Source organism: Narcine bancroftii, unplaced genomic scaffold (assembly GCF_036971445.1).
Source record: "Narcine bancroftii isolate sNarBan1 unplaced genomic scaffold, sNarBan1.hap1 Scaffold_232, whole genome shotgun sequence".
In the NCBI taxonomy this organism is placed as follows: Eukaryota; Metazoa; Chordata; class Chondrichthyes; order Torpediniformes; family Narcinidae; genus Narcine; species Narcine bancroftii.
Window position 1 is genome coordinate 1 of NW_027211967.1, and position 144,179 is coordinate 144,179.

The 144,179-nt window shown below is 47.4% G+C and overlaps 4 protein-coding genes across 6 annotated transcripts; 1 reads left to right on the top strand and 3 right to left on the bottom strand.

Annotated features, from left to right (window-relative positions):
* Positions 1-9,474: 9,474 nt before the first annotated feature.
* On the bottom strand, positions 9,475-44,407 carry LOC138750699 (uncharacterized). The gene is made up of 7 exons (XM_069912762.1): positions 44,284-44,407; positions 26,892-26,999; positions 21,714-22,059; positions 11,847-11,957; positions 11,313-11,366; positions 10,678-10,758; positions 9,475-10,160 (listed from the first exon to the last, which is right to left on the bottom strand). The coding sequence occupies exons 3-7, from the start codon at positions 22,039-22,041 to the stop codon at positions 9,592-9,594; spliced, it is 1,143 nt and encodes a 380-aa protein (XP_069768863.1). The 5' UTR covers positions 22,042-22,059; positions 26,892-26,999; positions 44,284-44,407; the 3' UTR covers positions 9,475-9,591.
* A 1,510-nt stretch (positions 44,408-45,917) lies between these two features.
* On the top strand, positions 45,918-49,078 carry LOC138750702 (zinc finger protein 79-like). 3 transcript variants are annotated; one of them, XM_069912769.1, is made up of 2 exons: positions 45,918-46,241; positions 47,380-49,078. In XM_069912769.1, the coding sequence occupies exon 2, from the start codon at positions 47,383-47,385 to the stop codon at positions 48,280-48,282; it is 900 nt and encodes a 299-aa protein (XP_069768870.1). In that variant the 5' UTR covers positions 45,918-46,241; positions 47,380-47,382; the 3' UTR covers positions 48,283-49,078. The 3 variants fall into 3 exon arrangements, with proteins under 3 accessions (XP_069768870.1, XP_069768869.1, XP_069768871.1); XM_069912768.1 differs by having other exon boundaries at positions 45,918-46,107; XM_069912770.1 differs by lacking the exon at positions 45,918-46,241 and adding an exon at positions 46,252-46,353.
* Positions 49,079-124,813: 75,735 nt separating this feature from the next.
* On the bottom strand, positions 124,814-128,251 carry LOC138750700 (zinc finger protein 729-like). The gene has a single exon (XM_069912763.1). The coding sequence runs from the start codon at positions 128,184-128,186 to the stop codon at positions 124,908-124,910; it is 3,279 nt and encodes a 1,092-aa protein (XP_069768864.1). The 5' UTR covers positions 128,187-128,251; the 3' UTR covers positions 124,814-124,907.
* On the bottom strand, positions 128,244-138,178 carry LOC138750703 (zinc finger protein 436-like; the record flags this gene model as incomplete). The annotated part of the gene is made up of 3 exons (XM_069912771.1): positions 137,844-138,178; positions 129,575-130,039; positions 128,244-128,985 (listed from the first exon to the last, which is right to left on the bottom strand). Coding segments are annotated over exons 1-3 (1,542 nt in total), but the record flags the coding sequence as incomplete, so codon positions are not given.
* Positions 138,179-144,179: the final 6,001 nt, after the last annotated feature.

A 144,179-nucleotide genomic window follows, 5' to 3' on the forward strand; every position in this document is an offset into this window, starting at 1 on the left:
TGTAGAGGGGCGAGGGACAGGGGTTGTAGAGGGGCGAGGGTTAGGGCTTGTAGAGGGGCGAGGGACAGGAGTTGTAGAGGGGCGAGGGACAGGAGTTGTAGAGGGGCGAGGGACAGGAGTTGTAGAGGGGCGAGGGACAGGAGTTGTAGAGGGGCGAGGGACAGGAGTTGTAGAGGGGCGAGGGATAGGAGTTGTAGAGGGGCGAGGGACAGGAGTTGTAGAGGGGCGAGGGACAGGAGCTGTAGAGGGGCGAGGGACAGGGGTTGTAGAGGGGCGAGGGACAGGGGTTGTAGAGGGGCGAGGGACAGGGGTTGTAGAGGGGCGAGGGACAGGGGTTGTAGAGGGGCGAGGGACAGGGGTTGTAGAGGGGCGAGGGACAGGGGTTGTAGAGGGGCGAGGGACAGGGGTTGTAGAGGGGCGAGGGTTAGGGCTTGTAGAGGGGCGAGGGACAGGAGTTGTAGAGGGGCGAGGGACAGGAGTTGTAGAGGGGCGAGGGACAGGAGTTGTAGAGGGGCGAGGGACAGGAGTTGTAGAGGGGCGAGGGACAGGAGTTGTAGAGGGGCGAGGGACAGGAGCTGTAGAGGGGCGAGGGACAGGAGCTGTAGAGGGGCGAGGGACAGGAGCTGTAGAGGGGCGAGGGACAGGGGTTGTAGAGGGGCGAGGGACAGGGGTTGTAGAAGGGCGAGGGACAGGGGTTGTAGAGGGGCGAGGGACAGGGGTTGTAGAGGGGCGAGGGACAGGAGTTGTAGAGGGGCGAGGGTCTGTATGAGTAGAGGAGCCGAGTCGAGAGATGTAGAGGAGCGGGGGATGGGAGGTGCGGTGGACGGGAGGAGTCGGGACGGGAAGAGCGCGAAAAGAGAGGAGCGTGAGAAGAGGAGCGCATGTCGGGAGGAGTGCGGGATGGGAGATGCGTGGGGACTGGAGGAGCATGGTAGCACAGGACAGGAGTTGAGTGGTACGGGAGGGTGGGGGGTCGGGAGGGTGGGGGGTCGGGAGGGTGGGGGGTCGGGAGAGTGGGGGGTCGGGAGGATCGGGGGTCGGGAGGATCGGGGGTCGGGAGGATCGGGGTCGGGAGGATCGGGGGTCGGGAGGATCGGGGGTCGGGAGGATCGGGGGTCGGGAGGATCGGGGTCGGGAGGATCGGGGGTCGGGAGGATCGGGGGTCGGGGCTGGCGGAGCTGTGGGGGGAGGAGGGTTGGGGTCGGAAGGTGGGAGGAGCAGGGGTGGGAAGTGGGCGGGTCCTCATGCTGACCTTCAGCTCCTTGTACAGCGCTAGCGTGGATGCCAGCTCGTGCTGCAACACTGACAGTCGCCAGCTCTGCGCGTGCACCGTTTCCTGCATCTCCTTCACCATCTTTGTCAGGATGGCCGGGTCGTCAGGCAGCACGTAGGCCCCGTGGTCGTGCCCAAACGCCTCCTCGAAGTGCGCCTCCTTCTGCACGTGCTGCACTGTCTCATTCACCATCTCCATCAGCTCAGCCGCCAGGACGAGATCCCCGATCCGACCCCGTGCCCCCTCCCCTTCGGCCCCTCCGGGCTCTGACCCTGACGCCGTTGGCTCCTCCACCATCTCCTCGGGCGGCTCCAAGGGGGTCTCGGCAAAAATGGACGGCAGCGTCTGCGCCGTGACTGGCTCCCCCGGCCGAAAGTGTGCTGAGCAGATCAGTGGGTGCCGGAGTCTCTGTGGGAGAGAGGGGGGAAGGGAGAGAAGTGGGGAGAAGGAGGGGATGGAAAAAGAGGGGGAATGAGAGAGAGCAGGGGGGAAGGAGAGCGGGGGGGGAGGAGAGCGGGGGGAGAGGAGAGCGGGGGGAGAGGAGAGCGGGGGGAGAGGAGAGCGGGGGGAGAGGAGAGCGGGGGGAGAGGAGAGCGGGGGGAGAGGAGAGCGGGGGAGAGGAGAGCGGGGGGAGAGGAGAGCGGGGGGAGAGGAGAGCGGGGGAGAGGAGAGCGGGGGGAGAGGAGAGCGGGGGAGAGGAGAGCGGGGGGAGAGGAGAGCGGGGGGAGAGGAGAGCGGGGGGAGAGGAGAGCGGGGGGAGAGGAGAGCGGGGGGAGAGGAGAGCGGGGGAGAGGAGAGCGGGGGGAGAGGAGAGCGGGGGGAGAGGAGAGCGGGGGGAGAGGAGAGCGGGGGAGAGGAGAGCGGGGGGAGAGGAGAGCGGGGGGAGAGGAGAGCGGGGGGAGAGGAGAGCGGGGGGAGAGGAGAGCGGGGGAGAGGAGAGCGGGGGGAGAGGAGAGCGGGGGGAGAGGAGAGCGGGGGGAGAGGAGAGCGGGGGGAGAGGAGAGCGGGGGAGAGGAGAGCGGGGGAGAGGAGAGCGGGGGGAGAGGAGAGCGGGGGAGAGGAGAGCGGGGGGAGAGGAGAGCGGGGGGAGAGGAGAGCGGGGGGAGAGGAGAGCGGGGGGAGAGGAGAGCGGGGGGAGAGGAGAGCGGGGGGAGAGGAGAGCGGGGGGAGAGGAGAGCGGGGGGAGAGGAGAGCGGGGGGAGAGGAGAGCGGGGGAGAGGAGAGCGGGGGAGGAGAGCGGGGGGAGGAGAGCGGGGGGAGGAGAGCGGGGGGAGGAGAGCGGGGGGAGGAGAGCGGGGGGAGGAGAGCGGGGGGAGGAGAGCGGGGGGAGGAGAGCGGGGGGGAGGAGAGCGGGGGGGAGGAGAGCGGGGGGGAGGAGAGCGGGGGGGAGGAGAGCGGGGGGGAGGAGAGCGGGGGGGAGGAGAGCGGGGGGGAGGAGAGCGGGGGGAGGAGAGCGGGGGGAGGAGAGCGGGGGGGAGGAGAGCGGGGGGAAGGAGAGCAGGCGGAAGGAGAGCGGGGGGAAAGGAGAGCGGGGGGGAAGGAGAGCGGGGGGGGAGGAGAGCGGGGGGGGAGGAGAGAGGGGGAGGGGGAGGAGGAGAGAGAGAGAGAGAGTGGGGAAGGAGCGAGGCAATAATTCCATATTCACCAAAACAATTCAGCTCCCCTATCATCTCTCCCATTTCCCATCTTCTGCTACCCCGACCATGTTCCCCTTTATCCAATCACCCTTTTATGCCTCTCCTACTCCTGTTCCCCTGAACCCCAATCCTCGGTCCATTGGCCCATGTTCTTCCCAATTCTGCCTCTTGACCTCATTCTCTGAAACCTCACCCCCTGCCCTTTGACTGTTCACCCATCCCTTAACCTTCGCCTCCAACCACTTTGACCCTCTCCCTAATGAACACTCCCCCCTTGACCCTCTTTTGTGGTCTGCCCTTTGTCCCCTCCCCTTTCACACTGTCGCCCTTCGACTCTCAAGCTTTGTGAGCCATCCACCCTCTTTAACCCCGTGTCTCCATGGACTGTGTCTCAATAATCTCTCACCTTTGACCTTCCACTGTCCCCTGACCATGTATTCCTACCATCCCATCCCCTTTGACCTGCTACCCCAATGCCTTTTCCTCTATGACCCTGACCTCCCATGACCCTCCCCTTTGACCCTGCTCTCAGGCCCCTTGACCCCACTCGTTCCTCTTTGACCCTGCCACCCCTGCCCTTTGACCCTGGCTGACCTGCAGCTGGAGGCTGCACTTCCTGCGCTCGGGCTCGGGCCGGCGGCCGACGATGGCCTGGAGCCAGCGCTGGCGGAGGCCAAGGCTGTGGGGCAACGGGTGGAGGCGGCGGCCAGGTACGGCTGGGCAGCCGGGGACGCAGCAGCTAGGTGGCGACAAGGGGGCCCGGGCCCGGGAGCGGACGCGGGGTCGAAGCCGCGCTCTCCTCGGCATGGCGGCCGTGGGCACCTTCTATCTCGGCGGCGCCCGCCAGAAGTTCCGCCTCTTCCGCTGCCCAATGGCCCGCCGGTCGTGCCTGGCTCAAACATGACGGAGCCCTCCCTGCTTCATTCGGTCAACAAGGGAAAGGGGATCCTGCATGAAAGATGGCTGCATCCCACAGTGGCCACCTTTCCCCGAATAGGCTTGCATTAAAGATGGCGACACCCTTGTCTTCACAATTTCGTCTCACAAATGGCGATTTAGACGCCATGACGTCAGCCAAAACACCGGCCCGTTCAAGGCGTTGCCATAGTGTTCCTGCAGACGTCGATATTGTTTGGCGTCTCGTTCAAAGATGTTCAAAACAGCTTCCGGTTGCTTCAAAGATGGCGACGCAAAGGCGGATCCCCGAAGTGAAGCCCGTCTCCTGCCAGTATAAAACATGGCGTCGCTGCTCTACTGGCAGCTACGGTATCAGATGTGTTGGTGGCCAGGTCACGCGTCTCAAATGTTTCCCGCCCAAAAGCCGAGGCCAATAATTCCTTCTTGTCTATTTCTCTTCCCTTAGGCGCTCTCACGTCCTACATTAAATGTAGAAAATCCTCCGAAAGGCGCCGGTGGAACATTTTAATTTATTTGTTGACGTGGCTTCCATGCTCCGGACAAAGATGGTGACTGCGTGTTTGTCCCGCACACCGAAGATGTCCGACCCGCCCACCGCTGCTCCGCAGATGCAGTGCGGAATTGCCCCTCAGACCAAGATGGCCGAATCATGGACGCAGTCCGGAATTGTCCCTCAGCCGAAGGTGGCTGCTGTGTGAATGCAGTGCAGAGATGCCCCTCAGACCAAGATGGCCAACGCCGAGACAGAGTCTGGAATTGCCCTTCAGTCTAAGATGGCTGCCGCCCAAACGAAATACGGAATTGCCCCTCAGACCAAGATGGCCACCATGCAGTCACAGTGCGGAGTTGCCCCTCAAAACAAGATGGCTGACGCATGGATGTATTCTGGAATTGCCCCTCAGCTGAAGATGGATGATACTGTGTGGAGATGCCTCTCAGACCAAGGTGGCCGAAGCATGGACGCAGTCTGGAATTTCCCATCAGCCAAAGCTGGTCACTGCGCTGATACAGGGTGGAGTTGCCCCTTAGACCGAAATGGGCGACGCATAGATACAGTCCGGAATTGCCCCTCAGCCTAAGACGGCCACCACTGAAGTTTAACCCCCATTTAACATGGCTACCCAGGCCACTTTAGGGGGAACTGATTAGTTGCCTCATTCTTCCCACCACATTTGGAGCAACTTTCACCACCCCACCCACCCCCCCCCCGCTCCTCCCCGACCCGTGGTTGTCAGCCCAGTCTGGATGGTGCAGGGCGAGCTGCATAAAGGTCGGACCACACCATGTCTGTGATGGGAGGATGGGAATGGGTTGAGGCTTCCAAGAGACAATAAGTTCTTGTGAGTCACTATCTCGCAGGATCTTTCCTGCACCCAACATCAGCGCCTCAACTTCCCCAGAAGTTTGCGGAGGTTTGGTTCGACACCAGAACCCCAGGTAAATTTTCACAATGTGAGGTGGAAAGTGCGTTGACTGGCTGCATCACTGTCTGTTGTGGGCCATCAACTCACCCTGAGAGTAAAACCCTACCAAAGGTAGTGGACGCAGCCCAGGACTTCACAGGCAAAACCCTCCTCACCAGCGAGAACATCTACGGGGAACGCTGCCGTCGGAGAGCAGCAGTGACTATCAAGGACCCCCATCACCCAGGACATGCTCTGTTCTCGCTGCTGCCATCAGGGAAGAGGTCAAGGGGCCACAAGACTCGCACCAGCAGGTTCAGGAATAGGGGCCACTCCTCCACCATCAGACTCCTCAACTCAATCAGGGGCTCAGTTAAGGACTCTTACTCATGCACTTTATTAATTCCCTCCATATTGCAGTCAGTTTGTTTTCATTTCTTTCTTTGTTTACATGTCTTTTTTTTTGCGCGACCATTTAGTGGTAATTCTGTTGCGCCAGCAGGAAAAAGGGGTCTCGGGTTGTGATGTCCTGTATGTTCTCTGACAAGATAAGTGCAAAAGTGCTGGGTGGTTTGGACCTTTAATGATTGAACAATAGAATGTGACAGCACAGAGAACAAGCCATTTGGCTCCTCTCGTCTGTGCTGAAATATCATTCCACTAGTCACGCTGATCTGCATCCATTCCATAACCCTCCAGGCCTCTCCCTTCCATGTATCTATCCAGTTTATTCTTAAAACTTAAGAGTGATCCAACATTTACCATGTCAGATGGCAGCTCGTTCCACACTCCCACCGCTCTCTGAGGGAAGAAGTTCCCCCTAAACCTTTCACCCAAAAACTGTGACCTCTCATATTGATCTCCCCCAGTCTAAATGGAAACATCCTACTCACATCCACTCTGTCTGTACCCCACCCCCCCATAATCTTATCAACCTCTATCAAATCTCCCCTCATTCTTCTTCGCTCCAAGGAATAAAGTCCCACCCTGTTTAATCTTCCCCTTAACTCAACTCCTGAAGACCCAGCAATATCCTAGTAAATCTCTGCACTCTTTTCAATCTTACTGATATCCTTCCTGTAGTTCGGTGACCAGAACTGCGCACACTTCTCCAAATTTGGCCTCACCAATTTCTTAAACAACCTCCAGATATCATCCCAACTCCTGTACCCAATACTTAGATTTATAAAGGCTAAGATCCCAAGAGCTCTCTTCACAACCCTGTCCACCTGCGACACCACTTTCAGGGAACAATGTCTCTGTATTCCCAGATCCCTCTGCCCCTCCGCACTCCTCAGTGCCCAACCATTCACCGTGTATGTTCTACCTTGGTTTGTCCTTCCAAAATGCAGCACCTCACACTTGTCTGCATTAAACTCCATCGGCCATTTTCCAGCTGGTCCAGATCCCTCTGCAAGTTTTGAAAACCTTCCTTGGCGACAACAACGCATCCAATCTTAGTGTCATCTGCAAACTTGCTGATCCAATTTACCACCTTATCATCCAGATCATTGATACAGACGACAAACAACAATGTTCCCAGCACCGATCTCTGAGACACCCCACTGGTCACAGGCCTCCAGTCTGAGAAGGAACCGTCCACTACTGCTCTCCGTCTTCTCCCACACAGCCAATTTCAAATCCAGTTTACAACCTCTCCGTGGATACCCAGTACCTGAACCTTCTGAACTAACCTCCCATGCGAGACCTTGTCAAAGACCTTACTAAAATTCATGTAGTCAGTCCTTGGCTGTCCAAATACTTGTATATCCTGTCTCTCAGAACACCCTCCAGTAGTTTACCCACTACCGGTGTCGGGCTTACCAGCCTGTCATTTCCTGGTTTATTTTTGGAGCCTTTTTTAAACAAAGAGACAACATGGGCCACTCTCCAATCTTCCAGCACCTCCCCCGTAGCCAAAGACATTTTCAATGTATCTGCGGCAGCCCCTGCAATTTCCACACCAGGCTCCATGAAGGTCCGAGGTAATCTCATGTCCGGCCCAGGGGATTTTATTCACTGTAAGGCAGCAAAACCTCCTCCTCCTCCTTAATCTCCATCTGTTCCATGAACCTCCTGCTTGTTTCCCTTCCTTCCTTAAACACGATGCCAGTTCCTGAGTAAATACTGATGGAAAAAACTGTTTACGATCTCCCCCCCCCCCCCCCCCCCCCACCCATGAGGCTGCGCACAGAGATGACCACACTGATTCTCCAGGGTCCAATGTTGTCCCTGAATGTTTTTATAAAACTCCTTTGGAATTACCTTCATATTACCTGCCAGAGTAGCCTTGTGGCTTCCTTTCCCTTCTCATTTCCTCCTTGAGTATTTTCTTGCTTTTTCTGTTCTCTTCAAGTACTTCGTCAGCTCCTTGTTGCCGATGCCTGCTCTACACCTCCCTCTTCCTCTTTAACTAGATCACCAACGTCCTTTGAAAACCGTTCCTGGTAACTCAGCCTTTAATCCTGACAGGAACATGCAAACTCAGCACCCTCAAGATTTCGCCCTTTGAAGGCCTTCCACTTGCCGACCACATCCTTCCCAGGAAACAACTCATCCCAATCCATTTCTCCTGGATCCTTCCTCATTTCCACAACATTGGCCTTTCTCCAATTTAGAACCTCAACTCAAACGACCAATTAACTTGAAATTGAAGACATTATGGTCAGTGTTCACCAACACTTACTTCTGTTAGCTGGCCTGTCTGGTTCCATAATAGGAAATCATGTATTGCATCCTCTCTCATTGGTAGTACATATTGATGGGGACTGACACGGTAAACATTGGGGAGTGTTGTAGAACAGAGAGATCTCAGGGTACAGGGACCGACATAGTGAATTGAGGGGTGTGTTGTAGAACAGAGACCTCGGGGTACATGGACTGACACGGTGAATGGTGGGGAATGTTGTAGAACAGAGAGACCTCGGGGTACAGGGACTGACATGGTGAACAGTGGGGAGTGTTGCAGAACAGAGAGACTTTGAGTTACGGGGACCAACACGGAGAACAGTGGGGAATGTGTTAGAACAGAGAGACGTCGGGGTACGGGACCGATACGGTGAACGGTGGGGAGTGTTGTAGAACAGAGAGACCTTGGGGTACAGGGACCGAGTCAGTAAATGGTGGGGAGTGTTGTAGAACAAAGACCTCGGGGTTCTGGGACCGACATGGTCGGAAGAGAGGGGGAAGGAGAGGGTAGGGGAGAGGTGGGAGAGAGAGAGTAGGGAGGATGGGGATGGAAGGAGAGGGTAGGGGAGGGGGAGGGAATGAGTAGTGAGGATGGGGATGAGAGGAGAGGGAGGGAGGAGGGGGAAGGGAGAGAGTAGGGAGGTTGGGGATGGAAGGAGAGGGTAGGGGAGAGGGAGGATGGGGATGGGAGGGGGGATGGGAGGGGGGATGGGGGAGGCTAGGGAGGATGGGGATGGAAAGAGAGGGTGGGAGGGAGAGTCGGGAGGATGGGGATGGAAGTAGAGGGTGGGGAGGGAGAGAATCGGGAGGATGGGGATGGAAGGAGAGGGTGGGGAGGGAGAGAGTAGGGAGGATGGGGATGGAAGGAGAGGGGAGGAGGGAGGGAGAGAGTAGGGACACAGAGTGAAGCCCCCTCTCCCCATCCCGTCACACTGGGACACAGAGCCAAACTTCCTCACAAACAGGGTCAGTTTTTGCTGAGAATTTATTTTGTATTGTCCCACCGATGTTCAGCTACATTCGACAGTTGTCCTTGGAGCAGAGATAGGCTGCGTGTAAACCACTCTCCCTGGCTGATTCCCCCCCCTAACCCCGGGGTCACTGGGTAGTGACGGGGAGCAGGGACTCTGGCTGATTCCCTCCCCCCCCCCCTAAACCCAGGGTCACTGGGCAGTGTCCCTGGTTGTGGGGCTGGAGAAGGGTTGGGGGGGAGCGGGAGAGGGGGGTCAGTTCCTCACCAGGAAGACGGCGTTCATGCAGATGATCGCCAGGATTGCCAGGCCAAAGGAAATGAGCAAGAGCTGTCCAAGTTACTCGCAGCATTCCCCTCCTGAGGCCTTAGAGCAGGGGTGGCCTGGGTCCACCATACCCAGGCCCCTCCAGGGAAGGAAATTAGCCATGGGGGCAGACCCGACCTGGGAAGGAGGTTCCTTCTCTTCTCCCTCTCCCTCCCTCCTCCTCTCTCTCTGTTTTTCTCCCCTTTCCTTCCCTCCTCTTTCTGACCCCTTCCTTCTCCCTCTCCTCCATTCTCTCCCTCTCTCCCCCTCCTTCCCTCCCTTCTCTCCTTCTCCCTCTCCTTCCCTTCCTCTCTCTCTCCATCCTCTTCCTGTCTCTTTTGCTCCTCTCCCTCTTTCATCTCTTTCTTTCCCTCTCTCTCTCTCTAACCCAGGGATCACATTGAGCTGCGTGAGACCCCTCTGCGACTGGGTGAGACACCCGAATTGGGCAAGACCCCCAGACTGAGCAAGGACTTTGAACTGGGAAAGACCCCTCCAGGACTGAGGGGGACCCCTGAACTGGGCAAGACCTCTCTAGAAGTGGGTGAGATCCCTGGACCAGGTGAGACCCCTAGACCGGATGAGATCCCTGGACCAGTTGAGACACCCAAATCGAGTGAGACAGCTCCAGGACTGGGCACCCACTCTCTGCACCTCCCCTCCTTCTGCGCCCCTTGCAGCTTCCTCAGCCGGGACCCCCAGGCACCCCTCCAGAGCAGGCTGTCCCCCGTCCGGTCGACCACCAGAGGGGGTCCCAGCCGCGTCCCTGGACCTCCCAGCACCAGATAGGTGCGGCTTGGCCCCAGCCCCAAGCAGCCACAAGACAAGTCCCGGGATGGCACCCAGAGGTGGCGAACCCCGGGGACCAGGGGCCAGGACGGTGGCCGGTAGATGGAGGAGATGGAGACTCGGAATCTCCGCCAGTCACCCAGCTGCCGGGACCCAAAAACCCGGACCCGGATCACTGAGGGGATGGGGGAGGGAGGTAGTTGTGGGAGGAGGGAGGTAGAGGGGAAGGGAGGGATGAGAGGGAGAAAGGAAGGAGAAGGGAGAGGGGGCAAAGGGAAAAGAGGGAAGGGGATGAGGTTGGAGAGACGGGGAGAGGAGGTGGGAGAAGGCAGAGAAAGGTGAAAGGTCAGATTGTAAGGGTCAATTCACTCCTCTTCCTTTTCAACTCTCAATCTCTTTCTTCCCTCCCTCTCCCCTCATCCCCCTCCTTCAAACCCCACTCCCGCTCACTCTGCGCCTCCTCTCCCAAACCCACCTCTCCCCTCCAACACTCTTCTTAACCCCTCCCCTCTCTTCCCACATTAACTCCACCCCCTTTCTCCCTCCTCTCTCTCCCACCCTCTCACCTCCCTCTCTCCTGCTCTCTTCCATCTCTTTTCCCCAACTCTCTTCCCCCAAGTCTCATCTCCCCTCCCTCTTCCCCCCTCTGCCCCTCTCACCCTCTCCTCTCATTCCCACAAACAGGAACTCACCGTATCCCTTGCTGCAAAATTCCTTCAGGTCCATTTTAATTTTCCCAGTGGAGGGTTCACAGTGTAACGAGCAGTTGGTTTCTGCAGGAATCACAGGTTCTTAGTAACGGTCCCGTCACACTCTCAGGGTGGGACACAGAGTGAAGCTCCCTCTCCCCCCGTCCCATCACACACTCCCGGGGTGGAACACAGTGTGAAGCTCCCTCTCCCCCGTCCCGTTACACATTCCGTGGTGGGACACAGAGTGAAGCTCCCTCTCCCGTCCCGTCACACACTCCCGGGGTGGAACACAGTGTGAAGCTCCCGCTCCCCCGTCCCGTCACACATTCCGGGGTGGGACACAGTGTGAAGCTCCCTCTCCCCCATCCTGTCACACACTCCCGGGGTGGGACACATAGTGAAGCTCCCTCTCCCCCCGTACCGTCACACACTCCCGGGGTGGAACACAGTGTGAAGCTCCCTTTCCCCCCGTCCCGTCACACATTCTGTGGTGGGACACAGAATGAAGCTCCCTCTCTCCCGTCCCGTCACACACTCCCAGGGTGGAACACAGTGTGAAGCACCCTCTTCCCCCGTCCCATCACTCACTCACAGGGTGGGACACAGAGTGAAGCCCCTTCTCAAATGTCTCTTACGTTTCATGGGAGAAAGGTTTGTCAGTGGCGAGTTTGTCAGACCCTCTGGTAAACCTACGAGACAGCCAAAGGAAATATAAATACACGTGTAAACCCCACCACTCCTGGTCCCCCTGTTCAACACCCCACTCCCTGACTCTGTAACCCCCTCCACTCCCCGTGTCCCTGCTCAAACACCCTCCCTGTCTCTGTAATCCTCTCCACTCTCAGTGCCCCTGTTCAAACCCACTACCTGTCTCTAACCCCTCCACTCCCCGTCCCCCATTTTAAACCCCCTCCCTGTGACCCCCTCCACTCCCCGTCCCTTGTTCAAACCCCCCTCCCTGTCTCTGTAAACCCCTCCACTCCTCATCCCCCTCCCTGTCTCTGTAAACCCCTCCACTCCCCATCCCCCTCCCTGTCTCTGTAAACCCCTCCACTCCCCGTCCCCTTGATCAAACCCCCTCCCTGTCTCTGTAACCCCCTCCACTCCCCATCCCCCTGTACAAACCCCACTCTAACTGTAACACCGTCTGCTCCCCAACCTTCACCGACCTCCGGGGACCTTTCTGGGCCGATGATTCCAGCGCTGGGCCCTCTGGCCTCGAGCACTACGCCGGTGATCCTGGAAATTGGGCTGCGATTCCCCGCCAATGTGGTGCAGTGCTAAGAAATGGAGAAGCCATCCATGATCGAAAATGCATCACCCGTCCCCTCCCCTACACCTCCAATCAATCGACCAAAGAAAGTAGCATGAGGCTGTGGTCTCAGCATTAGGGGGATGGTTTCAGGGTTAGGGGGTGGTATCAGGGTTGGGGGTGTGGTATCAGGGTTAGGGGGAAGGTATCAGGGTTAGGGAGGTGGTATCAGGGTTTGGGGATGGTATCAGCATTAGGGGGTGGTATCAGGGTTAGGGGGTGTTATCAGGGCTGGGTGGTGGTGTCAGGGTTAGGCATGATATCAGGTTGTGGGGATGGTATCAGGTTTAGGGGATGGTATCGAGGTTGGGGATATCAGGGTTAGGGAGTATCAGTGTTGGGTGGTCATATCAGGGTTAGGGAATGGTATCAGGGTTAGGGGGTGGTGCCAGGGTTAAGGGGATGGTATTAGGGTTGGGGGGTGGTATCGATGTTTGGGGTATGGTTTTGGGGTTAGGGGATGTTATTAGGGTTAGTGGGGTGATATCAGGGTTAGGGGCATGGTATCAGGGTTAGGGGGTGGTATCGGGGTTAGGGGGATGATATCAGGGTTGGGGGAGGTATCAGGGTTGGGGGTGTGGTATCGATTTTCGGGGGAAGGTATCAAGGTTAGGGAGGTGGTATAGTATTTGGGGATGGTATCAGCGTTAGGCGGATGGTATTATGGTTTTTGGGTGTATTGGGGTTAGGAGGATGGTATCGGGATTAGGGGGTGGTATCATGGTGTGGAGGATGGAATCAGGTTAAGGGGGTGGTATCAGGGTTCGAGCATGTCATTAGTTCCAGTGGCAGGAATAGACCATTCAGCCCATCAAGTCTACCCCACCATGTAATCATGAGCTGATCCATTTTCCCTTTCGCATTCCTCACCTGCCTTCTCCTAATAACCTTTGATCCTCTGGCTACTCCTGAAACCATCAACCTCTGCCTTAATCCTACCCAGTAACCTGGCCTTCACAACCGCCAGTGGCACCAGATTCCCCGCCCTCCGGTTGAAGAATTCCTTCCGTGTAACGTTTCTCAGTGGGCGCCCTTCAACACTCACCGTACTCTCTCTGACTTCTGCATTTGATTTGCCACTTTCCTGTGCATTCTCTGAATCTGTCCGTGTCCTTTCTGCATCCACACTGCAGAGACACAGAGGGATTTCTTCAGCCTGCTGGTGGGGAATCTGTGGAATTTGTTCCCACAGGCGGTTGTGGAGGCCAGGTCCTTGGGTGTGTTTGAGGCAGAGATTGGTCAATTCTTAATTAGTCGGGGAGAAGGCCAGGATGGTGGGGCCGAGTGGGAAAATGGATCAGGGATCAAGGGGTTGAATGGCCTATTTCTGATGCAATGTCTTCTAGTCTAATCAGCATTGGTGGGGTGTGGGGGGAGGTGGTGTTACACAGATTAATATGGATTGTATTTTCCTGCAGTCCCTGGAATGCAGGAGGTTTTTTTAAAGAGTGGGTGCAGCATCACCTTTGGGTGCACAGTCCCCTCCATGTGCTTGATTCAAGTTATTGTATTACGTGAAACTGCCTTTACCTGCTGTCAGGCAGACAGTTTCACCATCGGTAGGAATTGCCTGGAGTGCCTCTTGCAGTCAGAGAGAGAGAAGCAAAAGAGAATTCTCCCCCCTCCCCAGAGTCACCAAGTGTCCGTGGATTCACCTCCAGCTCCCACAGGCCCACAGAGTCCAGTCCGAACCATCGGTGACCCGAGGTCCAGATCCAAACCTCCGACCTGGTCAGGACCCCTTTGGCACCCCCTCGCATCCCGGTTCCGATGCCCGGTAACTCCTTCAGCCAGTTTCGAGCCAGACTCCAGGAGTCCGCAGCCCAGCACGAGTCTCCAGACAGTGCTCTCCAGCAGATTCCTCGCCTTGAATTGCCAGCAGCCTGCCGCAAGCGTGGGTCTTCCAGCTGCCGAGCCCCTCACTGGTCACCATTCCATGCTTCATCTCCTCTGCTTCGCCTTCTCAGACAGAGGTGTGGGGGGGGTTCTCCCCTTTTTCTGGTGCCCTGCGCTAGTCCTTTGTTCCCCTCGTGGCTGCTGCCGATCACTGGCGCCGCCATCTTGGGAGCAGACTCCGTGTTTGCGGGATTTTAAATAAACTTCTGTTGGCTCCTTTAATGGGCCATTAAAAGCTTTTGCAGAGCTGATGTCAGTCGACTGGGCAGTTGGACCCCCACAGGAGCGCTGTATTTCCACTCCTCACAGGTCCGCACCAGCAGAAATGCTGTTGTTCCAGCTGGTTCCAGCAGCACTGCCATGTTCACAACTCCTTCCCATTGTGAGAGATAATAGATTATAGGAAGTAAAGTTAGTATGAATGAAATAAAGAATAATAGACTAGACTAGAGGAAGTTAAGTAAGTGCTGAATAGGGATGAATTCCGATAAGAGTGTGAGGAAGGGTTACGCAAATATAATAGAAGAAAGGTCTTATAGTGATAGAAAGAATTAGCAAATTCTGCATATAGAATTAGTAACTCCTGGGGGTTGAGATGTTTGAATAAGAACAAAGGTAGATTCATGAATAAGGACAATGACATGATGGGACCCAGACAGGATACCCCATGGTCTTTCAAGTTTACACGTAGGCAGACAGAATTACCAAATGCCAAACCAATCCAGGAGGCAGAATGTTAAAGGTGGGGGGGGGGGAGGGGTTATCTCTACACTGAAATGAACTGTATAAAAGTTAGATGAGCCCCAGTATGTGTGTGTATTCCCATGGTAAGGGGAAGCACCCAACTTTGCACTGTTGTACAATAAATGTTCTTTGTTCTCAATTTTTGTCTCGAGCAATTTCTGTGAAGGTACATCTGTTTCTCACAAATGGGGGCTCGTCCGGGATCCCACTCCCTCCACTGACAGAGTGCCCGACGACGTGGGTAGGTGCACCCCGGCTGATTCAGCTGGACTCACAGACTACGGGTGACTGGTCAGTGGATGAAGCGAGTGATATCCGAGAAGAGGCATTGAAAACAAAAGACAGGAGGACATTAAGGAAGCACGCTAGGAATAGCTACTGGATCCCGGTAAGAGGAATTTATTTACCTGCTAGTATGGGAGGAGTAAGTAGCAAGGGAAACAGTCCTGGAGAAGGATGGGAAGATCAGATACCTAAACATAGTCCTTTAGGATTAATGTTATCTGATTGGGGTATGGGGAAAACCCGTGGGAAAGATAAACAGACCATGGTCAGGTATTGCTATCAGGAATGGGTTAAGAATCCGATAAAAGGGAGTTCGGTATATTGGCCAAAGTTCGGATCCGACAAGGACTGGATGTGTCAGGCATTAAACGTCTGGCTCTACTAAAATCAAGGAGGTAATACCGAGAGCAGAGAATATGCAGCCTGTTGGCTCAGTGGATCGTTTGATCAAATGATTTTGAGCGAAAAGGGATGTAAGAACAAGAAGGATGAGGAACCTTTTGTCCCTGAAACACAAGGATGGGATGTGTTACATTCCCTTCCTCCACCTTATGTTCCACCTGTGCCAGCTCCTATCTTCCCCCTCTCACCTACACTTTACCCTTTTTCACCTTCCCCTCTTCCTCCACAGTTAGAGAAAGAAAAAGAAAGTAGGGGTGGAATGATGACCCGCTCACAGAGTACAAGATTACCGCCTCAATTGACACGAGAGGGAGGAGACTTTGGTTATGAGGGTCATTCAGAACATCATAGAGGAGGGGATAAGCCAGAAATTAACTGGATGAGACCGTTACGAGAGGTTCCCTTGGGAGGGAATATGGGGGGTATCGGGTTCGTAAATGTGCCTCTGACCAGTACGGAGGTGCGCAATTTTAAGAAGGAAATGACCTCTCTGATAGAAGACCCTCAGGGATGTGCAGAACAATTAGATCAATTTTTGGGACCTAATATATATACCTGGGATGAATTCATGTCTATCTTTAAGACTCTGTTTACTTTGGATGAGCGTGGAATGATTCGCCAGGCAGGGATTAGAGTCTTGGATAGGGAACACCAAGGGGGACCAGAGGCGATACCTGGAGAAGCTAAATTTCCCCTGGCGAACCCAAATTGGGATAAGACTACTAATGAAGGCCGCATGCAAATGGATGAGTACAGGGTTAATCTAATCAAAGGAATGAAGGAGTCTGTTCAAAAGGACAGAACTTTAAGAAGGCATTTGAGGTTCCCCAAGGTCCCAAGGAGACCCCCCTCTGCATTTCTGAATAGATTGCGTGCGGCCATACAGCAATATGGGGGGTTGGATATAGGATCCCCAGCAGGTGAACAGTTGGTATTGATGGGCTTTGTTACTAATTCAGCCCCAGATATCAGGAAGAAATTACAAAAGACAGAGAATTGGCATGAACAGGGAATAACACAGCTTTTACAGATCGCACAAAGGGCATACGTCCAGAGGTCTGAAGATCAACAGAAAGGAAAGGCTAAGATGTGGATGCAGGCAGTCAAGGAGGTTGTGGAGGGACAGCAGGGAAATGTTAGGAGCTGTGTGCCAGCTCCTGGACGTTGGGAGGAGCGCCAGGGGTGGGGAAGTAGAGACCAGAGCAGAGGCAGGGGTAGAGGAGAATTCCGGGGACGACGACCATCCCTGGGACCCCGTGGAGACCCTGGTAGAAATTGGGAAACAGGAGCATTAGTTTGCTATTATTGCAAAAAGGAGGGACACTTTAAGAGGGAATGCCCAATGCAAGCCAGGGAGACGTGATCTTATGCATTGATGGAGGCAGATTATGAATGGGGGGGTCACGGTTCTCAGTCAATACACACCGTGGGGCTGCACGGAGAACCATTGGTAAATTTAAGCATAGGACCCCACGGTGACGAGATGACTTTTTTAGTAGATTCTGGGGCAGCCCGGTCTAGTATTTTACAACGGCCCGAGGGTGTTAAAACAGAAGGGACAGTGATAATTTTGGGAGTGGGAGGAAGAGATTTTATGGTCCCTATACTAAAGAATGGGAGAAATGGGAGAAAAGATAATAACAGAGGATATTTTACTAGTTCCCCAAGCTGGAGTTTGCCTGCTGGGATGACATTTTCAAGACCAATTGGCTATCGGTACCAGACCACAGGGATCAGGTATCGGGGTTCAATTTTATGTACTAACAGAGGAGGATCGGGAACTAATAAATCCTGGAGTATGGGCAAAAAGAGGCAATAGAGGAGGGTTAGATGTTCCTCCCCTGCAAGTTACTTTAAAAACCCTGACCAAGTAATTAGACGAAAACAGTATCCAATTCCTATGGCTGGCCGAAAGGGGCTGCAACCAGTAATTGACCAATTGGTGAAAGATGGTATACTCGACCCTTGTATGTCACCTTTTAATACCCTAATTTTACCTGTCCAAAAACCAGATGGTACCTATCGATTAGTGCAGGATTTGAGGGAGTTAAACAAAATCATTCTCACCCGTTATCCGGTCGTACCTAACCCTTATACGATAATGGGTAAAATTGATCCCCATAGTAAGTGGTTTAGTGTAATTGACCTGAAAGATGCCTTCTGGACCTGTCCATTGGCAATAGACAATAGGGACATGTTTGCATTTGAATGGGAGAATCCTTTTACAGGACGGAAAAATCAATACCGGTGGACAGTCCTTCCCCAGGGTTTTACAGAATCCCCAAATTTGTTTGGCCAAGTTTTAGAACAGGTACTAGATGAGGCCCCTCGGAGAGAGAATTGTCAATTAATACAATATGTTGATGATTTATTAATCACGGGAAAAACGTATGATGTGGTTAAACAATACACTGTTAAATTTCTGAATTTTCTAGGGAATAAGGGTCTTAGAGTGAGCGAATCAAAGTTACAATTTGTTCAATCTGAAGTTAAATACTTAGGTCATCTGGTTAGTCAAGGAATTAGGAAGATAAGTCCAGAGAGAACACACGGTATTCTGCAGATCCCGCCTCCAAAGAGTGCTCGAGAACTTAGAAAATTCCTTGGTTTAGTGGGATACTGTAGAATTTGGATTGAGAATTATTCTAGCCTGGTCAAATTTCTTTATGATAAACTTGCGACTCTAGGGGGTGAAACTGTTGTCTGGACGGAGGAGGAGATTAAAGATTTTACCTTGGTGAAACAGCGTTTTATTAGTGCCCCAGTTTTGGCTTTACCCAACCTAAATAAGCCATTTGACCTATATACCAATGCGAAAGATGGTGTGGCCAAAGGAGTATTAACGCAAGAGAGGGCAGGCTTTAGACAACCAGTTGCCTTTCTGTCAAAAATTTTAGATCCCGTTTGTCGTGGTTGGCCAGAATGTGTGCAAGCAATTGCAGCCACTGCTATTTTAGTCAAAGAAGGATGAAAGATTATGTTTGGTGCCCCGACGTTAGTTCATACCCCTCACACAGTCCGCAGCATTCTCTTACAACGTGCCGGAAGGTGGCTTACTGATTCTAGAATGTTAAAGTGTGAAGCGATTCTCATGGATAGGGCTGATTTGACACTGATTATGAACAAAGAACAGAATTCAGCCGCCTTCTTGGTTTCTCCAGATTCTGATACTGTCCCCAATGATTTAGAGCATGTATGTTTAGAAGTGATCGATTTACAGACAAAAATTAGAGATGATTTAAGTGATGAACCTTTACGGGAGGGTGAAAGATGGTTTATTGATGGATCTTCCCGCTGCATTGACGGCATTCATTATAGCAGGTATAGTATAGTGGATGGGAATGAAGGAGTTGTGATTGAAGCCGGTCTTCTTCCCGGTCATTGGTCGGCACAATCCTGCGAATTTTATGCCCTCTGTAGAGCTCTCCAGGGTTTAGAGGGAAAGGTGGGCACAATCTATACCGACTCAAAGTATGCTTTTGGTGTAGTGCATACCTTTGGAAAGATTTGGAAAGAGCGGGGAATGATAACTGGGAAAGGACAAAAGTTGATCCATGAAAACTTAATTGTTCAATCCTTAGATGCTCTTATGTTACCTGAGGAGATAGCTGTAGTTCATGTACGGGGCCATCAAATTATTGACAGTCCTGAAGCACAGGCGAACAGACGGGCAGATGAAGCTGCCAAACAGGCTGCACTCACAGAAAAAATAGACATGCAGCTGTTACTCCCCACCCCACATGAGGTTAAAAAGACTCCCATCTTCACGGGAGGAGGAGGTTTATATGAAAGACCAGGGAATGCGTCAAACTGCCGATGGGTTGTGGTGGACGGCAGAGGGACGCCAAGTACTGAACAAAGCCTTGGCTCGTTAGATTATTGATCAGCTCCACCAGCAGACACATTGGGGAACACAGGCTACTGATTGACTTCACGGAATTACCTAAGATGGGGGTTTATAAATACCTCCTGGTGATGGTGGATCATTTTACTCGATGGGTTGAGGCTTTCCTGACCCCTAATGATCGTGCTAGCACCGTTATCCGGATATTACTAGCGTCTGTTATTCCACGCTATGGCATTATTCAAACCATGACTCAGATCGAGGTACACATTTTACCTCTCAGGTACTCCAGGGTGTGTGTAAAATTCTGGGAATAGATTGGCAGTTACATACCCCATGGCTCCCCCAGAGTTCAGGCCGTGTTGAACGGATGAATTAGACCCTGAAAAATCAACTCACTCAACTTCATGAGGAAACTGGCCTCTCCTGGATTAAATGCTTACCCTTAGCTTTAATTAGGACTCGCACAGCTCCTCGTAAAGACCTTGCTGTCTCACCATATGAAATGATGTTTGGTCTTCCTTACATGGGATTCCACACTGATACCCCTATCCCTGAGGCTAATGACCAGTACATATCTAAATATTTGCAGGGACATTCTACTTCTCTGTATGATTTACGACAGAAGGGTTTATTAGCTCAAAACCCACCCCTGGACTATCCTATTCATTCTGTTAAACCTGGTGATTGGGTATATGTAAAAGCGTGGCAAGACCATAAACTAAAACCGATATGGGACGGCCCTTATTGTGTACTTCTGATTACAGACACTGCAGTGCGAACAAAAGAAAAGGGGTGGACTCACATACAACGCATTAAACAAGCTAACCCACGAACTAAAGACGTTGATAATACATCCTCCACTTGGCGTGCAGTCTCGCATCCTTCTGGTCTGAAAGTTACTCTTCGCTGGGAAAAAGTGCTGTAATGTTATTTTTATTATTTGCTGTATTGTTTTCCTGCTGGTTCCCAATTTTTGGGAAACCACCCAATCGTACACAATATATTAAGTCCTCCTGGAATAGGGGCAGCAGAGGTGATAATTACTTTGAGGAATGGACAAGTTTACCTTTAGAATGCATACAGGGCACAGGTATAGAGTGTATTCATAGTGGGGTACCTTATTTAGTATGGTTTAATTTAGGATCCCAACATGGACCAGGGAAACAGACCTGCCCTAGGGGAGTGGATTGGGTTGGCGTCCTGGCCTCTACAGATATTAAAGAGATGAGTGCTAAAAATATGGTACAAAGAAGATGGTGGGAAAATGATAGGCAGAACATTAGTCAGGGCTCTACCTGGAGTAGGGATAAAGGGGGTATATATGCTAATGCTCGCAGACAAGCTGCTACTCACAGGTTAGGTAACAATAAACGCTCCCCCCCAACTTGGCATCTTGTAAATCATCTTTGGGTCACGAATAAATTTGGAAGGCTAAAGGCAATCACTATAAGGGGGATTTGAGTTGTAAACGGCTCAAGCTGCTCCAGAATACCACAGCTGTTTGGCATTTAAACTGTTTAACCAGACTCCAGGCAGTTTTGAAGATTATCACCAAACAGACAGCGATGGCCTTGGATTTATTGGCTGAAGAACAACGACAGCTTATCAAAACTGCCTGGCTCTCGATTACTTGTTAGCTGCTGAGGGCGGCGTTTGTGGAAGATCGATAGATGACAATGGTCACAATGGTCAGGTGGTTGAACTTTTTACTGGTGACTGGAGGTGGATACACACAGCCCTTATAGCAGTTGGACTCATTACTTTAGCCATCATGAAACTTCCCTGCCTAATGACTTGTGTGCAGTGTTTAATTCAACGGACCCTTTGTCAGATCACTACAACCCAAAGGATGTATGTTTCCCAAACTCCGTCTGATGATGCTGAGATTGCAGTTCGTTTACTGATTCGCTGGGAAAAACAAGTTTCCAGTTGAGAATTTACTAAGCGTAGCTAAAGAAAAAGTGGGGATTGTGAGAGATAATAGATTATAGGAAGTAAAGTTAGTATGAATGAAATAAAGAATAATAGACTAGACTAGAGGAAGTTAAGTAAGTGCTGAGTAGGGATAAATTCCGATAAGAGTGTGAGGAAGGGTTACACAAGTATAATAGAATAAGGGTCTTATAGTGATAGAAAGAATTAGCAAATTCTGCATATAGAATTAGTAACTCCTGGGGGTTGAGATGTTTGAATAAGAACAAAGGCAGATTCATGAATAAGGACAATGACATGATGGGACCCAGACAGGATACCCCCATGGTCTTTCAAGTTTACACGTAGGCAGACAGAATTACCAAATGCCAAACCAATCCAGGAGGCAGAATGTTAAAGGTGGGGGGGGGGGGGGGTATCTCTACACTGAAATGAACTGTATTAAAGTTAGATGAGCCCCAGTATGTGTGTGTATTCCCATGGTAAGGGGAAGCACCCAATTTTGCACTGTTGTACAATAAATGTTCTTTGTTCTCAATTTTTGTCTCGAGCGAAATCTGTGAAGGTACTTCTGTTTCTCACACCTCCAACCACCCACTTGCCTGTCCACCCACTCACCATTGCACCCTGGCTCTCCCAATCTCCGTCTGGCACTCCGGGGTCTCGCTGGCGCTCCTCCTCGCTGTTGCCTGGATCCGCGGCGGTCCTTCTGGAGAGGCCCTGGTCCCAAACAGCTGCACCCATGGTGGTGGCTCCGGACCTCGGACAGGAGCTGCATCAGCAGGTGTGTTAGATCGCCAGTCCCTGAGCCGGTGGGGGGAAGGGCAGCCAGCTCGCGCCCTGGGGTCTTCCCCCTTTCATCCCTGCTGCCCAGACCCTGAGCTGTCCCCAGGAAGCCCACAAGCAGGAGTGGGCAGAGGAGTGACAGGACCTGATGGTAGTCCATCCAAGGCCTGTTGGCAACCTGTGGGGAGAGGAGGCTGTTAGTGCGTCCATGATCCTCTGTACTGCTTCACTCCCACCTATCTCCTGATATAGGGTATCAACGGGGGTCCCCAAACTCTCCTCCTCCCAATTTGTATTCCCTTCACCCCAACAACATCCCGGTCAGTATAGGATATCAATGGGGGTCCCCAAACTTTCCTCCTCACAATCTGTATTCACTTCACCCTGACAACATCCTAATATAGGATATCAATGGGAGTTCCCAAACTCTCCTACTCACAATCTGTATTCCCTTCACCCCGACAACATCCTGATATAGGGTATCAATGGGGGTCCCAAACTCTTCTCCTCACAATCTGTATTCCCTTCACCCCGACAACCTCCCGATATAGGGTATCAACAGGGGGTCCCCAAACACTCCTCCTCACAATCTGTATTCCCTTCACCACAACCACTTCCAACAAGTTGGATTGGCAGTAAAGAAAGGGAATGCTATGTTGGCGTTAATTTCAAAAGGAAAAGTGTATAAGAGTAAAGAGGTGATGATGAGGCTCTGTGGGCACTGCTAAACTTGCCTCCTAAGACATATTTTCCAATCCAGGCAACGTCCTGGTAAATCTCTGCACCCTCTCCATCATGTCCACATCCTTCCTGTAATGAGGTGACCGGAACTGAATGCAATATTTCAATTCTGGATTCACCAGAGGTTTTGTAGAGCTGTAATATGATGTTTGAACTCAGTCCTCTGACTCATGAAGCCCAGCATCCCATCAGCCTGTGCGGCAAACTTGAGAGATGAGTGGATTTGGACCCCATGTTCCCTTTGCTCTTCCACACTGCTAGGAATCCTGCCACTAACCACGGACTCTGCCTTCACATTCGACGATCCAAAGTGCATCACTTCACACTTACCTGGATTGAATACCATCTGCCACTTCTCCACCCTATCCATATCCTGTTGTAACTTACGACAATCTCCAGCCTATCCACAGCACCTCTGACCTTCTTGTCAATCCTGAACTCACTGACCCTATCCCCCCCCCTCAACCCTCTTCTGCTCAACTCTCCAGAATTGGAAATACAAAAAGCTGGATTTCAGCAGACCCTGTATGTAAAGATACAAAACCAACATTTCACAGCTTTGGAAGGGGATGGAAAATCTGCGCCAACCAACTGGCCGGAGTGTTCACGGACATTTTCAACCTCTCACTGCTGCAGTCAGAGGTTCCCACCTGCTTCAAAAGGGCATCAGTCATCCCGGTGCCCGAGAAGAGCAGCGTGAGCTGCCTCAACATCAACCACCCAGCAGCACTAACTTCTACCTTGATTAAATGCTTCGAGAGGCTGGTCGAGGCCAGAATGAACACGTTCCTGAGCCAAGGTCTGGACCTGCTGCAATTCGCCTATCGATACAATCGCTCCACGACAGACGTAGTATCGCTGGCTCTCCACTCAGCACTGGATCACCTCGAAAACAGCAACTCATACACACAGCTGCTCTTCATCGACTACAGCTCGGCCTTCAACACCATTATTCCCTCAGTGCTGGTCAACAAGCTCCAAACTCTGGGCCTCTGTACCCACCTCTGCAACTGAATCCTTGACTTCCTCATCAGAGACCACAGTCAGTATGAATTGGAAACAACGTCTCCTCCTTACTGACAACCAACACAAATGCCCCCAAGGCTCTGTGCTTATCCCACTGCTCTACTCGTTAAACACCCAAGACTGTGTGGCTGGGCACAATTCCAATGCTGTGTACAAGTTTGCCGATGACACCCAGGTCGTCGGCAGAATCACAGACGGTGATGAGGATGGGTACAGGAGGGAGGCGGATCAGCTTGTTGAATGGGGTCACAACAGCAACCTTCCTCAATATCAGCAAAACCAAAGAAATGGTTGTGGACGTCAGGAAGGAGTCGGGGAACACGACTCAGTCCTCATTGAGAGCTCAGTAGTGGAGAGGGTCAAGAACATCAAATTTCTGGAGGTTACCATCTCCGAGGATCTGTCCTGGAGCCTCCATGTTGATATAATCACAAGGAAGGCTCGTCAGTGGCGAGACTTTGTGAATGGGTCTGAGGAGATTTGGTTGGTCACCAAAGTCTCTCATAAACCTCTATAGGTGGACCGCGGAGAACATTCTGGCTGTTTCTGTCACTGCCTGGTATGGAGACGCCAACTCTCAGGACAAGAATAAACTCCAGAGGGTTGTTCACTTGGCCTGCGACATCACGTGCACCAGACTTCACTCTATCGAGGACATCGACGTGAGGCGGGGTCTTCAAAAAGCGGCCTCTATCCTCACGGACCCCCCACCACTCCCCAGGCCAGGCTCTCTTCACTCTGCTACCATCGGGAAAAAGGGTCCAGGAGACTGAAAACGAGCATCAGTGGCACAAGGGCAGCCTCTTCCCTGCTGCCAGATCCCTGAATGATCCATGAACCACAGACACGGCCTGACTTTTCATGCATTGTTATTGTTTTATGTAGTAACGTTGTAAGATGGTTATAATATGTATGTTTGCTGTATGATACTGCTGCAGAACACCGAATTTCAGAACTTGGTTCATGACATAGATTCTGGTTCTGATTATCCTGTCCCAGTTGGAGCATATTAGGTGGCCGTGGGAAATGACGATACCTCTGTACATTGTACCTCTGCGAATGACAATAACCTCCCTTTATTTATTACATGAGGCCTCACAGTTAAGGGGAGTAGGGGAAGTTTAAAGTCATGTTGTGGACAGGGTAGAAGGTTGTTGCAGGTTACAGCAGGTTATAGAACATAAAGACCACAACACATCGGAGCAGAATTAAGCCATTCAGCCCATTGGGTCTGCCCCGCCATTCAATCATGAGCTGATCCATTTCCCCACTCAGCCCCACTGCCCAACCTTCTCCCCATAATCAATGATCCCCTAGCTAATCAAGGACCTATCAATCTCTGGTCTAAACACATCCAATGATCCAAATTTGAAGTGGTTAGTGTTGGAAAGCTCAAAAGAGAGAAATCTATAGCCCAGTACAGGACTTTTGGCCCACAATACTGTGATGACCAAATAACCCAGAAGGGAGGTTGTCAGAGGTTACAACAGGATACAGACAGGAGGGAAATAATGGGTTGGGTCAATGAGGAGATGGGTCGTTCAGAGGTGTATTTGACAGGGTAAGAGATTGTAGGAGGATGGAGAGGTCGGGATGAAGTGGAGGTCTTACTTTGCTTCAGTATTCACTAGAGAAAAGGACCTTGATCAGGGTGAGGTCAGAATAGAATAAGCTTGATTTCTGGACATGGTTGAGATTAGGAAAGAGGAACTGTTGGACTAGTGGAGGTCTGTAGGGATCCGTTCTGGGACCCGTTCTTAATGATTTTTAGCTCGTTCGTGGATTTATCAATTTAAAAACATTACAGGAAGGATGGGGAAGCTCTGGAGAGGGGGCAGAGGAGATTGCCTGGATTGGGAAATGTAATGAGGTAAGGTTAGCAGAGCTGGGGGATTTTCTCTTTGGAGTGAAGGATGAGACGTTATTTAACAGAGGTCTACAAGAGGCATAGACAGGGTGAACAGCCAGTGCCTGTTTCCCAGGGCAGGAATAGCAAATGCCAGGGAAGATCTAAACAAAGTGAAGGGAGGGAAGTTTAGGGGAGGTGTCAGGGATAAGTATATTTAACAGAGAGAGTAGAGGGTTCCTGGAATGCATTGCCAGGCATGATGATGAAGGCTGGTAATCTTCACCAGTCCCCTGAATGTGCAGGGAGTGGGTTGGCCAGGCATCAGGTTCAGGCATCAGGGATGGGTGTATAGATAAAGTAAATGTAGGTTGGCTTTTCCCATTGAGGGTCGATGAGATACAAACTAGAGGACATGGGGTAAGGGTGAAAGGGGAACATTAGGAGGAACTTTTTCTCACAGAGACTTGTGGGAGTGTGGAACAAGCTGCCAGCTGAGGTGGTGAATGAGGACTCAATTTTAAAATTTAAGAAAAAATTGGACAGGTACATGAATAGGTGGGGGATGGAGGGTAATGGACTGGGTGAAGGTCAGTGGCACAAGTCAGAATAATAGTTCAGCACAGACCAGAAAAGACCTGTTTTATGGGTCTAATTAAGAGATCTTGGGGTATGGGGACTGACATGGTGAATGGTGGGGAGTGTTGCAGAACAGAGAGATCTCGAGGTACAGGGACCGACACAGTGAATGATTGGGAGTGTTGCAGAACAGAGAGACCTCAGGGTATGCGGACCAACATGGTGAACAGTGGGGAGTGTTGTAGAACAGAGAGACCTCGGGGTATAGGACTGACATGGTGAACGGTGGGGAGTGTTGCAGAACAGAGAGACTTTGAGTTACAGGGACCAACACGGTGAACAGTGGGGAATGTGTTAGAACAGAGAGACGTCAGGGTATGGGACCGACATGGTGAACGGTGGAGAGTGTTGCAGAACAGAGAGACGTCGGGGTACGGGGACCGACACGGTAAACGGTGGGGAGTATTATAGAACAGAGAGACCTCAGGGTACAATGACTGACTCGAAGAGAAGGTGTATGAATGGATATGGACTGGGTTGGTTTTTGCCGTGCCACCATCACGTCAACCTCCTGCAGGAGCTCTTTCGTGAGCGACAAGGCTGGATGCATCGCAGAGCAGGCTGGTTGCTGCAGAGAAACGGATGAGAAGTCAATCCACAGGGCCATAAGGGTGGCAGAGAGGATCACTGGAGTCCCCCACACCCCCATCGACGTGATTACCAGGATCGTTGTCTGGAGGGGGGGGGGGGCAAGGTGGAATAATACATCGGCACAGACTAGAAGGGCTGAAGGGCCTGTTTCTATTCTATGGATTTACCTGTTGTTTGATTCGGACCTATGTTCAACAGAGATGTATGGGTTGAAGGGCCTTTACTTGTTGTGTGTTCGGAGAAGTTTCAGTCTTCAGTCTTCAGTTCAGTCTGAACTGAAATGCAATTTGCAATTTAAGTCGGTGAGATTTTGAACTTCATTTAATTATGGTAAAAAACAAGGGAGAAAGAAATCTTAAAACCAGCATTAAAGGCTTGTTACATGATCGTCTGTGATTGTACTGACCTTTGAAAATTACAGATTATTTTACGAGCCAATGTGTTAGATGTTGAGCACCGGGTTAAATTTCTGCTTTCACAGTCTGAGGCTTTTAAACCCAGGGTTAAACTAGAGTGGGGGAAGGTTAATCTTCGTTTAAATCAAAGGTTGAGGTCGATCTGTTTGATGGTCACTGCCGCTGTTACCACACATCACAAGCCATCTCAAGTCAGGTCAAGTTTATTGTCACCTGATTGCACAAGTACAACCCGAGCGTCCTTGGTATAGAACACTCAGACACACAAACCAGACCTAACACACACACAGACAAACAGTACACATGCAGGACAAATACTGAAATATACGCATAAATAAATAGATATTGTTTTTGTACCTACGGATGGTTAGTGCGAGCAGTTCCTTTGGTTGCTCAGCATCATTTTCACTGGCGGTGGGAATAAGCCGTTGATGAGAGTAGGACAGTTAATGTGGTCTATATAGATTTTAGCAAGGCATTTGACAAAGGTCCTCCACGAGAGATTCATCTAGAAAGTCATGAGTCACGGGTTTAGTGGAAAACTGGCTGCGTGGATAAAATATTGGCTGGCAGGTAGAAAGCAGAGAGTTGTCGTGGACGGAACATTTTCTGCCTGGAGGTGGATGACTAATGGAGGGGCCACAGGGATCTGTTCTGGGACCCTGGCTCTTTGGGATTTTTATAAAGGACCTGGATGAAGAGGCGGAAGGTTGGGTCAATAAGTTTCTGGATGATATGAAGGTTGGAGGAGGTGTGGATGGAGCTGAAGGTTGGAGGAGGTGTGAATGGAGCTGAAGGTTGGAGGAGGTGTGAATGGAGCTGAAGGTTGGAGGAGGTGGTGGATGGAGCTGAAGGTTGGAGGAAGTGTGGATGGAGCTGAAGGTTGTCAAAGGTGACGAAGATATCGACAGAATGCAGAGTTGGGCAGAGAAGTGCAGATGGCATTCAGTCCAGGTAAGTGTGAGGTGATGTATTTTGGAAGGACAAACCAGGAGGCTGAGTCCAGGGTTAAGAGTGTGGATGAACAGAGGGACCTTGGGGTCCAAATCCATACATCCCCAAAGGTTACCGCATGGATTGATAGGAGAGTTAAGAAGGCCTATGGGATGCTGGGCTTCATTAATGGGGGGGGGGGGATTTAAGTTCGGGAGTAGAGAGGTCATGTTGCAACTCTACCAATCTCTGGTGAGACCACACTTAGAGTATTGTGTTCAGTTCTGGTCACCTCATTACAGGAAGGATGGGGAAGCTATGGAGAGGGTGCAGAGGAGATTCACCAGGACAGTGTCTGGATTGGGAAACGTCTAATGAGGCAAAGTTAGCAGAGCTTGGACTTTTCTCTTTGGAGCGAAGAAGGATGAGAGGAGACTTGAAGAGGTCTGAGAGGTAGAGATAAGGTAGATCTTATCTGTACCTGTTACCCAGGGCGGGATCAGCAAACACCAGAGGACATCTGTACAAAGTGAAGGGAGGGGAGTTTAGGGGAGACACCAGGGTAGGTTTTTTTACACAGAGATTGGAGGGGGACCTGGAATGTCTGGCCAGGGGTGGTGGTGGAGGCTGGAACATTGGGACCATTTCAGAGACTGTTAGACAGACACATGGATGGAGGAATAGGAGAGAGAGTCCCTTCGAGGATTCACCTCCAGCCTCACAGACCCCTGTTCGATCCCTCAGCCACCCAAGCTCTAGATCCAAACCTCCGACATGATCAGGAAGCCTTCAGTGCCCGAGGCCCTTTCACCGACCGCGTCGGCCACAGCCTGTGTAGATCCTTCAGCTGTTGAGCCCTTTGCTGGTCCACCGCCGTGGTCATCCCCCCGTGCGATTTCCATCTTGGTTTTTGCCGTGCCACCATCACGTCAACCTCCTGCAGGAGCTCTTTCGTGAGCGACAAGGCTGGATGCATCGCAGAGCAGGCTGGTTGCTGCTGAGAAACAGATGAGAGGTCAATCCACAGGGCCATAAGGGTGGCAGAGAGGATCATTGGAGTCGCGACGTGATTACCAGGATCGTTGTCTGGAGAGGGGGTGTAAAATCATTGAGGACCCCTTCCACATAGCAACTTTCAGCTGCCCCCATCAGGGAAAGAGATACAGAGGTGTCAGAACCAGCACCACCAGGTGGTAGGGAGAAGTTAGTATTTTTAGTAAGTAATATATGGTTCGGCACAATATTGAGGGCCAAAGGGCCTGTACTATGCTGTAGTGTTTTATGTTCTATGTTCAGCCTGGTGGTGCTGGTTCTGACACTTCTATCTCTTTCCCTGATGGGGGCAGCTGAAAGTTACTGTGTGGAAGGGGTCCTCAATGATTTTGCCCCCCCTCTCCAGACAACGATCCTGGTAATCACGTCGATGGGGGTGTGGGAGACTCCAATGATCCTCTCTGCCACCCTTATGGCCCTATGGATTGACCTCTCATCCGTTTCTCTGCAGCAACCAGCCTGCTCTGCGATGCATCCAGCCTCGTCGCTAACGAAAGAGCTCCTGCAGGAGGTTGACATAATTATGGCATGGCGTAAACCAAGATGGAAATCGCACGAGGGGGATGACCACGGCGGTGGACCAGCAAAGGGCTACACAGGTTGCGGCCGACTTGCGGTCAGTGAAAGGGCCTCGGGTGCTGAAGGCTTCCTGATCGTGTTGGAGGTTCGGACCTGGAGCTCGAGTGGCTGAGGGATCGAACAGGGGTCTGTGAGGCTGGAGGTGAATCCTCGAAGGGACTCTCTTTCTTCTATTATTAGGGGCACTGCTTATATTGTCTCATTTGCCTTAAGGCAGGCAGATATTAAAGTAAAACACCTGGTCTGTGGAATTCAAGCTGATGGCAGCCTCAAGCATCCGGCAAAAAAAAAACTCGAGGAAAATAAACTTTTAAAAATGGAAATCAAAATAAGAACAAAATAATAGGTTTAAAAAAACACATGTTTAAAACTTCAAAAGTAAATGTTCCCTGGCACAAACCAACCAGCCGGAGTGTTCACGGACATTTTCAATCTCTCCCTGCTTCAGTCAGAGGTTCCCACCTGCTTCAAAAGGGCATTAGTCATCCCGGTGCCCGAGAAGAGCAGCGTGAGCTGCCTCAACATCAACCACCCAGCAGCACTAACTTTTACCGTGATTAAATGCTTCGAGAGGCTGGTCGAGGCCAGAATGAACACGTTCCTGAGCCAAGGTCTGGATCTGCTGCAATTCGCCTATCAACACAATCGCTCCACAGCAGACGCAGTATCGCTGGCTCTCCACTCAGCTCTGGATCACCTCGAAAACAGCAACTCATACACACAGCTGCTCTTCATTGACTACAGCTCGGCCTTCAACACCATTATTCCCTCAGTGCTGGTCAACAAGCTCCAAACTCTGGGCCTCTGTACCCACCTCTGCAACTGAATTCTTGACTTCCTCATCAGAGACCACAGTCAGTATGAATTGGAAACAACGTCTCCTCCTTACTGACGACCAACACAAATGCCCCCAAAGGCTCTGTGCTTACCCCACTGCTCTACTCGTTAAACACCCACGACTGTGTGGCCGGGCACAATTCCAGTGCTGCCTACAAGTTTGCCGATGACACCCAGGTCGTTGGCAGAATCACAGATGGCAACGAGGAAGGGAACAGGAGGGAGGTGCATCAGCTCGTTGAATGGGGTCACAACAACAACCTTACTCAATATCAGCAAAACCAAGGAGATGATTGTGGGCATCAGGAAGGAGTTGGGGAACACGATCCAGTCCTCATTGAGGGTCAGGAATGTCAAATTCCTGGGGGTCAACATCTCTGGGGATCTGTCCTGGAGCCTCCACGTTGAGGCAATCACAAAGGTGGCTAATCAGCAGTGAGACTTTGTGAAGGGTTCTTTTTTTTTTATTTTTATTTTTCACACTATAAACCACATTGATCAAGATACATACATTTTCCTTTTCAAATATATACAGTGTCGTTTTCACCCCCCCCCCCCTTCCGATCCCACCCTCCCTACCGCCCCTCTCATTCATTTAAAGTTCAGAATCTAAGATACATTAAACCCGTCAAACAATGTTGTCACTCAATAAAAATAAACAAGAAATTCCACTGAGTCAATTCTTTTCATTCCCTTCTCCTTCTGTCATTTTAGGTGGTAGATGTCCCCGGTAGGTTTCTTCTATTGTGTTTCATGTATGGCTCCCATATTTGTTCAAATATTGTAATATTATTTCTTAAATTATATGTCATTTTTTCTAATGGAATACATTTATTCATTTCTATATACCATTGTTGTATTCTCAAGTTATCTTCTAATTTCCAGGCTGACATAATACATTTTTTTGCTACAGCTAGAGCTATATTAACAAATCTTTTTTTGTGCACCATCCAAATCAAGTCCAAATTCTTTGTTTTTTATGTTACTTAGGAGGAAGATCTCTGGGTTTTTTGGTATATTGCTTTTTGTGATTTTATTTAATATCTGGTTTAGATCTTCCCAAAATTTTTTCACTTGTCCAGATTGCATGAATTGTTGTTCCCATTTCCTTTTTACAGCGAAAACATCTGTCAGATACTGTTGGGTCCCATTTATTTAACTTTTGAGGTGTAATATATAGCCTGTGTATCCAGTTATGTTGTATCATACGTAACCTCGTATTTATTGTATTTCTCATAGTTCCTGAGCATAACTTTTCCCATCTTTCCTTCTTTATCTTTATGTTTAGATCTTGTTCCCATTTTTGTTTAGTTTTACCATTCGTTTCCTCATTCTCCTTTTCTTGTAGTTTAATATACATATTTGTGATAAATTTTTTGATTATCATTGTGTCTGTAATCACATATTCAAAATTTCTTCCCTCTAGTAACCTCAGACTGCTTCCCAATTTGTCATTCAAGTAGGATTTCAGTTGGTAGTATGCCAACACTGTATCGTGAGTTATATTGTATTTATCCTTCATTTGTTCAAAGGATAATAATTTTATTCCTGAAAAGCAATTTTCTATTCTTTTGATCCCTTTTTTCTCCCATTCTCAAAAGGAAAGGTTATCTATTGTAAAAGGGATTAGCTGATTTTGCGTCATTATTAGTTTTGATAGTTGGTAATTTGTTTTATTCCTTTCTACATAAATCTTCTTCCAAATATTGAGCAGATGATCTAATACTGGAGAATTCCTACGTTGTACCAATTTTTCATCCCATTTATATAATATATGTTTGGGTATCTTCTCCCCTATTTTATCTAGTTCTAATCTAGTCCAATCTGGCTTTTTCCCTTGTTTGATAAAAATCTGATAGGTATCTTAATTGTGCGGCTCTATAATAAATTTAAAGTTTGGCAGTTGTAAGCCTCCTTGTTTATACCATTCTGTTAATTTATCTAGTGCTATCCTCGGTTTCCCCCCTTTCCATAAAAATTTCCTTATTATTTTCTTTAACTCCTTGAAGAATTTCTCCGTCAAGTGTATTGGCAATGCCTGAAATAGGTATTGTATCCTTGGGAAAATGTTCATTTTAATACAATTTATCCTTCCTATTAGTGTTAGTGGAAAGTCTTTCCAATGCTCTAAGTCGTCTTGTAATTTTTTAATTAGTGGATAATAATTGAGTTTATATAGATGTCCGAGGTTTTTATTTATTTGTATACCTAGGTATCGTATTGCTTGCATTTGCCATCTGAATGGTGATTCTTTCGTAAATTTTGAGAAATCCGCATTATTCATTGGCATTGCTTCACTTTTATTTGCGTTAATCTTGTATCCTGAAACTTCTCCATATTCCTTCAATTTCTTATGTAATTCTTTTATTGATATTTCTGGTTCTGTTAAGTATACTATAACGTCATCTGCAAATAAACTGATTTTATATTCCTTGTCTTTTATTTTTATCCCTTTTATTTTATTTTCTGTTCTTATCAGTTCTGCTAGTGGTTCTATGGCTAACGCGAACAATAAGGGTGATAGTGGGCATCCCTGCCTTGTTGATCTGCTTAATTTAAATTGTTTTAATATATATATCCATTTACTGTCACTTTCGCCAATGGCCCCTTATATAATGCTTTAATCCAATTAATATATTTCTCTGGTAAACTGAATTTTTGTAGTACTTTGAATAAATAATTCCATTCTACTCTGTCAAAGGCCTTCTCTGCGTCTAAAGCAACCGCTACTGTTGGAGCTTTATTTCCTTCTACTGCATGAATTAAGTTAATAAATTTACAAATATTGTCTGTTGTTCGTCTTTTTTTAATAAATCCAGTTTGGTCTAGATTTACTATTTTTGGTACATAGTCAGCTAATCTGTTTGCTAATAGTTTAGCTATTATTTTATAATCTGTGTTATGTAAAGATATTGGTCTATATGACGCTGGTGCGAGTGGATCTTTCCCTGTCTTTGGTATTACTGTAATTATTGCTGTTTTGCATGAATCTGGTAAGCTTTGTGTTTTATCAATCTGGTTGATTACTTCCAGGAGGGGAGGAATTAATAAATCTCTAAATGTTTTATAGAATTCTATTGGGAATCCATCCTCTCCTGGTGTTTTATTATTCGGTAGTTTTGTTTATTATCTCTTGTATTTCTACTATTTCAAATGGTTCTGTTAATTTATTTTGTTCCTCTATTTGTAATTTTGGTAGTTCAATTTTAGTTAAAAATTCATCTATTTTGTCTTCTTTCCCTTCGTTTTCAGTTTGGTATAATTGTTCGTAGAATTTTCTGAAGTTTTCATTAATCTCCGTTGGATTATATGTGATTTGTTTGTCTTTTTTCCTTGATGCCAATACCATTCTTTTAGTTTGTTCTGTCTTAAGCTGCCATGCTAGAATTTTGTGCATTTTTTCTCCTAGTTCATATTTCTGTTTTGTCTTCATTATTTTCTTCTCCACCTTATATGTTTGTAATGTTTCATATTTTATTTTTTTATCTGCCAATTCTCTTCTTTTAGTTGTGTCTTCCTTCATTGCTAATTCTTTTTCTATATTTGCTATTTCCCTTTCCAACTACTCTGTTTCCTGATTGTAGTCCTTCTTCATCTTGGTTACATAACTTATTATTTGCCCTCTGATGAACGCTTTCATTGCGTCCCATAGTATAAACTTATCTTTCACTGATTCCGTATTTATTTCAAAGTACATTTTAATTTGTCATTCAATGAATTCTCTAAAATCCTGCCTTTTAAGTAGCATGAAGTTTAATCTCCATCTATACATTCTTGGATGGATGTCCTCTAACTCTATTGTCAATATCAGGGGTGAGTGGTCCGATAATATTCTAGCTTTATATTCTGTTTTTCTAACTCTGTCTTGCATGTGAGATGATAACAGGAATAGGTCTATTCTTGAGTATGTTTTATGTCTACCCGAATAATATGAATATTCCTTTTCCTTTGGGTGTTGTTTCCTCCATATATCCAAAAGTTGCATTTCTTGCGTCGATTTAATTATAAATTTGGTTACTTTGTTCTTTCTGTTAATTTTTTTCCCAGTTTTATCCATGTTTGAATCCAAATTAAGGTTGAAATCCCCTCCTATTAGTATGTTCCCTTGCGTGTCTGCTATCTTCAAAAAAATATCTTGCATACATTTTTGATCTTCTTCGTTAGGTGAATATACATTGAGTAAATTCCAAAACTCTGAATTTATCTGACATTTTATCATTACATATCTCCCTGCTGGATCGATTATTTCCTCTTCTATTTTAATTGGTACATTTTTACTGATTAATATAGCTACTCCTCTAGCTTTTGAATTATATGACGCTGCTGTTACATGTCCTATCCAATCTCTCTTTAATTTCTTCTGCTCCATTTCAGTTCAATGTGTTTCTTGCAGTTTCTTCCTTTTGATTTGGTTATGTATTCCGTTAATATTTAAAGTCATATAGTTCAACGTAGCCATTTCATACTTTGTTTATCTTCCCTTTCCGTTTCGTCATCATCACCTTTCCTTCTTATCCATTTCTGCTTTCTTGTTTTGAACACTTTATAAGACAACATTTCTAAAACATCAAACATTTCCCTTATTCTCCTATCTAAAATTTCTTTAACCCCACTATCCCCTCCCCTTCCTGAGTTGCTCTTTATCCCTTGTCGGGCAACCACATCTAACTTCTCCATTTGGATTTGCGAATTCACTCGCAAGTGTCAACTGATTTCGCAGTGACCGTAACTCCTCCCCACCCAGCCCCCAGAGAAAAGATTTTAATTTTCATATACAACAAAGGTCACTCTCTTAATTCCCTCCTTACTTCCTCTCTTCCCTTTCTTTCCCTTATTCATTCTTATCTATACTCTATATATTTTCTTTTAAATACGGATACACTCATGTACACACAAATATACATACACACACACACACACATATATATATATCTTTGGCTTGGCTTCGCGGACGAAGATTTATGGAGGGGGTAAAAGTCCACGCCAGCTGCAGGCTCGTTTGTGGCTGACAAGTCCGATGCGGGACAGGCAGACACGGTTGCAGCGGCTGCAGGGGAAAATTGGTTGGTTGGGGTTGGGTGTTGGGTTTTTCCTCCTTTGCCTTTTGTCAGTGAGGTGGGCTCTGCGGTCTTCTTCAAAGGAGGTTGCTGCCCGCCAAACTGTGAGGCGCCAAGATGCACGGTTTGAGGCGATATCAGCCCACTGGCAGTGGTCAATGTGGCAGGCACCAAGAGATTTCTTTAGGCAGTCCTTGTACCTTTTCTTTGGTGCACCTCTGTCACGGTGGCCAGTGGAGAGCTCGCCATATAACACGTTCTTGGGAAGGCGATGGTCCTCCATTCTGGAGACGTGACCCATCCAGCGCAGCTGGATCTTCAGCAGCGTGGACTCGATGCTGTCGACCTCTGCCATCTCGAGTACTTCGATGTTAGGGATGAAAGCGCTCCAATGGATGTTGAGGATGGAGCGGAGACAACGCTGGTGGAAGCGTTCTAGGAGCCGTAGGTGATGCCGGTAGAGGACCCATGATTCGGAGCCGAACAGGAGTGTGGGTATGACAACGGCTCTGTATATGCTTATCTTTGTGAGGTTTTTCAGTTGGTTGTTTTTCCAGACTCTTTTGTGTAGTCTTCCAAAGGCGCTATTTGCCTTGGCGAGTCTGTTGTCTATCTCATTGTCGATCCTTGCATCTGATGAAATGGTGCAGCCGAGATAGGTAAACTGGTTGACCGTTTTGAGTTTTGTGTGCCCGATGGAGATGTGGGGGTGCTGGTAGTCATGGTGGGGAGCTGGCTGATGGAGGACCTCAGTTTTCTTCAGGCTGACTTTCAGGCCAAACATTTTGGCAGTTTCCGCAAAGCAGGACGTCAAGCGCTGAAGAGCTGGCTCTGAATGGGCAACTAAAGCGGCATCATCTGCAAAGAGTAGTTCACGGACAAGTTTCTCTTGTGTCTTGGTGTGAGCTTGCAGGCGCCTCAGATTGAAGAGACTGCCATCCGTGTGGTACCGGATGTAAACAGCGTCTTCATTGTTGGGGTCTTTCATGGCTTGGTTCAGCATCATGCTGAAGAAGATTGAAAAGAGGGTTGGTGCGAGAACACAGCCTTGCTTCACGCCATTGTTAATGGAGAAGGGTTCAGAGAGCTCATTGCTGTATCTGACCCGACCTTGTTGGTTTTCGTGCAGTTGGATAATCATGTTGAGGAACTTTGGGGGACATCCGATGCACTCTAGTATTTGCCAAAGCCCTTTCCTGCTCACGGTGTCGAAGGCTTTGGTGAGGTCAACAAAGGTGATGTAGAGTCCTTTGTTTTGTTCTCTGCACTTTTCTTGGAGCTGTCTGAGGGCAAAGACCATGTCAGTGGTTCCTCTGTTTGCGCGAAAGCCGCACTGTGATTCTGGGAGAATATTCTCGGCGACACTAGGTATTATTCTATTTAGTAGAATCCTAGCGAAGATTTTGCCTGCAATGGAGAGCAACGTGATTCCCCTGTAGTTTGAGCAGTCTGATTTCTCGCCTTTGTTTTTGTACAGGGTGATGATGGTGGCATCACGAAGATCCTGAGGCAGTTTTCCTTGGTCCCAACAAAGCTTGAAAAACTCATGCAGTTTGGCATGCAGAGTTTATATATATACACATACATATAGTTCGTGGTCATTTTTCCTCTCGTTACATGTCTTCATCTCTCTGTCCATTTTGTAGTTGTTCTGCAAATTTTCGTGCTTCCTCCGGATCCGAGAATAGCCTGTTTTGCTGCCCTGGAATAACTATTTTAAGTACCGCTGGGTACTTTAGCATAAATTTATATCCTTTTTTCCATAGGATCGTTTTTGCTGTATTAAACTCCTTTCTCTTCTTCAGGAGTTCAAAACTTATGTCTGGATAGAAAAAAATTTTTTGACCTTTGTATTCCAGTGGCTTTTTGTCTTCTCTTATTTTCTTCATTGCTTTCTCCAATATATTTTCTCTTGTTATATATCTTAGGAATTTTACTAAAATGGATCTTGGTTTTTGTTGTGGCTGTGGTTTAGGTGCTAATGTTCTGTGTGCCCTTTCTATTTCCATTTCTTCCTGTAATTCTGGTCTTCCTAGGACCCTGGGTATCCAATCTTTTATAAATTCTCTCATATTCTTGCCTTCTTCATCTTCCTTAAGGCCCACTATCTTTATATTATTTCTTCTATTATAATTTTCCATTATATCTATCTTCTGAGCTAACAGCTCTTGTGTCTCTTTAACTTTTTTATTAGATTCTTCTAATTTCTCTTTTATGTCCTCTACTTCCATTTCTACAGCTGTTTCTCGTTCTTCCACCTTGTCCACTCTTTTTCCTATATCTGACATGACCATCTCTAATCTATTCATTTTTTCTTCTGTACTTTTAATTCTTCTTTTTATTTCACTAAATTCTTGTGATTGCCATTCTTTTACTGATTCCATATATTTAAAAAAAATATATATATCCATTGTCTTGCCATTCCCTTCTTCTTCCATTTCTCTATGTTCTTCCTCTTCTTCTTCCTCTGGGTTGGTCATCTGTTGTTTCCTTGATTTCTTTTTACTCTCTTCTTTCTTGTTCTCGTTGTTTTCTATGTTCTCATCTTGTTGTTGTGCTGTGGCTGTCATTCTCGCTGTGGAGATTGACTCCTCAGCTGGTCCCCCCTCCCGTCAGTGTTTTTTTTTCGTGCATGCACGGTTGCGCACTTTTGCTTGGCTCTGTGAGCCATTTTTGTAGTCCTGAGCTCGGGACTTCGACTGACCTGAGGGAGCGGGCTTCTCTCTCCGCGGCGTGCCTCCTCGAACAGGTAAGGCCTTCACCTTCTTCTTCCAATGTCTTTTCTTCTTCTCTTCTTCCCGTTGCTTTCGACTTTTCTTTCTTCGCTGCCATTTTCTTCCCACCTTTACTTTCACTTTATTTTAATTTTTGTGTTTGTGCCTTTGTGTTTTCTGTGTTTCTTTTAAACTTTTCCGGAGAGGGCTGGAGATCCCCGACCGGCCACTACTCCATCACGTGACTCCTTTCTTTACTTTGTGAAGGGTTCTGAGGAGGTTTAGTCTGTCACCGAAGTCTCTCGTAAACCTCTACAGGTGGACTGTGGAGAACATTCTGGCTGGTTCCATCACTGCCTGGTATGGAGACGCCAACTCTCAGGACAAGAATAAACTCCAGAGGGTTGTTCACTTGGCCTGTGACATCACGGGCACCAGACTTCACTCCATCGAGGACATCGACATGAGGTGGGGTCTTCAAAAAGCGGCCTCTATCCTCACAGACCCCCCACCACTCCCCAGGCCAGGCCCACTTCACTCTGCTACCATCGGGGAAAAGGTCCAGGAGCCTGAAGACGAGCATCAGCGGCACAAGGACGGTTTCTTCCCCACTGCCACCAGATTCCAAAATGATCAATGAACCAAAGGCACTGCCTGGCTTTTTATGCACTGTTATTTTTGCTTTTTTGATGATAAAGTCGTAATAAGAATATTTGCACTATGATCCAAAAAACTGAATTTTGTTACTTCTTCATGATAATAAATCCTGATTCTGAAACAATTGACATAATGGCCCCAAAATGTTCCCCTACACATACTTCTGTCATCTGTCCTGTCTTGTTAAAACCTCTATATATTGATTTAGAAAACTTTCCTGAACACATCCAGCCCTCTTACAGTATGGCAGTCCCAGTTAATATGTGGAAAGTTAAAATCTGCTTCTTACATCGGTCTGTTATCTCCCTACAGATTTGCCCCTCCAATTCTCTCTGACTATTAGACGGTGTGATAGTACAGATTCTATCACCAATGTGTATATATACAGATGGTAGTGTAGGCTGTGATTGGCTGAGAGTGTAGCCACACCTACTGGCAGGTCTTAAAGGATTGCTCCTAGCCAGACCAAGTCATTCTGGACTGGTCGACCTACTTGTGATATGCTCCAGTCTTTTAGTTAATAAAAGCCTTGGTTTGGATCAACAAGTCTTTGGTTCTTTTGACACGCATTACAACCCCATGAGTGTGATCACACCTCAGTAGATGAGCCCTCTGGGCTGCCCTGCCTGAGCACAGCTGTGATATTTTCCCTAACGAGCAATGCCACTCCTCTCCCTTCCTTCCTCATGTCAAAACAACAGAACCCCGGAACATTGAGCATTGAACATTGAGTCCTGCCCCTCCTGCAACCAAGTCTCACTAATAGCAATAAAGTTGGAATCCCACGTGTCCAAATAATTACTTTGAACTTAGTGGGTTTAATATTAACACAAAATAATTATCGTTAACATTGTGAGGATTTTTAATTTAATATTAACAAAGTGAGGATTTCAAAAGTTAACATGAAAACTCAAAATGATTACTTTTAAATTAGTGAGGATTTTAAAATTTAACATTAACACAATATAATCTGTGTTAACTTTGAGGGGATTGTTAAATTTAACATGAACACAGAATAATTACTAACTTATGGGGGATTTTTACGTAATATTGACAAGATAATTACAGTTAACAGTGGGATTTTAAAATTAAAATTTAGAACTCAAATTAATTACTTCTGACAGTATTTGTATTTTAACTTAACACAAAATAATTACTTTTAAGTTAATGAGGACTTTAAAATGTAACATTAAAACAAAATAATTAGTTACATGGTCCCCACACCAATCAAAATGTCCCACCCACCTGCCCCTATCCCTCTAAACCCATCCTATCCATGGACCCATTCCACCCACACTGGTCCCACCTTCCCCTATCCCTCTAAACCCGTCCTATCCATGGGGCCATTCCACCCAGACTAGTTCCACCTACCCCTATTCCTCTAAATGCACCCTATCCATGGATCTGTCCCAACCACACTGTCCCACCTGCCCCTATTCCTCTAAACCCATTCTATCCTTGGATCCATTCCACCCATACTGGTCCCACCTGCCTCTATCCCTCTAAACCCATCCTATCCATGGATCCGTCCCACCCACACTGGTCCCACCTGCCTCTATCCCTCTAAACCCATCCAATTCATGGATCTGTCCAACCCAGACTGGTCCCACCTGCCCCTATCCCTCTAAACCCATCCTATCTATGGATCCGTTCAAACCTTGCAATAGTCCCTGCCCCAACCCTCCCCTCCGACAGCCAGTTGCACACACCCACCCCAACCCTCCCCTCCGACAGCCAGTTGCATACACCCACCATTCTCTGTATAAAACTGTTACCCCTCAGGTTCTTGTTAAATCTCTCACCCCCTCCCCCCCCACTGCACCCACTCCATCCCCCAACTTTAAAGCTGTGTCTTCTGGTTACTGATATCCCAATTCTGATCAAGACTCTGCATCTCCTGATCTGTCCCTCCCTGGTTTTGTTCACCTCTGTTAGATCGCGCCTCGCTCTCCTGCACTCCAAAATTTACTTCTCGGCATCAGATTTTAAGAACCTTTGCATCTCAGAATTATTTTTCTAAATAATTTTTTACCTCTCAGAATTATTTTTATATCATATTTTTGTTTCTCGGGTTATATTTTAATAACATTTTGCACCTCAAAATTATTTTTTAACAATTTGTTTGCTTCTCAGAATTATTTTTAAATAACTTTTGCTTCTCATAATAGTTATTTGTTTCTTAGAGTTAATTTTCAGAAATAGTTTTGCCTCTCGTGAGCACTCTCTCAGCAGACATTAATCGCAACACTGATCAATACATCCACTCATTAATAAAATGCACCATGCAAGTAATGTATTTTCAAATGGTCGGCAACTTGACACTGACCTCTGCTCGATAACACCCCAGTTCAAATCGTAGGGGAAATAAAACGTTAATATTCCAAGCCGTGAAGTTGAACTCTCTGACACAGCACTGAAGGACGACCCATTTCACGGACAGTGAGAGAATTAGCTTTGTGGTGTCTACAAATTGTTTCAAGAACCGTCCAGCAGATCAAATCCGATGGCAGGATTATTGCACGGAATATTGTCGGATTTTGATGCTTTTTGGGGAATATTTACACTGCCTTTTCCAGATACCAACCAAGTCATAAATAGCTGCTGTCTTTCTGCTTCTCGGATTTTTTTTTGCTGCTCAGAATTGGTGTTTAAATAATGTTTTGCATATCAGAATTATTTTAATAATTGTTTGCTTCACAGAATAATGTTGTAAATAATTTTCTTGTTATCAGAATTATATTTTAATACATTGTTTTACTTCTCAAAATTACTTTTTAAAGTCTTATGCTTCACAGAACTATTTCTTTACATAATTATTTTTTAAACAATTGTTTCCTTCTCAGAAGTATTTTAAAAATAATTTTGCTTTTCAGAATATCTGTTTAAATAATTTGTTGCTTCTCGGGATTACTTTTTAATAATTTTTGCACCTCAGAATTATATTGTAGATTTTTTTTTGCTTCTAAGAATGATTTTGTAAAACTTTTGCTTCTCAGGATTATTTTTAAAATCTTATTTGCTTCTCAGGATTATTGCTTAAATCATTGTTCAGAATTATTTTTAATAACCTTTACTTCTCCAAATTACTTTTTGATAATTATTCTTTTTACGATTTCTTTTGCTTCAGAATTATTTGAATAATGTTTTTACTTCTCAGAACTATTTTTAATTGTTTTTTTTGCTTCTCTGAATTATATTTTAGCATTTTTTTTATTTATTTGAATTATTTGTAAGAACTTTTATATAATTCTTTTGTTTCTGAGAATGATTTCTTTAAATAACATTGGCTTCTCAGAATTATTTTTAAATATATTTTTTGCTTTTCAGAAATATTTTCAATCACCTTTACTTTTGAGGATTATTTTTTAATAATTTTTGGATCTCAGAATTAATTTTTAATAATTTTGCTTCTCATGATAATTGTTTGCTTCTTAGAGTTAATTTTCAGAAATAGTTTTGCCTCTCATGAGCAGGTTCCAAAGAGGATTGTTGCACTCTCTCGGCAGACATTAATCACAATGCTGATCAATACATCCACTCATTAATAAAATGCACCGTGCAAGTAAGTGTATTTTCAAATGGTCGTCAACTCGACACCAACCTCTGCTCAATTACACCCCAGTTCAAACTGTAGGGGAATAAAACGTTAATATTCCAAGCCCTGAAGTTGAACTCTCCGACGCACTGCTAAAGGACGATCCATTTCACGGACGGTGAGAGAATCAGCCTTGTGGTGTCAACAAATTATTTCAAGAACCGTCCAGCAGATCAAATCTGATGGCAGGATTATTGCACGGAATATTGTCGGATTTTGATGCTTTTTGGGGAATATTTAAACTGCCTTTTCCAGACACCGAATCACGGCTGTTTATGTTAGTGTTAATTGAATTTGTTTTAATATTTCCTGATTCTCAGAATTATGTTTTAAATAATTTTTTTAATTTCAGATTAATATTTTAATAACTTTTGCATCTCACAATTATATTTTAAATAAACGTTGGCTTCTCAGAATGACTGTTTAAATAATTTTTTTGCATCTTAGAATTATTTTTAAATTTCTTTTCCTTCTCTGAATTATATTTTAGTAATTTTTTTTACTTCTTGGAATTATTTGTAAATAACTTTTGCATCTCAGAGTTCATTTTCAGAAATAGTTTTGCCTCTCGTGAGCAGGTTCCAAAGAGGATTGTTGCACTCTCTCGGCAGACATTAATTGCAACGCTGATCAATACATCCACTCATTAATAAAATGCACCGTGCAAGTCAGTTCAAACAGTCAGGAATTCATTTCACGCTGTTTTGGGTGTACCTTTCGAAACGCGAAACCGCTTTTGAAAAGCTTCAGACGTTGCAGAGATATGAAAATTGAGTTTAAGTTTTGAAAGAGCAATATCGGATGTTGGAGCTCACGCAGAGAGGAGAAGCGGGACAGAGCTGAATTCTTCCTCACTTTTCGCCCGCAGCCGGGAGAGGGTCAGGGGCTGAGAGGGAGGTTGGGGTGGGGGTAGAGAGGGAAAGGAACAAAAGAGGACTCGTGATTTGTTTGGGGTCTGGTGGAAGCTTCTCCGCGCTTACCCAGATGGGGTCTCCAGCGGATAAAGGCGCATTTGAAGGTGCCGACTTACGGGATATGGTGAGTCCAGCGAGACTGGGGCTCCGTGGCCCACGGGAGGGAGGTCAGCAGCACTTGCAGCGAGGAGCGGAATGGATTCAGGTGCAGACCCTTCCTCCTCCTCCTTCTCTCCATGTGGGGGAAGGCAGGATTAGGTCAGGTGGAACAGCAGCCAAGAGGGAGGGGTGTGTGGAGGGGGAGGGCACATTCCAACCTCACCACCGCCCCTCCCTCAAAGACTGGTGGAGAGGAGCTCCGAAAGGGAGGGGGAAGGGAAAGAGGAAAGTGGAGGGGGGTGTGGGGGGGGGGGGGGAGGGGGAAGGAGGGAGGGAAAAAAGGGAGGGAGGAAGAGGAAGGAAGGAATGAATGGAGGAGGAGAGGGAAGGGGAGGGGACAAAATGAGGGAGGGGAGGAGGAAGGAGAAAGGGGAGGGGCAGGAGTATGTGGAGCGTGAAGGGAAGGGGAGGAGAGGAAGGGGAGGGGAAGAGGGTGGGGAATAGGAAGGAGGATTGAGGAGGATGGAAGAGAGGGGGAAGGGGAGGGTAGAAGAGAGACTGGAGAGGGGAGGAAGCTTCTCTCAATCCCAACCGCAGAGAGAGGAGGAACTTGGGGAGTGTTGTGGAGCAGAAGGATTGGGGGTGGGAGTGGGGTAGTGTTGTAGAGCCGAGTGTTGAGGGATAAGGAGTAGAGGGATATAGTACCTTGAAAATAGCATCTCTGAGAGACATGGTTGCTGATATACAGAGGCACTGGAGAAACTCAGCAGGTCATGCAGCATCCATAGGAAGTATAATCCATCAATGTTTCAGACCTGAGCCCATCATTGGGAATCTATAAAAATAGGTAAAAGCCTGATTAAAAAAGTGGGAGAAGGAGGAAAATTTGCCAATGACACCACAGTTGTCAACGGAATCACCGAGGGCAATGAGGAAGCGTACAGGAGGGGGTGTAGTGTAGATACTTGACTGGACAGAGAAGTAATACTTTTTTTAGCTTAGAACACAGATAGGGATCATGAACAGGCTTCAGAGGGGTTCAGGGTTTAGGCAGGAAACCAGGGTTATATGCGGGCTCTCGGAGAAGGAGTCGGGTGGTGGGACCAGTCGTCAGTACAGGACATTTCTTGTGAATCCAATTCACTACCAATTCATTGAATGCTGCAATGCCAGCAATCTTGTGCTCAGTGTCAGCAAAACCAAGGTGCTGATTGTGGACTTCAGGAGGAAACCAGGACTAAACAAGCCAGTCTTCATCGAGGGCTCACCAGTGGAAAGGATGAAGAACTTCAAATTCCTGGGAGTCAACATCTCTGAAGGTCTGTCCATGTCGATACAATCATGAAGAAGGCTTGCCAGTGGCTATACTTCGTGTGGTGTTTGTGGAGATTTAGTATGTCACTAAAGACTCTCGAAAATTTCTACAGGTGGACTGTGGAGAGTATTCTTGTTGGATTCATCACTGTCTAGTACAGAGGGGCCAATGCTCAGGACAAGAAAAAAACTGAGGCCTACAGTAGAACAGAGGAATCTGAAATAAGGGGAGATTTGATTGAAGTATTTAAAATTATGAGGGGGCTAAACAGAGTAAATGTAGGTCAGCTTCTTCCACTGAGGGTAGGTGAGATAGAAGCCAGAGGATATGGGTTAAGAATGAAAGGGGAAAAGTTTAGGGGGAACAGAAGGGGAACTTCTTCATACAGAGAGTGTTGAGAGTGTGGAATTTGGACAGGGTATATGATGAGAGAGGTATGGAGGGTTATGGACTGGGTGCAGGTGGAGTGGCCATTTCCAAAAAGGACATGCATTTCAAAAAAAATATTTTAAAATTTAAACCGTATTGCACAAACCACAAATTCAAACACATCATATGTATATGGTATCCTATAACCATGTCCTCCTTTTGGAATGGCATCCCAACTGGGACTAGGCAAAAAAATGGTTCGGCACAGACTAGAAGGGCCTTTCCACAAATATTTATTTGCTTTTAAAGGTTATAGTCTGCATGTAACAAATTTAATGTATTTTTACATTACAATTAGGGATTGTTTGTGCAGGTTGGTATGAAGGGCCTGTTTGCACGCTGGTGAATAGGACCTTGTGCAGGGAACATTTCCTAAAATAAAGCTCCATTTGGGAGGGGAGGAAGTCGCTTTTTCTCTGACATTGCCAAGGTTGGAGCCACTCCCGCGCAGCGGAGCCTGCTGATTGACAGACGGTCCCGGGGACTGGAAGCAACGATTGACAGCAGGCGGTTGCCACGGCGACGCAGAACAAAGGCGAGGGAGAAAAAGAAAGGGAAGCGAGCTGGCGCATGCGTGCTACGCTGCCAGAGGGACGTGAGTTCTGGCAGCCAGCCGAGCCCGGCAAGCCAGCCGGCGGGTCTCCGCGCATGCGTCCTGCTGTGGGGGTTGTCAATGAGCGACGCAGTCGCAGAGCTTGCGCCAGCTTCGACCATTTTCGGTTGCCACAGGGTGTGGAAAGGTGGAGGAGAGAAGGCGAAGCGGCCGGCCGGCACCGGAGTGCGCGGTAAGCGGTGCTCGAGTAGCAAGGAGTGCTCCTTCTTGCCTTGCTTCCCTCCCTCTACCCCCGCCCCCGGGGCTGCCGGAGGTCGTCTCCTATGATTCGAGCATTGGGCAGTTTCTGGTGCGCGAGGGATTGTGGTACGTACCACCGCCATTTCCCCTTCCGGTCCCTCCGCTGATAGCCGTCGGTCCGTCTGATCTCTGACCTGGTGAATGTTCGGACACTGTGGCAGACGTCGAGCCTCGCAAGGTAAAGCCAGGAAACTCTGGCGTAAGGAGAAAGAAACAGGGGGTGTGGGTAGAAATGGGGGAACTAGGGAAAGCGAGAGAGAGGACTGATGAGGAAGAGGGAACCATCTCCCCACCTCTGCATCCCAGACTCCTCAGCAGTGGGGAAGCAGTATGACTATAAGACATAGTCAGCCCATTGAGTCTGCCCCACCATTCAATCATGAGCTGATCCACTGCCCTGCCTTCTCCCCACAACCCTGGCAAATCAAAAACCTATCAATCACTGCCTTAAGTACATGCAAAGACCCGGCCTCCACAACCGCCTGTGGCAACAAATTCCACAGATACACCGTCCTCTGGCTGAAGAAATTTCTTCAGGTAGAACAGAGATGCACTTCAATCCTGGTTTTGTCCTTTAGTCCCAGACTCTCCCACCATGGAAAACAAATCAATTCTGTCCATGCCTTTCAACATTTGAAATGTTTCAGTGAGATCCACCTCATTCTAAATTCTAGAGCTGTCAAACATTCCTCATATTCCTCATAACCCTTTCATTCTCAGAATCTGCCTGGCGAATCTCCTCTGATCCCTTTCCAATATTAGCATATCCTTTCGGAAATGAGGAGCTCAAAACTGCTCCCAACACTCCATGTGAGGGCTTAGCAAGGCCTTATAAAGTCCCCACATCACATCCCTGCCCTTGTAATCTATTCCTCCTGAAACGAATGCAAGCATCACATTGTTAGAGGTCTTCTGAAAATCCAGATTCGTAACTTTCATGGCCTCTCCTTTATCCAGCCTGCTTGTCACTTCTTCAAAAAATTCCATGAAGTTTCTCAGGCAGGATTTTCCCTTAAGATAAGCTTTGCCACATCTTGTCATGACCCTAACTGCATCCTTAGGAAATCCTTCCTCCGGCTTCTAACCTGACCTCCGGCGTTCCTACCAAAGACTTGAATGCCATCCAGGTTCACTCTTGCTCCTGTTAGTCCTTAGTACACTGTTTACGTTGCACTACCCCAGCTTTGCTCTTGCGCTTTTCCAGGCGATGGAGACCCGGCAGACAGAGGCAGTGGGACCTGCTGGTATGGAGCAGAGCGCCAACTACCAGTGCTCCCTGTGTGGCAAGCTCTTCAGGTGGGCCTGCGTCCTGGAGTCTCACCAGCGCTACCACCGGGGCGAACGACCCTTTGAGTGCGGCATCTGTGGCAAGGCCTTTGTTACCTCCAGCAACCTGACGGACCACCGGAGGGTGCATAGTGGGACCAAGCCCTACGGCTGCCGGATGTGTGGCAAGAGCTTCGTCTCCTCCAGCAACCTAGTGGCCCACCGCCGCACCCACACAGGCGAGCGGCCCTACAAGTGCACCGTGTGTGGCAAGGGCTTTGCTGCCTCACCCAACTTGGCTGTGCATCAGCGCACTCACACGGGCGAGCGGCCCTTCCGCTGCCGGCTGTGCGGCCGGGGCTTTGCTGAGGCCAGCAAGCTCGCTCGGCACCAGCTGACCCACACCGGCGAGAGGCCGCACCATTGCCCTGAGTGTGGCAGGGGCTTCCTGGAGCTGGGAAAGCTGGCCGAGCACCGGCGGCTGCACACTGGCGAGCGACCCTACCGCTGTGGCGCCTGTGGCAAGGGTTTCATCACCTCGGGCAACCTGGCAGCCCACCAGCGCACCCACACTGGCGAGCGGCCGTACCGGTGTGGTGCCTGTGGCAAGGGCTTTGTCACCTCTAGCAACTTGGCAGCCCACCAGCGCACCCACACCGGTGAGCGGCCCTACCGCTGTGGTGCATGCGGCAGGGCCTTCATGGAATCGGGCAAGCTGTCCCGGCACCAGCGGGTTCACACGGGTGAGAAGCCCTTCCAGTGCGGGCAGTGTGGCAAGTGCTTCACCCGTGCCCTGTCACTACGCGCCCATCAACGGTTGCACGGGACGGCTGCTCCCTGAGCAGGCATGTTGGACAGGCGTAGGAGTGGGTACCTGGCCCTCGATCAGGTCTGGGGCATGATGTATGTGGACAAACGCTCTGCTGTGAGCAGGGGGTACCAAGGCTCTCGATCTGCTCTGGGGTTGGGGGGTACCAGGGCTCTCACTGCACTCTGGGGCAGGGGGTACCAGGGTCTTGATCCGCTCTGGAGCAGGGGAACTGGGGTTCTCGATCCGCTTTGGGGTAGGGGGTACAGGGACACGAACTGCTCTTGGGCAGGGGGTACCAGGACCCTTGATCTGCTCTGGGGCAGGGTGCAGCTGAGACACTGACCCAGCCATCACCATTTCACTTCCAGAGAGCAGACGGAACTGGGAAAAAGGAATGCCACACAATGTCTGGAATAACGGAGAGTATGGAAAAGTGTGTTAATATTTGCAGCGAGACAGCAGGAGTGGGGTGGAATATTCAGAGCGAGACCCCAGATGAGATGGGGGAGTATTCATAGCAAGACCCCGGAAGTGGGGGGAAATATTCACGGGGAGATGCTGGAAATTATGGGAATATTCATGGGGAGAGCAGGGGAGTGGCACAATATTCACAGGGAGTTCCCGCCAGTGGTTATTTACAGGGAATCTCTCTCAGGGAAGTCTCTTGAAACATTTCTTCTTCCTGACATAGATTAGACCTCCCTTTCCACTCCCTTCTCTAACAGAATGCTGAGGTCTCATTACAGAAATTGCACCCACATTTGCCACTATATATTGTCAAACTGATCCATTTATAAACTGTGCGCTGCTCTGTTGGGCATCTAAATCTGTCCCGATTTGAACATTATTTCTTTGCTGTGTCTTTTCATGCTGTTATTTGCTATATCTGTGTACAACACTGGGGTTCAGTCCTGGTGGGGACAGGTCTATCACTGAACAACACTGGGGTACGGACCTGGTGGAGACAGGTTTGTCACTGAACAACACTGGGGTTAATTCCTGGTGGGAACGGTTCTGACACTGAACAACTCTGGGGTTCAGTCCTATTAGGGACGAGTCTGTCACTGAACAACACTGGGGTTCAGTCCTGGTGGAGTCAGGTCTTTTACTGAACAACACTGGGGATCAGTTCTGGTGGGGACAGGTCTGTCACTGAACAACACTGGGGATCAGTCCTGGTGGGGACAGGTCTGTCACTGAACAAAACTGGGGTACAGACCTGGTGGGGATAGGTCTGTCACTGTACAACACTGCGGTTCAGTCCTTGTGGGGACGGGTCTGTCAATGAACAACACTGGGGTACAGTCCTGGTGGAGATGGGTCTGTCACAGTACAGCACTGGGGTTCAGACCTGGTGGTGACAGGTCTATCACTAAACAACATTGGGGTTCAGTCCTGGTGGGGACAGGTCTGTCACTGTACAACACTGGGGTTCAGTCCTTGTGGAGTCAGGTCTTTTACTGAACAACACTGGGGATCAGTTCTGGTGGGGACAGGTCTGTTCACTGAACAACACTGGGGAACAGACCTGGTGGGGATAGGTCTGTCACTGTACAACACTGCGGTTCAGTCCTTGTGGGGACGGGTCTGTCAATGAACAACACTGGGGTACAGTCCTGGTGGAGATGGGTCTGTCACAGTACAGCACTGGGGTTCAGACCTGGTGGTGACAGGTCTGTCACTAAACAACACTGGGGTTCAGTCCTGGTGGGGACAGGTCTGTCACTGTACAACACTGGGGTTCCGTCCTGGTGAGGATGAGTCTGTCATTGTACAACACAGGGGTTCAGTCCTGGTGGAGACCGGTCTGTCACTAAACAACACGGGTTCAGTCCTGGTGGGGACAGGTCTGTCACTGTACAACACAGGGGTTCAGTCCTGGTGGAGACTGGTCTGTCACTGAACAACACTGGGGTACAGTCCTGATGGGGACGGGTCTGTTAACGTACAACACTGGGGTTGAGTCCTGGTGGGGACGTGTCTCTCACTGAACAACACTGGGGTACAGTCCTGATGGGGACGGGTCTGTTAACGTACAACACTGGGGTTCAGTCCTGGTGGAGACTGGTCTGTCACTGAACAACACTGGGGTACAGTCCGGGTTACGATGGGTCTGTCACTGTACAACACTGGGGTTGAGTCCTGGTGGGGATGGGTCTGTCACTGAACAATACTCCGGTTCATTCCTGGTAGGGACAGGTCAGTCACTGAACAACGCTGGAGATCCGTCCTAGTGGGGTCTGATCAGTCACTGTACAACGCTGGGGTTCAGTCCTGGTGGGGACAGGTCTGTCACTGAACAGCACTGGGGTACTGTCCGGGTGACGATGGGTCTGTCACTGTACAACACTGGGGTTCAGTCTGCTGGGGACAGGTCTGACACTGAACAACACTGGGATTCAGTCCTGGTATAGACGTGTCTGTCACTGAACAATACTGTGGTTCAGTTCTGGTGGGGACGTGTCTTACTGAACATCACTGGAGTTCTGTCTTGGTGCCGAGAGGTCTATGACTGTACGATACTGGTGTTCAGTCCTCATGGGGACGGATCTGTCACTGAACAACATTGGGGTTCAGTCCTTTTGGGGACGTGTCTGTCACTGAACAACACCTGGTGGGGAAGGATCTGTCACTGTATAACACTGGGGTTCAGTCCTGGTGGGGACAGGTTTGTGACTGAACAACACTGGGATACAGACCTAATGGGAACAGTCCTGTCACTGTACAACACTGGGGTTCAGTCCTGGTGGGTATGGGTCTGTCACTGTACAACACTGGGGTTCAGTCCTGTTGGGGACATGTCTGTCACTGAACAACACTGGGGTATTGTCCTTTTGGGGGAAGGTCTTTCACTGTACTACACTGGGTTTCAGAATTGGTGGGGACATATCTGTCACTGAACAACATTGTGGTACAGTCCTGGTGGAGATGGGACTGACACTGTACAACACTGGGGTTCAGGCCTGGTGGTGACAGGTCTGTCACTGAACAACACTGGGGTTCAGTCCTGGTGGGGATGGGTCTGCCATTGAACAACACTTGGGTATTGTCCTTGTGGGACGGGTATGTCATCGTACAACACTGGGGTTCAGTCCTGGTGGGTCATCTGTTACTGAACACTGGGGAACAGTCCTGTTGGGGTCAGGTCTTTCACTGTACTACACTGGGTTTCAGACCTGGTGGGGACAAGGCTGTCATTGAACAACACTGTGGTACAGACCTGGTGGGGAAGGATCTGTCACTGTATAACACGGGTTCAGCCCTGGAGGGGACAGGTCTGTGACTGAACAACACTGGGGTACAGACCTAGTGGGAACAATCCTGTCACGTACAACACTGGTGGGGATGGGTCTGACACTATAACACTGGGGTTTAGTCCTGGTGGGAACAGGTCTGTCACTGAACACTACTGGGGTACAGACCTTATGGGGACTGGTCTGTCACTGTATAACACTCTGGTACAGCCCTGGTGAGGATGGTGTGTCATAATAAAGAACAGGAGTACAGTCTTGCTGGGGTTGGATTTGCCAATGTATAATACTTGTGTACAGTCCTAGTGGAGATGGGTCTGACACTACAATACTGGTTGGGACGGTCTGACACTGAATAACACTGGGGTACAGTATTGGTGGGGCCGGGTCTATATCTGTATAACACTGGGGTTCATTCCTGTTGGGGACGGGTCAGTCTCTGTATAACACTGGGGTTCAGACCTAGTGGGAATTGTTCAGTCAATGTACAGCACTGTGGTTCAGTCCTTGTGGGGATGGGTTTGTCACTGTATAACACTCGGGTTCAGACCTGGTGGGGATGAGTCGGTCACTGTACAAAACTGAGTTATAGTCCTGGTGGGGACAGTTCTGTCACTGAATAACACTGTGGTTCAGTCCTGGTGGGGCCTTGTTTGTCACTGTTCAAAACTGGGGTTCAGTCCTGGTGGGGACAGGTTTGTCACTACAACATGGTGTTTCAGTCCTCGTTGGTTAATGTCTGTCTCTGAACAACACTAGTGTTCAGTTCTGGTGTGGATGTGTCTGTCACTGAACATCACTGGGAATGTGTCCTAGTGGCGACGAGTCTGTCACTGTAGAATACTGGGGTTCGGTCCTTGTGGCGACAGGTCTGTCACTGAACAACACTGGGGTTCAGTCCTGTTGGGGACATGTCTGTCACTGAACAACACTAGGGTATTGTCCTTGTGGGGACAGGTATGTCACTGTACAACATTAGGGTTCAGTCCTAGTGGATCATCTGTTACTGGAACAACACTGGGGTACAGTCCTGTTGGGGGCAGGTCTTTCACTGTACTACACTGGGTTTCAGACCTGATGGGGACAAGTCTGTCACTGAACAACACTGTGGTACAGACCTGGTGGAGAAGGATCTGTCACTGTATAACACTGGAGATCAGTCCTGGTGGGGACAGATTTGTAATTGAATAACACTGGGGTACAGACCTAGTGGGAACAGTCCTGTTACTGTACAACACTGGGGTTTAGTCCCGATGGGTATGGGTCTGTCACTGTACAATACTGGTGCAGACCTGGTGGGGATGGGTCTGACACTATATAACACTGGGGTTTAGTCCTGGTGGGGACAGGTCTGTCATTGAACACTACTGGGGAACAGACCTTGTGGGGACTGGTCTGTAACTGGATATCACTGGGGTACTATCCTGGTGAGGATGGTGTGTCATTATAAAGCACAGGAGTACAGTCTTGCTGGGGATGGATTTGCCAATGTATAATACTGGAGTACAGTCCTTGTGGGGCCTCGTTTGTCACTGTTCAAAACTGGGGTTTAGTCCTGGTGGGGACAGGTCTATCACTGAAAAATGCTGGGGTACAGTTCTGGTGAGGATGGGTCTGACAATACAGCACTGGTTGGGAAGGTCTGACACTGAATAACACTGGGGTACAGTATTGGTGGGACTGGGTCTATTGCTGTATGACACTAGGGTTCAATCCTGATGGGGACAGGTCTGTCACTGAACAACACTGGGGTACAGACCTGGTGGGGATGGGTCTGTCATTGTCTAATACTGTGTTTCAGTCCTGGTGGGGACGAGTCAGTCACTGAACAACACTCTGGGGTACAGACCTGCTCGGGATGGGAGTGTCACTGAACAACACTCCAGTTCATTCCTGGTGGGGACAGGTCAGTCACTGAACAACACTGTCATTCAGTCCTGTAGGGGACTCGTCTGTCACTGTTCAAAACTGGGGTGCAGTCCTGATGAGGACATGTCTGTCACTGAACAACACTGGGGTATAGTCCTGGTGGGGATGGGTCAGTCACTGAACAACACTGGGGTTCAGACCTAGTGGGAATGGTTAAGTCAATGTACAGCACTGGGGTTCAGTCCTTGTGGGGATGGGTTTGTCACTGTATATCACTCGGGTTCAGACCTGGTGGGGACAAGTCACTCACTGAACAAAATGGATTCAGACCTGGTGAGGATGGGTCTGTCACTGTCCAACACTGGGTTACAGTCCTGGTGTGCATGGTCTGTCACTATTCAGCACTGGAGTACAGTCCTGATGGTGACGGATTTGTCACTGTTTAATACTGGGGTACAGTTCTGATAGGGATAGTTCTGTCACTGTATAACACTGGGGTTCGGTCCTGGTGGGGACACGTCTGTCTCTGTACAACACTGGGGATCAGTCCTGGTAGGGACGGGTCTGTCACTGAACAACACTGGGGTACAGTCCTGGTGAGAACAGGTCTGTCACTCAAAAACACGGGTTCTGTCCTAGTGTGGACGTGTCTGTCACTGAATAACACTGGGGTTCAGTCCTGGTGGGGCCTTGTTTGTCACTGTTCAAAACTGGGGTTCAGTCCCGGTGGGGCCAGGTCTGTCACTGAAAAACACTGGGGTACTGTCCTGGTGGGGATGGTTCTGTCACTGAACAACACTGGGGTTCATTCCTGGTGGGGACAGGTCTGTCACTGTACAACACGGGGTTTCATTACTGGTGTGGACGTGTCTGTCATTGTTCAAAACTGGGGTTCAGTCCTGGTGGGGACAGATCTGTGACTGAACAACACTGGGGTACAGACATGGTGGGGAAGGATCTGTCACTGTATAACACTGGGGTTTAGTCCTGGTGGGTATGGGTCTGTCACTGTACAATACTGGTGCAGACCTGGTGGGGATGGGTCTGACACTGTATAACACTGGGGTTTAGTCCTGGTAGGGACAGGTCTGTCACTGAACACTACTGGGGAACAGACCTTGTGGGGACTGGTCTGTTACTGGATATCACTGGGTTACTGTCCTGGTGAGGATGGTGTGTCATTATAAAGCACTGGAGTACAGTCCTGATGGCGACGGATTTGTCACTGTTTAATACTGGGGTACAGTTCTGATAGGGATGGTTCTGTCACTGTATAACACTGGGGTTCAGTCCTGGTGGGGACACGTCTGTCTCTGTACAACACTGGGGATCAGTCCTGGTGGGGACTGGTCTGTCACTGAACAACACTGGGGTTCAGTCCTGGTGGGGACGGGTCTGTCACTGAACAACACTGGGGTTCATCCTGGTGAGTACGGGTCTTTCAGTGTACAACTCTTGGGTACAATCCTGGTGTGGATGGTCTGTCACTATTCAGCACGAGCTCAGTCCTGGTCGGGTCGGATTTGCTACTGTGTAACACTGGGGTACAGTTCTGGTAGGGACGGTTCTGTATAATACCAGGGTCCAGTACTGCTGGGGACATGTCTGTTGCTGTATAAAACTGGGGTATAGTTCTGGTGGGAACACATCTGTCACTGTATTATACCGGGGTATAGTATAGGTGAGGACACGTCTGTCACTAAATAATACTGGGGTACAGTACTGGTGGGGATGGTTCTATCACTGTATAATACCAGAGTCCAGTGCTGCTGGGGACATGTCTGTCGCTGTATAAAACTGGGGTATAGTTCTGGTGGGAACACGTCTGTCACTGTATTATACCAGGGTATAGTATAGGTGAGGACACGTCTGTCACTAAATAATACTGGGGTACAGTACTGGTGGGGACGGGTCTGTCTCTGTGTAACACTGTGGTACAGAAATGGTGGGGGATCTGTAACCGTATAACACTACAGTACTGGTGAGGACGAGTCTGTCTCTGTAACACTGTGGTACAGAAATGGTGGGGGCGGATCTGTAACCGTATAACACTGTGGTACAATACTGGTGAGGACGAGTCTGTCTCTGTGTAACACTGTGGTACAGAAATGGTGGGGGCGGATCTGTAACCGTATAACACTGAGGTACTGTACTTATATGTTTCTAGAAACATAGAAACATAGAAGATAGGAGCAGGAGTAGGTTATTCGACTCTTCGAGCCTGCTCCGCCATTCAACAAGATCATGGCTGATCTTAAAGTTCAGTTCCCCATCCCCGCCTTCTCTCTGTAACCTTTAATACCCTTATACTGAAGAAATAGATCTAATTCCCTCTTAAATATATTGAATGAACCTGCCTTTACTGCCCTCTGTGGCAATGAATTCCACAGATTCACCACCCTCTGGGTATAGAAATTCCTCCTCATCTTGGTCCTAAATGGTTTGCCTATTATCCTCAAACCATGGCCCCAGGTTCTGGATTTTCCCATCATTGGAAACATCCCATCTGCATCCATTCTGTCCAGTCCTGCCAGAATTTTATGTCTCTATGAGATCCCCTCTCAATCTTCTAAACTCCAGCGAGTACAATCCCAATTTGCGCAATCTTTCCTCATAAGTCATTCCTGCCATTCCAGGTATCAGCCTGGTGAATCGCCTCTGCACTCCCTCCATTGCAAGAACATCCTTCCTTAGATAAGGTGACCAAAACTGCACACAATACTCCAGGTGGGGTCTCACCAAGGCCCTGTACTGCTGCAGTAAGGTATCCTTGTTCCTATACTCAAACCCTCTTGATATGAAGGCCAACATACCATTTGCCTTTTTAACCGCCTGCTGTACCTGAATGCTCGCCTTCAAAGACTGGTGTATAAATACCCCTAGGTCTCTCTGCACTTCCCCATCTCTTAATCTATTGCCATTCAAATAGTAATCTGCCCTCCGGTTTGTATTACCAAAGTGGATAACCTCACATTTATCCACATTGTAGTGCATTTGCCATGTATCTGCCCAGTCCCTCAATTTATCCAAATCACACTGGAGCTTCCTGACCCCCTCTTCCGTGCACACAACCCCTCCTAGCTTAGTGTCATCTGCAAATTTGGAGATATTACATTCAATCCCCTCATCCAGATCATTAATGTAAATTGTGAACAGCTGGGATCCCAGTACAGATCCCTGTGGAACCCCACTGGTCACCGCCTGCCACTCAGAAAATGAGCCGTTAATCCCAACTCTCTGTCTTCTATCTGCCAGCCAGTTCTCAATCCACATCAATATCTTGCCCCCAATCCCATGAGCCTTGATTTTGCATGCCAGTCGTTTATGTGGGACCTTATCGAAGGCCTTTGGAAATCCAGGTACACCACATCCACTGGCTCTCCCCCATCTATTTTACCTGTCACCATCTCAAAGAATTCCAATAGATTTGTCAAGCACGATTTACCTTTTGTAAATCCATGTTGACTCTGTCCAATCCCTTCTCTGCTAGTCATATGCTCTGCTATTACATCCTTAATAATGGATTCCATCATTTTGCCCACTACTGATGTAAGGCTCACCGGCCTATAATTCCCTGCTTTTTTTCTACCCCCCTTTTTAAATAGTGGGGTAACATTAGCTACCCTCCAATCCATGGGTACTGATCCTGAGTATATCAAGTTCTGGAAAATAATTCTTAAAGCATCTGCTATCTGAATGGCCACTTCCTTAAGTACCCTAGGATGTAGATTATCAGGCCCTTGGGATTTATCGGCCTTCAATCCCATCAATTTCCCCAAGACCATGTCCTTAGAGATACTGGTTTCTTTCACTTCCTCCCTTGCATTAGTCTCTATGTTTCCCAACATCCTTGGGAGGTTATTTGTATCCTCTCTTGTGAAAACAGAACTAAAGTAAGAATTTAATTGGTCTGCCATTTCCTTATTCCCCATTGTATATTCCCCTGATTCCGACTGCAAAGGACCTACTCTGGATTTCACCAATCTTTTCCTCTTGACATACTTATAAAAGCTTTTGCAGTCGGTTTTTATATTTGCCGCAAGCTTACTTTCGTAATTTATTTTTGCTCTCTTGATTAATCCCTTTGTTCTCCTTTGGTCCATCTTGAACTGCTCCCAGTCTTCGGTTGTGGTACTTTTTTTGGCCAATTGATATGCTCTCTCTTTGGACCTAATGCTGTCTCTAATTTCCCTTGTTATCCACGGTTGAGTCACCTTTTTTGTTTTTTTTTATGGCAAACGATTTTTGCAATTTCTCCATTAGATCTGTGAATGCTTTCCATTGTCTATCCACAGTCAACTCCCCCATAAACACCACCCAATCAATCTTGCTCAACTCCCGTCTCATACCATCATAATTCCCTTTATTTAAATTCAGGACCTTAGTCTCGGTTTTAATTTCATCACTCTCCATGTCGAGTGAGAATTCGATCATATTGTGATCGCTCCTACCCAAAGGGCCTCGTACAACAAGATTGTTGATTAGCCCCTTATCATTGCATAATACCCAATCTAAAATGGCCTGTTCCCGAGTTGGTTCCTCGACATATTGGTCTAGATAACAGTCCTGTTAGCATTCAAGGAATTTCTCCTCCTCAGTATTTTTACTAATTTGGCTAGTCCAATCTATATGCAAATTAAAGTCTCCCATGGTGACAGCTGTTCCCTTATTGCACGCTTTTCTAATTTCTCTTTTAATGCTTTCCCTCATCTCTACACTACTATTTGGAGGCCTATATACCACCCCCACTAACGTTTTCCGCCCCTTGCTATTCCTCAGTTCTACCCATATAGATTCCGCATCTTCCGAGTTGATATCCTTTCTGTCAATCATGTCGGTCCCTTCTCTCACCATCAATATTACCCCACCCCCTTTTCTTTCTTGCCGATCCCTCCTAAATATCGTATACCCCAGGATGTTAAGTTCCCAGGCTTGCCCACCCTGCAGCCATGTTTCTGTAATCCCAATCAAATCATATTTGTTTATCTCAATTTCCACAGCTAATTCATCTACCTTGTTCCGAATGCTTCTTGCATTGAGATATAAAGCCTTCAGATTTGCTTTTTTCACCCTCCTTGCTCTTTCTGATTTTTTACTTTCGCTGTCTAACCTAACTTTTCCTGTTTTATCTTTTCTGTCCTTTGCCCTATCATTCAGGTTCCCACCCCCCTGCCAAATTAGTTTAAACCGCACCCGACGGCTGTACCAAACCTAGCTGCCAATATATTGACCCCTTTTGGGTTTAGGTGTAATCCATCCTTCTTGTAGAGGTCATGCCTTCCCCAAAAGAGATCCCAATGATCCAAGAAGCCAAAACCCTGTCCTTTACACCAGCCCCTCAGCCACACATTCATTTTTCTTAACCTTCCATTTTTGTCCTCAGTTGCACTGGTGAGGACGAGTCTGTCTCTGTGTAACACTGTGGTACAGAAATGGTGGGGGCGGATCTGTAACCGTATAACACTGTGGTATAGTACTGGTGAGGACGAGTCTGTCACTCTTTTTCACCAGCGTACAGTACTCATTGAACACATATGTCACTGAATAATACTGGGGTACAATACTGGTGGGGACAGGTCTGTCATTGAAAAATACCAGGGTACAGTACTGATGGGGATGAGTCACTCTATTACACTGGGGTACAGTACTGTTGGGACAAATCTGTCACTTTATAATATTGGGTTATAGTACTGGTAGGGACACATTTGTCACTGAATAACACTGTGGTACAGTGCTGGTGAGGACAGATCTGTTACCGTTTAACACTGCGGTTCAGTACCGGGGGAATGGTTCTGTCACTACAATACCGGGCTACAGTACTGGTGGGGACGGACCTGTCACTCTATTTCACCAGCATACAGTACTCATTGAACATGTATGTCACTGAATAAAACTGGGGTACAATACTGGTGAGGACGGGTCTGTCACTGAATAATAGCAGGGTACAGTACTGGTGGGGACAGGCCTGTCACTCTATTACACCGGTGTATGCATCAAGGACAGAATTCCTCTTTACCTACTTACTACCCCACCTGTCTACACATCCAACATAGCCTCCTCCTCCACCATTTCCACACTACTGCTTGAACCCACCCACAGACACATATTGCCCTCTCTTTCCGTCACAGTTTTCTGGAGGGCCTGCTCCTCCATATCTCCCTTGTCCACTCCTCCTTCCTCTCTAATTGCCCCCTTAGCACCTAAGCCTGTGACCACAGGATATGCTCCACTCACTCCCTCACCACCATTTGGGACCCCATAGTCCTTCCACATGAAGCAACACTTCACTGGTGAATCTGTGAGGGTCATCTACTGCACCTTCCTACTACAGTCTCCTCTACATTGGAGAAACTCGATGCAGAATGGGATAAATTTTGTTGAGCACCTTGGATCTGTCCGGTTCAATAGCAGGGATCTCCCAGTGGCCACCCATTTCAATTTGCTGCCTCTGATCCCTTGATGACGTCAAGATGCCATGGTCTCAGGCGCTGCCAGGCTGGGACATCACCTTCTGTCTGGGCACCCTCCAGCCAGATGGCAGTAAATTCGACCTCTCCGGTTTCATTTACAACCTACATATCCCTTCCGCTCTGTGTCCATTCATGGAGACAAAATCAATTCCCACCTTCCCTCTGATCATTTGTCTGTTGTTGAGTTGACCTTCCCCCCTTTCTTTCACCACCCTTTCATTCTTTCTTTTAAAATGTTTTTATTAATTTTAATATAGAATATATACAGATAATATAATTCAATGAAATAATATGGGTAATTATATGGAGGTACAAGAACATTCAATGTTACAAAAACATACATAAGTTGTAAATCATATCCATATTTCGTATTCCAAGTACAATATATATTAAAAAAATAGTAACAAGGACGGGAAGAGAACTGGAACCCCTGCTGAACACCGTGGTCAGGTGCTCTTATGTGATTAATATTTAAATAAAAACTTGGAACAATAAGAATCAATTTAATTATGTTAAGGTGGAATTATAAATAAGAAAGCCTTCAATCCACCCTTTTATTCTCTCATACCTCTCCTCCTCCCTTTCCCCTTCCTCCCTCCTCTCTTTCCCCTTCCTCCCTCCTCCCCTTCCTCTCTCCTCCTCCTCCCCTTTCACTTCCTCCCTCCTCTCCTCTTCTCCTCCCCTGCCCCTTCCTCCCTCCTCTCCTCCACCTGCCCCTTCGTCCCTCCTCTTCCTCCCCTGCCCCTTCCTCCCTCCTACACCTGCCCCTTCCTCCCTCCTGCCCTCTTCCTCCTTTTTTCCCATCCAACCCCGCCTTTCTTCCTTCTCCCCCACCCCCCCCCCCCACCATTTAATTCCTGCCTGCATTTTACTCACACATCAAGGAAGGGCTCAGGCCCTGAACATCGGTATGGACACTGTGTTACATGGGTCAGCACAGCATCGTGGGCTGCTGGACCTGTATTCAACTGGAATGTTTTGTTTTCCATTGCAGTTTTTCTCAGGATGTTGTTTCTTGTTTCAGAATTTGAATAAGGGGATAAAATACACTTTAAAAATAAAGCAAACTGTGCTCTGTTATCCGTTTTCATTGATTATATGCCATCCAAATCATGCAATGCATGCATTGACTTAAAGTACTTTTTGGACATTTAAATATTTTAAAATTCATGTGACCATTTCTTCTGTATTCTTTTATACTTGTGTTCAACCAAATCTTCTTTGCATTATTTTAATTTGATCTTTTGAAATAAAAATAAAAATTATTTTTAAAAAAGTGGTGCAATCTGAAGCTTTTGCGCTATCCTGGTGCAGCAGAGCATGGGGCTTTCTGGATTGCAAAGATCCCTACATGGGTTTGCAGATGGATCATGGTGACAGTCATGGTGACACAAGGGGAGAACCATCCAAGGAGTCCTGCTCTGCTCTGGACCAGTGGGTGCAGGAAGTTGGCAATGTTGCAGGCAGGGATGAAGGCAGACTGCAACTGCACACAATCCTCACCAACATTGTTTACAACTGGCAACTGGACTTGATAATCCAAATGGAGGCCAATGTGCTAGAAGCCTTTTTGACCACCCTGTCAACCTGTGGCCCGACTCCAAGTAATATGTAGGGGTGTTCCTGGATTTCTCTGCTCGACATCACTCCCCCAGATCCCTCTGATCCACCACACTTCCCCAGATCCCTCTACTCCACTGCATTCCCCCAGATCCATCACACTCCCCCCATATCCCTTTGCTCTACAACACTCCCCCAGATCTCTCTGCTCCACCACACTCCCCCAGATCCCTCTGCTCTACCACACTCCCCCAGATCTCTCTGCTCCAACACACTCCCACAGATCCCTCTGCTCCATCACAATCTCCCAGATCTCTCTGCTTCACCACACTCCCCCAGATCCCTCTGCTCCACCGCACTCCCTCAGATCCCTCTGCTCCACTGCATTCCCCCAGATCCCTCTGCTCTAAAACACTCTCCAGATTGCTCTGATCTACAACACTCCTCAGATCTGTCTGCTCCACAACATTTTAGACCTCCAAAAATGCACCACCTGTCATTCCTCTGTGTTGAATTATGCCAAACATTCTTCTGACATTGCCAGGGAAGTTGCAAAGGGATCTGGGGCAATAGGATCCGTGTAGGGATTGATACAGGGTTGCATGGAGAGAGCAGTGCAGTGGGATCAGTGTGTGGACAGATATGTGGCTGTGAGGAGAGAACAAGGCAGTGGGATCAATGTGGGGACTGAAACAGGGCTGTGGGGAGAGATGTGGGCATGGTATCAGTATGGGAACAATACAATGCTGTGGGGAGAGAGTAGGGCAGTGACATTATTTTCAGGACAGATACAGGGCTATGGGGAGAATGTGGGGCAATGGAATCAGTGTTGGAACAGATAAGACTGTGGGGAGAGAATGGGGCACTTGGATCAGTGTGTACAGGGCTGTGAGGAGAGTGCGGTAGAAAGATCAATGTGTGGACTGACAGATCTGGGGGAGAGAGTGGGGCAGTGGGATCAGTGTGGGGATTGATATAGGGCTGTGGGGTGAGAGCAGGGCAATGGGATCAGTGTGGAAATCAATACAATGCTGTAGGGAGAGAGTATAGCAGTGGGATCAGTGTGGGGACTGACAGATCTGTGAGGAGAGAGCAGGACAGTGTGATTAGTGAGGGGATTGATACAGTGCTGTGGGAAGAGCAGGGCAGTGGGATCAGTGTGGGGACTGTTACAGGGCTGTGGGGAGAGAGTATAACAGTGGGATCAGTAAGGGAACTGACAGGTCTGTGGGGAGAGAGCGGGGCAGTGGGATCAGTTTGGGGACTGATATAGGACTGTGGGGTGAGAGTGGAGCAGTGGGATCAGTAAGGGAACTGACACAGGTCTGTAGGGAGAGAGCAGGGCAGCGGGATCATTGAGGGGACTGAAACAGTGCTGTGGGAAGAGAGTAGGGCAGTGGGATCAGTGTGGGGACTGATACAGGACTGTGGGGTGAGAGTGGAGCAGTGGGATCAGTAAGGGAACTGACACAGGTCTGTAGGGAGAGAGCAGGGCAGCGGGATCAGTGAGGGGACTGAAACAGTGCTGTGGGAAGAGAGTAGGGCAGTGGGATCAGTGTGGGGACTGATACAGGACTGTGGGGTGAGAGTGGAGCAGTGGGATCAGTAAGGGAACTGACACAGGTCTGTAGGGAGAGAGCAGGGCAGCGGGATCAGTGAGGGGACTGAAACAGTGCTGTGGGAAGAGAGTAGGGCAGTGGGATCAGTGTGGGGACTGATACAGGACTGTGGGGTGAGAGTGGAGCAGTGGGATCAGTATGGAGAACGAAAGTGGGGTGAGAGTGGAGCAGTGGGATCAATGTGGGGACTGATACAGGGCTGTGGGGAGAGATGTGGGCATGGGATCAGTGTGGGGACCAATATAATGATGTGGGGGGGGGGGGGGGAGAGCAGGGCAGTGACATTAGTTTGGGGACAGTTACAGGTTGTCAGTGGAACGGTCTGACTGAGAGACTGGCATGGAGGGGAGCTGGAGTCGAGGACCTGTCTAGTTCACTAGCATGGAGGCAAGTGAGGGCTGGTACACTGCCGTAGTGAGTCAGGTTGCACAAGGGTGTGACCCGGACACCAGGATGAAGAACAGGGGCAACTCTTCCAAATGTCTTTTTATTAGGTACATCTCTATCTATAAACTTGTGGGGTGGGGGAGGGGCATTAATTACAATAACAGCATGCTTAGCCTAGAGGCTCATGCATCGCTGTTGCAGCGCCAGCGACCAGGGTTCAAATTTAAATTTTGTAAGTTACAGGAATTACTTGATTAAAGTGAACTTCACATAATTAAAGCCAATACTAATTTTTTTTTTCAATTACAACACAGAAACAGGCCAATTCGCCCCTTTTAGTCCATGCCGAACAACTTCTCCCACCTGCTGCATTAGAAGAGTGAGTTTTAGTCAACCGGAAAATTCATATTTCTGGCATTAGCCATCCCTTTGGTGCCAGATGCTGGGAATTTTAATTGCATTTAAGGTGAGGGGGAGGAAGTTTAGGGAGATGTGCATTGCGACTGTTTTTTTTGTATACACAGAGAGGGGTGGGTGCCCAGAGCTGCCAGGGACAGTGGGGGATGCAGATGGACTGGAATTGGTTTGGGGTTGGCATAATTGGCATAGCGGTTAGCGCAACGCTGTTACTGCACGAGCGACCCAAGGACAAATCCAGCGCTGTCTATAAGCGCTGTACGTTTTTCCCGTGTCTGCGAGGTGCTCTAGTTTCCTCCCACCCTTCAAATGTGCATGGGCCGTGCTGTATGTCTAAATTTAAAAAAAAGATGGGTTTGCCCTGTTCAAGATAGAGCCGTGAATCTGGAAAGAGGAGATGAATGTACTCAGATACGTGAATAACCGGATGTCCCACCCATGTACGTCATCATGATTAGCATGACGCCAGTCTGCGCGCCGCTGCCAGGATTAAAGATGGCGTCGGCCGCCCTGGTAAAGCCGGTATTCTTCGGCTCTTCGTTTCGTCGCCGAGTCTTCAGGAGTGGCGGAGGCGCGTTCTCTGCCCGCCGTCGTGTTTGAGGCAGCTTCCCCAATGATCCTGCCATCTTTCTCCGTCAACTGGCCAACGGGCGCCACTCTTCAGTGGCGATGCCTCATACTGGACCCCGCTCTCTTTGGAGACGGTGCCCCAACACTGGTGCATGCCCACGACACAATCCTTTGGTTCATGTGGCGGCCGGCTGCGCGCGGAGGGCATCGCGATTGGTCGGTGTTGACAGACGAATGGCTCGTCGCTCTGCCCCCAACTACCCGCCTCTTCTCAAGGAAGACCACCCTTATTGGTCAGTTCGCCCGCGCTTGTGAAGGGGGGGCGCAAGTGTCTGGCCGCCATGTTTGTGAGGGTCAGCTTGTCCTCAGCGCGCACGCGCGCGGCTCCTCCTCGGCGCCAGCGTTATGAGGGCGCCCTCCTCCTCCGGTCCTCCCAGAAGCCCATCTGACCACCTCCTCCATGTTGTTTGGTGGTCGCTGCCATTTTGTCGCTTCCCGCCCGAAAGCCGCCATTTTGGTAAAGGAGTCCACATATCCACCTGGGTGGGGTGATGAGGGCGGGGTACCATTCTTGGTGAAGGAACTGCCCCGCACAAGGTAAACTAGTAACTCTCTGGGGTTGCCATTGTTGGTGGAGGATCCTTCTCCTCATCCAGGGTGGGAGGATGAAGGGTTGGGGCACCATGTGCCGGCGGGAGGTGGAGTGGGTTGGTGGTGAGACGGCCCCACCACCTTCCCCGGGTCGGTGGTGAGATGGGCCCGCCGCCTTCCCTGGGTTGGTGGTGTGACGGCCCCGTGGCCTTCGATGGGGCAGCGGTGGAATGGGTCAGTGGCGAAACTGCCCCTTGGCCTTAGATGGGACGGCGGTGGAGTGGGTCAGTGGCGAAACTGCCCCATGGCCTTTGATGGGACGGTGATGGAGTGGGTCAGTGGCGAAACTGCCTCTTGGCCTTCGATGGTCGGCGGTGGAGTGGGTCAGTGGTGAAACTGCCTCTTGGCCTTCGATGGTCGGCGGTGGAGTGGGTCAGTGGTGAAACTGCCCCGTGGCCTTCGATGGGGCAGCGGTGGAATGGGTCAGTGGCGAAACTGCCCCTTGGCCTTAGATGGGACGGCGGTGGAGTGGGTCAGTGGCGAAACTGCCCCATGGCCTTTGATGGGACGGTGATGGAGTGGGTCAGTGGCGAAACTGCCTCTTGGCCTTCGATGGTCGGCGGTGGAGTGGGTCAGTGGTGAAACTGCCTCTTGGCCTTCGATGGTCGGCGGTGGAGTGGGTCAGTGGTGAAACTGCCCCTTGGCCTTAGATGGGACGGCGGTGGAGTGGGTCATTGGCGAAACTGCCTCTTGGCCTTCGATGGTCGGCGGTGGAGTGGGTCAGTGGTGAAACTGCCTCTTGGCCTTCGATGGTCGGCGGTGGAGTGGGTCAGTGGTGAAACTGCCCCTTGGCCTTCGATGGGACGGCGGTGTAGTGGGTCAGTGGTGAAACTGCCCCTTGGCCTTCGATGGGACGGCGGTGTAGTGGGTCAGTGGTGAAACTGCCCCTTGGCCTTCAATGGGATGGTGGTGGAATGGGTCAGTGGCGAAACTGCTCCTTGGCCTTAGATGGGACGGCGGTGGAGTAGGTCAGTGGCGAAACTGCCCCTTGGCCTTCGATGGTCGGCAGTGGAGTGGGTCAGTGGCGAAACTGCCCCTTGGCCTTTGATGGGACGGCGGTGGAGTGGGTCAGTGGCGAAACTGCCCCTTGGCCTTCAATGGGATGGTGGTGGAATGGGTCAGTGGCGAAACTGCTCCTTGGCCTTAGATGGGACGGCGGTGGAGTGGGTCAGTGGCGAAACTGCCCCTTGGCCTTTGATGGTCGGCGGTGGAGTGGGTCAGTGGCGAAACTGCCTCTTGGCCTTCGATGGTCGGCGGTGGAGTGGATCAGTGGTGAAACTGCCTCTTGGCCTTCGATGGTCGGCGGTGGAGTGGGTCAGTGGTGAAACTGCCCCTTGGCCTTCGATGGGATGGCGGTGGAGTGGGTCAGTGGTGAAACTGCCCCTTGGCCTTCAATGGGATGGTGGTGGAGTGGGTCAGTGGCAAAACTGCCCCTTGGCCTTTGATGGGATGGTGGTGGAGTGGGTCAGTGGCAAAACTGCCCCTTGGCCTTTGATGGGACGGCAGTGGAGTGGGTCAGTGGCGAAACTGCCCCTTGGTATTCAATGGGACGGCAGTGGAGTAGGTCAGTGGCGAAACTGCCCCTTGGCCTTCGATGGGATGGCAGTGGAGTGGGTCAATGGCCTTTGACAGGTTGGCGGGTACAATGTACATACTTTACATTGTTGGCGAGAAGAGACATCGTATTCAAATGGAAAGACTCTCGGCCTCCAACATGATTCACTGGTTTTCTCCATGTTCTGTTTCAGTTCAGAAAAAATGAGATATGTATTTGATTCATCGGTGAAACTTGAAGATCCACGGCAACCTTTGCCATCTGTTTTTCATGTAAATGTTTTTAATGTGATTAGATGTCCTCACTCTTCCAGATGAGATCTAGTCTGACCTTGGTTTTTTTGATTCACGATAGGAACCAAAAGCTACAAAATAGACGTCACCCTCAGGGTCAGCTGCTCAGAGGTTTTATGTGAGTGATTTTTAAAATATTTTTAGAATAGGTTAGGTGGGGGTTTTTTTAATACAATACTTTTGATTTTTTTTTTCATTTTCACCCATTGCAGTGGAGGGGGTCCAAGTTTGAAATTTTATATTAATATATGTGATAATGAATTTTCAGTTTTGTTCCATTTTCTTCATCATGATGAACCCCGTTATAACACGATGGTTTGGGCCCAAATTGCATTGTAAAAAGCTGGGTTGCACTAATTTGGGGTTTCAATAAATTGTTGTAGTTACAGTTGAAATTAAAACAAATTAATTTTTAGTAAACTGACTGTCCCCGCTGCTCGCGGCAGCCCAGGTCGCCGCTCTGCTCGCGGCAGCCCAGGTCGCCGCTCTGCTCGCGGCAGCCCAGGTCGCCGCTCTGCTCGCGGCAGCCCAGGTCGCCGCTCTGCTCGCGGCAGCCCAGGTCGCCGCTCTGCTCGCGGCAGCCCAGGTCGCCGCTCTGCTCGCGGCAGCCCAGGTCGCCGCTCTGCTCGCGGCAGCCCAGGTCGCCGCTCTGCTCGCGGCAGCCCAGGTCGCCGCTCTGCTCGCGGCAGCCCAGGTCGCCGCTCTGCTCGCGGCAGCCCAGGTCGCCGCTCTGCTCGCGGCAGCCCAGGTCGCCGCTCTGCTCGCGGCAGCCCAGGTCGCCGCTCTGCTCGCGGCAGCCCAGGTCGCCGCTCTGCTCGCGGCAGCCCAGGTCGCCGCTCTGCTCGCGGCAGCCCAGGTCGCCGCTCTGCTCGCGGCAGCCCAGGTCGCCGCTCTGCTCGCGGCAGCCCAGGTCGCCGCTCTGCTCGCGGCAGCCCAGGTCGCCGCTCTGCTCGCGGCAGCCCAGGTCGCCGCTCTGCTCGCGGCAGCCCAGGTCGCCGCTCTGCTCGCGGCAGCCCAGGTCGCCGCTCTGCTCGCGGCAGCCCAGGTCGCCGCTCTGCTCGCGGCAGCCCAGGTCGCCGCTCTGCTCGCGGCAGCCCAGGTCGCCGCTCTGCTCGCGGCAGCCCAGGTCGCCGCTCTGCTCGCGGCAGCCCAGGTCGCCGCTCTGCTCGCGGCAGCCCAGGTCGCCGCTCTGCTCGCGGCAGCCCAGGTCGCCGCTCTGCTCGCGGCAGCCCAGGTCGCCGCTCTGCTCGCGGCAGCCCAGGTCGCCGCTCTGCTCGCGGCAGCCCAGGTCGCCGCTCTGCTCGCGGCAGCCCAGGTCGCCGCTCTGCTCGCGGCAGCCCAGGTCGCCGCTCTGCTCGCGGCAGCCCAGGTCGCCGCTCTGCTCGCGGCAGCCCAGGTCGCCGCTCTGCTCGCGGCAGCCCAGGTCGCCGCTCTGCTCGCGGCAGCCTCAGGCCCCTGTGAGCCCCAAGCACCTGTACTCACTCCTGGCAGCAGCCTGAAGCCCGAGTCCAATGACTCATCGCGTTAAATTGGGGCTCCACTGTATTGTATTTTCTATTAAAAACCAATAAAAAATGAAAGAGATGGAGATGGTCACTCCTCGGCAACCAGAAGTTGGGTGACAGAAAGGGAAGCGGAGGTAAGCAGGCCACCAGGGCCATTCCACAGTATTCCCTGACTTATGACTGTAATTGGGACTGAAGGATCGGTCGTATCTCAAAATGGACACGTGGAGTACCAGTCGGTCTTTATCGATCTTTTTATTGGTTTTAATATATGCAAAATCTATAGGTACATATAGTAATAAAGTAAGTTAATATCAAGCTACAAGTATCAAATAACAACAAATAAGGCACAGAGGAACCCTGTTGATAGTTTGGGTCTAATAAAAATCGCATCGCGATAAAAGCAGGGTTGCACTAAATCAAGGTTCATGAAAAACAACGTTTTCAAAAAAAAATCAGAATACATGTACAATACCTGTATTTGCAATCATTTTATTTCTTGAATGCAGCATGTCGCTGGCTGCGAGCGTCTTCTCTGCCAGACAGCGTGTGGTCTGGGGTCATCTTGTAGCGGTGGCCTGTTTCGTCACCGTTGTACACGTGTTCTTCTAAGAGTTTTTAGTTTTGCCAGTTTTATGGAATATTTGGGAATGTTTTTGGGAGATAAATTGGTAAAATTAGAGAAGGTTACATACATATGCACACTTTAAAACCGATCTTATTTGAAATATTGGAGAATTCATATTCAATGACTTTACAGAAACTGGAGAATGCTATGCACATTTCACAAGTAGGTGAATGTCATGAATGAATGTAATGCTGCCTTTGAAGCAACATGCAGGTGACACACTTTCTATGATAACTCTTTGCAAGGATTTTGACAGAGTGCTCAGAAAGATAATTGAGAGATTCTTGTTTACCTAAAACAACAGATGGGAGGAGAAGACTATTGTTTGCTGTAGGAGGGGGTTTTGTAAATGAGAGAGGGAGACTGCTGATAGTTTTGAATCTAAGAGAAGAGAGAGAGTGACAGATGAAAGTCTTTGACTGTGTGACAAAGAAAGTTGTAACAAGCCAGGAGAAGCTGGTTGAAACTGAACAGAAAGCTCCAGAGTGGCGGATGGCTGGAAGTGCTATCTGTTTGATGTTTCTCTTGGAATAAGTGGAACAGAAAGGAACTCTGTGATAATCTGAAAGAAAAAGGTTATTATCTGATGGGGCAAGTTTCATCAGCAAGACATTGAGGTGACTAATGGTGGTACCTCATTTGTGGAAATCCTGGAACAACACATCTCTCTCTGCAAATCCTACAAGAACCTTTCTGAGCAGTAAACATTTATACATGTTAAATTCTATGCACGGTATAAGAATTGCCTGTAACCAGAGAACTTGGAAGAATAAGAAGTGAGATTGAGCTGTGAACCAATGAACTTTTCTTACATTTACACACACATTACATACACATGTGCTTGGAATTGGAAGGGGGTTAAGTTGGGTTAGTTAAATTAACAGAGATAAGTTAAAGTTTGATTCTGTTTTCATGTTTAAAGATAATTAAAAACAACTTTTGTTTAAGTAACCATTTGTCGTGGTGAATATCTATTGGTGCTGGGTTTTGGGGTCTTCTGGGCTCGTAACACCGGGCATTCACTGGTGGTGACACTATTGGCTGAGTGAATTTCTCCAAACACCAACACTTGAGAAATCCCGAGACAGCATTTAAACCGATCGAACCATCCATTGTTAGCTTTGAACTGTGAGGTTTCTCTTTTGAGCAGCTGGTCAAACTTCTTGGCTTGAGCTTTGAGAATAGGCCTGGAAATTGGAAGATTTTCTGAGTGCGCTTGGATGAACCACTTGCACAGGGAGTCATCAATGCTGATATCTTAGGCTGCCTTCATGTGTTTGGCCTTTAGTCCCGCCTCTTCCTCGACTTTACTAAGCAACGCATGTAACTTATCTTCTTGAGATTTCCAGCCATGAAGTATTGATTCAGGTACGCTGAGGTCTTGTACAACTTGGGTTTGACTTTTATTCTTGATTGCGTCAAGTATGTGCGGCTTATCTTTCACTGAAAAAGATTTTTCTTTTCTAACAGTGCAATCCATTTTGGAAAAAAAATTCAGTTCAGGAAAGAGGAAAAAAAAGGGTCCAATGGCTCATCGCGTTATATCTAGATTTGCATTAGAACCATAGAACAGGAAGTAGACGCTCCTATTTGAGGTTAGGAGGGGGCCCTTGAAATTGACACTGAGTCGTTCAAAGGAGCGTGTGGCCTTAATGAGGTGTGCTTTTTATGCCTCGATGTGGCATCGTCTGGTTGTAGACCGGAGTACAGGAGGTTCCGAGTCTTAACGAAGTGGTACAGCCTCATGACTCTGAGATGGCACAGATTATCGTGCAAGGTCTGGAGACGGTCGAGATGCACACTGGGCATGTCCCTCAGGATAGGGCATCCAGGGGGTCATTGAGTTTACCCGGCCGATACAAAATGTCACAACTCAATCCTGCACACCAGAATCTTGTCGTTTTTGATCTTACCCCACTGCCCTCTGGTCAGTGAGCAGGGTAAACCTCTTACCGGCCAGGTAATGCCAGTGGAGCACCACCTCAACAATTGCTTGTGCCTCCTTGACGGAGGAGTGCCGAAGTTCGGGACCATGCAGGGTACGTGAAAAAAATGCTACCGGCCTGCCTGCCTGGTTTAATGTGGCAGCCAGTCCGGTCGAAGGCATCGCTCTCCACCTGGAAGGGGATGGATTCATCCACAGCATGCATCGTGGTCTTAGCGATGTCTCCTTGGATCAGATGAAAAGCAGCCTGGGCTTCCGCCGATAATGGGGAAAATAGTGGATTTAATCAGGGGGTGGGCCTTATCGGCATAGTTGGGCACCCATTGTGCGTAATAAGAAAACAGCCCCAGACACCTCTTTAATGCCTTCAGGGTGTTTGGGACCGGGAGCTCCATGAATGGTTGCATGCAGTCGGGGTCCGGGGCAATGACACCATGCGCCACGACGCATCCTAGAAGGGCCATGCGATCTGTATTGAACATGCACTTGTCCTTATTGTACATCGAGTTGAGGGACTTGGCCAAAGGCAAGAACTTGTCGAGATTAGTGCCGTGGTCCTGCTGGTCGTAGCCGCAGATGGTGACATTGTCAAGATATGGTAACATTTCTGTAAGCTTGTGCTCCTCCACCATCCGGTCCATTATACTCTGAAAAGCAGAGACACCGTTAGTAATACCAAAAGGTACCTGCAGGAAGTGAAATAGTTTTCCGTTGGCCTCGAACCCTGTGTAGATTCGATCGCTTGGATGGAGGGGAAGTTGATGGTAAGCCGACTTGAGGTCAATGGTTGAAAAATGGTATTGCGCAACCTTATTGACCAAGTTGGCTACCCGGGGTAGTGGGTACGCGTCCAACTGGGTGAAGCGGTTGATGATTTGACTGTAATCGATTACCATCCAGGGCTTGCCTGCCCCTCTGACCACGAGGACCTGCGCCCTCCAGGGACTGGTGCTAGGGGCTATGATCCCCTCAGCCTGGATGAACTGCATATCCTTTGTGCTATACTCTTGGTGGCGATCGGTTTGCAGTCCAGCGTGAGGTTCGCAAATAGTGACGGAGGGGCCACCTGTAAGGTAGTGAGACCACAGGATGATGCCGGAGACTGGGTGCTTGGTTGGGGGTGGGAGTTCTAGAGCTGGGTGTTATGGACGGTCAGTGGTGGTTGGGGGCCTCCGAACGCCATCGTCACACTCCTGAACTGACTCTGAAAGTCGAGGCCCAGGAGGATCGGCGTGCAGAACTGGGTCATAATCAACAGTATAAAGTCATTGTAACATTTCCCACCCCCTCCCCGACCATCAGAGACGCTAAACAATACCCCCGGATACAAGTCTGTTGGTCCTTCGCTGCCATCGATACCGACCCGGCCATTGGCCTGACAGGAAGGGAGAGTCTGGGGACCACATTGGGGTGGACAAAACTTTCTGTACTGCTGCTATCAAAAAGGCAGTTCATCTTATGACCATTCACCTCGATCTGCATCATCGAGTTCGAGATCGGGTGAGAGCTAGCTTGGTTCAGTGTTACCGATGCCAGGACAGGCATCTCTTCATTGTCGGTGGGGAGGCCCACCCAAGATGGTGACCTCCATGTTGACCACACAGCACTTGTTGGAGAAGGAGGATGAAGTGGAGTTGTGGCAGGCGGAAGTGACGTCATCAGTGCTGTAGGCCATGGTGTAGAAGTTGGGAGCGGTAGCTGATAAGATGGCACCTTCTCACTCTGCACACGGTCAACACTGGAAGCTCCTCTGGCACACACTGCGCTGCTCCTGGACAGGGGTCTGGACCTGCAGACTTTCTGGTAATGGCCCTTCTTCCCGCAGCCCGAGCATGTGGCTCCTCTCACAGGGCAGAGGCATCTCATGTGCCAGGCCTGCCCGCAGAATCTGGACTATGCAGACGGCATTATTGTAGCTGTAGTTGGGTTGGCAACCCCCGATGCCGAGTCCCAGGATGACGGCCCTCATGGCGGAACGTACATGGGAGGCCCGTTTCTGCCTGCAATCAACACCACGTGGCATTGGGCAGAATCCAAAGTCCTGATCAGATTGATCACCTTTTTAAGCAGGAGTTGGTCCTCAAGGAACCGTTGCCGGATATAATCTGACCTCAATCCCGACACGCAGGCATCTCAGATCAAACCTTTCATGCACTGGGTCAACGATAGCATGGCCATGGAGTTCCCCAGACAGTCTTTTCCCAGTGTGACCAAGGATTGGACAAACTCTTCAGCGGACTCACCAGGCTGTTGCTTTCAGGACGCCAGCAGGTAATGGGAGTAGACCTCGTTCACTTTCGGCTTGTACAGTGCTTGCAGCTCAGCCATCGCCTCATCGTACGTCGCGCTGCTTTTGATGGCCAGGAAGGCCCTCTGGCCGACTCGTGCCTGTAGGATCTTCAACTTTTCGTCAGAGTCGACCACCTCACCAGCGGAGTTGAGGAAGTTATTAAAACAGTTCACCCACTGTTCGAAGAGTACCAATGCACTCGGGACTTGGGGGTCTACCTCTAGCCTTTCGGGGCACAGCAACTTCTCCATTACCAGAGACCTTCAAATTCTTGTATGATAAATTGTTGGGTGCTACCAGTTGCCCCAATAATTACAGAGACAAAGACTGAGGGGAACGATAGGCTTTATTATGCAAGAGACTGATGGTCTGGGTCCAGGCTAGGGAAAATGAGGAGAGGGAGAGGGGACTCAACTTTTATGGCCTGGGTCACATGGGGAGACCAGGGAGGAGTCAAAGACAGGAAGTCACCAGGAGGGCAGGCCAGCCAGTGCATACAACCATATTACCACAGGGACCAGAACTGCATACAATATTCCAAACTTGGCCTCACCAATGCCTTGAACAGTCTCACCTCCCAGTTCCTATATTCTATGCTTTGATTTATAAAGGCCAGCATACCAAAAGCCTTCTTCACCACCCGATCCACTTGAGAATCCACTTTCAAAGAATGCTGAACTGTTATTCCAAGATCTCTCTGTTCCTCTGCATTCCTCAATGCCCTCTTCTTCACTGCATATGTCCTATTTTGATTATTCTTCCCAAAATGAAGCACCTCACACTTATCTACATTAAACTCCATCTGCCATCTTTCAGCCCACTCTTCTTAGCCGTCCAAATCCTTCTGCAGTCTCTGAAAACCATCTTCATTATCCACAACACCCCCTATTTTTGTATCGTCCGCATATTTACTTACTCAATTTACCACTCCATCGTCCAAATCATTAATGTAAATGACGAACAAGAAGGGACCCAACACCAATCCCTGAGGCACACCTCTTTCCTAATCCCTATGTTTTCCATAATTACCCCTTTTTGCCTCACATCTTACACAATTCCATATCCTTCTGAGTGAACTCATTCAATATCTCCCCCCATCTCATTTGGTTCCTCACAAATTTGTTCACTCTGATTCTCTAGTGGACCAATTCTATCCTTCACTTTCCTTTTGCTATTCACATATTTGTAAAAACCTTTTGGATTTACTTTCACTCTGTTCGCTTCAGCCACCTCGTACCTCCTTTTTGCTATCCTAATTTCCTTATTAAGCTTCTTTCTACAGTCCATGTATTTTCCAAGCATCTTACCCATACCTTGCTTCCTGTATTTAATGTAGGCCTCCCTCTTATCGTGAACCAACTTCCTAATCTCTCTTGAAAACCACGGCTCTGGAACTTTTGGCCCTGCCTTTTATCCTAACAGGAACATAAAGATTCTGCACCCTCAAAAATCTAACCTTTAAATGACCTCCAATTCTCCTCTATCTCCTTCCCAAAGTACAAATCTGCCAAATCACTCCCTGCAAATCCCTTCCCATTTCTTCAAATCTGGCTTTCCCCCACTCAAAAACCTTCATCGTTGGCCCAGCCCTATCCCTTTCCATAATTATGGTGAAACTAATGGTACCATGATCACTAAATCTGAAGTGCTCCCCAACACGCACCTCTGTCACTTGCCTTATCTCATTCCCCAACAGTAGATCCAACACTACCCCCTCTCTAGTGGGTACCTCAACATATTGCTGCAAAAAACTATCCTGCACACGTTTTACAAATTCTAAACCATCCAGCCCCTTCACTGACTGCGTCTCCCAATCTATATTAGGAAAATTAAAATCCCCAACTAACACAACCTTGTGCTTATTGCAAATCTCAGCTATTTCCTGACACATTTGCTCCTCTATTTCTTGCTCCCCACAAGGTGGTCTATAATACAGCCCTATAATTGTAACCTCACCTTTTTTATTTTTTAATTCCACCCATACCGCCTCCCTTGATGAGCCCTCCAATCTATCACGCATCAGTAATGCTGTAGTATTTTCCCTCACAAGTAATGCCACCCCCCCTTACCCCTCCAATTCTATCACACCTGAAGCAGCGAAATCCAGGAATATTTAACTGCCAATCACATCCCTGCTGCAACCACCTCACTAATCGCCACCACGTCATACTGCCAAGTGTCTATCCACACCTTCAGCTCGTCCACCTTCCTTACAATACTCCTAGCATTAAAGTGAATGCATTTCAGAGATTTCCCACATCTTACCTTTTGCTTATCCCCCTCTTTACGGACAACTATTATTTATTACCATCATGGCACTGATTCCTGTCCTCCTTGACCATCTGCCCTTCCACTCTCAAATTTTGTCTGCAAGCCCTCTTTCTTTGCCAACAAACCTTCTCTCTGCTGTCCTCCCTTATATGGACCCCCCCCCAACCATACTAGTTTAAAGCCCCTGGTCCCTCTGGGATTTAGATGCAATCTGTCTGTTTGGAAGGTCCCGCCTCCCTCAGAATACGTCCCAGTAATCCAAGAACTCAAATCCCTGCCCCTTACTCCACCCCTTTAGCCACGCGTTTATCCTCCACCTGATTCTATTCTATTCTTGCCCTCACTACTTTGTGGCACAGGAAGTAATCCAGAGATGACTCCCTTTGTGGTCCTTTTTAGTTCATTACCGAACTCTTTATATTCATTTTTCAGGACCACTTCCTCCTTCCTCCCTATATCGTTAGTACCAACATGTACCTCTGGTTCATCATCCTCTCCCTGATTCATCACCCTCCCCCTTTAGGACGTCATGGACATGAAAAGTTACATCCTGAACCCTGGGATACTGGCAGGATCCATATGGATGTGGTCGAACCTTTGTTCTGGGGGCTAGAAGTGCTGAGGTAGGGTCTTGATGTGCTGCTGTACCTTGGTTATTTGGCTCTGCGTGGATGCCTTCACTCACCCACTGACCTGTTCCTACATTCCATGCCACATGTATTTGCTGGCCACCAGCCGAACTGTGGACTTGATGGGCGGGTGAGCCAGATTGTGGATGGAGTTGAAAACCTGTCGTCTCCAAGCCGCTGGGACAATGGGTCTAACCTGACTGGTGGACATGTCGCACAGGAGGGTGGTGTTACCTATGCCGACTTGGATATCCTGGAGCTGCAGTCCCGATATGGGAGACCTTTATTGAGGCATCTCCTCGTTGCTCTGCTGCACTTCCGCCAGTGCCATGAAGTCCACTCCCCTTGAATGCACGTGGATACTTCGCCTGGATAGTGTGTTGGCCACCACGTTGTCCGTGCCAGAGACGTGCCTTACAACTGTGGTGCACTCCGAGATGTAAGACAGGTGTTATTGCTGGTGGGCTGACCAAGGGTCCGAGATTTCAGCCAAGGCAAAAATCAAGGGCTTGTGATCTGTGAAGACTGTGAAAGACCTGCCCTCTAGGAAGTACCTGAAGTGGTGGACGGCTCAGTACAGCGCCAGCAGCTCTCTGGAAAGTGCTGCACTTCAGTTCCGGAGGCCACAGAAGTTTGCTGAAGAAAGCCAGTGGCTGCCAACTTCCTTCAATCTGCTGCTCCAGAAAACCACCGATCACCGTGCCTGGGGCATCTACCGTCAGAACTGTTGGAGCGTCTGACCTGGGATGGGCCAGCAGAGCAGTGTCTGCCAGGGCTTCCTTGGCCTTCACGAAGGCTTCTGCTGACTTCTTGTCATAGGTGATGTCCTTCACCTTCCCTATCATCCAGGCGAACAAGGGGCCGCATGATCCGGGCAGCTGAGTGGATGAACCTGTGATAGCAATTAATCATCCCCATGAACTCCTGTAGTCTCTTGGCGTGTTGGGTCTGCGGAACTTCCAGATGACCTCCACTTTACTGGGTAGTGGTGTGGCTCCTTTCCTGGTTATCCTATGGCCCAGGAAGTTGAGGGCCTCCAACCTGAACTGGCATTTGGCTGGGTTGATCGTCAGGCCAAATTCGCTCATTTGGGTGTAGAGGTTGCAGAGGTGTGCCATATGCTCCTGTTGTTTCCTGCTCTCCACCAGGATGTTGTCCAGGTACACGAAGGTGCTTCCAGGTCTCGGCCCACTACGTGGTCTGTGAGGCATTCTTTAGCCCAAACAGCATTCGGAGGAAGAGGCTGAATAGGGTGATGATGGCGGTCTTGGGGATATCATTGGGGTGTACCAGGATCTGATAATATCCCACACAAAGATCACCTTGGAGAAGATTCTTTCCCCATGCAAGTTAGCTGTGAAGTCCTAGATGTGTTGCAAGGGATAGCGATCCGGTGTGGCCTCATTGAGCCAGCGGTAGTCACTGCATGGTCTTCATCCCCCAGTTGCTTTGAGTACCATATGCAGGGGAGAAGTCCATGGGCTGTCTGACCGCCGTACGATGCTGAGTTCCTCCAGCTTCCTGAGTTTCTCCACCAGCTGGAGCTTCTCCGGAGGAAGGCGTCTTGCCCTTGCATGGAGTGGTGGGCCCTGGGTCAGGATGTGGTGCTGTTCTCCATATTGGGTCATCACTGTGGTGAACTGGGGGATGAGCACTGCAGGGAACTCAGCCAGGACCCTGGTGTACTCATTGTCCGATTTCTGTATGGAGTCCAGATGGAATGCTGGGAGCCTGGTACCTTTGAAGGGGAAGATTTGAAAACTCTTGGTGTGATCTCCTTCCCTCGAGATCCACTAGCAGGAAGTCTGCCCTGAGGAGCGGCTGTTCCACTGCGGTTAGTGTGAACACCCACAAGAAGAGGCTGCCTCCTAACAGCAACTGGGCCCTTCTGGGTACCGTAGGTCCGAATCGTGCTGTCTTTGGCAGCCCTCAGCATGGAGCCTGACTACCTGTTCCTGGTGTCCTGTCCTGACCAGGCCAGGATACTGCTGTTCCTGTGTCCATGAGGATGCATCATCCAGACTGGATGTACAGGAGGTTGTCTTTGTGGCCAGCCGTCATTTCCCTGAAACATACATGGCGGCCTGCATTGGTGGGCTCTGGTGGTAGACACACCACTGGTCATATGGATCAGCTTCTCTGGGGCAGCTCTGCACAGGCCTGGCTGCGGGATTTAGTGACGAACCCCATAGACGCCAACCACTCTCTCTTTTGTTTCCACAGAACGTCCGTTCATGCTGTGACTTTCTAGAGGCCGTTGAAATCTGTGCCAGCCAGGAGCAGTTGGATGTCCTTGGGCAGGTGTGCCAAGAATGCCTGGTCAAACCTAATGCAGGGCTTGTATTTGCCCATGAGGGCCAGCATCTCGTTCATTAGGGCTGACAGGGGCCTGTCCCCTAGCCCATCCAGGTAGAACATATGTGCCCCTCTCTCATGCCGTGAGAGACCGAAGGTCTTGATCAGCCAGCTGAAGGCAGTGTATGCACCTTCCGGTGGGGGCTCCTGGATGAAGTTGGCCATCCGCTTGCCGTGTCCTGGTCCAGGGCGCTCACCCCGTGGTAGTAACAGGTGGACTCTGTTGTGATCTGCTGGATCTGGAACTGTGCCTCATCCTGGTCAAACCACATGCGTGGTTGATTCGTCCAGAAGATCGGCAGCTGGAGAGTGACTGCTGTCTATTCGCTCTTCGCTGGGTTTAGATGCAGTCTAAACCGTCGGGGTCACTAATTGCAGCCGCGCACTACTTAAAAGAAGACACACATGTAGTGGAGTCAGGTTAAGCTCTGAGTTTTATTAGGGCTCAGGCCCGACTTTTATACGCCCTGTTCCTGCCATGGCCCCACCTTTGGCTGACGTCACCACATGCATAACAAAAGCAGGTTTCCTGTGCGTGGGTCCTTTCCTGCATAACTATGCCCTTCTTCCCCGTGCTCCATCCCTGTCTGTTGGCTGTACAGCAAGGCCAGCACCATTTTGGGGTTGCTGGCCTTTAAGCTGCCCTTGCCGTTCACCCGCCAGTTTGCTTGTTGGAGTCAATGCTGCTGCGTGGGCTGCTGGCCTTTGGTTGCACTTGCCACCCAGAGTGCCGGCTCAATCGCCACGGCGGCGGGCTGCCACACAAAGATGAATAATCCACAAATTTCAATAGTAATTGAGAAAAGGACCCCAAAAAGAAAGAAAGTTATGATCCTTTGCAGTAGTAGAGCACCTCATATTTTTCTTGAAGCAGGCATGCCATCACATCCGACAATCATTGAGTAGGATGGGGAGGGACAGCTTCTTTCCATTTTGGCAAAATGGCCCTTCTTGCCATGAGGGAAGCTATTTCCATGAAACTGTAGAAAAAATCAGTGTTAAATCCATTGGCCCTTCTCACTCCAAAAATAGCAATGAAAGGGTGAGCATGCATTGCCACGTACAGCTTTGGAGGCCTGATTATTGGAGGAGTTTAAGGGGGAGATTGATAGGTATCTAATTAGTCAGGGTATCAAGGGATATGGGGAAAAAGGCTGGAAATTGGAACTGGATGTGAGAACGGTTTAGCTCAGGGTGGAGTTGTGTTGCAATTCTATTCCTTGATCTTGAGTCAAATTAATGTTAGGAACTAACAATAAAGTGCTAAATACCTCTCGAGAAAAATTAAAGCGAGAAAGACATAACCTAAACATATGATACAATGTGCATATGGGGAGCATTGAAGTCTTAAAGCAAACTTTTTAATCAAATTTTTTTTAAAATCGTAGATTTGACAATAACAACTTGGAGTTTGGCAAATGTGCAAGACTTTAACGCCTTGACAATATTGAATTTGTGTCCTTAACTCTCGCTCATGTGCCTACCGAAGACACACATGTGCACAGGACTCAAGATGGCGACGCACAGCCTAAGGACCCTGGGATGCCAACTAAAAAGTAAGTACGCACATTTTGGCTCTTATATGCCCTGTATCCCTGTTGTAGTTTGTTAAATGCAACATAAACCATGTAAATTATATATTTTCTATATTTAAAAAAAATTGGTTTTCTGTGCGGATGGATGCAAGTTGGTGAGTTCCTGTACCATCCTGATTACTGTTGGGGTGGGGGGGAAAGGAATTACTTGTTAGGAGGGAGCAATAGTGGCAGGGCCTCCAGCACAGAGCCTAGCCCAGTGGTGCAGAAGGGTGGGATGGAGGAGAGCTATAGTCATAGGGACTTGATAGTTAGGGGGGCAGACAGGAGATTCTGTGGACATGAGAAAGACACGTACATGGTATGTTGCCTCCTGGTGCCAGGATCCGGGATGTCTGTAATCAGGCCCAAGGCATTCTGGTGTGAGCGGGAAAGCAGCCAGACATCGAGGTACATGTTGGTAGGAAGATGGACGAGATCCTGAAGATGAGTTGAAGGAGCTCAGCAGAAGGGTGAAGAAAAAGACCTTGAGGGTAGCATTCTCAGGATCGCTGCCAGTGCTGCTTGATAGTGATGGTAAAAATTGGAAGAGATGGCAGATGAAAGCGTGGCTGAGGAGATGGTGCAGGAGTCAGGGTTTTGGATTTTTGGATTATTGGGCTCTCTTCTGGGAAAGTTGGGACCTGTACAGATTGGATGGCTTACACCTGAACTCAAGAGGGAGCAATATCCTTGTGGGCAGATTTGCTAGTGTGGTCCAGGAGAGTTTAAACTAGTGTTAGGTCAGTGGAAAAAGTGCATGGAGTAAAGCCAGGTCTATAATTTAGAGAGGCCTGAGGAAGGAGAAGCAGAATATAGGGCAGTGGTTCTCATCCTTTTTTGCCCTAGGCCCCACTTTAATTTTTCAAAAAATGTACGCCCCACCATTAGTGGAAAAAAGTTATTTATTCAAAAGAAGTTTTAATTAAATCATTTACTGCAAGTGTATTTCAATGCAATTAAGGTCAGGAATACACTGGAACACATGTTTCTATTCAACTACTTCAATTGATGTCAACCATCTCAAGCACACAATTATTGTCACTTCAGTGGGATCCTTGCCCCTGACGCACCTCAGTTGTCTCAGTGTTTCATCTTTGTTTGTCTCTGACTTTATGAGCTCCATGGGCAGAACATGTCCACAAAGGAGTTCATGTCTTCATCTATTTTGCTCTCTTGTGTCAACAGCTCCAGACAACTTGTCTGCTGTGTACATTAGCTGTCCCAGAGTGTACACTACATTTAGCGTATAGTATTGCAGCCTAATTATCATTCTTTGTATTATGTGGACATTCATTTAAAGGCTTTTGGAACAATGCAATCAATGGCTTATGGTCAGTCTCTACACTGATTGCTTGTCCTGACACAAATTGATGAAATTCCATTCAGAGCCAGCTCTTCAGCGCTTGACGTCCTGCTTTGCGGAAACTGCCAAAATGTTTGGCCTGGAAGTCAGCCTGAAGAAAACTGAGGTCCTCCATCAGCCAGCTCCCCACCATGACTACCAGCCCCCCCACATCTCCATCGGGCACACAAAACTCAAAACGGTCAACCAGTTTACCTATCTCGGCTGCACCATTTCATCAGATGCAAGGATCGACAATGAGATAGACAACAGACTCGCCAAGGCAAATAGCGCCTTTGGAAGACTACACAAAAGAGTCTGGAAAAACAACCAACTGAAAAACCTCACAAAGATAAGCGTATACAGAGCCGTTGTCATACCCACACTCCTGTTCGGCTCCAAATCATGGGTCCTCTACCGGCACCACCTACGGCTCCTAGAACGCTTCCACCAGCGTTGTCTCCACTCCATCCTCAACATCCATTGGAGCGCTTACACCCCTAACGTCGAAGTACTCGAGATGGCAGAGGTCGACAGCATCGAGTCCACGCTGCTGAAGATCCAGCTGCGCTGGATGGGTCACGTCTCCAGAATGGAGGACCATCGCCTTCCCAAGATCGTATTATATGGCGAGCTCTCCACTGGCCACCGTGACAGAGGTGCACCAAAGAAAAGGTACAAGGACTGCCTAAAGAAATCTCTTGGTGCCTGCCACATTGACCACCGCCAGTGGGCTGATAACGCCTCAAACCGTGCATCTTGGTGCCTCACAGTTTGGCGGGCAGCAACCTCCTTTGAAGAAGACCGCAGAGCCCACCTCACTGACAAAAGGCAAAGGAGGAAAAACCCAACACCCAACCCCAACCAACCAATTTTCCCTTGCAACCGCTGCAATCGTGTCTGCCTGTCCCGCATCGGACTTGTCAGCCACAAACGAGCCTGCAGCTGACGTGGACTTTTTACCCCCTCCATAAATCTTCGTCCGCGAAGCCAAGCCAAAGAAGAAGAAAAAAAGAGTGATGCTGAGCAGCTCCTTTTCAATGTGAGCGTTTTGTGTCTCCGTGTCTGTTATTGAGCGTGATGCATACGCAATGGGTTGGCAGTCATCATGTTTTTGCAGAAGAACTGCTCCAAGCCCACTATGTGATGTGTCTGATGATATCTTGATGGGTCTCGCTGGGTCATAAAATGTCAGAACTGGTTCCTCTGAGCAGTTTCTTTAGTTCGCTCAATGATTTTTCATGCTCATGTTTCCACTCCCATTCAGTGTTCTTTTCTGTTAGTGTTCTCAATGGAGCCATCTTTTCTGAGAGGTTGGATATGGATTTACCCATATAGTTGACCATTCCATTAAACCTTTGTAAGCCTTTTTTGCATTGTGGCCTTGGCATATTCCCAATGGTGGAGACCTTTCTGGGATCTGGTCTGATGCCCTCTCTGCCAATAATATCTCCTACAAATGTTAGTTCTGTCACCTCGAGTTGGCATTTCTCTCTATTCAATGTGACAGATTATAAATATGTTTTTGGGAGATAAATTGGGGCAGGTATTTTAGTGTAGATCACATACAAGCACTTTAAAACAGATCTTATTTAAAATACTAGAGCTCTGCACATGCTTGACAGCCTGGCACGAAGAGCTTTTGCAAAAGCTTTGGAGAGGGTCCAAGAGACTTCACTAATGGATTGTTGTTTACAAAAAGGCAACAGATGAAAGAACTCATCAGAGCCGCAGGTTGTCTGGAGTGGAACTTGCTGTTCTAACAGGGTCATGTAGTTTTGCAAGCAGAGAGAGTCAAACAGGCTTTTCTCTGAGAGAGAGAGAGGATTCAGTTCTGCAGTTTTACAGTTGAGCAGCAGCTGACAATAACAAACTGGCAAGTTTGTGGAAAAACCCCATTTGGAAGATGGGTTGTGAGTGCTTAGTTCAGCCTAGACAAAGCCCTTGTGGTCCATACAAGAAGAGAGGACTGGCTGCCTAATGTTTTACTTGAAATAAGGGAAACAAAAAGGAACTCTGTGGTGACCTGAAAGAAAGAGGTTATCATCGGGAAAATTCTGATGGGGCAAGTTTCTTCAGTAAGCTGATTAAAGGGGAAAAGTTTGTGTCCAGGAACAACAAATCTCTCTCTGAAAACTGACAAGAACCTTCCTGAGCGGTAACCATTTACCTTTCAAGCACCAAAGCCTGGTGAACTTCATAAATGTTAAATTCTGTGCACAGTATAAGAATTGCCTGCAACCAGTAAACTTGAAGGAATGAGAAGTGAGATTTGACTGTGAATCAAAGAACTTTTCTGAACTTACATACACATTATATAAATGTGCGTTTAGAATTAGAAGGGGTTAAATTAGTTTAGTTAAGTCAATAGTGATAAGTTAAAGTTTGATCCTGTTTGCATGGTTAAAGATAATTAAAAGTAACTTTTGTTTAAGTAACCATTTGTCTTGGTGAATATTTATTGCTGCTGAGTTTTGGGGTCCTCTGGGTTTGTAACATCAGCTTCAGGTTTGTTTTCCTTGTTGCTTCCAGCACTTTCCTTAGTCTCTCATCATGCTCCATTCTTGTGGTTCCCCAGACTATGATGTCATCCATTGAGGTATCAACACCATGCAGGTGCTCATAGACCATATGGATAGTTTTGTGATACATTTCAGGAGCTGATGCAATTCCAAATGGTCACCTTAGGAATCTGTATCTGCCATATGGACTATTGAATGTGCACAGTCTTGAACTTGCTTCACCCAATTTGAACGGCCAAAATCCTGATGATACATCTAACTTGCATTTGCAAACTGTGATATGATCTCTTCATGCGTTGGAAGCTTAAAGTGTTCTCTTTTTATTGCTGTGTTGAGATCTCCTGGATCCAGGCAAATTCTAAGCTTTCCGTTCTTTTTGTCCACAATGACGAGTGAACTCACCCACTCCATTGGCTCATCTATCTTCTGGATCACGTTCAGGCTTTCCATCCTGTCCAACTCTGCCTTTAGTTGCCTTTGAAGCACAAATGGAACTTTTCTACAAGGATGTTATTATTGGTGGCACATGTTTATCGACTCTGATCACGTGTTCGCCTCCACCCTGAAATAGGTAATTGTACTCTTTCATGAATTCATCATAGACTATCTCCCCTTTGCTTTCCACAGTGAGCACTCTTTTTACCAGGTTCATTTTCTCACAGGCTGTTAAATCTAGTATGGCCTGTACATCCTTTGGTACCTTGAGGAACGCTAGAATATGCTCTCTGTCCTTGACCATCCATTCTCCTTCCACTGGTATATCAGTACCTGAATATCCTGTCACCTTCACTTTTGTTCCATACATCTTTGGTCTGGGGTTAATCTTAAAATCAGTCTCTGATATTACATGAATTTGTGGTTCAGTATCCAATTTAACTGAAATGTATATGTCATTTACTTTTAATGTCAACATCCAGTCTCTTTTTTTTTGTTTTCAGTCACAATATCTACATAGAATTCCTCTATCTCCCTTTCACCTACTGCATGAACCTTGCTTTGTTGCACTTAGTTCCTATAGCAATGGGCATAATAGTTGCTTTTGTTGAATATATAGCATGTTTTACTATATGCTGGACACTTTTTTGGTAGGTGTTGTGTATCACATTGATGATTGTCTCTTTCATTTTTGTTTGCTGACCACGCCTTTCTTTCCACTTTGGTGATTTTTTCGTTAAACTGTTTATGTCCGTTCTTGTGCACTGCATCCATGTTGCAGCTAGCTTCACTGAGTAGCTCTTTTGCCTGTGCTTTTACAGTTTCTGTAGCCCTACAGAGTGTGATGGCTTTTTCCAGGTGTAGATTTTGCTCTCTTAGCAGTCTTTCCCTTAAACTATTATCTGGAATACCACACACGCCTGTCTTTTATCAGCGAGTTGGTCAGCCCACCAAATTCACACATTTTGCTTCTGCTTCTCAATTCAGTCACATACTGATCAATACTTTCTTCTGTTTTCTGTACACATGAAAAATCTGTGCCTCTCAAGCATCACGTTATGTTTAGGTATGCAGTATGCTTCAAACTGTTCCATTATTTTTTTCAAATTTCTCCTTCAGCAGCAAATGTGAAGTTATTATACACCTCCAGGGCTGCATCACCCATGCCATGTAAGAAAACTGACGCTCTCACTTTATCATTTTTCTCGTCAGCTCCAACTGCCACTAAATGCAATCCAAAATGCTGTTTACATCTGTTCCAATTTTCAGCCACTTTACCTGTCATCTGAAGTTTCACTGGTGGATGTAATCCTTTCATTTTTCACTGTGTTAGCTTCTCTTCACTCATCAGTTGCTAGCTTTAGATTTTTCCTTTTAAAGTATTTCCTTTTAATTTCCTTCATTCCACTTCTGACACCATGTTTCATCCTGTATTCGTATATGTGAGTTCTTAGGCAACACATGGATGAAGGAAAAGATTCTTTATATTAAAGTTGGAAGCAGCCCATGATGCTTGCCATGAGGTTTTCAAGCCTCCATTACAAATCTCTCATGCATCTTTGTTTTTGCATAAAAATTGCGCTAGCCTCATGCTTTACTTTCTGGGGTCCCTATTTTTTTCCAATTTTGGTGTCCCCCTCAGGCTGGCACCCTCCCTGCCCCCCCCCCCATCAATACACTAGTTCACAAAGATACATACAGATATAGGTCTCACTCACTACTGAACTGAAAAAATAAAGGGGTGTGGATGGAGACATGATTGTTGAGATAATTTGGAATCCTTGACGCCAATGAGATAATTTGGAATGGATGATGATAAGACCGGTCAGAAAAAATATAATTCTAATGTTAACCAAGGATAACAACAGTTAAAATAAGAGAAACAATGGAGAAACATTGGAAGAGCAAAAGCACATTTTGAAAATAAAAAGAACTAAGTGATTTTACTTGGAAGTGACCACAATTGTGTTGAACTGACAGTGTTGCCAAATCACATCTTCCATATCAACATAACGAGTTTACTTTTTCAAACCAACTTTTGAATTATTTCCTAAAATATTCCTAAACCTCACTAAAATATTCTTAATCCCCATGCCCCACCTTGAGAATCTATGATATAGGGTATAAAATAGTATAGTAGAAGGGCTAAAGTGTATGTACCTGAATGCAAGAAGCATCAGGGCTGATGAACTGAGAGCTGGGATGCAGACATGAAACTATGATGTAGTGGCCATGATAGAGACTTGGCTGGCACCAAGTTGGGAATGGATACTGAATATTCATAGATTTCAGAGTTTTAAAAGAGACAGAGAAGGGGGGTGGGGATAGAGGGGCGGCATTACTGGTCAGGGACACTATTACAGCTGCAGAAAGGGTGGGTAATGTAGCAGGATCCTCTTTTGAGTCAGTACGGGTGGACGTTAGGAACAGGAAGGGAGCAATTACTCAATTGGGAGTATTCTATAGGCCCCCTGGTAGCATCAAGGTTACCGAGGAGCAGATTGGGAGGCAGATTTTGGGAAGGTGCAAAAATAATAGGGTTGTTATTTGACTTCCCTATTATAAGTTGACTTCCAACTTCCCAAATATTGACTGGCACCAAAGGTTTAGATGGGGCAGAGTTTGTTAAGTGTGTCAAGGACGGATTCCTGTCACAGTATGTTGACGGGCCGACTCGGGGAAATGCCATATTATAAATGGTATTAGGTAATGAACCAGGTCAGGTCAAAGATCTGTCAGTGGGTGAACGTTTGGGGGACAGTGACCACCACTCCATGGCCTTTAGCATTGTCATGGACAAAGATAGAGTCAGAGAGGACAGAAAAATATTTAATTGGGGAAGGGCAAACTATGAGGCTATAAGACGTGAACTTGTGAGTATAAATTGGGAAATGCAGGGAAATGTACTCTGGAGATGTGGTTGATATTTTGGGATCTCTTGCAGGTTGTTAGGGTTAAATTTGTTCCGGTGAGGCAGAGAAGAAATGGTAGGGTGGAAAATCTAGTCAGGTGGAAGAAGGCTGCATATATGAGGTTTAGACAGCAAGGATCAGATAGGTCTCTTGAATATCGGGAAGCAAGAAAGGAGCTTAAGAGGGGGTTGAGAAGAGCAAGAAGGGGACATGAGAAGTCCTTGATGAGTAGGGCTCAGGAAAACCCCGAGGGATTCTTCACTTATGTGAAGAATAGAAGGATGACAGGAGTGAAGGAAGGACCAATTAGAGATAAAGGTGGGAAGATGTGCCTGGATGCTGTGGAAGTGGAGAGGGACCTTGATGACGGTGAGGTCAATATGGATGGGGTAAACGTTCTAGAGCACGTTGAGAGAGAATGTGTTGGAACAGTCAAATGGATTAGGACAGATAAGTCTCCGGGGCCTGACAGAATATTCCCCAGGTTGCTCCACGAGGTGAAGGAGGAGATTGCTAAACCTCTGTTTCTTGTTATCCACCAGAGGATTGGAGGTTGGCAAATGTCCCCTTGTTCAAAAAAGGGAGTAGGGAAAGTTCAGGTAATTATAGTCCAGTGAGCCTTCTATCTATGGTGGGCAAGCTTTTGGAGAGGATTCTTAGAGGTAGGATCTATGGGCATTTTGAGAATCCTGGTCTGATCAGGAACAGTCAGCATGGCTTTATAAAGGACAGATCATTTCTCACAAGTCTGACAGAGTTCTTTGAGGAGGAGACTTGACAAGGTTCCACATGGTAGGCTTATTCAGGCCATGTGGATTCAGAATTGATTTGTCTGTAGAAAGCAGAGGGTTGTGGTGGAGGGAGTACATTCAGATTGGAGGATTGTGTTTAGTGGAGTTCCTCAAGGATGGTTCTGGGACCTCTGCTTTTCATGATTTTTATTAACAACTTGGATGAGGGGGTAGAAGGGTGGTTGGCAAGTTTGCAGACGACGTCAAGGTTGGTGGTGGTGTGGATAGTGTAGAGAATTGTAAAAAATTTCAGAGGGGCACTGATAGGATGCAGAGCTGGGCAGAGAAGTGACAGATGGAGTTCAATCCAGAAAAGTGTGAGGTGGTACACTTTGGAAGGACAAGCTCCAAGGCAGAGTACAAAACTAATGGCACTAATGATAGTGTGGAAGAGCAGAGGGACCTGGGGACCTGGAGGCCTGGGGGGTCAATGTCCACAGATCCCTGAAAGTTGCCTCTCAGTTAGACAGATAGTTAAGAAAGCTTATGGAATGTTCACTTTTATATATCAAGGGATTGAGATGAAGAGCTGCGAGGTGCAGAGATGTAGCTCTACAAAACTCTGGTCAGATCAGACTTGTAGTACAGGTACTCCCTGACTTGCAACCAATGTGACTTGCATCTATCCACATGTACAATCAATTTGTGCAGTTTATGTTGTATTTAACAAACTATAACAGGGGTAAAGGGCACGAAAGAGCCAAAATGTGCGAACTTACCTTGTTAGTTGGTGCCCCAGGGTCCATTGGTTGGGCGAGGCCATCTTGATTCCTGTGTGAATGTGCCAGTCTTCCCTTGGTGCATGCGCATTGGGTTTATGAATTGGAGTTTGGTTGGACCATGCACGAGAGTTAAGGGCGCAAATTCAATATTGTCAGGGCACTTAACTCTCGCGCACGCACCGACCGAACTCCAATACGCAAACCTACCATCCTGCACCCAGCCTATGGACCCTGAGTCACTGACTAATAGGTAAGCATGGACCAGAATGTGAAAAGATTCACCAAGGTTGATCGACAAATTCAGGAAGCTTTAAGTTGTTATCGACAAATCAAGATGAAAAAATATTTGATTAATAAGCTTGCTTTAAGACTTCGGTACTCCATGCTTGTGGGCAAAATTCTGACTTGCGTCCATTTCAAGAAACAACCGATCCTTCTGTCCCAATTACATTTGTAAGTCAGGGAGTACCTGTACTGTGTTCAGTTCCAGTTGCCTCCTTATTGGAAAGTCATGGACACATTGGAAAGGGTGCAGAGGAGATTTACCAGGGTGATACCTGGTTTAGAGAGTATGCCTTATGAGCAGAGATTAAGGGAGCTGGGGCTTTACTCTGTGGAAAGAAGAAGGATGAGAGGATGATAGAGGTACAAAAGATATTAAGAGGAATAGATAAAGTAGACGACCAGTGCCTCCTTCCCAGGGCACCACTACTCAATACAAGGGAGAATAGTTTTAAGGTAATGGGTGGGAGGTTCAAGGGAGATATTAGAAGAAGGTTTTTTTACCCAGAGAGTGGTTGGTGAGTGGAATACAGTGCCTGGGTCACTGGTGGTGCGAAAGTCAGCCCGCGCTGTAATAAGACAGAGTAGAACTAATTAAGCATACAACAGTTTCTTTAGTCAGCCTTGATAATGCTAGTGGGAATGAGGGGTACAAAGAATGAGTAGACAGTGTCAATCGTTCCCTGTACTGAGCCTCACTCAATTCATACAGCATTTAGGGACATCTTGAATAGTCGTGTAGTTCACAAGTTATTTGTACAGGTTTCTTGCAGCTGATTGTTCCTGCTTTTCATTAACATCTTTCCTTGTGATTTCTCTAGACATGCAACTCTAACAACTTTAGAAAGGTTAATCTTGCTCAGCTTTCACCATTCTATATTTGTCTAGTTGACCCATTTCTTGTTTTGGTTTTCAGACCTTGTACTTATGAAACTTTTCTCGTCTATTGTGAATCTTTATCTGCAAGGCTAGCAAATCTTTATAAGTCTACAAATAGAGCAGAGCCCCCTTCCTTTAATGTTGGACCTTCTTGTTTGGCATTCTTTTACATTCCCACCTTTTATCATTTCATGATAACTACCTCTCTGACAGTACAGGCAGTCCCAGGGTTAAAAATGAATTCATTACTGAGGTCTGTCTGTCCCTCAAATTTGTTTTTAAATCAGAACCAGAACATAGGGTCAGTTAGTCAAATGTTTATCTTAGTATATAGCATATATATATATATATATATATATCTTGCCATTCTCCGCATGTAAAACACTTCAAAATACACGACAACATCTTAAACAAGTCGGACTCCCATCATAAGTGGGGACATCGGGCTCTCCGCAGGAGCAGGGACCTTGGGCACCCGGCAGAAGAGGGGACTCAGGCTCCCGGGCTCCCGGCAGGAGCGGGGACCTCGGGCTCTTGACAGGTGATGCTGACTCAACCATACTCAAACTTGAAGCTGATAGGATTCTATTTCAGTTTTTAAGTGCAAGTTGTTCGTAAATCGGATATTTTTTCAACCCGTTTTTCGTCCCAAGGCATGAGTGGATCATGCAGAAGAATGTCAAGAGTAGCGCTACTAGTAGGATAATAGCTAGGGGACACAGTCCTTGTCCACCAGCCCTTAAAGGGCCACCCAGATGATCCTGGTGGATGATAATTATGGAATTGTCTCCCTACCATTTGTATTCCATGTATCTGTTTTTTAATATGGGCCACTAAGTGAGCGATATTTCCTGAAGCTTCAAGATTCAATTTATTGTCATAGTGATAAACCAGTGTCATATTACATGAAATTTCTTTATGCCTGCTGCAAGGCAAACAGATTAATCACCAGCAGGAATTGCCGAAGCGACTCTTAGAGTCTGACTTACAGTAAGACACAGTCAGAGAGAGAGAAGCAAAAGAGAGCCCCCCTGCCCCCCACCCAGAGCCACCGAATGTCGGTAGATTCGCCTCCAGCGCTTCTGCAGTCCCACAGAGTCCAGGCCAAACCACTGGCAACCTGAGCTCCGGATCCGAACGTCTGACATGGTCAGGAACCCTTCAGCAACCCTGGCACCTCTTTGCATCCTGGTACCCTTCCAGCCAGTTCGAGCCAGTCTCCAGCACTCCGCAGTCCGGCGCAAGTCTCCCACCTGCTGTCTCCAGCAGCCTGCAGCTTCCGCGAGTTCCTTGCTTCGAGTCGGCAGCAGTCCACCACGCACAGCTGCAGCCTCCTCACTGGTCTGCATCGGGGATGTATATGCAACATTCTTGCCCCATTAGTGCACAGGTCCTTCCTTTTTCTGGTAAAAGTCAGTCTAAAGCCAAATTAATCTGTAAGGCAATTGTTCATATGGCCACTACCTCACCTGTAAGTTGACGAATCTGGGTCTGTGTGTTTTTCTTGATCATGGCTGCTTCATTGGCAAGCTTTTCTAGGCGGCTGGCCCAGGCTGTCTTGGCCACACCATAGTTGGGAAAGAGAATCATAACCTCTCAGTCTCAGAAATGGTTCTCTTTACCCTCTCCTGTACCAAGCAATGATCAGCGATATTCTCAAAATGCTGTATGGCTGGTGCGAGATAGATAATAACAGTATGGTAGCCATGGATATGCTTTTTGCCCATGACACCAGAAAGTACGACGCAGGTATTCAGGGTGGCATTAGAGAGAAATCAAAACTGACCTTTAGTGCTGGTCCAATGATTCACACCTGTCACATCTTGATCTCCTCTATATAAACAGTTGGCCCCCCCCCCCCCCACCCTGTGATAAAAGGGAGCTACAAGGACAGGTTATGCTGTGATTTGTACCAACCCTAGAACAGATTTCCCGTGATCTTACAATCTGTGACGTACCCTGTGACCTTTCAAATATCCTTCATTTCTTTTTTTTTTACTTATTAAATTTTTTATTTTTCACACCATAAACCACATTGACCATGATACATACATTTTCCTTTTTCAGATATATACAGTGTCATTTTCTCCCCCACCCCCCTCCTCCCATCCCACCCTCCCTATCTCCCCCCATCCATTTAAAGTACAAAATCTAAGATACATTAAACCAGTCAAACAATGTTGTCATTCAATAAAAATAAACAAGAAATTCCACTGAATCAATTCTTTTCATTTCCTTCTCCTTTCGTTAATTTAGGTGGTAAATGTCCCCGGTAGGTTTTCTCTATTGTGTTTCATGTATGGCTCCCATATTTGCTCAAATATTTCAATATTATTTCTTAAACTATATGTTATTTTTTCTAATGGAATACATTTATTCATTTCTATATACCACTGTTGTATTCTCAAATTATCTTCCAATTTCCAGGTTGACATAATACATTTTTTTGCTACGGCTAGTGCTATCTTAACAAATCTTTTTTGTGCAAATCAAAGACTTGATTTGATCCAAATCAAGTCCAAATTCTTTGTTTTTTATGTTACTTAGGAGGAAGATCTCTGGGTTTTTTGGTATATTGTTTTCTGTAATTTTATTTAATATCTGGTTTAGATCTTCCCAAAAATTTTCTACTTTCTCACATGTCCAGATTGCATGAATTGTTGTTCCCATTTCTTTTTTACAACGAAAACATCTGTCAGATACTGTTGGGTCCCATTTATTTAACTTTTGAGGTGTAATGTAGAGCCTGTGTATCCAGTTATATTGAATCATACGTAACCTCGTATTTATTGTATTTCTCATAGTTCCTGAGCATAACTTCTCCCATGTTTCCTTTTTTATCTTTATATTTAAATCTTGTTCCCATTTTTGTTTAGTTTTACCATTTGTTTCCTCATTCTCCTTTTCTTGCAGTTTAATATACATATTTGTTATAAATCTTTTGATTATCACTGTATCTGTAATCACATATTCAAAGATACTTCCCTCTGGTAACCTCAGACTGCTTCCTAATTTGTCCTTCAAGTAGGATCTCAATTGGTAATATGCCAGCACTGTATCTTGAGTTTTTCAAGGTTTGTTGGGACCAAGGTAAACTGCCTCAGGATCTTCGTGATGCCACCATCATCACCCTGTACAAAAACAAAGGCGAGAAATCAGACTGCTCAAACTACAGGGGAATCACGTTGCTCTCCATTGCAGGCAAAATCTTCGCTAGGATTCTACTAAATAGAATAATACCTAGTGTCGCCGAGAATATTCTCCCAGAATCACAGTGCGGCTTTCGCGCAAACAGAGGAACCACTGACATGGTCTTTGCCCTCAGACAGCTCCAAGAAAAGTGCAGAGAACAAAACAAAGGACTCTACATCACCTTTGTTGACCTCACCAAAGCCTTCGACACCGTGAGCAGGAAAGGGCTTTGGCAAATACTAGAGCGCATCGGATGTCCCCCAAAGTTCCTCAACATGATTATCCAACTGCACGAAAACCAACAAGGTCGGGTCAGACACAGCAATGAGCTCTCTGAACCCTTCTCCATTAACAATGGCGTGAAGCAAGGCTGTGTTCTCGCACCAACCCTCTTTTCAATCTTCTTCAGCATGATGCTGAACCAAGCCATGAAAGACCCCAACAATGAAGACGCTGTTTACATCCGGTACCGCACGGATGGCAGTCTCTTCAATCTGAGGCGCCTGCAAACTCACACCAAGACACAAGAGAAACTTGTCCGTGAACTACTCTTTGCAGATGATGCCGCTTTAGTTGCCCATTCAGAGCCAGCTCTTCAGCGCTTGACGTCCTGCTTTGCGGAAACTGCCAAAATGTTTGGCCTGGAAGTCAGCCTGAAGAAAACTGAGGTCCTCCATCAGCCAGCTCCCCACCATGACTACCAGCCCCCCCACATCTCCATCGGGCACACAAAACTCAAAACAGTCAACCAGTTTACCTATCTCGGCTGCACCATTTCATCAGATGCAAAGATCGACAATGAGATAGACAACAGACTCGCCAAGGCAAATAGCGCCTTTGGAAGACTACACAAAAGAGTCTGGAAAAACAACCAACTGAAAAACCTCACAAAGATAAGCGTATACAGAGCCGTTGTCATACCCACACTCCTGTTCGGCTCCGAATCATGGGTCCTCTACCGGCACCACCTACGGCTCCTAGAACGCTTCCACCAGCGTTGTCTCCGCTCCATCCTCAACATCCATTGGAGCGCTTACACCCCTAATGTCGAAGTACTCGAGATGGCAGAGGTCGACAGCATCGAGTCCACGCTGCTGAAGATCCAGCTGCGCTGGATGGGTCACGTCTCCAGAATGGAGGACCATCGCCTTCCCAAGATCGTGTTATATGGCGAGCTCTCCACTGGCCACCGTGACAGAGGTGCACCAAAGAAAAGGTACAAGGACTGCCTAAAGAAATCTCTTGGTGCCTGCCACATTGACCACCGCCAGTGGGCTGATAACGCCTCAAACCGTGAATCTTGGCGCCTCACAGTTTGGCGGGCAGCAACCTCCTTTGAAGAAGACCGCAGAGCCCACCTCACTGACAAAAGGCAAAGGAGGAAAAACCCAACACCCAACCCCAACCAACCAATTTTCCCTTGCAACCGCTGCAATCGTGTCTGCCTGTCCCGCATCGGACTTGTCAGCCACAAACGAGCCTGCAGCTGACGTGGACTTTTTACCCCCTCCATAAATCTTCGTCCGCGAAGCCAAGCCAAAGAAGATCTTGAGTTATATTGTATTTATCTTTCATTTGTTCAAAGGATAAGAATCTATTTCCTGAAAAACAATTTTCTATTCTTTTGATCCCTTTTTTCTCCCATTCTCTAAAGGAAAGGTTATCTATTGTAAAAGGGAGTAATTGATTTTGCGTCATTATTAGTTTCGGTAATTGGTAATTTGTTTTATTCCTTTCTACATGAATCTTCTTCCAAATATTGAGCAGATGATGTAATACTGGGGAACTCCTACGTTGTACCAATTTTTCATCCCATTTATATAATATGTGTTCAGGTATCTTTTCCCCTATTTTATCTAGTTCTAATCTAGTCCAATCTGGCCTTTTCCTTGTTTGGTAAAAATCTGATAGGTATCTTAATTGTGCAGCTCTATAATAATTTTTGAAGTTTGGCAGTTGTAAGCCTCCTTGTTTATACCATTCTGTTAATTTATCTAGTGCTATCCTCGGTTTCCCCCCTTCCCATAAAAATTTCCTTATTATTTTCTTTAACTCCTTGAAGAATTTCTCTGTGAAGTGTATTGGCAATGCCTGAAATAGGTATAATATCCTTGGGAAAATGTTCATTTCAATACAGTTTATCCTTCCTATTAGTGTTAATGGTAAATCTTTCCAATGCTCTAAATTGCCCTGTAATTTTTTCATTAGTGGATAATAATTGAGTTTATATAGATGGCCGAGATTTTTATTTATTTGGATAACTAGGTATCTTATTGCTTGCATTTGCCATCTGAATGGTGATTCCCTCTTAAATTTTGAGAAATCCACATTATTCATTGGCATTGCTTCACTTTTATTTACGTTAATCTTGTAACCCGACACTTCTCCATATTCCTTCAATTTCTTATGTAATTCTTTTATTGATAGTTCTGGTTCTGTTAAGTATACTATAACATCATCCGCAAATAAACTGATTTTATATTCCTTGTCTTTTATTTTTATCCCTTTTATATTATTTTCTGTTCTTATCAATTCTGCTAGTGGTTCTATAGCTAACGCGAACAATAAGGGTGATAGTGGGCATCCCTGCCGTGTTGACCTGCTTAAGTTAAATTGCTTTGATATATATCCATTTACTGTCACTTTTGCCAATGGCCCCTTATATAATGCTTTAATCCAATTAATATACTTCTCTGGTAAACTGAATTTTTGCAATACTTTGAATAAATAATTCCATTCTACTCTGACAAAGGCCTTCTCTGCGTCTAAAGCAACTGCTACTGTTGGCGCTTTACTCCCTTCTACTGCATGAATTAAGTTGATAAATTTACAAATATTGTCTGTTGTGTGTTTTTTTTTTAATAAATCCAGTTTGGTCTAGATTTACCATTTTAGGTACATAATCTGCTAATCTGTTTGCTAATAGTTTAGCTATTATCTTATAATCTGTGTTAAGTAATGATTTTGGTCTATTTGACGCTGGTGCGAGTGGATCTTTCCCTTGCTTTGGTATTACTGTAATTATTGCTGTTTTACATGAATCTGGTAAGCTTTGTGTTTTGTCATTCTGGTTGATTACTTCCAGGAGGGGAGGAATTAATAAATCTTTAAATGTTTTATTGAATTCTATTGGGAATCCATCCTCTCTTGGTGTTTTATTATTTTGTAGTTTTTTTTATCATCTCTTGTATTTCTACTATTTCAAATGGTTCTGTTAATTTATTTTGTTCCTCTATTTGTAATTTTGGTAGTTCAATTTTAGTTAAAAATTCATCTATTTTCCCTTCTTTCCCTTCGTTTTCAGTTGGTATAATTGTTCATAGAATTCTCTAAAGTTTTCATTGATCTCCGTTGAATTATATGTGATTTGTTTGTCTTTTTTCCTTGATGCCAATACCATTTTCTTAGCTTGTTCTGTCTTAAGCTGCCATGCTAGAATTTTGTGCGTTTTTTCCCCTAGTTCATAATATTTCTGTTTTGTCTTCATTATGTTCTTCTCCACCTTATATGTTTGTAGTGTTTCATATTTTATTTTTTTATCCGCCAATTCTCTTCTTTTAGTTGTATCTTCCTTCATTGCTAATTCTTTTTCTATATTTACTATTTCCCTTTCCAACTGCTCTGTTTCCTGATTATAGTCCTTCTTCATCTTGGTTACAAAACTTATTATTTGCCCTCTAATGAACGCTTTCATTGCATCCCATAGTATAAACTTATCTTTCACTGATTACGTATTTATTTCAAAGTACATTTTAATTTGTCTTTCAATGAATTCTCTAAAATCCTGCCTTTTAAGTAGCATGGAGTTTAATCTCCATCTATACATTCTTGGAGAGATGTCCTCTAACTCTATTGTCAATATCAAGGGTGAATGGTCCGATAATATTCTAGCTTTATATTCTGTTTTTCTTACTCTATCTTGCATACGAGCTGATAACAGAATTAGGTCTATTCTTGAGTATGTTTTATGTCTACCCGAATAATATGAATATTCCTTTTCCTTTGGGTGTTGTTTCCTCCATATATCCAAAAGTTGCATTTCTTGCATTGATTTAATTATAAATTTGGTTACTTTGTTCTTTCTGTTAATTTTTTTCCCAGTTTTATCCATATTTGAATCCAAATTAAGGTTGAAATCCCCTCCTATTAATATGTTCCCTTGCTTATCTGCTATCTTCAAAAAAATATCTTGCATAAACTTTTGATCTTCTTTGTTAGGTGAATATACATTGAGTAGATTCCAAAACTCCGAATATATCTGACATTTTATCATTACATATCTCCCTGCTGGATCTATTATTTCCTCTTCTATTTTAATTGGTACATTTTTACTGATTAATATAGCTACTCCTCTTGCTTTTGAGTTATACGATGCTGCTGTTACATGTCCTACCCAATCTCTCTTTAATTTCTTGTGCTCCAATTCAGTTAAATGTGTTTCTTGCACAAATGCTATATCAATTTTTTCTTTTTTCAGTAAATTTATCAGTTTCTTCCTTTTGATTTGGTTATGTATTCCGTTAATATTTAAAGTCATATAGTTCAACATAGCCATTTCATATTTTGTTTATCTTCCCTTTCCGTTTCTCCATCATCACCTTTCCTTCTTATCCATTTCTGCTTTCTTGTTTTGAACACTTTATAAGACAACTTTTGTAAAACATCAAACATTTTCCTTATTCTCCTATTTAAAACTTCTTTAACCCCATTCTCCCCTCCCCCTCCTGAGTTGCCCTTTATCCCTTGTCGGGCAACCACATCTCCCCTCTCCATTTGGATTTGCGAATTCACTCGCAAACGTCAACTGATATTGCAGTGATCGTAACTCCTCCCCACCCAGCCCCCCCCCCGGGAAAAGATTTCAATTTTCATATGTAACAAAGGTCACTCTTTTAATTCCCTCCTTATTCCCTCTATTCCCTTTCATTCCCTTATTAATTCTTATCTATACTCTATATATTTTCTCTAAATACGGATACATTCATGTATACACACATATACATACACATCTACATACATATATACCCATATACACACATACACATAGTTCGTGGTCATTTTTACTCTCATTACATGTCTTCATCTCTCTGCTTGTTTTGTAGTTGTTCTGCAAATTTTCGTGCTTCCTCTGGATCTGAGAATAGTCTTTGTTGCCCTGGAATAACTATTTTAAGTACCGCTGGGTACTTTAACATAAATTTATATCCTTTTTTCCATAAGATCGTTTTTGCTGTATTGAACTCCTTCCTCTTCTTCAGGAGTTCAAAACTTATGTCTGGATAGAAAAAAAATTTTTGACCTTTGTATTCCAGTGGCTTTTTGTCTTCTCTTATTTTCTTCATTGCTTTCTCCAATATATTTTCTCTTGTTGTATATCTTAGGAATTTTACTAAAATGAATCTTGGTTTTTGTTGTGGTTGTGGTTTAGGGGCTAATGTTCTGTGTGCCCTTTCTATTTCCATTTCTTCCTGTAATTCTGGTCTTCCTAGGACCCTGGGATCCAATCTTTTATAAATTCTCTCATATTCTTGCCTTCTTCATCTTCCTTAAGGCCCACTATCTTTATATTATTTCTTCTATTATAGTTTTCCATTATATCTATCTTCTGAGCTAACAGCTCATGTGCCTCTTTAACTTTTTTATTAGATTCTTCTAATTTCTCTTTTAAGTCCTCTACTTCCATTTCTACGATTATTTCTCGTTCTTCCACATTTTCCACTCTTTTTCCTATCTCTGATGACCATTTCTATTTTATTCATTTTTTCTTCTGCATTTTTAATTCTTCTTTTTATCTCATTAAATTCTTGTAATTGCCATTCTTTCACTGATTCCATATATTCTTTAAAAAATGATATATCCATTGTCTTGCCTTTCTCTTCTTCTTCCATTTCTTTCTGTTCTTCTTCTTCTTCTTCCTCTGGGTTGACCATCTGTTGTTTCCTTGTTTTCTTTTTACCCTCTTCTTTCTTGTTGTCATTATTTTCTATGTTCTGCACCTGCGGCTGTGTTGCAGGTGTCTCTCTCAGCTGTGGAGATCGACTCCGCAGCTGGTCCCCCCTCCCGTCAGTGTGGTTTTTTTTCATGCGACTCCTTGCGCATGCGCAGTTGCGCACTTTTACTCGGCTCTACGAGCCATTTTTGTAGTCCCGAACCCGGCACTTCCACTGATCTGAGGGAGCGGGCTTCTCTCTCCGCGGCGGGCCTCCTTGGACAGGTAAGGCCTTCACCTTCTTCTTCCGACGTTCTTTCTTCTTCCCGTTGTTTTCGACTTTTCTCTCTTTGCTGCCATTTTCTTCTCACCTTTATTTTTACTTTGCTTTAAATTTTAATCTTGTACCTTTGTGTTTTGTGCGTTGTTTTTTTTTTAAACTTTTCCAGAGAGGGCTGGAATCCCCTGACCGGCCACTACTCCATCACGTGACTCCTCCTCATATCCTTCATTTCTGATGTCGAATTAAAGTGATGTTCTGTATCATTTAAGGACATTGCCACCATGGGAACCCCCTGACTACTGTGGGTTGGTGTATGTATACAAATCCAACAGCGGGACACATTCATGTGTAAATAGGTATTAAAATGCCATTCACATTTAGGCATTTAGGCATAACCTGACACTTCTCTTGTTAATTCTCTCATTATCAGGAGACCCAAAATAGATCCTAAGATTCTCAAAAACATAACTGTCCATTTTAACGACTCGGGAGAATCCTTGTTCTTTTTCTGTTGTGCCACATGCTCCTCTGAGACTGATCCTTTTGTAATCTGTCACTGCTGTGGTAAGCAAAACTTGGACCTGTCCTTTACATCTTGGACCTAGTTTTTTACATTCTCAATTCCATATCAACACGTACTCTCCTGGCAGAGTTTTCACCCTGGACTTCAGGGGCCACTTTCTGCATCTCCACGACCTGCAAATGTCAGGCTGACAAGATCTCAGTCAGTTTCTATACATACTCATTCCTACTCAGGGCATGTAAATCAAAACCAACCTTTTCCTCTGCCCTCCCCATGGGGTACACAAGGGACGGCCATATATTACTGCTGCTGATGTTAGTCTTGTAGCTGAGAGTGCCAACAACAAGATTTTTACTATTTCATCCTGTTTCCTCAGTCAATTTAGCAAGCTTTGTCTTCAAAGTTCCGTTGGCTGATGTATATTAAACTACAAGAAAAGGAGAATGAGGAAAAAAATGGTAAAACTAAACAAAAATGGGAACAAGATCTAAACATAAAGATAAAGAAGGAAACATGGGAGAAGTTATGCTCAGGAACTATGAGAAATACAATAAATACGAGGTTACGTATGATACAATATAACTGGATACACAGGCTATATATTACACCTCAAAAGTTAAATAAATGGGACCCAACAGTATCTGACAGATGTTTTCACTGTAAAAAGGAAATGGGAACAACAATTCATGCAATCTGGACATGTGAGAAAGTGAAAAAATTTTGGGAAGATCTAAACCAGATATTAAATAAAATCACAAAAAGCAATATACCAAAAAACCCAGAGATCTTCCTCCTAAGTAACATAAAAAAACAAAGAATTTGGACTTGATTTGGATGGTACACAAAAAAGATTTGTTAGGATAGCCCTAGCTGTAGCAAAAAAATGTATTATGTCAGCCTGGAAATTAGAAGATAACTTGAGAATACAACAATGGTATATAGAAATGAATAAATGTATTCTATTAGAAAAAATAACATATAATTTAAGAAATAATATTACAATATTTGAACAAATATGGGAGCCATACATGAAACACAATAGAGAAAACCTACCGGGGACATCTACCACCTAAAATGACAGAAGGAGAAAGGAATGAAAAGAATTGACTCAGTGGAATTTCTTGTTTATTTTTATTGAGTGACAACATTGTTTGACGGGTTTAATGTATCTTAGATTCCGAACTTTAAATGAATGGGAGGGGAGGTCGGGAGGGTGGGATGGGAAGAGGGAGGGGGGGGAAGAAAACGACACTGTATATATTTGAAAAGGAAAATGTATGTATCTTGATCAATGTGGTTTATAATGTGAAAAATAAAAAAATTAAAAAAAAGTTCCGTTGGCTCGTTCCACTGCCCCTGCTGTCTATGGGTGATAGACACAGTGGAATTGCTGCCTTATTCCAAAATGTTGGCATATTTCCTCATTTATCTTAGTTATAAAACACGGTCCATTATCAGAATTTATGGTAACTGGTAATCCAAATCTAGGGATTAATTCTTGCAGAATTAGCCCCACTGTTGTATATCGATGATTTAGATTATGGAGTGAATGGTTTTGTGGCCAAGTTTCCAGATGACACCAAGCCAGGTGTTGGAGTAGGAAGTACTGAAGAAACCAAAAGGTTGCAGTGAGACTCAGACAGCTTAAGAAATGGCAGATGAGATACAATGAGAAATCTACGGGTGGACATTTTGGAAGAGGACATAAACAGATTATTATTTGGAGGGGGATAAAATTCAAAATTCAGGTCTTATCCTTGTGCAGGATAACCTAAAGGACAATCACCAAGTTGGATTGGCAGTAAAGAAAGTGAATGCTCTGTTGGCATTCATTTCAAAAAGAGTCGTGTATAAGAGTAAAGAGGTGTTGATGAGTCTGTATGGGGCACTGGGGAGACCTCATTTGGAGAATTATGTGCAATTTTGGGCCCCTTATCTTAGAAGGGATGTAATAATGTTAGAGAGAGTTCAGAGAAGATTCACCGGGATGATTCCTGGAATGCAGAGGCTAACATATGAGGAATGTTTAGTGGCTTGTGGACTGGATTCATTGGAGTATCGAAGAATGAGAGAGGATCTCCAAAACATTTTGAATGTTGAAAGGATTGGACAGAGTCGATGTGAATAAGATGTTTCCCTTGGTGGGTGAATCCAGGACATGAGGGCACAGTCTTAGAATGAGAAGGGACCTATTTAAAACAGAGATGAAGAGAAATTTCTTTAGCCAGAGGGTTGTGGATTTGTGGAATTCATTGGTACGTCCAGCTGTGGAGGCTCGATCAATGGGGGAGTTTAAGGGGGAGATTGATAGGTATCTAATGAGTCAGGGTATCAAGGGATATGGGGAAAATGCCAGAATGTGGAACTAGATGCGAGAATGGTTTAGCTGAGCAAAGGCCCAGTTCCAGATCATACAGACGACCTCCGATTTGACAAGATATTTCTACGTCGTCAGCTCACTTGACCAGGAAGCCGCCTCACGAGTCGATGACCTCATTCAGGCGCCGCCAAAGGAAGGTAAATACATGGCTCTGAAAAACCTCATCAGCATGTCCTCTCACTGCGCGAGTGAGCAGCCAGGCTCCTGCACTTGGATGGCCTAGGCGATAGAACCCCCTCTGTCCTCATGGACGAGATTCTCACAGTGGCAGAAGGGCACAAGCCCTGCCTCATGTTCGAGCAAGTGTTCCTTGATCAGATGCCCGAGGACATCAGGCTCTTCTTGGCTGATGCCATTTTCTGTGACCCCCAGCAAGTTTGAAATGTGAAGCCATAGATTCTGTCAAAAGTATTACGCAGCCACCACCCAGGACAACACCCAAGTCTAGTCCACCACGTAAGCATGCCCCACCCCATCAGAGGATGGAGAGGCCCGATCCCAAATGGTGTTTCTATCATCAACGTTGCGTGGGGGGGGGAGAGGGGTGTCTACCCGCAGATGCTGTCAGCCATGTTCGTTCCCAAGAAACGAAGAGGCCAGCCACCATTAGTGGATGCAGCGGCTGGCCGACCAAATATCTTTCTCCACATCTGGGACAGCATCTCAGGCTGCAAGTCCCTGGTGAATACAGGGGCAGAGATTAGCATCGTGCCCCCTATGGTGCCCAAGGCACGCATGTGACCACACAATCCTTCTCTTCAGACTGCTAATAACATCACCATCTGAACCTTCGGAAAAAGACTGATTCCTGTACGTTTCAGCAATAGCGCAGTCCTGTGGTCTTTCATCCTCGCTTTGGTCAATCAGCCCCTGCTCGGCACAGATTTTATCCAGGCCCACTCCCTACTCATTGAACTCCAGGGCAATCTGCCCCTCGGCAGATCAAGCCAACCATCCTCCCAGCTTGTTTCAGTGGAGACCAAACAGCCAGAATGACCAACTCCTCGCAGATTTTCCCTCCATTCGGCACCCACAGTTCAAGGCAGCCATACCCAAACATGGCATCCAACACCATATTGCTACCACTGGTCCACTGCCTGGCCCCAGACAAACTCAACCTCGCCAAGGAAGAGTATAGGTGCATGGAGGAGTTGGGCATTGTCCATCTTTCTGATAGTCCATGGGCCTCACCCCTCTATTTGGTGCCTAAGTCCAATGGTAGCTGGAGGCCCTGCAGCGATTACAGAGGTCTAAATTATGCAACAACACTGGACCGCTACCCAATTCCCCATATCCAGAATTTCACAGCGAATCTTCATGGTGCAAAGCTTTTCTCTAAAGTTGACTAAATCCGGAGATACCATCAGATCCCTGTACACCTGGATGATGTCCAAAAGACCGCGATCATCACCTTGTTTGGCCTCTTTGAGTTCCTATGCATGCCATTTGGTTTGAAAAATGTGGCATAGACTTTTCAGCGCCTCATGGATGCGGTTGGGAGAGACATTCCTTTTCATCTACCTCGACGACATCCTGATAGCCAGCAGTTCACCTGCAGAACATATGACGCACCTCTGTCAGCTGTTCACTCGCCTTGCACAGTTCAGCCTCACCGTTAATGCAGAGAAGTGCCAGTTTGGCCTCATGGAAATAAATTTTCTTGGCCACAAGATCACCCCAGCTAGCGCCACCCTTTTATCAGACAAAGTCAATGCTATCCGGCAGTTTACCAGACCAACAACACTGAAGGTTCTTCAAGAATTTGTGGGCATGGTGAATTTCTACAACATGTCTATCCCTGCAGCAGCCAAGATTATGTGCCCTCTTTTCATTTAATGTTGGGCTCATCGAAGGAGGTTTACTGGATGGAGGAGGCACCCAGTGCTTTCGAACAGACTAAAGAAGCTCTGGCCCACACTACGATGCTGGTAAACCCACGGATGGAGGTACTGACAGCCCTCACCATTGATGCGTCCCACATAGCTGTGAGCGCTGTCCTGCAAAAGTTCGTTGATGACTCATGTCAACCCCTTGCATTCTTCAGTCAACACTTCTGACCACCTGAATTGAAGTACAGCACATTTGACAGAGAACTGCTCGCCCCTTACCTGGCTGTCTACTATTTCTGTTATTTTCTGGAAGGGCACCCGTTCGCCATCTACACTGACTACAAGCCACTTACTTTCACCTTCACAAAGTCTTCCGACCCGTGGTCTGCCCCACAGCAGAGATGCTTGTCCTACATCTCTGAATTCACCACTGCTATCTGCCACCTCTATGGAAAGCACAACGTTGTTGCCGATGCACTTTCCAGGCCCACAGTCCATGCCCTGTCACAGGGGGCATCGACTCCCACGATCAGGCTCCGGCCCAGCAGAATGACCCGAGACACTGGGCTCCAGAACAGCAACCACAGGGCTGCAGCTCCAAGGCCTCCCGCTGGATGCCGACGGCACCAGGCTCCTCTACGACGTTTCCACTGGCCAACCCCGCCCTCTTATCCCCGCACAGTGGAGGGAGAACAATATTCCACAATCCACGGCTTATCACACCCTGTCCATCCACAGGGTGGCTAGTATCCGCAAAATACATTTGGCATGCCCGGCGCAAACAGGTCACTGAGTGGGCAAAGAACTGCACAGACTGCCAGACCTCCAAGGGCCAGTGACACTTCAAGCACCAACTCCAACACTTTGATGGCCCAAGGCGAAGGTTCCAACACATCCAACTCGACCTAATCCGAAACCTCTCCCCCCCAACTGTTTCTTGGGGATCCCGCTACCTACTCACAGTGATGGACAGATTTACTCACTGGCCAGGGGCCATACTATCCCGGACACCTCCACAGAAACATGCTCCAGGGCTTTCCTCTCCACCTGGTCCTCCCATTTCAGTGTCCCAGCAGAGGTTATGACCGACGGGGGAGCACAATTGACCTCTGCCCTGTGGACAAACTCTCCAGAATCCTGGGCACCCAGCTGCACCGTACAGCTTACCACTCACAGCTTACCACTCTTAAACCAATGGACTAGTCGAGGGTTTCCACCATCACCTCAAATTGGTGCAGATGGCATGCCTCGATAAGCCCAATTGGGTGGACGAGCTGCCCTGGGTTCCCTTAGGCATTCACACAGTGCCCAAGGATGACCACGAGACATCCTCGGCCAAACTAGTCTATGGAGAGATAATTTCAGTGCGGGACAGTTCCTTCCCCTGGCCAAGCACAACACCAACACCACCATCATCCTTGAGCAGCTGCGTGACAAACTGGGCTCCATCGCACCTCCCCAACATCACGACACGGACAACCGTCTTGCAACTACCCCTGAACTTGTCTTCCTGTGAATAAATGTTCGTGCGCAGGGGCGCACATTGAGCTCCCCTTCAACGAACATATGAGGGCCCATATAGGGTGCCACACTGCAATGCTTCAGCGTTCTCCCTTGACATTGGGGGCAGAGAGAAAGTAATCATGCTGGACCATTTAAAACCAGCGCATGTGGACGTCCCAGCCACTACAGTCTCCACCATTACCACAGAGGTTGGCCACCAAAATAGCACGCCTCTCCCGATTTGTCACCCACAGTTGGTGTGACAACCCCGGCAAAGATGACATCGTGGGACCATCTCTTCCGGAAGGTCGTTTATGCACTTGTGTCATCGGGACGCAAGCTTCAGGATGTTGGGGACAGAACAGAATAAGGCTTAAAGGCTGCAGCGCGAGATTCAAATAAAAGCAGTTGTGATACCAGAGCTCACAGCCTGTTATCTCAGTCTCTTTGCTGGGCTCGCTCACAACACCCTACAGTATAAATAATTGAACAATACAATTAAAAACATGCAATATAATTAAAAGGAAAAGAAAACTGTTTATTTTTTTAAGTATGAACACAATTTAAAAATCCAGAGCATCTTGGTAATAAAAAAAACAGAGGAGAGAAAAAAAAACAAAGGAGAGAAAAAAAGGTGAATTTTTTTGAAACCCATTTATATATAAATTGATGTATTTTATTTTCAAAAATTATAAATTCTTTTAAAGAAAGTTATAAAATTTCTTTTATTAAAAAAAGGTTTACAATTCTCTTTCCTTCTCCTATAAATGTTATGAATGTTTAGATTATTCACAGTTGAACAAAACAGTTGTCTATTATCAAAATCAAAAGAAAGAAAAAAAGAAAACGATAGAGAAAAAAAACCCTTATACCATATATTTCAGCATATTTCAGTTGTGAAACCCTAAAAAAATTCTCAAAGTGGGGAGGGGTCGTCTCCACTGGTTATACTTTTGAGACCTTAAATTCAACAAAAAAAAGGATTGACGTTGATTTGGTGTATAAATCGATGCTGGAAACACCGCCGGCGTCACCGCTCCCCGACACCTCCCCACTGCTGGGCGTTGGCATAATCGCTCCTACCTGGGACCCGAGGTTGCCATCAAGTCTTCAGTCCAGAAGGTCGATGCTCCTGGTCCTGCCGGGAGCACAATGTCGCTGCTCCAGCTCTGTGGGTCACCGCTCCTGCCTGGTAGGCCGAAGTTCCTGCTCCTACCAGGAGCACAATGTCGCCACTCCAGCTCTGTGGGATATCGCTCCTGCCGAGGTTTCCACTATCACTGGGAGCTCCATCTCCATGGGCCATCGCTGCTAATGCCGGTTGGTCATGGTTTTTAAAAAAAATTTACTTAATTTACAGCTTTGTTACTTGCAATTGGGGTGTTTTAAAATTTTTTGGGTTGTTCCTGAGAGCCCCGAACAGCCTGAAAAATGGGGCTCGACTTGTACGCTGGATATAGAAACATAGAAAATAGGAGCAGGAGTAGGTAATTCGGCCCTTCGAGCCGCCTCCGCCATTCAATGAGATCATGGCTGATCTTAAAGTTCCATACCCCGTCCCCACCTTCTCTTCGTAACTCCTAATTCCCTTATACTGAAAAAATATATCTAATTCCCTCTTAAATATATTCAATGAACCTGCCTCTACTGCTCTCTGTGGAAATAAATTCCACAGATTCACCACCCTCTGGGTAAAGAAATTCCTCCTTATCTCGGTTCTAAATGGTTTGCCTATTATCCTCGAACCATGGCACCGGGTTCTGGACTCCCCATTTCCGCATCCATTCTGTCCAGTCCTGCCAGAATTTTATATGTCTCTATGAGATCCCCTCTCAATCTTCTAAACTCCGGCGAGTACAATCCCAAATTGTGCAATCTTTCCTCATAAGTTATTCCTGCCATTCCAGGTATCAGCCTGGTGAATCGCCTCTGCACTCCCTCCATTGCAAGAACATCCTTCCTTAGATAAAGTGGCCAAAACTGCACACAATACTCCAGGTGGGGTCTCACCAAGGCCCTGTACAGCTGCAGTAAGGTATCCTTATTCCTATACTCAAACCCTCTTGATATGAAGGCCAACATACCATTTGACTTTTTAACCGCCTGCTGTACCTGCATGCTCGCCTTCAGTGACTGGTGCACAAGAACCCCTAGGTCTCTCTGCACTTCCCCATCTCCCAATCTATTGCCATTCAAATAGTAATCTCCCCTCCGGTTTGTATTACCAAAGTGGATAACCTCACATTTATCCACATTGTAGTGCATTTGCCATGTATGTGCCCAGTCCCCCAATTTATCCAAATCACACTGGACCCCCTCTTCAGTGCACACAACCCCTCCTAGCTTAGTGTCGTCTGCAAATTTGGAGATAGTACATCCAATCCCCTCATCTAGATCATTAATGTAAATTGTGAACAGCTGGGGTCCCAGTACAGATCCCTGTGGCACCCCACTGGTCACCGCCTGCCACTCAGAAAATGAGCCGTTTATCCCAACTCTCTGTCTTCTATCTGCCAGCCAGTTCTCAATCCACATCAATACCTTGCCCCCAATCCCATGAGCCTTGATTTTGCATGCCAGTCGTTTATGTGGGACCTTATCGAAGGCCTTTGGAAATCCAGGTACACCACATTCATTGGCTCTCCCCCATCTATTTTACCTGTCACCATCTCAAAGAATTCCAATAAATTTGTCAAGCACGATTTACCTTTTATAAATCCATGTTGACTCTGTCCAATCCCTTCTCTGCTAGTCATATGCTCCGCTATTACATCCTTAATAATGGATTCCATCATTTTGCCCACTACTGATGTAAGGCTCATCGGCCTATAATTCCCCGCTTTTTCTCTACCCCCCTTTTTAAATAGTGGGGTAACATTAGCTACCCTCCAATCCATGGGTACTGATCCTGAGTCTATCAAGTTCTGGAAAATAATTCTTAAAGCATCTGCTATCTGAATGTCCACTTCTTTAAGTACCCTAGGATGTAGATCATCAGGCCCTTGGGATTTATCGGCCTTCAATCCCTTCAATTTCCCCAAGACCATGTCCTTAGAGATACTGATTTCTTTCAGCTCCTCCCTTGTATTAGTCTCTATGTTTCCCAACATCCTTGGGAGGTTACTTGTATCCTCTCTTGTGAAAACAGAACTAAAGTAAGAATTTAATTGGTCTGCCATTTCCTTATTCCCCATTATATACTCCACTGATTCTGACTTCAAGGGACCTACTCTGGATTTCACCAATCCTTTGCTCTTGACATATCTATAAAAGCTTTTGCAGATGGTTTTTATGTTTGCCGCAAGCTTACTTTCGTAATTTATTTTTGCTCTCTTGATTAATCCCTTTGTCCTCCTTTGGTGCATCTTGAACTGCTCCCAGTCTTCGGTTGTGGTACTTTTTTTGGCCAATTGGTATGCTCTCTCTTTGGACCTAATGCTGTCTCTAATTTCCCTTGTTATTCACAGTTGAGTGACCTTTTTTGGTTTATTTTTATGTCAAACCGGTATATAACAAAAAACCATTAAAATGAGGCTAAAATAAGGGGGTCGACCTATCTGCGGGTCGACTTATACACCAAAATATACGGTAAATCAAAACCCCGACCACTAAGCAAGGTTTAAAAGAAAGAAATATTGGAAACAGGTGACACCAACCGGGAACTGGCCAGCACAGCACCAGAGCATCGAAACACCCCAATTCTTTAGGCTATGATAATTGTCTATAAATGGGCCCTATGTCTTTTGAAAGTTAAGCTTTGACTCACTAATAGCATATCTAATGTTTTATAGTCTTAGGTAAGACATTGTGTGTACGTAGGTGGAATACTGTCTTTCCATTTCATCAAAATTGCATGTCTGGCCATCAATGAAGTCAAAGATAAAATTTTGTCTTGGGTTGGAGTCAGTAAAACATCATCATCTTGAAATGATCTGAATAGAGCAATTAAAGGGCAAGGTAAATCCATACGCTGACGAATGACCTTAGTGGCATGCGCATTCCTCCCTTCGGGCATTGCAGTGCCTTTCCTGGATTGTTTTTTCTGCAGATATTACATTCTGATACCTATTTTGGGGCTTCCTGACAAAACCTTTGGTGCCAACATGTTTGTTTGGCCATTTTTACCATTCCCTCTTTGCCAGCATCTGTCATTGAGTGTATATAGGTGCAGAGTAGTGGCAGGAAGATATCAGGTACACAAACTTGTCTGAGAGGGGTGAGCCAAAGACCCATGACACATCCCTGTTGTTTCCATTCAGAAAGTCATACAGCAAAGGCATCTGTTTTACTTCCCGCATGTTGGGCAAAGCCAGTCTATTTACCATCTGATGGACTTCCCCCGGGAAAACGAGGTGCTGCCTTCTAGCTGCATCCTTTGCTACCTCATGCGCTAAGGCATGCCCAAGGGATTGGTGCCGTTAGTGTGGGCATCACACTTAATGACAGCAAAGGACATGGGAAGGGAAATGGCCTGCAGAGGGTTCGGTACAAAAACGGAATTTCTTTTAATCAGGGTCGCTGAGGATGTCAGACACCCACTGTGATGCCCTAAAATTGTCCACCACCCCAAAGGCGTACCGGGTATCAGTGTAAATGTTCAGAGACTAATCTTGCCTGAGAATCCAAGCAAGTCATAATGCAAATATCTCTGCTTGTTGGGCAATGGACACAACATTAATCTGAGAGCCACTTTTAGTTTTGGCATACCCCAATCTCTTCTGTCCAAACTCATCCACACAGGTGGATCCATCTACAGAACAAGTTTTGGCTCCCAGCAGAGGGGTGCCCTGTAAATCTGACCTTGCTTCTGGAAGCAGTCTGTTTCTCTGGAGATCATCATGTTTGGTGCCGACTTGTTCGGTCAGAGGATGAGTTGGGAAAGCCCCGAGTCACCTTGTGTTGAGGGATCACGTACCCCCAATTGTGGAGTGGATTGAATACAGTGACCGTGTCTTCTTGATTTCATCTCTGGGGATAGCCACCAGCAGGTTTTCAATGTATTGGATTACAGTGGTTCCCCTGGGGAAAGTCAATTCCCCCAGCTGTTGCTGCAAGATTTGGGAAAATAAGGAGGCGAATGCACAAAACCCTGCGGCAACTTGGTCCATGTACACTGCTGTTTCTCGTAAGTAAATATGAAAAGATATTGACTGTTTGGGTGCAGTGGGACCATGAAGAAGGCATGTTGCAAATCTACCACTAAAGACAATGGCATTTGCCGGTATCAGACTTAATAAGCAGAAATATTTAACATATTTTGGAAGGAAAACCAAGGTAGGACATACTCAGTAAATGGTGGGGCACTGAAGAGTGTGGAGGGCCCCAAAACCCAGCAGCAATAGATATTCACCAAGACAAATGGTTACTTAAACAAAAGTTGCTTTTAATTATCTTTATGAAAACAGAATCATACTTTAACTTATCACTATTGACTTAACTAACCTAACTAATTCTAATTCTAAGCGCACGTGTATGTAATGTGTGTGTAAGTTCAGAAAAGTTCTTTGATTCACAGTCCAATCTCACTTCTCATTCCTCCAATATCACTGGTTGCAGGCAATTCTTATACTGTGCACAGAATTTAACATTTATAAAGTTCACAAGGCTTTGGTGCTTGAAAGGTAAATGGTTACTGCTCAGGAAGGTTCTTGTCAATTTTCAGAGAGAGATTTGTTGTATGCTGGACTCCCACAACTGATTCCTTTTTAATCAGTCTCTTCAGTGTCTTGCCGAAGAAACTTGCCCCCTCAGGGATCTCCAGATGATAACCTCTTTTTTTCAGGTCACCATAGAGTTCTTTTTTGTTTCTCTTATTTCAAGTGAAACATTAGACAGCCAATCCTCTCCTCTTGCATGAACCACAAGGGCTTTGACCAGGCTGAACTAAGAGCTCACTACCCGTCTTCCAAATGGGGTTTTCCACAAGCTTGCCAACTTGTCCTATTCTAGTCCCAGCTGCTTCTGCTAACTGTAATACTGCAGAACTGATCTCTGTGTGTATCTCTCTCTTTCAGAGAGAAAGCCTGTTTTATTCTCTCTGTTTCCAAAACCATATGACCCTCTTAGAACAGCAAGTTCCACTGCAGACAGTCTGCACCTCCAACAAGTTCATTCATCTGTTGACTTTTTGTAAACAACAATCTATTCGTGAAGTCTCTTGGGCTCTCTCCAAAGCTTTTGCAAGATTCTGGGGCTGACATGTCTAGCATGAGCAGAGCTCCAGTATTTTAAATAAGATCTGTTTTAGTGTTTGTATGTGACCAACATTACAAAACTTGCCCCAATTTATCTCCCAAAAACATATCTATAATCTGTCACAGGAGGAGCAGAGAGATCTGGGAATACACATACATAATTCTCTGAAAGTGGCGTCACAGATAGACAGGATTGTTAAAGAAAGCTTTTGGTATCTTGGCCTTCATAAATCAAAGAATTGACTGCAGGAGTTGGGATGTTATATTGAGGTTGTATAAGACATTGGTGAGGCCAAATTTGGAATATTGTTTGCAGTTCTGGTCACCAAACTACAGGAAGGATATCAGTAAGATTGAAAGAGTGCAGAGAAGATTTACTAGGATGTTGCTGGGACTTCAGGAGTTGAGTTACAGGGAAAGATTAAACAGGTTAGGACATTATTCCTTGGAGCGAAGCAGAATGAGGGGAGATTTGACAGAGGCTTACAAAATTATGAGGGGTGTAGACAGAGTAAATGTGAGTAGGCTCCTTCCACATATTAGGACATAGCTTTTGGGTGAAAGGTTTAGGGGGAACATTAGAGAGAAGTTCTTCTCTCAGAGTGTGGAACGAGCAACCATCTGAAGTGGTAAATGCGAGCTCACTCTCAGGTTTTAAGAATAAATTGGGTGGACACATGGATGGAGAGATCTGGAGGGTTATGGAATGGGTGCAGGTCAGTGGCACTAGCGGAATGATGTTTTGGCACAAACTAGAAGGGTTGAATGGTCTGTTTTCTGTGCTGTATTGTTCAATGGTTCTCATATTTTGGCAGGGTTCAGGAAAATTGGGTGCATTGGTGTCACCACATCATTTATGGCATGCAAGTCTTGTACTAAATGCCAGTCACTCCTTCTAGGCTTGGGGCGGGGAATGTAGGCATGTTTTAAGGTGATTAGCAAGGAATGAAAATCCCCTCGGCCAACAGGGACTGAACCAGTGGCCAAATTCCTTCCTTTGCTTCTGGCTTCAGTGGATATTGGGGTATAGATGGTAACTGTACTGAAGGCTTTAAATCCACCTCAACCGGAGTGCAATTTGTCTTTTCTTCATGATGAGGTGGACCATAGTTGTTCCATAATTTCACCAGTCGAGCGTACTCCATGACGGGTAATGGTTCCTCAAACTATCACCACCTGGGGCCACAACTCAGCAGTCCCTTGTGGAAAAGTCTGGGGGAGGAGTGGGTTCCAGAAAGTTAAATCAGCTTGTGTCATTAGGGTCTATGTGAGGAACCCAAGCTCCTTAGCCTTATGGGTCTCATTTACTTTGAAATACACATGGGGGTGGACTAAACCAAATTGCCACCATAGATCTTCTGGAACTTCTGGTGCCATTGGCGTTCCAGGGGGTCCTTTAACCATTCCATGGAACTGGACTTCAACCTGGCACCCCTCAAAGTCCACAAAATGACTCTCTTCTATCTGCTGCCTGCGGATTGTAGCAGAGCGTAACATGGATGTTTGGGGTGTTGAGAAAAGTGGATGACAGCGGGAAGTCAATGGACCTCTGCTGAGGAGCCATTAACCACAGGGCCATCATTCTGACCATAACATCTTAATTCTGTAGACCCCTTTGTCAATGCAGACTATTTCCAGTCCTAGTCCCATTTGTAAGTCTTGACCAGCCAGGTTACATCCCAGATTATGGGTGATAGAGAAGGGTAAACAGTGTATCATTCTTCTGTATTCTATATTCAAGGGGTGTGTAGAGGGGTATTGTTGGGTGCATGTTACGTACTAGACCAACAGCAATGGAAATCCGCCAAGACAATGGTATTTTCGAAAACAATAATTTTTATAATTAATTATTAATAACATACTACTTCTTACTTAACCCCACTAGGACAAAATGTGTGTATGGCAAAACCCAAACTATTACAGTTTAAGCTTAATTCTGAAGAGATGATTTTAAAGTTCAGACTCAAAAAACTTTTGTGTTGAAACTCATCATCTTTACTGCTGTTCAAAAGCAATTATGGAGAAAGAGTGAGGCATCAGACTTCTCAAAACTCACGAATTTCTTGTAGCATTGTTTTCAGAGAAATGTTTCTTCATATGAATGATTTTTCACAAATCCCCCTCTTTGCATGGAGATTTTGGAATCTGTATTTCACACAATGATTTCACAAACACAGGCAAGGGTTACACGAAGTGCCCAGGTAGAAATAGACACAGAACTGCCCTCTTTTGGCAAAGAGACAGCAAAGTAGCTCTTCTTTATTGCCACTGATTTTGTTGATTTCCCTGGATAAGGAGAGCACTACAACAGGACCTTCTCTTGAGAAGGTCTCTGTAATTCTGATCTCATATGTTCCTTGATGCAATATATTAAAATGCAACCTCCTGAAGTGTTCTTAATCATGTGACATGACCTCACCACTGATTTTGTTTCATTTCCCCAAAACCACGAATTATGGCAGATGGCCACTTGCCTGTTTATACAAATTATGAAACAAAGACCTGCTCGTTTGACTCAAATGATTTCCTAAGTATTTGAAGTTTATCTCTTCCAAAAGTTTACAAACTAATGTGGTTCCAAGTTGTCTGCACAGTTAAACCAGCACAATGACAATGACTGTGTATATACGTGCTCCTCCTTAGCAAACCCCTGTCCACTTGCATTCCACCAAATCAGCTGTTCAGGGTCCTGGGATAGGAATGGCATTTTTGCTGTTCACTCTTGACCACTCCTAACTGCACATGTTTATACTTACAAGGAGACATCCCCAGGGTTAGGACTGTTCTACCTTCTACCAGTGATGTCATGATGGATTGAGCAATGGTGGATCTGCCCTAAAACCTGATATTATAATTGAACAACATTAATCACCCCTTATTATAACATAATTAAGCTTTATGTACAACACAGTATGAGCCCTTCAGCCCCTGTTCTTGTTGTGCCGACCTATATAAACCTTTATAAGGGACCGTGGGAAAGTGCTAGCAATAATTAGCAATTGCAGACAATTTTTAAACAGCATGGGAAAGTTGGTAGCGCTATAGTGCTCAATTTATAAACTGTGGGAAAATTGGTAGCGTTATCATGTACAATTTATAAAGACCCTGGGAAAGTTGGCAGCACTATCACGCACAATTTAAACAGCATCAGAAAGTTGGTAGCGCTATCGCGCACAATGTAGAAATACCATGGGGAGGAAAGTGATGATGGACCTGCCCTCCCAGAATGCTGTGCAGTAGAGAAAGAGCTGTATATACAGCTGCATACACAGAGCACTCATGAGGGGTTTCTCTGCCACACGGCATTCTGGGAAGTCAGTTCCACCATTGCTTTTTTCCCATGGCCTTTATAAATGGTGCACTATAGTACTACCAACTTCCCCATGCTGTTTAAAAATTGTCCACTATTGCTATTTATTGCCTCTCTCTCTCTCTCTCTCCCCCTCCCACTGTGACTTTCCCACAGCAAAATTTATACCTTCATTTTAATCTTTTCTTCCTTCACATTCCTGCACTCATGCAAAAATGGGTCATTTCAATCCCACAATGCAATTGCCTGTTTCACACTTGCCTGATTGTAATGCCGGTATCTGTAGACGCTGGGGACTGTTCTGACATCATCTGACACTGGCATTGAGAAGATTTTGTTTTCACACTTGATCCTTTTTAGGCCGATTGGCCATTAATTCCTGGAGCTACTTGCAAATGTGAAAAGGGCTTTAGATTCAATGAAGAATCACTTCAGGTTTTATGGTTGTTTACATAGCTTTAGCTCACAATGGTTTAACAGAAATTTCAATTTCCAAAATGTTCTGTGTGTAAGGGTCTGTGGTGTCTGTGAATGTGACCCTGTCCACCCTGTCCTTTATATATATGTAATAATAATAATTAAAAAAAATATTATACACTAAAGATTAATAGTGCAATTCCATCACAGTACATCTATTCCAGGCAGGCAGATTGTTTGGTCAGATACAGGGAACCCATATCATTTCACAAGCTCTGATCTCGGATTGAGAAAGTTGCCCCAGTATCAATCAAAAATGGAATTGGGTTTGCAGCATGACGCTGTTGCTCTCACAAAATGCCCAGTCAAGATTCGTCTTTATCAAGGTGAGGTTTTCTCAGGGAGACATTGCATTAGTATTGCATTAAATTGTGTGGATGTTCTTCCATCATTATAAGTTTGATCTCCTGCAAGTAAGCCGTCGTAAACCGCTTCCAGAAGTTTCCTTAGAGAAGGGGGCGACATTCACCCACCTTAGAATATCTATTAGCCTCTTCAAACTGTTGACCAGTCCCTCCAACATGCACTGCATTGTGTCTATTGACTAAAGTTTGAAAATCTTGGACTGGACCTGCTGCTCCTCCCATATCATGCAGCCACTGACATTTTCTTCTGGGTCTACGCTAGCATTGCACCAGGGAGAACAAATCTTGTGGGCATGCCTCACACATAGTCATTGTTGAGCAAAACTAATGGGGTCTCTATTTCTATCTGGAGCATTATGAGCCATCAATAACATCTTTGTGGTTTTCAAAGGGTATAACTTTGCTTCATGTCTCTCTGGTTTTGCTGTCCTGCCCTTGGGTTCAGGATTATTCGGTTTGGGGATTGTCTTTTCCTTGTTTACCCCAGCTATTCCCCTCCATTATCATTCTTCTTCCACCTCTTTTTCCTCATCCTCATCTTCTGAGAGGACAGAGGTGGTCAACTGGGATGGGTTTAGGAGCAGGTCTTTGTACTTGTGGTGGGGGGTGGCACATGGGAGGAGGATGAGCCCAGTGGGAATCTAATGATTCCTCTTCATCTCCTTCAAGTATAAATAGGACTGCTATGCCTGACTAGGGTTCCCCAGGGTTATTTTCCTTGTGTCGTGTTGATTTACCATCATTTGACGTCTTTGGTTCTGTTCATTTTCTTTCTTCTTTCATTGTTTATCATGCCAATCACACTCTGCAATACTTGCCAAGTCTTTTGTTTTCTGTCCTGAGTATATTTCACTATCCCCCTACGACTTGCATTACCCCTCCAACATTTACTCTTTGCTTCTTCCCACTTCTTCTGGGCCTCCCCTTTCCATTCCTTACACCTTTTCTTCCATTTTTGTTGCTGCATCTTTTCCCATAATAATTGTTCCACCTTCTCTATCTCCCTCAAAGACCACCAATCGGCTATTCTTTGTTATATAATCTTTTTTGTTAATGCTCCTGACAATTGTTGGTATTCCTTTTGATGTTCTGGATGCAAATAACACATTTGTTGCACCGGGATTCCCCCAACGCTGTTATCTAACACTTGGCCCATTTTCACTACACGCCGAATTACAACTTATCTGGGATTTATACTTTATCTCAGGCTTTATTTATTCCAAACAACTTATTATTACATTTCTCGTGTTTATAATAACATACGTGTTAAACTGCCATTCTCCCATCACTATTGTCCATAGCCTGTCCCATTTCCCTTTCTGAATCGAGCACTACAATTAAAATTTACCCAGTCTACAGGCCTATGGGACAAAACTCAAAACTCTACTTTTCACAAATGGGCCATATCGAGTCTGCTCCGCAAATCCACCCTGAGCTAAACTGTTCTCACATCTAGTTCCAATGTCCTGCCTTTTGCCCATATCCTTTGATACCTTTACGAATTCTTTGGCTTGGCTTCGCGGACGAAGATTTATGGAGGGGGTAAAAAAGTCCACGTCAGCTGCAGGCTCGTTTGTGGCTGACCAGTCCGATGCGGGACAGGCAGACACGATTGCAGCGGTTGCAAGGGAAAATTGGTTGGTTGGGGTTGGGTGTTGGGTTTTTCCTCCTTTGCCTTTTGTCAGTGAGGTGGGCTCTGCGGTCTTCTTCAAAGGAGGCTGCTGCCCGCCAAACTGTGAGGCGCCAAGATGCACGGTTTGAGGCGTTATCAGCCCACTGGCGGTGGTCAATGTGGCAGGCACCAAGAGATTTCTTTAGGCAGTCCTTGTACCTTTTCTTTGGTGCACCTCTGTCACGGTGGCCAGTGGAGAGCTCGCCATATAATACGATCTTGGGAAGGCGATGGTCCTCCATTCTGGAGACGTGACCCATCCAGCGCAGCTGGATTAGATACCTGTTAATCTCCCCCTTAAAACCCTCAATGATCCAGCCTCCACAGCTGGACGTGGCAATGAATTCCTCATATCTACGACCCTTTGGCTAAAGAAATTTCTCCTCATCTCAGTTTTAAATGGGTGCCTTCTAATTCTCAGACTGTGCCCCCTTGTCCTGGATTCACCCATCAAGGGAAACATTCTATTCACATTTATAATCAAGGCACTTTTATCCATAGTCTGTACCATTTTTCTAGCCTGTTATCCGAAATGAGTCTTGCACATAAAATTTACCCAGGCTACAGATCTATGTGACAAAATCCAAAACTCTACTTTTCTTACCTTGTTTTTACTCTCAGGTTTTTTATTGGATCTCGGCAGGGAACCAGACCAACCTTGGATGAGGGACCACAGTGTTCCCAAGAGTCGGCTATGAAGTCCAGGCTCAAGGGTCCCAAAGGTGCACTATCAACTCGGTCCAAAGCCCGGTTTCCTTGTGGCTTCTTACTTCATCCATGGCAGTCATCCCAGTGAGATCCTACCGACTACACCAATGTGGAACTCAGCCCGTGCTGTAATAAGACAGAGCAGAACTAATTAAGTGTACAACAGTTTCTTTAGTCAGCCTTGATAATGCTAGTGGGAATGAGGGGTACAATGAATGAGTAAGACAGTGTCACTCGATCCCTGTACTGACCCTCACTCAATTCAAACAGCATTTAGGGACATCTTGTATAGTCATGTAGTTTTACAAGTTATTTGAACATGTTTCTTGCAGCTGATCCTGCTTTTCATTAACATCTGTCCTTGTCATTTCTCAAGACATGCAACTCTAACAACTTTAGAAAATTAATCTTGCTCAGCTTTCGCCATTCTATATTTGTCTAGTTGACCCATTTCTTGTTTTGGTTTTCAGATCTTGTACTTATGAAACTTTTCTCAAGTCTATTGTCTAATTGTCTAATTGCAAGGCTAGCAAATCTTTATAAGTCTACAAATAGAGCAGAGCCCCCTTCCCTTAATGTTGGACCTTCTTGTTTGGCATTCTTTTACATTCCTTTACAGTGGAGGCAGGTACATTGGTGAATTTCAAGAGACTACCAGACAAGTATATGAAGGAGGCAGGATCTAAAGGTCAGCACAACATTGTGGGTTGAAGGGCCTGTACTGTTCTATCCTGGTGAAGGAACCCCTCACATCTAGGGTGTGATGGTGGGGTTGGTGTTACCAAATTGGTAAATGATCCTTCTACCCAGAGTGGGTGAAAGGTTGGAACACCATCTTGGTGAAGAAATCCCTCACATCCAGGGTGGGTTATTGAAGGGATGGGGAACCATCTTGGTAAAGGAAGCCCCCTCTGCCCCATCTAGGGTAGGTCACTAAAGGAACAGGACATTGTCTTGGCAAATGGGCTCTCACTCTGTGTCATCCAGGGTGAGTTACTGAAGGTTTGAGGCACCATCTTGATACAGGATCCTTCTATCCATCCATCTTGATGAAGGAACCTCTCTCCATCCCATTCAGTTAGTGAAGGGCCGGCCCACCATCTTGGTAAAGGAGCACCCCACATCCAGGGTGGAATGTGTTGGGGCATCATCTTGGTAAAGGAATCTCCCTCTTCTCTCCCTACACAAGGTAACCATCTTGGTGAGGGATCCTTCTACTCATCCAGGGTGGGATGGAGATGGGTTGGGATACTATGTTAGTTAAGAAACGTCCCTGCATCCCATCCAGTGGTGGGGGGGCGGGGAGTTGGTGGGGCACCATCTTGGTGAAGGATCTTTCTACTTATCCATAGAACCATAGAATATTACAGCACAGAAACAGACCCCTTTGGCCCTTCTGGTCTATCCCAAATAATTTTTCACCCTAGTCCCACTGACCAGCACCCAGCCCATAGCCCTCCATACCCCTCACATCCATGAACCAGTCCAAATTATTCTTAAATGTTATAATTGAGCCTGCATTTACCACTTCAGCTGGTAGTTCGTTCCACACTCCCACCACTCTCTGTGTGAAGTTCCCCTTAAACCTTACCCCTTTCACCCTTAACCCACGTCCTCGGGTTTGTATCTCACCGACCCTCAGTGGGAAAAAATAATGCTATCTACATTTACTCAGTCAATCCCCATAATTTTAAATACCTCTGTCAAATCTCCCCTCATTCTTCTACACTCCAGGGAATAAAGTCCTAATCTGATTAATCTTTCCCTGTAGCTCAGTTCCTCAAGACTGGGCAACATCCTAGTAAATCTTTTCTGCATTCTTTCTATCTTATTGATCTTTCCTGTAGTTAAGTGACCAAAACTGCACACAATACTCCAAAGAGCACCTTCCAATCATTTAGCCTCTACTGACTACTCACCACCCTACAATTTCCAGGGCTAGTTATGGAGCCTTTTTTAAACAACGGAAGAACGTGGGGTCCCCTCCAATCCTCCGGCACCACACCCGTGGCTAAGGACAATTTAAATATTTCTGCCAGAGTCCCTGCAATTTCTGCACTAACCACCCTCAAGGTCTGAGGGAATGTCTTGTCAGGCCCTGGGGATTTATCACCCTTATTTGCTTTAAAACAACACATCCTCCTCTTTAATCTGTATCGATTCCATGACCTCACTGCTTGTTTTTTTTTTACTTCCCATGACTCTGTGGCAGCATCCTGAGTAAATACTGATGATTTTTAAAAAAGATTTACCTAATCTCTTTTACTTCATACAAAGTTGACCCCTCTGGTCTTCAGGGGGACCAATTTTGTCCCTTACTATCCTTTTGCTCTTAATCTACCTGGATATTTTCCTTCACATTGTCTACCAAAGCCACCTTGTGCCTTCTTTTCACCTCCTGATTTCTTTCTTGAGGATTTTCTGGTACCAGTTCTATCCCTCTCTCTTCTTCCAAACCAGATCCCCAGCATCCTTCAAAAACCAAGGTTCCCTACGCCTGCTAACCTTTAATCTTGACAGGAACATACAAACTCTGTTCTCTCAAAATTTCACTTTTGAAGGTCCCCCATGTACCTCACACATCCTGGCCTGAAAGCAACTTATCCCTTTTTCCAATTTTCGATTCTCAACCCGAGGTCCAGACCCATTCTTCTCCATAAATTAACTTGAAACTCATGGTTTTATGATCACTGGCCCCAAAATGTTCCCCTACACATTCTTGTCATCTGTCCTGTCTTGTTCCCCAATAGGAGATCCAGTATTACACTCTCTCTAGTTGGTACCTCTAAATATTGATTTAGAAAACCTTCTTGAACATTTGACAAACTCCAAGCCATCCAGCCCCTTTACAGTATGGGAGTCCCAGTCAATAGGTGGAAATTAAAATCCCCTACTATCAAACCTTGTGTTTCCTGCAGCTGTCTGCTATCTCTCTACAGATTTTCCCCTCCAATTCTCATTGACCATAGCACGATCTATAATACAACCCCATGAGTGTGGTCATACCTTTCCTGTTCCTCAGCTCCACTCATATAGGCCAGTAGATGAGCCCTCTAGTCTGTCCTGCCTGAGCACAGTTATGATATTTTCCCTGACGAGCAATGCCACTCTTCCCTCTTTCAACCCCTCCCCACCTTATTCTATCACATCTAAAGCAATGGAAGCCTCCCAGAGCATTGAGCTGCTAGTCCTGCCCCTCCTGCAACCATTTCATTAACAGCCACAATGTCATAATTCCATGTGCCAATTCACGCTCTCAGCTCATCTGCCTTTCCTACAATACTCCTTGCATTGGAATAGATGCACCTGAGAATGTTTTCACCACGTTCAACTCATCAACTTCTAACATTATCTGCAATCTTCACATTATTTTTTCTCTCCTCCACTCCTCTGGCACTCTGGTTCCCCTCTTCCTGCCAATTTAAAACCACTAGAGCAGGACAAGCAAACCTTCCTGCAAGGATATTAATTCCCCCTCTAGTTCAGATGCAAACCATCCCAACAGAACAGGTCCCACCTTTCTGGAAGAGAGCCCAATGATCCAGAAACCTGAAGCTCTCCCTCCTGCACCATGTCTTTGGTCACATGTTAAGATGCATTATCCTCCTATCTCTAATCTCACTAACATGTGGCACAGGTAGCAATCCTAAACTCACAACACTGGAGGTTCTGTCCTTCAACCTAGTGCCTAACTCCCTAAACTCTCCTTGCATGACCTTCTCATCTTTCCTACCCATTCTAATGGTCCCCACATGGACCACATTATCTGGCTGCTCATCCTCCCTCCTAAGAATGCCATGAACTCAATCTGAGGTCCTTGGCACCAGGGAGGCAACAGGCCATCCGGGATACTCAATCCCTTCCATAGAACCTCTTATCTGGCCCCCTAACTATGGAAACCCCTGTCAGGACAGCCTGCCTCTTCTCCTTCCTTCCCTTAGCTACAGGACCAGACTTGCACCAGAGACCTGATCGCCATGACTTGTGCCTGGTAGGTCATCCCCACTGCCCCCCACCAGATCCAAAATGGTCTACTTGTTATTGATAGGAAGGGCCACTGGAATGCGCTGCACTACCTGCCTGTTTCCTTTTCCTCTCCTGTCACCCGGCTACCCTCCTCTTGCCTCCTAGGTGTGACAATGTCCCTGTAACTCCTTGCTATAACCCCCTCTACCTCCCAAATGGTCTGGAGTTCATCCAACTCCAGCTCCAATTTCTTAACTCAGCATGTCAGGAGCTGCAGCTGGATGCACTTCTCGCAGATGAAGTCGCCAGGGATACTGCTGGCTTCCCTGATGACCTACATTCTGCAAGAGGAGCTTCGCCTGCCTTGGCTGCCATTCCCACTGTCTATGACTAGAGGAACAAAATAAATAAATAGAGATTTATATATATATATATATATCTCTCTAAAACCTGCCCTTACCTGTGCCTACCTTCTGAATCCTGTTGTTCCTTGAAAAGGGTGGCTCGCTTTCTTCTGCTATCCCTTGCCTCTTATCTTTTCTTGTCAAAGCCTGTTGAGCCAAAGCCTTACCACTCTGATGATGAATGCTCCCTTGATCCAGAGGTGGGATGGGGCACCATCTTGGTAAAGGATCCCCCCTTCTATCCCATCCAGGGTGGGGTGGAGATGTGTTGGGATACCATCTTGGTAAAGGATCCCCCCCTTCTATCTCATCCAGGGTGGGGTGGAGATGGGTTGGGACACCATCTTTGTAAAGATTCCTCTACTCCTTCAGGGTGAAATAGTGAAGGGTTGGGAAATCATCTTGGTAAAGGAGCCTGTCACATCCAAGCTGGGATGATGGAGGTGAGAAACCATCTTGGTAAAGTATTGCCCACACTCAAGGTGGGTTGTTCAAGGGTTGAAGTGCCATCTTGATAAAGGAGCCCCACATGTCCATGGTAGATGATGGGGTTGGGGAACCATCTTGGTAACAGAACAACCCTCTGCCCAATCTTGGGTAAGTGAAAGGTTGAGGCACCATCTTGGTGAAGGAACCCACACCAGGGTGGGATGGAGATGGTTTGGGGCACCATTTTGGTGAAGGAACCCACACATCCAGGGTGGGTTGGGGATGGTTTTGGGCACCATTTTGGAGGAGGAACCCACACATCCAGGGTGGGTTGGAGATGGTTTGGGGCATCATCTTGGTGAAGGAACCCACCATTCCAGGGTGGGTTGGGGATGGTTTGGGACACCATCTTGGTGAAGGAACCCACACATCCAGGGTGGGATGGGGATGGCTTGGGGCACCATCTTGGTGAAGGATCCTCCATCTTTCCTCCTCACCTGAGTAACTCTGGGGTAACCATGTTGGTGAAAGATCCTTCTACCCATCTAGAGTAGGTTGGTGAGGGGTGGGGGCATCATCATGATAAAGGTACCTCCCTCTCCCTCAAAGTTAATTAGTGAGAGATTGGGGCACCATCTTGGTAAAGGAATCTCCCGCTGCCCTGCCCAGGGTGAGTTCATGAAGGGCTGAGGCACCATCTCAGTAAAGGAACCTCCCTCTGCCCCATCAAGTGTGAGTTAATGAAGGGTTGGGACACCATCTTGGTAAAGGATCCTCCCTTTACCCCATCCAGTGTGGGTCAATGAAGGGTTTGAGACACCGTTTTGGTAAAGGAACCGCCCTCTACCCCATCCAGTGTGGGTTAAGGGTTGGAACACCATTTTGGTAAAGGACTGTTTTGGGGGGGTTGGTTGCAGATGAGGAACTGAACTCACCTGTGGATGCATACCATGGGGGGTCGGGTGGTGTTACAATGGGATATAGGCAGGATGGGGAAATCATTGATGTGATGGGGATGTTGGAGGTGCAGTGGACAGGATAGGAGGTACAAATGGGATGTAGAGACACTGATCCTGACACCCAGATACACCGACACCCAAAGACGGACTCCGACGTACGCATTGAGGTACGGATCCCATTGACACTGACACAAACACACTATCCCAGTTCAATATTTAAAAATTTTAATGGATTTTCTTTGTGTCGGGAAAGTCGGACAGATAAATTGGCCACACAAAACAGGTGAGGGGGTGGCACAGGAATGGGGGGGATCTCACTAACTAGCTGAGCTAATCTTTCTCATCAACACATACAGATAGAAATATATATTAAAGATATAAATATCCCGCCTGCCCAGAGGTGAATCCGCTGGGACATGCACCGAGCCCAATCCCTTCTGAATATAGTTTCAGTTTGAGTCAGTCAAGTTGGAACACAGTGCACCATCACAAATACTCCGGGGTGTGAATCTCCCGCTTGCCCATCTTATCACACACACTCCCGGGACTGGGACTGAGTGTCCCGGGACACTCCCAGGGTGGAACACAGAGTGAAGCTCCCTCTCCCTGTCACACACTCCCAGGGTGGGGCACAGAGTGAAACTCTCAGTCCCCCGTCCTGTCACACACTCCTGGGGTGGGACAGAATGATGCTCCCTCTCCCCTGTCTCATCACAAACTCCTGGGGTGGGACATAGAATGATGCTCCCTCTCCCCCCGACCCGTCACACACTCCCGGGGCTGGTGGGCAGGAGGGAGAGGGTTTTCAGAGAGGGGACTTGAGGTGGGAGTGTTGGTGCCGGCGGAGGTTGTCGAGCCGGTTGTATGTCCTGGAGCATACCTCGCAGGCGTAGGGTTTAGTGCCTGTGTGTATGGTCTGGTGAGCACGGAGGGCGGAATGCAGGCCAAAGGCCTTGTGACACACCTGGCACTTGTAGGGCTTGGCCCTGGGCCCGGGGCTGGGCCCAGGCTGAGGTCTGGGCTTCTCCTCGGCCTCGGAGGCATGAGCCTGCCGCACGTGTGCCTGGAGGGCTGAGGGGTCATCAAAAAGCTCACCGCAGCCCTGGCAGCGGCAGGGCCCAGCTCCCCAGGCCGGCAGGCGTCGCAGGACGTGCCCATCCTCCTGTCCCTCCGGCTCCTCTGCAGATGGGCCAGGCCCCTCATTGCCGTGGCCCAACTGGTGCTCAGTGAGGGAGGACGAGTCAGCAAAGGTGCAGTCGCAGGCATCACACTGGAACGGGCGCTCCCAGGCATGGAGAAGGCGGTGGCGGGCAAGCGAGGCCTCATCTGGGAACTCCTCGCTGCAGTCCTGGCACGGCAGACCCTGGGGCTCATCGGGGGAGGAGGGGGGCCAACAGTGGTGCTGAGCCAGGGCGCTGGGTCCTGGAAAGGCCTGGCCACAGCCCTGACAGAGGCAAGGCCCGTGGGTGGCACGGTGGGCGCGCAGGGAGGCAGACGACACAAAGCCCTCACCGCACAGCGTGCAGCGAAAGGGCCGGTCACCAAGGTGCACCCGCTGATGTCTCCGCAGGTTGTCCAGACGGTTGTAGCTGCGCGGGCAGGCCTGGCACTTGAAGCAGCGCTCCCGGGGTCCGCCAGGATTCCGTGGCCTCCGCCCCCCGCCCCCTGGGCACCGATGTTTCCGCAGTGACACAGCCTGGCTGAAGCCCTTGCCACAGGCTGGGCACCGGAAAGGTTTAGCGTCCCCACTGGTGTGTGCCCGCAGGTGGGCTGAGAGTGAGGGCCGGTCTCCGAAGATCTGGCCACAGAGGCCACACTGGCAGGGGGCAGGGAGCCGGGGAGCCCGAGGCAAGGGCCGGCCGGGGAGGTTGGCAGCGGGACCATGGGTGGCGCGGTGGGCGCGCAGGGAGGCAGCTGACACGAAGCCCTCACCACACAGCGTGCAGCGGAAGGGTCGGTCACCAAGGTGCACCCGCTGATGGCGCCGCAAGTTGTCCAGGCGGTTGTAGGTCTTGGGGCAGGCATGGCAGCGGTAGGAACGGCTGCCGGCATGTGCAGCCTGGTGGGACCGCAGTGCCGAGGCCTTGGCAAAGGTGCGCCCGCACAGGGAGCAGGTATGGGGTCTGGATGCTGGTGGGGCCTCACCATGGCCTAGACGGTGTGTCTGGAGGCTGGATGGGTCTGGGAAAGTCTCACCACATGTCCCACACTCGTACGTTACATCTGCATGGGTCAGACGGTGTGTCTGGAGGCGAGACAGGTCTGGGAACATCTCACTGCATATCTCACACTCGTATGTCATGTCTGAGTGGCACAGACGATGCGTCTGGAGGCTAGACAGGTCCTGGAATGTCTCACCACATGTCTCACATTCATAGGTCATGTCTTCATGGGTCAGACGGTGTGTCTGAAGGCTAGACAGGTCTGGGAACGTCTCACTGCATGACTCACACTCATAAGTCATTTCCCCATGGCCCAGACGGTGCGTCTGGAGGCTAGACAGTTCTGGGAATGTCTCACCGCACGTCTCGCATTCAAAGATCATTTCTGAGTGGCCCAGACGGTGTTTCTGTAGGCTAGATGGGTCTGGGAACGTCTCACCACAGGTCTCACATTCATATGTCATGTCTGAGTGGCACAGACGATGCGTCTGGAGCCCAGACAAGTCCGAGAATGTCTCCCCACACATCTCACATTCAAAGATCATGTCTGCATGGACCAGACGGTGTTTCTGTAGGCTAGACAGGTCTGAAAATGTCTCACCACACGTCTCGCACTCATACGTCATAGCTGCATGGGTTAGACGGTGCTTCTGTAGGCTAGACAGGTCTGAGAACGTCTCTCCGCAGGTCTCGCACTCAAAGATCATGTCCGCATGTGTCAGACGGTGTGCTTTGAGGTTAGACAGGTCTGGGAAGGTCTCACCACACGTCTCACATTCATACGTCATGTCCACATGAGTCAGACGATGGGTCTGAAGACAAGACGGGTCCGGGAATGTTTCCCCGCACATCTCACACTCATACGTCATGTCTGCATGGCCCAGACGGTGTTTCTGTACGCTAGTCAGGTCTGGGAACGTCTCATCACATGTCTCACACTCGTACGTCATGTCTGAGTGACCCAAACGGTGCGTCTGAAGTCTCGACAGGTCCGGGAATGTCTCACCGCAGGCCTCACACACAAATGTCATGTCTGAGTGGGCCAGACGGTGTGTCTGAAGGCTAGACCGATCAGAAAATGTCTCACCGCAAGACTCACATTCGTACGTCATGTCAGCGTGCTTTAGACGGTGCGTGTGGAGGCCAGACAGGTCTGAGAATGTCTCACTGCATGTCTCACACTCATAAGTTACGTCAAGGTGGCCCAGACGGTGTGTCTGGAGGCTAGACAGATCCGGGAATGTCTCCCCACACACTTCGCACTCATAGGTCATATCTGAGTGAGCCAAACGGTGTGTCTGAAGGCTAGACAGGTCTGGGAACATCTCACCGCATGCATCACATTCAAACGTCACATCTGAATGGCCCAGACGGTGCTTCTGAAGGCTAGACAGGTCTGGGAAAGTCTCCCCACATGTCTTGCACTCGAAAGTCATGTCTGAGTGGGCTAGACGGTGCGTCTGAAGCCCAGACAAGTCCGGAAAAGTCTCCCCACATGTCTTGCACTTAAAAGTCATGTCTGTGTGGGTCAGATGGTGTGTCTGAAGGCTAGATGGGTCTGGGAACGTCTCCCCGCACATCTCACACTCATAAGTCATGTCTGTATGGGTCAGACGGTGCGTCTGCAGCCCAGACAGATCCAAAAATGTCTCCCCGCATGTCTCACACTCGTAGGTCATGTCTGCATGGGTCAGACGGTGTGTCTGGAGCCCAGACACATTCGAGAACGTCTCACCACACGTCTCACACTCATAGGTCATGTCTGCATGGGTCAGACGGTGGGTCTGGAGCCCAGACAGATCTGAGAACGTCTCGCCACACGTCTCACACTCATAGGTCATGTCTGCATGGGTCAGACAGTGGGTCTGGAGCCCAGATGAGTCCGGGAAAGCCTCTCCACAGGCCTCACACTGGTAGGTCATGGCCGAGTGGTGCGCTGGGAGACCAGATGGCTCCGGGAAGCTCCCCACACCCCCAAAGGCTCCGGCAACCGGCCCTCCCCCCTCCTCGCCTTGCCTCCCCCGCCTCCTCCCAGGACGGACGACCTGAGCCCCTGCCCCCTGGTGTCCCCTTTGGTGCCGCCGCAGGTTGTCGAGCCGATTGTAGGCGCGCGGACAGGCCTGGCACTGGTAGGGCTTGTTGCCGGTGTGGATGGACTGGTGGGCGCGGAGCGAGGCGGGCACGCCAAAACCCTTGGAGCAGACAGGGCAGCGGAAGGGCTTGTCACCAGTGTGGGCGGCCTGGTGTGCCAGGAAGGTGGAGAAGAGGTTGAAGCTCTTGCGGCATAGCAGGCAGCTGAGGGGCCGGCGGGGGCGGCCGTGCGAGCGCTGGTGTCTCCGCAGATTCTCTGCCCGGCTGTAGGCCCGGCCACAGTCGGCGCACCGATGGGCCTTCTCGCCGGCCTTGCCACACCGGTGTTGTGCCAACTTGGCGGGCCGGACGAAGGAGCGGCCGCAGTCTGCACACCGATGGTGGGGGCGCCGGGGAGCGTGCGCCCTGCGGTGGGCCTGCAGGCGCTCGGCCTCGGCGAAGGCCCTGCCACAGTCCGGGCACCGGTGCGGCCGCTCCACCAGGTGGGCGCGCTGGTGTCGCCGCAGGTTGTCCAACCGGTTGTAGGAGCGCCCACATGCCTCGCATGGGAATGGCTTCTGGCCACTGTGGATGGACTGATGGGTCAGCAGCTTTGAGGCCTGTGAGAAACAGCGGCCACATACGTCACACCTGTGGGGAGAGAAAGAGTGAGGGGGAGGGGAGGGAAAGAGTGAGGGGGTGGGGGTAAGGGGAGGGAGAGAGGGTAAAGGGTGAGGGAATGGGTGGGGGAAGAGAAAGACACAATTAATCCACAATGGAACAGTATGCTGTTCAGTCACTCGCTCTCTGCTGGCCCCAGGCAGTCCCTCACCTAATCCAGACTTGATGGGGCGGTTCACCCTCCCTACCTCTTCCCTCACCACCGCCTCCACTCCCCCACTTCCTGCTGAGGGTATTTTCTCCACATGGAGCCCTCTGGCATAGTCGGAGCTGACTGGCCTGGGAAAAGGTCCCTTCCCCAGGATTCCTCCCCTTGCCCTCTCCCCACTCCCCCTCCCTCCTCACACCCTCTCTCCACTCCCCGCCCCAGCTCATCATTTCCCCATTCCCTCCTCCTCTCCGCACCCCCCCCACCAAGGAATCTTTCCCAATGCCCCCTCTCCTTCCCCCTCCCCTTCTTCCTCACCTTTTGCCCGTCCCTCATCACCCTTTCCCCTCCACCCGGTTCCCCAGGAACTTTCCACGCCCCTCTTCCTCACCACCCTCCCCACCTCCTCACCGGAAGGGCTTCTCGCCACACTGGGCCCTCTGGTGGTGCTGCAGCTGGCTGGCCTGTGCGAAGGCCTTTCCACATGCTGTGCAGGGGTAGGTCCCATGTGGGGCCCGGGGGCAGGAGTGGGCCAGGAGGCCGGCGAGCTGGGCAAAGGAGCGGTGGCAGAGCGGGCATCGGCGGGCAGCCTCGGGCCGCCCCGGAAGCCCGCAGCCATGACCCAGCAAGGCCTCGGGGCCGGCGAACACCTCACGGCAGGCAGCGCACTGGAACAGGAGGGGCTGGGCCGGTGCCCCGGGGCCGTGGGAGCGGCGTGTGTGCGATTCCAGCTCCCGGCGGCTCCCAAACGCGCCACCACACTCGCCGCACACTGCTGCCTTCTCCTCGTCAACTTCCGCCTCTCCCGGCTCCTGCAACGGGTAGACCGCCCCCTCCGGGGGATCTGGCGGGTCCTGGGGTGCCTGCTCCTGCTTCCTGTGGGGGAGAGAGTGGGCAGAGAGGGGGTGGGGAGAGAGGGAGAGGCGGGGGCAGAGGGGGGTGGCGGGGAAAGGGAAAGGAGAGGCGGATTAGAGAGTGGGGAAGAGGTTGGGGGTGAGTGGGGGAGGGAGGAAAAGGAGAGTGGAGAGGGAAAAAAGGAGGATGGTGTAAAGGGAGAGGGGAATGGTGGATAGAGTGAGAGAGAGAGAAGGAGCAATGTTACTGCAGGTGGGAGGCTATTTATGCTCTCCATCCTATTAAATGTGGACAGGAGAGCATTCACCTCTCTCTCTCTCTGCCCTGTTACACATGATCTTGTCCACCTACCCACTCTCAAATCTCCAGAACAACACAACCTCAGAGGTGTGGGGGATGCTGATGAAGGTTATCTGAGATTTCAGGAAGATCAGTATGGGGACCAACAAGGTAAATGGTGGGAAGTATTGTAAAACAGAGAGACCTTGGGGTACGGGGACCGACACGGTGAACGGTGGAGTGTGTTATAGAACGGAGAGATTTCGGGGTACGGGGACCGACGCGGTAAACGGTGGGGAGTGTTGCAGAATAGGGAGACCTCGGGATACGGGGACCGACAAGGTGAATGGTGGAGAGTGTTGTAGAACAGAGAGACTTCGGGGTACGGGGACTGATACGGTGAACGGTGGGGAGTGTTGTAGAAGAGATTTCAAGGTACGGGGATTGAATGGTGGGGAGTGTTGTTGTGCAGAGAACCACAGAACATCAAAGCACATAAACAGGCCCTTCTAGTCTGTGCCTAGTCCCATTAACCTGCACCCAGTCCATAGCCCTCCAGACCTCTCCCATTCATGTACCTGTCCAAATTTTTCTCAAATGAACAAATTGATCCCACATTCACCACTTTAGCTGGCAGCTCGTTCCACACTCCCACCAGTCCTTGAGAGAAAAAATTCATGTTCCCCCAAAACTTTTCTCCTTTCACCCTAACCCATGTTCTCTGATTTGATTCTCAGTGAACCTCAGTGGAAAAAGCCAACTTGCATTTACTCTATCTATCCTCCTCATAATTTTGTACACCTCCATCAAATCTCCCCTCATTCTTCTACACTTAGGGAATAAAGTCCTAACCTGTTTAACCTTTCCCTATAACTCTCAAGTACGGGCAATATCACAGTAAATCTTCTGTGCACTCTTTCCATCTTATTGATATCTTTCCAGAAGTTTTTTGGCCAAAACTGCAGGTAATATTTCAAATTTGGCCTCAAAAATATCTTTTTCTATAACTTTAACAAAACATCCCAGCTCCTACATTTTGCTTTATAAAGACAATGTGCCTCTTTACAATCCTGTCCACCTGTGACACCATTTTCAGGGAATTATGTATTTGTATTCCCAGATCCCTCTGTTCTACTGCACTCCTCAGTGCTCAGCCATTTACCATGTATGTCTTTTCTTGATGTGTCCTTCCAAAATGCAACACTTCACACTTGTCTGCATTAAATTCCATCAGCCATTTTTCCGCCCATTTTTCCAGCTGGTCCAAATCCCTCTGCAAGCTTTGAAAAACTTCCCTGTTGTCCACAAAGCCTCCAATCTTAGTGTCATCTGCAAGTTTCCTGATCCAATTTACCATCATGTCATCCAGATCATTGATATAGATGACAAACAACAATGTTCCCAGCACTGATCCCTGAGGCACATCACTCGTCACAGGCCTCCAATCATCCACCACCACTTTCTGAGAGATTGTGAAGTGGTGGGGAGAGAGAAGACTTCTCCTGTATAGCCAAAGTCAAATTCAGATCACTACCTCAACTTGAATATCAAGTCTCTGAAACTTCCTGAATCATCTTCCACAAGGGACCTTGTCAAAGGGCTTACCAAAGTCCATGTAGACAACAACATTCACAGCCTTTCCTTCATTAACTTTCCTAGTAACCGCTTCGAAAAAAACTCTCTAAGATTGGTTAAACACGACCTACCACGCACAAAGCCACGTTGACTATCCCTAATCTGCACCTGGCTGTCCAAATACCTATATATCCCATCTCTTAGAACATGTTCCCCTCACTTCCCTGGTACTGAGGTCAGGCTCACTGGCCTAAATTACCCAGATTATTGTTGGAGCCTTTTTAAAACTACAGAACAACATGAGCTACCCTCCAACCCTCCTGCACCAACACCCCGTGGCTATGCCATGTTAAATATATCTGCCAGGCCCCTAGCAATTTTGACAATAGGTTCCTTCAAGGACGAAGGGAATACCTTTCAAGCCCTGGGGAATTATCCACCTTTATTTGTCTTTACACAGCAAGCCCTTCCTCCTCCTCTTTAATCTGTGTAGGTTCCATTACCTCACTGCTGGTTTTCCTTACTTCCCACAACTCTGTGCCAGTTTCCTGAGTGAATATAGAATCAAAAATCTCACTTAAGATCTTCCCCATCTCTTCTGGCTCCATACAAAGATGGCCACTCTGATCTTCAAGGAGACCAATTTTGTCCCTTAGTATCCTTTTGCTCTTTATATACCTATCGAAGCCCTCAGCTAGTTGTTATGTCAAAACAACAACCTTGTACTCATCATGAGCAAAACTTAGGAACTGATTGTGGACTGCAGGAGGGGGAAATCAGAACATGAACCCATCCTCATTGAGGGGTCAGCAGTGGAAAGGGCAAAGAACTTCAAATTCCTGGGTGTCAACATCTCCGAGGATCTGTCCTGGGGTCTCCACGTTGATGCCATCATGAAGCAAACTCTCCAGCGGCTAGACTTTGTGAGGAGATTCGGTGTGTCACCGAAGACTCTCGTAAATCTCTACAGGTGGACCGTGGAGAACATTCTGGCTGGTTGCATCACTGCCTGGTACGGAGGCGCCAACTCTCAGGACAAGAATAAACTCCAGAGGGTTGTTAAATTAGCCTGCAACATCATGGGCATCAGACTCCACTCCATCGAGGACATCGACATGAAGCGGGGTCTTCAAAAAGTGGCCTCTATCCTCATTGACCCCCCACCACCCAGGCCAGGCCCTCTTCACTCTGCTACCATCGGGGAAAAGGTCCAGGAGCCTAAAAACGAGCATCAGTGGCACAAGGACAGCTTCTTCCCCATTGCCATCAGATTCCTGAACGGGCAATGAACCACAGGCACTACCTGACTTTCTCTTCTTTCTGCACTAATTTATTTATTTCTGCATATCATTGAGCAAAACAACAAATTTCACGACATTTGCAACAATAAATTCTTTCTTCCGACTCTGCATTCCACAGAGCCACCCTGTCCCTTGATCTATTCTCACCTGCCCACCAATCCATTTCCAGTTACCACCATTTGTCCGTTGTCCTGCCCTCCTCCCTGGCCATTTCTTCCCTTTTCCCTGCCTTTTAATTCAAGTGTCTGCCTGATTTTTATTAACACCTTCAAGAAGAGCTCGGGTCCAAATTGTCAGTGATATATCATTACCTCCTATGGACACTGTGGGACCTCCTGAGTTTCTCCAGCATTTCCGTGTATTAACTCTAACGATATCACCTTTGAAAGCCTTTCACATAGCAAGCACATCATTGCCAGACAATACCCAGGCCCAGATCCCTCCAAATTGGACTTTCTCCAATTTACAATCAAACCTCAAGCACCAGATATATCCTTGCCCACAATTATATTGAAATGAAAGACATTGTTGGATACAGGGACCGACATGGTGAGCGGTGGGGAGTGTTGCAGAACAGAGAGACCTTGGGGTACGGGGACCGACACGGTGAACGGTGGGATGTGTTGCAGAACAGAGAGACCTCGGGGTACGGGGACCGACACGGTGAACAGTGGGGAGTGTTGTAGAACAGTGACCTCGGGGTACGGGGACCAACATGGTGAACGGTGGGGAGTGTTGCAGAACAGAGAGACCTCGGGGTACGGGGACCGACACTGTGAACGGTGGGATGTGTTGCAGAACAGAGAGACCTCGGGGTACGGGGACCGACACGGTGAACGGTGGGATGTGTTGCAGAACAGAGAGACCTCGGGGTACGGGGACCGACACGGTGAACAGTGGGGAGTGTTGTAGAACAGTGACCTCGGGGTACGGGGACCGACATGGTGAACGGTGGGGAGTGTTGCAGAACAGAGAGACCTCGGGGTACGGGGACCGACATGGTGAACAGTGGGGAGTGTTGTAGAACAGTGACCTCGGGGTACGGAGACCGACATGGTGAACGGTGGGGAGTGTTGCAGAACAGAGAGACCTCGGGGTACGGGGACCGACACTGTGAACGGTGGGATGTGTTGCAGAACAGAGAGACCTCGGGGTACGGGGACCGACATGGTGAACGGTGGGGAGTGTTGTAGAACAGTGACCTCGGGGTATGGGGATCGACAAGGTGAATGGTTCGCTCCAGGGAATAAAGTCCCAACTTGTTTAATCTTGCCCTATAACAGTTCCTGAAGTCCAGGCAACGTCCTCATAATTCTTCTCTGCACTCTTTCCATCTCATTGATATCCTTCCTGTAGTTTGGTGACCAGATCTGCACACAATATTCCAAATATGGCCTAACAATGACTTATACAACTTCATGATAATATTCCAACTCCTGTACCCAATACTTTGATTTATGAAGGTCAATGTGCCAAACACTCTCTTTACAACCCTGTCTACCTGTGATGCCACTTTCAGGGAATTGTGTATCTGTATTCCCAGATCCCTCTATTCTAGTGCACTCCTCAGTGCTCAGACTGTCTATGTCCTTTCTTGGATTGTCCTTCCAAAATGCATCACTTCACACTTGTCTGCATTAAACCCCATCGGCCATTTTTCAGCCCATTTTTCCAGCTGGTCCAGATCCCTCTGCAAGCTTTGAAAGCCTTCTCATTATCCACAACACCTCCAATCTTTGTGTTATCTGCCAACTCTTTGACCCAATTTACCATGTTATTGCCTGTATATCTCCCAAAGTGCAACACCTCACCCTTGCCCAGATATTTAAAAAGTCCTTTGCCACAAATGAGGTGCCAGATGATTGGAGGGTAGCTCACGTTGTTCCGTGGTATAAAAAAGGCTCCAATAGTAACTCTGGAAATTATGGGCCAGTGAGCCCAATGTCAGTCGTAGGTAAATTATTGGAAGGTGTCCTAAGAGATCAGATGTACAAGTGTTTGGATAGCCAGGGACTGACTAGGGATAGTCAACATGCCTTTGTGTGTGGTAGGTCGTTTTTAAACAATCTTATGAAGTTAAATTTTAAATTTAGACATACAGCATGGCAATAGGCCCTTTTGGTCCATGAGCCTGTGATGCCAAATTACATCCAATTGACCTGCAACCCCCAGTATGTTTTGGAGGGTGGGAGGAAACCAGAGCTCCCAGGGAAAACTCATGCAGACACAGGGAGAACGTACAAACTCCTTACACCCAGCGTGGGATTCGAACTCCTGTCCCAATCGCAGACACTGTAACAGCGTGGCTAATGACGCCGCCCAAGGAGGTTACCAGGAAATGTGATGAAGGAAAGGCTGTGGATATTGTCTACATTGTTTTTAGTAAGGCCTTTGACAAGGTCCCGCATGGGCAGCTCATCAGGAAGGTTCAGACGCTTGGTATTCATGGTGAACTAGTGAACTGGATTCGACAATGGCTGGATTCGACAATGGCTGAACGGGAGAAGCCAGAGAGTAGTGGTGGACGATTCCTTCTCAGACTGGAGGCCTATGACCAATGATGTGCCTCAGGAATCGGTGCTGAGACCATTGTTGTTTGTTGTCTATATCGATGATCTGGATGACATGATGGTAAATTGGATCAGGAAACTTGCAGATGACACTAAGATTGGAGGCTTTGTGAACAACAAGGAAGGTTTTCAAAGCTTGCAGAGGGATTTGGACCAGCTGGAATAATGACAGATGGAATTTAATGCAGACAAGTGTGAGGTGTTGCATTTTGGAAGGACAAATCAAGAAAGGACATACACTGTAAATGGTTGGGCACTGAGGTGTGCGATAGATCAGAGGGATTGGGAGTACAGATACATAATTCCCTGAAAGTGGCGTCACAGGTGGACAGGGTTGTAAAGAGAGATTTTGGCACATTGGTCTTCATCGATCAAAGTATTCAGTACAGGAGTTGGGATATTATGGTGAAGTTGTACAAGACATTGGTGAGGCCACATATGGAGTATTGTGTGCAGTTCTAACTATAGGAAAGATATCAATGAAATAGAAAGAGTGCAGAGGACACTTACTAAATGTTGCCTGGACTTCAGGAACTGAGATACAGGGAAAGGTTAATTGCAGTGGGATATACTGAACTTTTAATTGCCATCCCACTCCCCAATCAGCTCCTTTAATTGCTGCATTACCTAAGAGGTAAATGGAGGCTCTTCCAAACAGAGAGCCCTCTTAAACACTGAAGCCACGACTCTTTTAATTTGCAGGAATAAAAGGCATCAGTGATCCCTTTAATCCAGCTGTCTGTGGTGGATCGCAATGGGATTGTAATGTCTGAGGTTTACAGTGGGATTGTTAATATCGGAGGTTTGCAGTGGGATTGTTATTATCTGAGGTTTGCAGTGGGATTGTAATGTCTGAGGTTTGCAGTGGGATTGGTAAAGTCTGAGGTTTGCAGTGGGATTGGTAATGACAGGTTTGCACTGGGATTGGTAATGACTGAGGTTTGCAGTGGGATTGGTAATGACTGAGGTTTGCAGTGGGATTGGTAATGTCTGAGGTTTGCAGTGGGATTGGTAATGTCTGAGGTTTGCAGTGGGATTGGTAATGTCTGAGGTTTGCAGTGGGATTGGTAATGTCTGAGGTTTGCAGTGGGATTGGTAATGTCTGAGGTTTGCAGTGGGATTGGTAATGACTGAGGTTTGCAGTGGGATTGGTAATGACTGAGGTTTGCAATGGGATTGGTAATGTCTGAGGTTTGCAGTGGGATTGGTAATGTCTGAGGTTTGAAGTGGGATTGGTAATGTCTGAGGTTTGCAGTGGGATTGGTAATGACAGGTTTGCACTGGGATTGGTAATGACTGAGGTTTGCAATGGGATTGGTAATGACTGAGGTTTGCAATGGGATTGGTAATGTCTGAGGTTTGCAGTGGGATTGGTAATGTCTGAGGTTTGCAGTGGGATTGGTAATGTCTGAGGTTTGCAGTGGGATTGGTAATGTCTGAGGTTTGCAGTGGGATTGGTAATGTCTGAGGTTTGCAGTGGGATTGGTAATGACAGGTTGCAATGGGATTGGTAATGACAGGTTTGCAATGGGATTGGTAATGACAGGTTTGCAATGGGATTGGTAATGACTGAGGTTTGCAATGGGATTGGTAATGACTGAGGTTTGCATTGGGATTGGTAATGTCTGAGGTTTGCAGTGGGATTGGTAATGTCTGAGGTTTGCAGTGGGATTGGTAATGTCTGAGGTTTGCAGTGGGATTGGTAATGTCTGAGGTTTGCAGTGGGATTGGTAATGACAGGTTTGCAATGGGATTGGTAATGACAGGTTTGCAATGGGATTGGTAATGACAGGTTTGCAATGGGATTGGTAATGACAGGTTTGCAATGGGATTGGTAATGACAGGTTTGCAATGGGATTGGTAATGACTGAGGTTTGCAATGGGATTGGTAATGACTGAGGTTTGCATTGGGGTTATAATGGCTGGGGGGGAGTGGGGTTGCAATGAATGGGGGGAAGTGGGGTTTCAATGACTGGGGGCTTGTCATGGGATTGCAATGGGGAAGGTTTGCGGAGCTGGGACAAAGACCCACCACCCCTCTCACCCCCACGCCCCCCGCCCACCCCCGGGGGCCCGCTGGCGGCGGCCGGCTGCACTCACACCCGCGGGGGCCGCTCGCCGCTCCCCGTCTCCATTTCCAGCTGATGCATCCGTGGCCTCTCCCTGCAACGCGCCCTGTGCACGGTCCTGTTCCCCGGCAGCAGACGGACGCTCTGCAAGCCCCGACCGGGGACGAGGCGTCGGGCCGCGGCCCGCAGCCCCTGGAATTCCTGGCAGGTTCCGCCGGCGCCGCGCACGTCCGTCTCTTCCCAGGGTGCTCGCTGGCAGCGCCGCGCAGGCGCCCTACCGCATACCTCGGCCGGTCTGGGGACCTTCTCGCGCCCGGGGCATGCCGGGACGGACCACCCGCCATTCACTCCCTGCTTTCCCTGCATCTCAGTCTCTTCCTCTCTATCCCTGTCTCTCCCGCTCCCTCTCGCTGTCTCTCTCCCTGTTGCTCTGTCTCCCCTTGTGTCTCTGTATCAGTTTCTCTGACTCTGTCTGTCTCTCACTTTTCTCACATTCTCTCTGTCTTTTCCCCCTCTGTATTTATCTCTCTCCCTCTGACTCTGTCTGTCTGGCGCACACACTCTCTATCTGTCTCTCCCTCTCCCTGTCTCTTTCCCGGTCTGTGTGTGCCTCTCCCTCTCTCCTTATTAATCAAAATATTCCCTTTACTCTGCATAATGCTATTTCAGACACTAATGGTCGTTTCAATTTGGAGAAATTACGTGTCAAAATAGTGCTTTTTGCTAGCGTTTATGCTCCCAATGTAGATGATGTGGGGTCTTTTGAACATCTTTGCTAGATTTAAGTTTATATTTGCTTGTTTTAGGCGGGGATTGTAACTGCTGGTTATTTTAGATCGGTTATCCACAAACCCTAATCGGCCTCATTAATTGATATCAGATTATAGCATTTTGGATGGCCAGCTTTCTTTCACCCCCACTAAGGGAGAGTGTTCTTTTTTCTCACATGTTCATCATACTTTTTCACATTGATAATCAATTAATCCCACTAGCGCATCCTTGTATTGTGATTTCTGAACATGCCCCTGTTACATTATCAATGACTCGTCCTGATCTTCCCCGAGTAAAAAGACATTGGGGTTTCAATTCAGACAATGATGTTGTTAGATGTATGGAAGAACAGATAACTTCTTTTGATACTAATGTTTCACCAGGGGTTTCCTGTTTAGTTGCATGGGATTCCTTGAAAGATTTTAATCAGGGGACAAATTATTTATTTTACTGTTAATTAAAAAAAGGAAGAGCAATAATTAACTCAATCAAATAAATAAGATCAACAGCTCAAACTAAAAATACGGAATTATATATAACAAAAATATTGAACTTAAAACTAAATTTGATCTTCTCTCAGCATGTCCAGTTGGATGTCAACTTTTGAAGGTTAAGAGTCAGTTTTACATTCATGGTGATAAATCTAGTAAGTTCTTAGCTAACCAATTGCGAGGATTTACAGCTAAATTACATATTACAAAGATTTGTAAATATAATGGCAACATAACATCTTATCATTCTCAGATAAATGATACAGTTAGAAAAGTTTACTCTCAACTTTATTCTTCTGAGTGTATAAATGACAATAGTTTGATGGAGTTTTTTTAGAATGGTTAAATATTCCTGTGATCCCTTCGGATAGTCTACCTAGATGAGCTGATCTTGCAGAAGGAAATAATGGCTGATCATTTCTTTATTACAGCCTGCGAAGCCCCCGAGACCCGACCAGTGTCCAGTGGAATTTTAAAAATCATTCTCAGTTGCTTTCATCTAACTTAGGTTTGGTGTTAGCAGATTTGTTTAAACAGGGTAGACTTCCAAAATCATTCATGGGCGTCTCTATTACATCTAGTCCAAAATCACAGCGGAGGGTGGAGACCTTGTGGAGATTATAGATGGTTTAATGACACCACTATACCAGATCGCTACCCTGTTCCCCATATTCAAGATTTTTCTGTGAATCTGCATGGGGCGAAAATCTTTTCAAAAGTGGACTTGGTGCATGGACATCACCAGGTGCCGGTGAAACTAGACGATGACTCAAAATTGGCAATAATTACCCCTTTTGGATTGTTTGAATTTTTACATATGCCTTTTGGGTTGAAAAACGCAACTCAGACCTTTCAGCGAGTTATGGATGCAGTAGGATGTGGCATGGCCAATGGCTTCATTTATCTAGACAACATGTTAGTCACCAGCAAAACTAAAGAAGAATATGTGGAACATCTGTGTACACACTTTAGATGTCTGCAAGAATTTGGACTGACTATCAATCCAGATATATGTGTTTTCACACAACAGTCCATGGAATTCCTGGGGCCTACAATCACCAACAAGAGGGTGGTTCTGCTGCCTTCAATCACTGACAAGAGGGTGGTTCTGCTGCCTTCCAAGATTGGCGCCATTACTGAATATTCCAGACCAACCACTGTCAAAGGTCTGGAAGAGTTCTTGGCCATGGTTAATTTTTATCGCAGATTCCTTCCACCAGCAGCTCACATTAAGAAACCTCTGTTCAATCTGCGGTCTGGAAATGCCAAATCTATTCAGAGAACAGATGAAAGTTGAAATGCTTTCACAAAGACAAAGGAACTATTAACTCCAGCAACCATACTCAGTTATCCAGTCCTAACGCAGTCACTGCCCTTTCAACAGATGTGCCTAATGTGGCCATAGGGGGCACTCTGGAACAGTATGTCGATGGACAATGGAAGCCATTGGCCTTCTTCAGCCACCACCGCCGTGAGGCCAAGAAAATATACAGCACCTTTGATAAAGGGCTTCTAGCCATATATTTGTCTATCTGTCACTCATGTTACTTTTTGGAAGGCAGACACTTCACCATGTTCACAGACCATAAACCCTTGATCTTCGCGTTTTGGAAGGTGTCAGAGCCCTGGTCAGCTCGACAACAGCACAGTTCGTTTATTTTTGGAATGCTCTTGCAGAATAATGCACATTTCTGGAAAAGACAATGTAGTAGTTGATACACTTTCCCGCTCAGTTATGCTCGAGGTATCAGTTATGGACCACGGTATTGACTTTGCAGCTCTTGCTGCAGCCCAAGCACGAGACGGTGAGATGGAGTAGTATTGCACCTTGATAACCAACCTTCAAAGGAAGGATGTGCGAATCGATGGCGAAGGCAGGTTGGTCTTTTGCAACATGTCATAGAACATCCACAGCCAGTGGTTCCAGCCTCGTGGAGACATTGCACTTTTGAATCTGAACATGGTCTTTCTCGTCCATCTATCAGATTGGCCGTTCTTCTGATTTCAGATAGATTTGTTTGGCATGGTCTGAAGATAGACATCACACAAATGGCCAGATCTTGTGTAGCTTGTAAAAAATGCATTGGCATACGAAAGCAACAACCCTTCCCACTGGTAACTCGCCGTTTTGACCATCTCCACATGGACATTGTGGTACCAATTCCAGTTTCACGAGGCTGCTGCTATCTCTACACAGTAATCGATGGGTTCACGAGATGGCCTGAGGCAGTCCCCATACCAGATGCTTCCACAGATTCTTGTGCACGAGCATTCCTCAATTCCTGGGTGGCTCACATCAGCCTACCGGCGCACACCACTTCTGCCAGAGGACCTCATTATACATCTTCGTTATGAATGGCCTTAGCTGGGCTGCTCGGCTCCAGGCTTCATCATACAAGTGCCTATCACCTGCAGTCCAACGGAATGGATGAACAATTCCATCGTCACCTTAAATCAGTCTTAATGGCCCGTTTGGACGGTCCCAACTGGGCAGACGAATGACCGTGCATGTGGCTCAGCATTAGAACAACTCCAAAAGAGGATTTTGTTGGTGGTGCTTGTGTGCGGCCTTTGGTGGTGTCAAGGGAATTTGTTCCACATGCTGAGCAGACTAAGGGATACCGTAGGCAAATTATCCCCTGTACCACCATTACCACATAGCAGACATGTTTCTTTTGTACCACACGAACTAAAGGACTGTGAATACATGTTCTTGCATGGAGGAATACGTGGACAGCCCTTGCAGGTGCCATATGAGGCAGATCACCCAGCTTCTTGGACTTTGCTGGGGAGCCTGTGCCATTTAAAATCGACAGGCTCAAATCAGCTCCGTTGACAAAACTGCCTCTGTTCAACAGCCTGATCTCCCAAAAACTACCAAGTAGCAGTGCCGGTTCTGGAACAGGGGCTGTGGAGCTGGGCTACAGGGAGACAAAAACTCCCAGAAGTCTAGCAAACCAGCACAGGACGTCATGACGTGACACGCGTGGTTCGGTGTTTTAAAAGAATATGTGCGTGACTCGAGTAAACGAGTGGTTAGTTACCAGGAACAGTGTGGGTCGTAATTTCAGGTTCGTCAGCCACCAACGGAGACACCCTAACCCTAAACCCGATACCTGTACCCTGACCATGATAACCCCTGATCACGATACCACCCTCCTTAACCCCGATACCAGTCCCCTAACCCTTATAACCCCGATTCACAATACCACCCCCCTTTATCCCAATAACAGTCCACTAACACAGATAACCCCTAAGCACGATACCACCCCCTGAACCCTATTACCAGACCCCTAACTCTGGTAATTCCTAATCACGGTACCATCCCCCTTAACCACAATAACATTCTCCATAACCCTGACAGCCCCAAACCCTGTTACCCTCTTAACCCCAACACCGCCCCCTGACCCTGACCTCACCCTCCTGACCCCACACCACACCACCCCTCTAACTTTGAAACCACCCTCTGATCCCGACACCACCCCCCTAATCTTAACACCATCCCCCTGACCCTGACCCCGGCCCTGACCCTGACTCCACCCCTGACCCCGACACCACCCCAGAACCCGCTCCCGGACCTCGCCGCCTGACCCTGACACCACCCCCCTGACGCCGACACTGATCCCGACACCATCCCCCTGATCCTCACACCACCCCCCTGACCCTGACACCACCCCCTGACCCCATCACCATTCCCCTAATCTTAACACCGTCCCCCTGACCCCGACACCACCCCCTGACCCCGACACCATCCCCTGACCCTGACACCACCCCATGACCCCGACACCATTCTTCTCATTTAATTTTATTTAGACACATAGGGTGTGCAGTGAGCCCATACCTGTGTCCTGCCCCTCCTGTGCTCTGAGGAAGCTTGGGGAAACTGTCAGTGTCCCTGGTGACTACGTATTCAGGATGTGAGTCCAGCTGCAGCTCCAGATCTGGGATGTGGAGAATGTGGTCGACAGCACCTTTCATGAGTTGGACCCACTGCTGTTTCAGAGGGTGGTGAGCAACAGGAACAGGAAGGTAGAGTAGGAATCTCCTGCAGTCGTCACCGTCCCAATCAGAGATACCACTATGGATATTGTTGGGGGAAATGGCCCACCAGGAGAAGGCAGCAGTAGCCGGGACCTTTGTACCATGAGTGGCTCTGCTGTGTGAGAGGGAGGGTAAAGAGCAGTAGGGCAATAGTCACAGGGGAATAGACAGGTGCTTCTGTGGCCACCAATGGTGCTCCCGGATGGTGTGTTGCCTCATGGGTGCAAGGGTTAAGAATGTCTCGGAGCGGCTGCAGGAACATTTTGCAAGGGGAGGATGAGCAGCTGTCGTGGTCCATATTGGTACCATCGATATAGGAAAAAAACAGGATGAGGTCCTACAAGATGAATTTAGGGAGCTTGGAAATAAATTAAGGAGTAGGACCTCAAAGGTAATAGAGACATAGCTTCAGGGGGACCATGACTGGGAGCTCAACATTCAGGGTTTATTCGACATTCAGGAGGGATAGACAGAATGGAAAAGGAGGTGGAGAAGCGCTGTTGGTGAGGGAAGAGGTAAATGTGATAGAAAGGAAGGACTTTAGCTTGGAGGATGTAGAATTGATGTGGGTAGAGCTGTGAAACACTAAGGGGCAGAATACGCTAGTGGGAGTTGTGTACAGGCAACCTAACAATAGCAGTGAGGTTAGGGATGGCATTAAACAGGAAACTGGAAATGTGTGGACAAAGGGACAGCAGTTAGAATGGGAGACTTTAATCTACATGTGGATTGGGTGAACCAAATTGAGGAAGAGGATTACTTTAAATGCATGTAGGGTTGTTTTCTAAACCAGCATGTCGAGGAACCAACTGGGTACTGAGTAATGGAAGTGAGGAACCCCTTGGGCAAGAGTGTGCCATAATATGGTGGAATTCTTCATTAGAATTGAATGTGACAGAGTTGATTCAGATATAAAGGACCTGAACTTGAAGAGGGGTAACTTTGATGGTATGAGACGTGAATTGGCAAAAATAGATCGGCCAATGGTACATAAAGGACTAATGGTAGAAATACAATGGCAATTGTTTAAGGATAAATTGGAGCAAATACAACAAATGTACATC

Coding starts and splice junctions, on each gene's coding strand:
- LOC138750699 (XM_069912762.1), bottom strand. CDS start 22,041: ATGGACTACCATCAGGTCCTGTCACTCCTCTGCCCACTCCTGCTTGTG. Junction 11,958..21,713: donor GGGAGAGCCAGGGTGCAATG/GTGAGTGGGTGG, acceptor TCCATTTCTTAG/CACTGCACCACATTGGCGGG. Junction 10,161..10,677: donor ATTTTGCAGCAAGGGATACG/GTGAGTTCCTGT, acceptor CCATCCCCTCAG/TGATCCGGGTCCGGGTTTTT.
- LOC138750700 (XM_069912763.1), bottom strand. CDS start 128,186: ATGACCTACCAGTGTGAGGCCTGTGGAGAGGCTTTCCCGGACTCATCT.
- LOC138750702 (XM_069912769.1), top strand. CDS start 47,383: ATGGAGACCCGGCAGACAGAGGCAGTGGGACCTGCTGGTATGGAGCAG.